Source organism: Ovis canadensis, chromosome 4 (genome assembly GCF_042477335.2).
Source record: "Ovis canadensis isolate MfBH-ARS-UI-01 breed Bighorn chromosome 4, ARS-UI_OviCan_v2, whole genome shotgun sequence".
Taxonomy (NCBI): domain Eukaryota; kingdom Metazoa; phylum Chordata; class Mammalia; order Artiodactyla; family Bovidae; genus Ovis; species Ovis canadensis.
The window spans coordinates 9149686-9289860 of NC_091248.1; positions in this window are offsets into that span (position 1 = coordinate 9149686).

Here is a 140175-nt window from a genome sequence, read left to right on the forward strand (position 1 = left end):
ATTCCTCTCCCGTCGATGCCGGGGCCTAAGACCTTGTGTGGAGTCGGGGCCGGAACCTGAGGATTCCTCTCCAGTGCTGACATGGATCTTGGGGTACTTCTGGAGTCTCCCCAGGGGAGTCAGTCCTCGTCTCGAATGCGGGCATGCACTTGCGCTTTCCTCCAGAGCGGTAGCAGCAGTGTCACGCAGTCCGCCGCGTGGATCAAAGGATCTATGGTTTCCCTCGAGTCTTTCCCACGAGGCTTTCCCACGAGGCTTTCCCACAGGGCTGTCCCACGTGCACACGTGCTGGGAGTCGATCCTCGGCTTGAACGTCAAGGCAGTGCAGGGAAAACAGATTCCTCTGGAATGGACTGACACATCTGGGGGACTCTTGGAATGGTGTCACGACGCTGGAGTTCCTCTCGCCTTTCCTGTGGAGAGCGCCTCCTCTTGAGATGTGACGGGAACGCCCGGAATTCTTTCCCTACGAAACAGGGAGAGGATCCCTCATCTCGAGCTAGGAGGCGGAAACGGGGCTCCCCTGGATGTGTGCGGGACCCCACGTGCTTCCTCTCGAGTGGAGACGGGTATGTCGGGGAACTTCTTGAGTTGCAGCAATGGTGTGAAGGACCCTTTGGAAGTTCCAGTGGTTAGATGTGATTGGCCTCGAGAAGCTTCAGCGGAAATGGGCATCATCTCGCCTGGAGGGCAAAACCTCCTGGATTTTCTCGAGTTGCGGCAGGTGCTCTCGACTTACGACGGGGACCTCAGGGACCCGTTCTGGTGGCCTCAGGAAAGGCCAGTCCCCATGCGAGTTCCTCGGGGGCCTCTCGGGATTCCTCTCCCGTCGATGCCGGGGCCGAAGACCTTGTGTGGAGTCGGGGCCAGAACCTGAGGATTCCTCTCCAGTGCTGACATGGATCTTGGGGTACTTCTGGAGTCTCCCCAGGGGACTCAGTCCTCGTCTCGAATGCGGGCATGCACTTGCGCTTTCCTCCAGAGCGGTAGCAGCAGTGTCACGCAGTCCGCCGCGTGGATCAAAGGATCTATGGTTTTCCCTCGAGTCTTTCCCACGAGGCTTTCCCACGAGGCTTTCCCACAGGGCTGTCCCACGTGCACACGTGGTGGGAGTCGATCCTTGGCTTGAACGTCAAGGCAGTGCAGGGAAAACAGGTTCCTTTGGAATGGACTGACACATCTGGGGGACTCTTGGAATGATGGCACGACCCTGGAGTTCCTCTCGCCTTTCCTGTGGAGAGCGCCTCCTCTTGAGATGCGACGGGAACGCCGGGAATTCTTTCCCTACGAAACAGGGAAAGGATCCCTCATCTCGAGCTAGGAGGCGGAAACGGGGCTCCCCTGGATGTGTGCGGGACCCCACGTGCTTCCTCTCGAGTGGAGACGGGTATGTCGGGGACCTTCTTGAGTTGCAGCAAGGGTGTGAAGGACCCTTTGGAAGTTCCAGTGGTTAGATGTGATTGGCCTCGAGAAGCCTCAGCGGAAATGGGCCTCATCTCGCCTGGAGGGCAAAACCTCCTGGATTTTCTCGAGTTGCGGCAGGTGCTCTCGACTTACGACGGGGACCTCAGGGACCCGCTCTGGTGGCCTCAGGAAAGGCCAGTCCCCATGCGAGTTCCTCGGGGGCCTCTCGGGATTCCTTTCCCGTCGATGCCGGGGCCTAAGACCTTGTGTGGAGTCGGGGCCTGAACCTGAGGATTCCTCTCCAGTGCTGACATGGATCTTGGGGTACTTCTGGAGTCTCCCCAGGGGAGTCAGTCCTCGTCTCGAATGCGGGCATGCACTTGCGCTTTCCTATAGAGCGGTAGCAGCAGTGTCACGCAGTCCGCCGCGTGGATCAAAGGATCTATGGTTTTCCCTCGAGTCTTTCCCACGAGGCTTTCCCACGAGGCTTTCCCACAGGGCTGTCCCACGTGCACACGTGGTGGGAGTCGATCCTCGGCTTGAACGTCAAGGCACTGAAGGGAAAACAGGTTCCTCTGGAATGGACTGACACATCTGGGGGACTCTTGGAATGGTGGCATGACCCTGGAGTTCCTCTCGCCTTTCCTGTGGAGAGCGCCTCCTCTTGAGATGCGACGGGAACGCCGGGAATTCTTTCCCTACGAAACAGGGAAAGGATCCCTCATCTCGAGCTAGGAGGCGGAAACGGAGCTCCCCTGGATGTGTGCGGGACCCCACGTGCTTCCTCTCCAGTGGAGACGGGTATGTCGGGGACCTTCTTGAGTTGCAGCAAGGGTGTGAAGGACCCTTTGGAAGTTCCAGTGGTTAGATGTGATTGGCCTCGAGAAGCCTCAGCGGAAATGGGCCTCATCTCGCCTGGAGGGCAAAACCTCCTGGATTTTCTCGAGTTGCGGCAGGTGCTCTCGACTTACGACGGGGACCTCAGGGACTCGCTCTGGTGGCCTCAGGAAAGGCCAGTCCCCATGCGATTTCCTCCGGGGCCTCTTGGGATTCCTCTCCCGTCGATGCCTTGGCCTAAGACCTTGTGTGGAGTCGGGGCCGGAACCTGAGGATTCCTCTCCAGTGCTGACATGGATCTTGGGGTACTTCTGGAGTCTCCCCAGGGGAGTCAGTCCTCGTCTCGAATGCGGGCATGCACTTGTGCTTTCCTCCAGAGCGGTAGCAGCAGTGTCACGCAGTGCGCCGCGTGGATCAAAGGATCTATGGTTTTCCCTCGGGTCTTTCCCACGAGGCTTTCCCACGAGGCTTTCCCACAGGGCTGTCCCACGTGCACACGTGGTGGGAGTCGAACCTCGGCTTGAACGTCAAGGCAGTGCAGGGAAAACAGGTTCCTCTGGAATGGACTGACACATCTGGGGGACTCTTGGAATGGTGGCACGACCCTGGAGTTCCTCTCGCCTTTCCTGTGGAGAGCGCCTCCTCTTGAGTTGCGACGGGAACGCCGGGAATTCTTTCCCTACGAAACAGGGAAAGCATCCCTCATCTCGAGCTAGGAAGCGGAAACGGGGCGCCCCTGGATGTGTGCGGGACCCACGTGCTTCCTCTCGAGTGGAGACGGGCATGTCGGGGACCTTCTGGAGTTGCAGCAAGGGTGTGAAGGACCCTTTGGAAGTTCCAGTGGTTAGACGTGATTAGCCTCGAGAAGCCTCAGCGGAAATGGGCCTCATCTCGCCTGGAGGGCAAAACCTCCTGGATTTACTCGAGTTGCGGCAGGTGCTCTCGACTTACGACGGGGACCTCAGGGACCCGCTCTTGTGGCCTCAGGAAAGGCCAGTCCCCATTCGAGTTCCTCGGGGGGCTCTCGGGATTCCTCTCCCGTCGATGCCGGGGCCTAAGACCTTGTGTGGAGTCGGGGCCGGAACCTGAGGATTCCTCTCCTGTGCTGAGATGGATCTTGGGGTACTTCTGGAGTCTCCCCAGGGGAGTCAGTCCTCGTCTCGAATGCGGGCATGCACTTGCGCTTTCCTCCAGAGCGGTAGCAGCAGTGTCACGCAGTCCGCCGCGTGGATCAAAGGATCTATGGTTTTCCCTCGAGTCTTTCCCACGAGGCTTTCCCACGAGGCTTTCCCAAAGGGCTGTCCCACGTGCACACGTGGTGGGAGTCGATCCTCGGCTTGAACGTCAAGGCAGTGCAGGGAAAACAGGTTCCTCTGGAATGGACTGACACATCTGGGGGACTCTTGGAATGGTGGCACGACCCTGGAGTTCCTCTCGCCTTTCCTGTGGAGAGCGCCTCCTCTTGAGATGTGACGGGAACGCCGGGAATTCTTTCCCTACGAAACAGGGAAAGGATCCCTCATCTCGAGCTAGGAGGCGGAAACGGGGCTCCCCTGGATGTGTGCGGGACCCCACGTGCTTCCTCTCGAGTGGAGACGGGTATGTCGGGGAACTTCTTGAGTTGCAGCAATGGTGTGAAGGACCCTTTGGAAGTTCCAGTGGTTAGATGTGATTGGCCTCGAGAAGCCTCAGCGGAAATGGGCCTCATCTCGCCTGGAGGGCAAAACCTCCTGGATTTTCTCGAGTTGCGGCAGGTGCTCTCGACTTACGACGGGGACCTCAGGGACCCGCTCTGGTGGCCTCAGGAAAGGCCAGACCCCATGCGAGTTCCTCGGGGGCGTCTCGGGATTCCTCTCCCTTCGATGCCGGGGCCTAAGACCTTGTGTGGAGTCGGGGCCGGAACCTGAAGATTCCTCTCCAGTGCTGACATGGATCTTGGGGTACTTCTGAGGTCTCCCCAGGGGAGTCAGTCCTCGTCTCGAATGCGGGCATGCACTTGCGCTTTCCTCCAGAGCGGTAGCAGCATTGTCACGCAGTCCGCCGCGTGGATCAAAGGATCTATGGTTTTCCCTCGAGTCTTTACCACGAGGCTTTCCCACGAGGCTTTCCCACAGGGCTGTCCCACGTGCACACGTGGTGGGAGTGGATCCTCGGCTTGAACGTCAAGGCAGTGCAGGGAAAACAGGTTCCTCTGGAATGGACTGACACATCTGGGGGACTCTTGGAATGGTGGCACGACCCTGGAGTTCCTCTCGCCTTTCCTGTGGAGAGCGCCTCCTCTTGAGTTGCGACGGGAACGCCGGGAATTCTTTCCCTACGAAACAGGGAAAGCATCCCTCATCTCGAGCTAGGAGGCGGAAACGGGGCGCCCCTGGATGTGTGCGGGACCCACGTGCTTCCTCTCGAGTGGAGACGGGTATGTCGGGGAACTTCGTGAGTTGCAGCAAGGGTGTGAAGGACCCTTTGGAAGTTCCAGTGGTTAGATGTGATTAGCCTCGAGAAGCCTCAGCGGAAATGGGCCTCATCTCGCCTGGAGGGCAAAACCTCCTGGATTTACTCGAGTTGCGGCAGGTGCTCTCGACTTACGACGGGGACCTCAGGGACCCGCTCTTGTGGCCTCAGGAAAGGCCAGTCCCCATTCGAGTTCCTCGGGGGGCTCTCGGGATTCCTCTCCCGTCGATGCCGGGGCCTAAGACCTTGTGTGGAGTCGGGGCCGGAACCTGAGGATTCCTCTCCTGTGCTGAGATGGATCTTGGGGTACTTCTGGAGTCTCCCCAGGGGAGTCAGTCCTCGTCTCGAATGCGGGCATGCACTTGCGCTTTCCTCCAGAGCGGTAGCAGCAGTGTCACGCAGTCCGCCGCGTGGATCAAAGGATCTATGGTTTTCCCTCGAGTCTTTCCCACGAGGCTTTCCCACGAGGCTTTCCCAAAGGGCTGTCCCACGTGCACACGTGGTGGGAGTCGATCCTCGGCTTGAACGTCAAGGCAGTGCAGGGAAAACAGGTTCCTCTGGAATGGACTGACACATCTGGGGGACTCTTGGAATGGTGGCACGACCCTGGAGTTCCTCTCGCCTTTCCTGTGGAGAGCGCCTCCTCTTGAGATGTGACGGGAACGCCGGGAATTCTTTCCCTACGAAACAGGGAAAGGATCCCTCATCTCGAGCTAGGAGGCGGAAACGGGGCTCCCCTGGATGTGTGCGGGACCCCACGTGCTTCCTCTCGAGTGGAGACGGGTATGTCGGGGAACTTCTTGAGTTGCAGCAATGGTGTGAAGGACCCTTTGGAAGTTCCAGTGGTTAGATGTGATTGGCCTCGAGAAGCCTCAGCGGAAATGGGCCTCATCTCGCCTGGAGGGCAAAACCTCCTGGATTTTCTCGAGTTGCGGCAGGTGCTCTCGACTTACGACGGGGACCTCAGGGACCCGCTCTGGTGGCCTCAGGAAAGGCCAGACCCCATGCGAGTTCCTCGGGGGCGTCTCGGGATTCCTCTCCCTTCGATGCCGGGGCCTAAGACCTTGTGTGGAGTCGGGGCCGGAACCTGAAGATTCCTCTCCAGTGCTGACATGGATCTTGGGGTACTTCTGAGGTCTCCCCAGGGGAGTCAGTCCTCGTCTCGAATGCGGGCATGCACTTGCGCTTTCCTCCAGAGCGGTAGCAGCATTGTCACGCAGTCCGCCGCGTGGATCAAAGGATCTATGGTTTTCCCTCGAGTCTTTACCACGAGGCTTTCCCACGAGGCTTTCCCACAGGGCTGTCCCACGTGCACACGTGGTGGGAGTGGATCCTCGGCTTGAACGTCAAGGCAGTGCAGGGAAAACAGGTTCCTCTGGAATGGACTGACACATCTGGGGGACTCTTGGAATGGTGTCACGACGCTGGAGTTCCTCTCGCCTTTCCTGTGGAGAGCGCCTCCTCTTGAGATGTGACGGGAACTCCGGGAATTCTTTCCCTACGAAACAGGGAAAGGATCCCTCATCTCGAGCTAGGAGGCGGAAACGGGGCTCCCCTGGATGTGTGCGGGACCCCACGTGCTTCCTCTCGAGTGGAGACGGGTATGTCGGGGAACTTCTTGAGTTGCAGCAATGGTGTGAAGGACCCTTTGGAAGTTCCAGTGGTTAGATATGATTGGCCTTGAGAAGCTTCAGCGGAAATGGGCATCATCTCGCCTGGAGGGCAAAACCTCCTGGGTTTTCTCGAGTTGCGGCAGGTGCTCTCGACTTACGACGGGGACCTCAGGGACCCGCTCTGGTGGCCTCAGGAAAGGCCAGTCCCCATGCGAGTTCCTCGGGGGCCTCTCGGAATTCCTCTCCCGTCGATGCCGGGGCCGAATACCTTGTGTGGAGTCGGGGCCAGAACCTGAGGATTCCTCTCCAGTGCTGACATGGATCTTGGGGTACTTCTGGAGTCTCCCCAGGGGAGTCAGTCCTCGTCTCGAATGCGGGCATGCACTTGCGCTTTCCTCCAGAGCGGTAGCAGCAGTGTCACGCAGTCCGCCGCGTGGATCAAAGGATCTATGGTTTTCCCTCGAGTCTTTCCCACGAGGCTTTCCCACGAGGCTTTCCCACAGGGCTGTCCCACGTGCACACGTGGTGGGAGTCGATCCTCGGCTTGAACGTCAAGGCAGTGCAGGGAAAACAGGTTCCTCTGGAATGGACTGACACATCTGGGGGACTCTTGGAATGGTGGCCCGACCCTCGAGTTCCTCTCGCCTTTCCTGTGGAGAGCGCCTCCTCTTGAGATGCGACGGGAACGCCGGGAATTCTTTCCCTACGAAACAGGGAAATGATCCCTCATCTCGAGCTAGGAGGCGGAAACGGGGCTCCCCTGGATGTGTGCGGGACCCCTCGTGCTTCCTCTCGAGTGGAGACGAGTATGTCGGGGAACTTCTAGAGTTGCATCAAGTGTGTGAAGGACCCTTTGGAAGTTCCAGTGGTTAGATGTGATTGGCCTCGAGAAGCCTCAGTGGAAATGGGCCTCATCTCGCCTGGAGGGCAAAACCTCCTGGATTTTCTCGAGTTGCGGCAGGTGCTCTCGACTTACGACGGGGACCTCAGGGACCCGCTCTGGTGGCCTCTGGAAAGGCCAGTCCCCATGCGAGTTCCTCGGGGGCCTCTCGGGATTCCTCTCCCGTCGATGCCGGGGCCTAAGACCTTGTGTGGAGTCAGGGCCGGAACCTGAGGATTCCTCTCCAGTGCTGACATGGATCTTGGGGTACTTCTGGAGTCTCCCCAGGGGAGTCAGTCCTCGTCTCGAATGCGGGCATGCACTTGCGCTTTCCTCCAGAGCGGTAGCAGCAGTGTCACGCAGTCCGCCGCGTGGATCAAAGGATCTATGGTTTTCCCTCGAGTCTTTCCCACGAGGCTTTCCCACAGGGCTGTCCCACGTGCACACGTGGTGGGAGTCGATCCTTGGCTTGAACGTCAAGGCAGTGCAGGGAAAACAGGTTCCTCTGGAATGGACTGACACATCTGGGGGACTCTTGGAATGATGGCACGACCCTGGAGTTCCTCTCGCCTTTCCTGTGGAGAGCGCCTCCTCTTGAGATGCGACGGGAACGCCGGGAATTCTTTCCCTACGAAACAGGGAAAGGATCCCTCATCTCGAGCTAGGAGGCGGAAACGGGGCTCCCCTGGATGTGTGCGGGACCCCACGTGCTTCCTCTCGAGTGGAGACGGGTATGTCGGGGACCTTCTTGAGTTGCAGCAAGGGTGTGAAGGACCCTTTGGAAGTTCCAGTGGTTAGATGTGATTGGCCTCGAGAAGCCTCAGCGGAAATGGGCCTCATCTCGCCTGGAGGGCAAAACCTCCTGGATTTTCTCGAGTTGCGGCAGGTGCTCTCGACTTACGACGGGGACCTCAGGGAACCGCTCTGGTGGCCTCAGGAAAGGCCAGTCCCCATGCGAGTTCCTCCGCGGCCTCTTGGGATTCCTCTCCCGTCGATGCCTTGGCCTAAGACCTTGTGTGGAGTCGGGGCCGGAACCTGAGTATTCCTCTCCAGTGCTGACATGGATCTTGGGGTACTTCTGGAGTCTCCCCAGGGGAGTCAGTCCTCGTCTCGAATGCGGGCATGCACTTGTGCTTTCCTCCAGAGCGGTAGCAGCAGTGTCACGCAGTGCGCCGCGTGGATCAAAGGATCTATGGTTTTCCCTCGAGTCTTTCCCACGAGGCTTTCCCACGAGGCTTTCCCACAGGGCTGTCCCACGTGCACACGTGGTGGGAGTCGAACCTCGGCTTGAACGTCAAGGCAGTGCAGGGAAAACAGGTTCCTCTGGAATGGACTGACACATCTGGGGGACTCTTGGAATGGTGGCACGACCCAGGAGTTCCTCTCGCCTTTCCTGTGGAGAGCGCCTCCTCTTGAGTTGCGACGGGAACGCCGGGAATTCTTTCCCTACGAAACAGGGAAAGGATCCCTCATCTCGAGCTAGGAGGCGGAAACGGGGCTCCCCTGGATGTGTGCGGGACCCCACGTGCTTCCTCTCGAGTGGAGACGGGTATGTCGGGGACCTTCTTGAGTTGCAGCAATGGTGTGAAGGACCCTTTGGAAGTTCCAGTGGTTAGATGTGATTGGCCTCGAGAAGCCTCAGCGGAAATGGGCCTCATCTCGCCTGGAGGGCAAAACCTCCTGGATTTTCTCGAGTTGCGGCAGGTGCTCTCGACTTACGACGGGTCCTCAGGGACCCGCTCTGGTGGCCTCAGGAAAGGCCAGACCCCATGCGAGTTCCTCGGGGGCGTCTCGGGATTCCTCTCCCTTCGATGCCGGGGCCTAAGACATTGTGTGGAGTCGGGGCCGGAACCTGAGGATTCCTCTCCAGTGCTGACATGGATCTTGGGGTACTTCTGAGGTCTCCCCAGGGGAGTCAGTCCTCGTCTCGAATGCGGGCATGCACTTGCGCTTTCCTCCAGAGCGGTAGCAGCAGTGTCACGCAGTCCGCCGCGTGGATCAAAGGATCTATGGTTTTCCCTCGAGTCTTTCCCACGAGGCTTTCCCACGAGGCTTTCCCACAGGGCTGTCCCACGTGCACACGTGGTGGGAGTGGATCCTCGGCTTGAACGTCAAGGCAGTGCAGGGAAAACAGGTTCCTCTGGAATGGACTGACACATCTGGGGGACTCTTGGAATGATGGCACGACCCTGGAGTTCCTCTCGCCTTTCCTGTGGAGAGCGCCTCCTCTTGAGATACGACGGGAACGCCGGGAATTCTTTCCCTACGAAACAGGGAAAGGATCCCTCATCTCGAGCTAGGAGGTGGAAACGGGACTCCCCTGGATGTGTGCGGGACCCCACGTGCTTCCTCTCGAGTGGAGACGGGTATGTCGGGGACCTTCTTGAGTTGCAGCAAGGGTGTGAATGACCCTTTGGAAGTTCCAGTGGTTAGATGTGATTGGCCTCGAGAAGCCTCAGCGGAAATGGGCCTCATCTCGCCTGGAGGGCAAAACCTCCTGGATTTTCTCGAGTTGCGGCAGGTGCTCTCGACTTACGACGGTGACCTCAGGGACCCGCTCTAGTGGCCTCAGGAAAGGCCAGACCCCATGCGAGTTCCTCGGGGGCGTCTCGGGATTCCTCTCCCGTCGATGCCGGGGCCTAAGACCTTGTGTGGAGTCGGGGCCGGAACCTGAGGATTCCTCTCCAGTGCTGAGATGGATCTTGGGGTACTTCTGGAGTCTCCCCAGAGGAGTCAGTCCTCGTCTCGAATGCGGGCATGCACTTGCGCTTTCCTCCAGAGCGGTAGCAGCAGTGTCACGCAGTCCGCCGCGTGGATCAAAGGATCTATGGTTTTCCCTCGAGTCTTTCCCACGAGGCTTTCCCACGAGGCTTTCCCACAGGGCTGTCCCACGTGCACACGTGGTGGGAGTTGATCCTCGGCTTGAACGTAAAGTCAGTGCAGGGAAAACAGGTTCCTCTGGAATGGACTGACACATCTGGGGGACTCTTGGAATGGTGACATGACCCTGGAGTTCCTCTCGCCTTTCCTGTGGAGAGCGCCTCCTCTTGAGATGCGACGGGAACGCCGGGAATTCTTTCCCTACGAAACAGGGAAAGGATCCCTCATCTCGAGCTAGGAGGCGGAAACGGGGCTCCCCTGGATGTGTGCGGGACCCCACGTGCTTCCTCTCGAGTGGAGACGAGTATGTCGGGGAACTTCTTGAGTTGCAGCAATGGTGTGAAGGACCCTTTGGAAGTTCCAGTGGTTAGATGTGATTGGCCTCGAGAAGCCTCAGCGGAAATGGGCCTCATCTCGCCTGGAGGGCAAAACCTCCTGGATTTTCTCGAGTTGCGGCAGGTGCTCTCGACTTACGACGGGGACCTCAGGGAACCGCTCTGGTGGCCTCAGGAAAGGCCAGTCCCCATACGAGTTCCTCTGGGGCCTCTCGGGATTCCTCTCCCGTCGATGCCTTGGCCTAAGACCTTGTGTGGAGTCGGGGCCGGAACCTGAGGATTCCTCTCCAGTGCTGACATGGATCTTGGGGTACTTCTGGAGTCTCCCCAGGGGAGTCAGTCCTCGTCTCGAATGCGGGCATGCACTTGCGCTTTCCTCCAGAGCGGTAGCAGCAGTGTCACACAGTCCGCCGCGTGGATCAAAGGATCTATGGTTTTCCCTCGAGTCTTTCCCACGAGGCTTTCCCACGAGGCTTTCCCACAGGGCTGTCCCACGTGCACACGTGGTGGGAGTCGATCCTCGGCTTGAACGTCAAGGCAGTGCAGGGAAAACAGGTTCCTCTGGAATGGACTGACACAGCTGGGGGACTCTTGGAATGGTGGCACGACCCTGGAGTTCCTCTCGCCTTTCCTGTGGAGAGCGCCTCCTCTTGAGATGCGACGGGAACGCCGGGAATTCTTTCCCTACGAAACAGGGAAAGGATCCCTCATCTCGAGCTAGGAGGCGGAAACGGGGCTCCCCTGGATGTGTGCGGGACCCACGTGCTTCCTCTCGAGTGGAGACGGGTATGTCGGGGAACTTCTTGAGTTGCAGCAAGGGTGTGAAGGACCCTTTGGAAGTTCCAGTGGTTAGACGTGATTAGCCACGAGAAGCCTCAGCGGAAATGGGCCTCATCTCGCCTGGAGGGCAAAACCTCCTGGATTTTCTCGAGTTGCGGCAGGTGCTCTCGACTTACGACGGGGACGTCAGGGACCCGCTCTGGTGGCCTCAGGAAAGGCCAGTCCCCATGCGATTTCCTAGGGGGCCTCTCGGGATTCCTCTCCCGTCGATGCCGTGGCCTAAGACCTTGTGTGGAGTCGAGGCCGGAACCTGAGGATTCCTCTCCAGTGCTGACATGGATCTTGGGGTACTTCTGGAGTCTCCCCAGGGGAGTCAGTCCTCGTCTCGAATGGGGGCATGCACTTGCGCTTTCCTCCAGAGCGGTAGCAGCAGTGTCACGCAGTCCGCCGCGTGGATCAAAGGATCTATGTTTTTCCCTCGAGTCTTTCCCACGAGGCTTTCCCACAGGGCTGTCCCACGTGCACACGTGGTGGGACTCGATCCTCGGCTTGAACGTCAAGGCAGTGCAGGGAAAACAGGTTCCTCTGGAATGGACTGACACATCTGGGGGACTCTTGGAATGGTGGCACGACCCTGGAGTTCCTCTCGCCTTTCCTGTGGAGAGCGCCTCCTCTTGAGATGCGACGGGAACGCCGGGAATTCTTTCCCTACGAAACAGGGAAAGGATCCCTCATCTCGAGCTAGGAGGCGGAAACGGGGCTCCCCTGGATGTGTGCGGGACCCCACGTGCTTCCTCTCGAGTGGAGACGGGTATGTCGGGGAACTTCTTGAGTTGCAGCAAGGGTGTGAAGGACCCTTTGGAAGTTCCAGTGGTTAGATGTGATTGGCCTCGAGAAGCCTCAGCGGAAATGGGCCTCATCTCGCCTGGAGGGCAAAACCTCCTGGATTTTCTCGAGTTGCGGCAGGTGCTCTCGACTTACGACGGGGACCTCAGGGACCCGCTCTGGTGGCCTCAGGAAAGGCCAGACCCCATGCGAGTTCCTCGGGGGCGTCTCGGGATTCCTCTCCCTTCGATGCCGGGGCCTAAGACCTTGTGTGGAGTCGGGGCCGGAACCTGAAGATTCCTCTCCAGTGCTGACATGGATCTTGGGGTACTTCTGAGGTCTCCCCAGGGGAGTCAGTCCTCGTCTCGAATGCGGGCATGCACTTGCGCTTTCCTCCAGAGCGGTAGCAGCATTGTCACGCAGTCCGCCGCGTGGATCAAAGGATCTATGGTTTTCCCTCGAGTCTTTACCACGAGGCTTTCCCACGAGGCTTTCCCACAGGGCTGTCCCACGTGCACACGTGGTGGGAGTGGATCCTCGGCTTGAACGTCAAGGCAGTGCAGGGAAAACAGGTTCCTCTGGAATGGACTGACACATCTGGGGGACTCTTGGAATGGTGTCACGACGCTGGAGTTCCTCTCGCCTTTCCTGTGGAGAGCGCCTCCTTTGAGATGTGACGGGAACTCCGGGAATTCTTTCCCTACGAAACAGGGAAAGGATCCCTCATCTCGAGCTAGGAGGCGGAAACGGGGCTCCCCTGGATGTGTGCGGGACCCCACGTGCTTCCTCTCGAGTGGAGACGGGTATGTCGGGGAACTTCTTGAGTTGCAGCAATGGTGTGAAGGACCCTTTGGAAGTTCCAGTGGTTAGATATGATTGGCCTCGAGAAGCTTCAGCGGAAATGGGCATCATCTCGCCTGGAGGGCAAAACCTCCTGGGTTTTCTCGAGTTGCGGCAGGTGCTCTCGACTTACGACGGGGACCTCAGGGACCCGCTCTGGTGGCCTCAGGAAAGGCCAGTCCCCATGCGAGTTCCTCGGGGGCCTCTCGGAATTCCTCTCCCGTCGATGCCGGGGCCGAATACCTTGTGTGGAGTCGGGGCCAGAACCTGAGGATTCCTCTCCAGTGCTGACATGGATCTTGGGGTACTTCTGGAGTCTCCCCAGGGGAGTCAGTCCTCGTCTCGAATGCGGGCATGCACTTGCGCTTTCCTCCAGAGCGGTAGCAGCAGTGTCACGCAGTCCGCCGCGTGGATCAAAGGATCTATGGTTTTCCCTCGAGTCTTTCCCACGAGGCTTTCCCACGAGGCTTTCCCACAGGGCTGTCCCACGTGCACACGTGGTGGGAGTCGATCCTCGGCTTGAACGTCAAGGCAGTGCAGGGAAAACAGGTTCCTCTGGAATGGACTGACACATCTGGGGGACTCTTGGAATGGTGGCCCGACCCTCGAGTTCCTCTCGCCTTTCCTGTGGAGAGCGCCTCCTCTTGAGATGCGACGGGAACGCCGGGAATTCTTTCCCTACGAAACAGGGAAATGATCCCTCATCTCGAGCTAGGAGGCGGAAACGGGGCTCCCCTGGATGTGTGCGGGACCCCTCGTGCTTCCTCTCGAGTGGAGACGAGTATGTCGGGGAACTTCTAGAGTTGCATCAAGTGTGTGAAGGACCCTTTGGAAGTTCCAGTGGTTAGATGTGATTGGCCTCGAGAAGCCTCAGTGGAAATGGGCCTCATCTCGCCTGGAGGGCAAAACCTCCTGGATTTTCTCGAGTTGCGGCAGGTGCTCTCGACTTACGACGGGGACCTCAGGGACCCGCTCTGGTGGCCTCTGGAAAGGCCAGTCCCCATGCGAGTTCCTCGGGGGCCTCTCGGGATTCCTCTCCCGTCGATGCCGGGGCCTAAGACCTTGTGTGGAGTCGGGGCCGGAACCTGAGGATTCCTCTCCAGTGCTGACATGGATCTTGGGGTACTTCTGGAGTCTCCCCAGGGGAGTCAGTCCTCGTCTCGAATGCGGGCATGCACTTGCGCTTTCCTCCAGAGCGGTAGCAGCAGTGTCACGCAGTCCGCCGCGTGGATCAAAGGATCTATGGTTTTCCCTCGAGTCTTTCCCACGAGGCTTTCCCACAGGGCTGTCCCACGTGCACACGTGGTGGGAGTCGATCCTTGGCTTGAACGTCAAGGCAGTGCAGGGAAAACAGGTTCCTCTGGAATGGACTGACACATCTGGGGGACTCTTGGAATGATGGCACGACCCTGGAGTTCCTCTCGCCTTTCCTGTGGAGAGCGCCTCCTCTTGAGATGCGACGGGAACGCCGGGAATTCTTTCCCTACGAAACAGGGAAAGGATCCCTCATCTCGAGCTAGGAGGCGGAAACGGGGCTCCCCTGGATGTGTGCGGGACCCCACGTGCTTCCTCTCGAGTGGAGACGGGTATGTCGGGGACCTTCTTGAGTTGCAGCAAGGGTGTGAAGGACCCTTTGGAAGTTCCAGTGGTTAGATGTGATTGGCCTCGAGAAGCCTCAGCGGAAATGGGCCTCATCTCGCCTGGAGGGCAAAACCTCCTGGATTTTCTCGAGTTGCGGCAGGTGCTCTCGACTTACGACGGGGACCTCAGGGAACCGCTCTGGTGGCCTCAGGAAAGGCCAGTCCCCATGCGAGTTCCTCCGCGGCCTCTTGGGATTCCTCTCCCGTCGATGCCTTGGCCTAAGACCTTGTGTGGAGTCGGGGCCGGAACCTGAGTATTCCTCTCCAGTGCTGACATGGATCTTGGGGTACTTCTGGAGTCTCCCCAGGGGAGTCAGTCCTCGTCTCGAATGCGGGCATGCACTTGCGCTTTCCTCCAGAGCGGCAGCAGCAGTGTCACGCAGTGCGCCGCGTGGATCAAAGGATCTATGGTTTTCCCTCGAGTCTTTCCCACGAGGCTTTCCCACGAGGCTTTCCCACAGGGCTGTCCCACGTGCACACGTGGTGGGAGTCGAACCTCGGCTTGAACGTCAAGGCAGTGCAGGGAAAACAGGTTCCTCTGGAATGGACTGACACATCTGGGGGACTCTTGGAATGGTGGCACGACCCAGGAGTTCCTCTCGCCTTTCCTGTGGAGAGCGCCTCCTCTTGAGTTGCGACGGGAACGCCGGGAATTCTTTCCCTACGAAACAGGGAAAGGATCCCTCATCTCGAGCTAGGAGGCGGAAACGGGGCTCCCCTGGATGTGTGCGGGACCCCACGTGCTTCCTCTCGAGTGGAGACGGGTATGTCGGGGACCTTCTTGAGTTGCAGCAATGGTGTGAAGGACCCTTTGGAAGTTCCAGTGGTTAGATGTGATTGGCCTCGAGAAGCCTCAGCGGAAATGGGCCTCATCTCGCCTGGAGGGCAAAACCTCCTGGATTTTCTTGAGTTGCGGCAGGTGCTCTCGACTTACGACGGGTCCTCAGGGACCCGCTCTGGTGGCCTCAGGAAAGGCCAGACCCCATGCGAGTTCCTCGGGGGCGTCTCGGGATTCCTCTCCCTTCGATGCCGGGGCCTAAGACCTTGTGTGGAGTCGGGGCCGGAACCTGAGGATTCCTCTCCAGTGCTGACATGGATCTTGGGGTACTTCTGAGGTCTCCCCAGGGGAGTCAGTCCTCGTCTCGAATGCGGGCATGCACTTGCGCTTTCCTCCAGAGCGGTAGCAGCAGTGTCACGCAGTCCGCCGCGTGGATCAAAGGATCTATGGTTTTCCCTCGAGTCTTTCCCACGAGGCTTTCCCACGAGGCTTTCCCACAGGGCTGTCCCACGTGCACACGTGGTGGGAGTGGATCCTCGGCTTGAACGTCAAGGCAGTGCAGGGAAAACAGGTTCCTCTGGAATGGACTGACACATCTGGGGGACTGTTGGAATGATGGCACGACCCTGGAGTTCCTCTCGCCTTTCCTGTGGAGAGCGCCTCCTCTTGAGATACGACGGGAACGCCGGGAATTCTTTCCCTACGAAACAGGGAAAGGATCCCTCATCTCGAGCTAGGAGGTGGAAACGGGACTCCCCTGGATGTGTGCGGGACCCCACGTGCTTCCTCTCGAGTGGAGACGGGTATGTCGGGGACCTTCTTGAGTTGCAGCAAGGGTGTGAATGACCCTTTGGAAGTTCCAGTGGTTAGATGTGATTGGCCTCGAGAAGCCTCAGCGGAAATGGGCCTCATCTCGCCTGGAGGGCAAAACCTCCTGGATTTTCTCGAGTTGCGGCAGGTGCTCTCGACTTACGACGGTGACCTCAGGGACCCGCTCTAGTGGCCTCAGGAAAGGCCAGACCCCATGCGAGTTCCTCGGGGGCGTCTCGGGATTCCTCTCCCGTCGATGCCGGGGCCTAAGACCTTGTGTGGAGTCGGGGCCGGAACCTGAGGATTCCTCTCCAGTGCTGAGATGGATCTTGGGGTACTTCTGGAGTCTCCCCAGAGGAGTCAGTCCTCGTCTCGAATGCGGGCATGCACTTGCGCTTTCCTCCAGAGCGGTAGCAGCAGTGTCACGCAGTCCGCCGCGTGGATCAAAGGATCTATGGTTTTCCCTCGAGTCTTTCCCACGAGGCTTTCCCACGAGGCTTTCCCACAGGGCTGTCCCACGTGCACACGTGGTGGGAGTTGATCCTCGGCTTGAACGTAAAGTCAGTGCAGGGAAAACAGGTTCCTCTGGAATGGACTGACACATCTGGGGGACTCTTGGAATGGTGACATGACCCTGGAGTTCCTCTCGCCTTTCCTGTGGAGAGCGCCTCCTCTTGAGATGCGACGGGAACGCCGGGAATTCTTTCCCTACGAAACAGGGAAAGGATCCCTCATCTCGAGCTAGGAGGCGGAAACGGGGCTCCCCTGGATGTGTGCGGGACCCCACGTGCTTCCTCTCGAGTGGAGACGAGTATGTCGGGGAACTTCTTGAGTTGCAGCAATGGTGTGAAGGACCCTTTGGAAGTTCCAGTGGTTAGATGTGATTGGCCTCGAGAAGCCTCAGCGGAAATGGGCCTCATCTCGCCTGGAGGGCAAAACCTCCTGGATTTTCTCGAGTTGCGGCAGGTGCTCTCGACTTACGACGGGGACCTCAGGGAACCGCTCTGGTGGCCTCAGGAAAGGCCAGTCCCCATACGAGTTCCTCTGGGGCCTCTCGGGATTCCTCTCCCGTCGATGCCTTGGCCTAAGACCTTGTGTGGAGTCGGGGCCGGAACCTGAGGATTCCTCTCCAGTGCTGACATGGATCTTGGGGTACTTCTGGAGTCTCCCCAGGGGAGTCAGTCCTCGTCTCGAATGCGGGCATGCACTTGCGCTTTCCTCCAGAGCGGTAGCAGCAGTGTCACACAGTCCGCCGCGTGGATCAAAGGATCTATGGTTTTCCCTCGAGTCTTTCCCACGAGGCTTTCCCACGAGGCTTTCCCACAGGGCTGTCCCACGTGCACACGTGGTGGGAGTCGATCCTCGGCTTGAACGTCAAGGCAGTGCAGGGAAAACAGGTTCCTCTGGAATGGACTGACACAGATGGGGGACTCTTGGAATGGTGGCACGACCCTGGAGTTCCTCTCGCCTTTCCTGTGGAGAGCGCCTCCTCTTGAGATGCGACGGGAACGCCGGGAATTCTTTCCCTACGAAACAGGGAAAGGATCCCTCATCTCGAGCTAGGAGGCGGAAACGGGGCTCCCCTGGATGTGTGCGGGACCCACGTGCTTCCTCTCGAGTGGAGACGGGTATGTCGGGGAACTTCTTGAGTTGCAGCAAGGGTGTGAAGGACCCTTTGGAAGTTCCAGTGGTTAGACGTGATTAGCCACGAGAAGCCTCAGCGGAAATGGGCCTCATCTCGCCTGGAGGGCAAAACCTCCTGGATTTTCTCGAGTTGCGGCAGGTGCTCTCGACTTACGACGGGGACGTCAGGGACCCGCTCTGGTGGCCTCAGGAAAGGCCAGTCCCCATGCGATTTCCTAGGGGGCCTCTCGGGATTCCTCTCCCGTCGATGCCGTGGCCTAAGACCTTGTGTGGAGTCGAGGCCGGAACCTGAGGATTCCTCTCCAGTGCTGACATGGATCTTGGGGTACTTCTGGAGTCTCCCCAGGGGAGTCAGTCCTCGTCTCGAATGGGGGCATGCACTTGCGCTTTCCTCCAGAGCGGTAGCAGCAGTGTCACGCAGTCCGCCGCGTGGATCAAAGGATCTATGTTTTTCCCTCGAGTCTTTCCCACGAGGCTTTCCCACAGGGCTGTCCCACGTGCACACGTGGTGGGACTCGATCCTCGGCTTGAACGTCAAGGCAGTGCAGGGAAAACAGGTTCCTCTGGAATGGACTGACACATCTGGGGGACTCTTGGAATGGTGGCACGACCCTGGAGTTCCTCTCGCCTTTCCTGTGGAGAGCGCCTCCTCTTGAGATGCGACGGGAACGCCGGGAATTCTTTCCCTACGAAACAGGGAAAGGATCCCTCATCTCGAGCTAGGAGGCGGAAACGGGGCTCCCCTGGATGTGTGCGGGACCCCACGTGCTTCCTCTCGAGTGGAGACGGGTATGTCGGGGAACTTCTTGAGTTGCAGCAAGGGTGTGAAGGACCCTTTGGAAGTTCCAGTGGTTAGATGTGATTGGCCTCGAGAAGCCTCAGCGGAAATGGGCCTCATCTCGCCTGGAGGGCAAAACCTCCTGGATTTTCTCGAGTTGCGGCAGGTGCTCTCGACTTACGACGGGGACCTCAGGGACCCGCTCTGGTGGCCTCAGGAAAGGCCAGTCCCCATGCGAGTTCCTCGGGGGCCTCTCGGGATTCCTCTCCCGTCGATGCCGGGGCCTAAGACCTTGTGTGGAGTCGGGGCCGGAACCTGAGGATTCCTCTGCAGTGCTGACATGGATCTTGGGGTACTTCTGGAGTCTCCCCAGGGGAGTCAGTCCTCGTCTCGAATGCGGGCATGCAAATGCGCTTTCCTCCAGAGCGGTAGCAGCAGTGTCACGCAGTCCGCCGCGTGGATCAAAGGATCTATGGTTTTCCCTCGAGTCTTTCCCACGAGGCTTTCCCACGAGGCTTTCCCACAGCGCTGTCCCACGTGCACACGTGGTGGGAGTCGATTCTCGGCTTGAACGTCAAGGCAGTGCAGGGAAAACAGGTTCCTCTGGAATGGACTGACACATCTGGGGGACTCTTGGAATGGTGTCACGACGCTGGAGTTCCTCTCGCCTTTCCTGTGGAGAGCGCCTCCTCTTGAGATGCGACGGGAACGCCGGGAATTCCTTCCCTACGTAACAGGGAAAGGATCCCTCATCTCGAGCTAGGAGGCGGAAACGGGGCTCCCCTGGATGTGTGCTGGACACCACGTGCTTCCTCTCGAGTGGAGACGGGTATGTCGGGGAACTTCTTGAGTTGCAGCAAGGGTGTGAAGGACCCTTTGGAAGTTCCATTGGTTAGATGTGATTGGCCTCGAGAAGCCTCAGCGGAAATGGGCCTCATCTCGCCTGGAGGGCAAAACCTCCTGTATTTTCTCGAGTTGAGGCAGGTGCTCTCGACTTACGACGGGGACCTCAGGGACCCGCTCAGGTGGCCTCAGGAAAGGCCAGTCCCCATGCGAGTTCCTCGGGGGCCTCTCGGGATTCCTCTCCCGTCGATGCCGGGGCCTAAGACCTTGTGTGGAGTCGGGGCCGGAACCTGAGGATTCCTCTCCAGTGCTGACATGCATCTTGGGGTAGTTCTTGAGTCTCCCCAGGGGAGTCAGTCCTCGTCTCGAATGCGGGCATGCACTTGCGCTTTCCTCCAGAGCGGTAGCAGCAGTGTCACGCAGTCCGCCGCGTGGATCAAAGGATCTATGGATTTCCCTCGAGTCTTTCCCACGAGGCTTTCCCACGAGGCTTTCCCACAGGGCTGTCCCACGTGCACACGTGGTGGGAGTCGATCCTCGGCTTGAACGTCAAGGCAGTGCAGGGAAAACAGGTTCCTCTGGAATGGACTGACACATCTGGGGGACTCTTGGTATGGTGTCACGCACGACCCTGGAGTTCCTCTCGCCTTTCCTGTGGAGAGCGCCTCCTCTTGAGATGCGACGGGAATGCCGGTAATTCTTTCCCTACGAAACAGGGAAAGGATCCCTTATCTCGAGCTAGGAGGCGGAAACGGGGCTTCCCTGGATGTGTGCGGGACACCACGTGCTTCCTCTCGAGTGCAGACGGGTATGTCGGGGAACTTCTTGAGTTGCAGCAAGGGTGTGAAGGACCCTTTGGAAGTTCCAGTGGTTAGATGTGATTGGCCTCGAGAAGCCTCAGCGGAAATGGGCCTCATCTCGCCTGGAGGGCAAAACCTCCTGGATTTTCTCGAGTTGCGGCAGGTGCTCTCGACTTACGACGGGGACCTCAGGGACCCGCTCTGGTGGCCTCAGGAAAGGCCAGTCCCCATGCGAGTTCCTCGGGGGCCTCTCGGGATTCCTCTCCCGTCGATGCCGGGGCCTAAGACCTTGTGTGGAGTCGGGGCCGGAACCTGAGGTTTCCTCTCCAGTGCTGACATGGATCTTGGGGTACTTCTGGAGTCTCCCCAGGGAAGTCAGTCCTCGTCTCGAATGCGGGCATGCACTTGCGCTTTCCTCCAGAGCGGTAGCAGCAGTGTCACGCAGTCCGCCGCGTGGATCAAAGGATCTATGGTTTTCCCTCGAGTCTTTCCCACGAGGCTTTCCCACGAGGCTTTCCCACAGGGCTGTCCCACGTGCACACGTGGTGGGAGTCGATCCTCGGCTTGAACGTCAAGGCAGTGCAGGGAAAACAGGTTCCTCTGGAAAGGACTGACACATCTGGGGGACTCTTGGAATGGTGGCACGACCCTCGAGTTCCTCTCGCCTTTCCTGTGGAGAGCGCCTCCTCTTGAGATGCGACGGGAACGACGGGAATTCTTTCCCTACGAAACAGGGAAAGGATCCCTGTTCTCGAGCTAGGAGGCAGAAACGGGGCTCCCCTGGATGTGTGCGGGACCGCACGTGCTTCCTCTCGAGTGGAGACGGGGATGTCGGGGAACTTCTTGAGTTGCAGCAATGGTGTGAAGGACCCTTTGGAAGTTCCAGTGGTGAGATGTGATTGGCCTCGAGAAGCCTCAGCGGAAATGGGCCTCATCTCGCCTGGAGGGCAAAACCTGCTGGATTTTCTCGAGTTGCGGCAGGTGCTCTCGACTTACGACGGGGACCTCAGGGACCCGCTCTGGTGGCCTCAGGAAAGGCCAGGCCCCATGCGAGTTCCTCGTGGGCCTCTCGGGATTCCTCTCCCGTCGATGCCGGGGCCTAAGACCTTGTGTGGAGTCGGGGCCGGAACCTGAGGATTCCTCTCCAGTGCTGACATGGATCTTGGGGTACTTCTGGAGTCTCCCCAGGGGAGTCAGTCCTCGTCTCGAATGCGGGCATGCACTTGCGCTTTCCTCCAGAGCGGTAGCAGCAGTGTCACGCAGTCCGCCGCGTGGATCAAAGGATCTATGGTTTTCCCTCGAGTCTTTCCCACGAGGCTTTCCCACGAGGCTTTCCCACAGGGCTGTCCCACGTGCACACGTGGTGGGACTCGATCCTCGGCTTGAACGTCAAGGCAGTCCAGGGATAACAGGTTCCTCTGGAATGGACTGACACATCTGGGGGACTCTTGGAATGGTGGCATGACCCTGGAGTTCCTCTCGCATTTCCTGTGGAGAGCGCCTCCCCTTGAGATGCGACGGGAACGCCGGGAATTCTTTCCATACGAAACAGGGAAAGGATCCCTCATCTCGAGCTAGGAGGCGGAAACGGGGCTCCCCTGGATGTGTGCGGGACCCCACGTGCTTCCTCTCGAGTGGAGACGGGTATGTCGGGGAACGTCTTGAGTTGCAGCAATGGTGTGAAGGACCCTTTGGAAGTTCCAGTGGTTAGATGTGATTGGCCTCGAGAAGCCTCAGCGGAAATGGGCCTCATCTCGCCTGGAGGGCAAAACCTCCTGGATTTTCTCGAGTTGCGGCAGGTGCTCTCGACTTACGACGGGGACCTCAGGGACCCGCTCTGGTGGCCTCAGGAAAGGCCAGTCCCCATGCGATTTCCTCGGGGGCCTCTCGGGATTCCTCTCCCGTCGATGCCGTGGCCTAAGACCTTGTGTGGAGTCGAGGCCGGAACCTGAGGATTCCTCTCCAGTGCTGACATGGATCTTGGGGTACTTCTGGAGTCTCCCCAGGGGAGTCAGTCCTCGTCTCGAATGGGGGCATGCACTTGCGCTTTCCTCCAGAGCGGTAGCAGCAGTGTCACGCAGTCCGCCGCGTGGATCAAAGGATCTATGGTTTTCCCTCGAGTCTTTCCCACGAGGCTTTCCCACAGGGCTGTCCCACGTGCACACGTGGTGGGACTCGATCCTCGGCTTGAACGTCAAGGCAGTGCAGGGAAAACAGGTTCCTCTGGAATGGACTGACACATCTGGGGGACTCTTGGAATGGTGGCACGACCCTGGAGTTCCTCTCGCCTTTCCTGTGGAGAGCGCCTCCTCTTGAGATGCGATGGGAACGCCGGGAATTCTTTCCCTACGAAACAGGGAAAGGATCCCTCATCTCGAGCTAGGAGGCGGAAACGGGGCTCCCCTGGATGTGTGCGGGACCCCACGTGCTTCCTCTCGAGTGGAGACGGGTATGTCGGGGAACTTCTTGAGTTGCAGCAAGGGTGTGAAGGGCCCTTTGGAAGTTCCAGTGGTTAGATGTGATTGGCCTCGAGAAGCCTCAGCGGAAATGGGCCTCATCTCGCCTGGAGGGCAAAACCTCCTGGATTTTCTCGAGTTGCGGCAGGTGCTCTCGACTTACGACGGGGACCTCAGGGACCCGCTCTGGTGGCCTCAGGAAAGGCCAGTCCCCATGCGAGTTCCTCGGGGGCCTCTCGGGATTCCTCTCCCGTCGATGCCGGGGCCTAAGACCTTGTGTGGAGTCGGGGCCGGAACCTGAGGATTCCTCTCCAGTGCTGACATGGATCTTGGGGTACTTCTGGAGTCTCCCCAGGGGAGTCAGTCCTCGTCTCGAATGCGGGCATGCACTTGCGCTTTCCTCCAGAGCGGTATCAGCAGTGTCACGCAGACCGCCGCGTGGATCAAAGGATCTATGGTTTTCCCTCGAGTCTTTCCCACGAGGCTTTCCCACGAGGCTTTCCCACAGGGCTGTCCCACGTGCACACGTGGTGGGAGTCGATCCTCGGCTTGAATGTCAAGGCAGTGCAGGGAAAACAGGTTCCTCTGGAATGGACTGACACATCTGGTTGACTCTTGGAATGGTGGCATGACCCTGGAGTTCCAATCGCCTTTCCTGTGGAGAGCGCCTCCTCTTGAGATGCGACGGGAACGCCGGGATTTCTTTCAATACGAAACAGGGAAAGGATCCCTCATCTCGAGCTAGGAGGCGGAAACGGGTCTCCCCTGGATGTGTGCGGGACACCACGTGCTTCCTCTCGAGTGCAGACGGGTATGTCGGGGAACTTCTTGAGTTGCAGCAAGGGTGTGAAGGACCCTTTGGAAGTTCCAGTGGTTAGATGTGATTGGCCTCGAGAAGCCTAAGCGGAAATGGGCCTCATCTCTCCTGGAGGGCAAAACCTCCTGGATTTTCTCGAGTTGCGGCAGGTTCTCTCGACTTACGACGGGGACCTCAGGGACCCGCTCTGGTGGCCTCAGGAAAGGCCAGTCCCCATGCGAGTTCCTCGGGGGCCTCTCGGGATTCCTCTCCCGTCGATGCCGGGGCCTAAGACCTTGTGTGGAGTCGGGGCCGGAACCTGAGGATTCCTCTCCAGTGCTGACATGGATCTTGGGGTACTTCTGGAGTCTCCCCAGGGGAGTCAGTCCTCGTCTCGAATGCGGGCATGCACTTGCGCTTTCCTCCAGAGCGGTAGCAGCAGTGTCACGCAGTCCGCCGCGTGGATCAAAGGATCTATGGTTTTCCCTCGAGTCTTTCCTACGAGGCTTTCCCACAGGGCTGTCCCACGTGCACACGTGGTGGGAGTCGATCCTCGGCTTGAACGTCAAGGCAGTGCAGGGAAAACAGGTTCCTCTGGAATGGACTGACACATCTGTGGGACTCTTGGAATGGTGGCACGACCCTGGAGTTCCTCTCGCCTTTCCTGTGGAGAGCGCCTCCTCTTGAGATGCGACGGGAACGCCGGGAATTCTTTCCCTACGAAACAGGGAAAGGATCCCTCATCTCGAGCTAGGAGGCGGAAACGGGGCTCCCCTGGATGTGTGCGGGACACCACGTGCTTCCTCTCGAGTGCAGACGGGTATGTCGGGGAACTTCTTGAGTTGCAGCAAGGGTGTGAAGGACCCTTTGGAAGTTCCAGTGGTTAGATGTGATTGGCCTCGAGAAGCCTCAGCGGAAATGGGCCTCATCTTGCCTGGAGGGCAAAACCTCCTGGATTTTCTCGAGTTGCGGCAGGTGCTCTCGACTTACGACGGGGACCTCAGGGACCCGCTCTGGTGGCCTCAGGAAAGGCCAGTCCCCATGCGATTTCCTCGCGGGCCTCTCGGGATTCCTCTCCCGTCGATGCCGTGGCCTAAGACCTTGTGTGGAGTCGGGGCCGGAACCTGAGGATTCCTCTCCAGTGCTGACATGGATCTTGGGGTACTTCTGGAGTCTCCCCAGGGGAGTCAGTCCTCGTCTCGAATGCGGGCATGCACTTGCGCTTTCCTCCAGAGCGGTAGCAGCAGTGTCACGCAGTCCGCCGGGTGGATCAAAGGATCTATGGTTTTCCCTCGAGTCTTTCCCACGAGGCTTTCCCACGAGGCTTTCCCACAGGGCTGTCCCACGTGCACACGTGGTGGGAGTCGATCCTCGGCTTGAACGTCAAGGCAGTGCAGGGAAAACAGGTTCCTCTGGAAAAGACTGACACATCTGGGGGACTCTTGGAATGGTGGCACGACCCTGGAGTTCCTCTCGCCTTTCCTGTGGAGAGCGCCTCCTCTTGAGATGCGACGGGAACGCCGGGAATTCTTTCCCTACGAAACAGGGAAAGGATCCCTGTTCTCGAGCTAGGAGGCGGAAACGGGGCTCCCCTGGATGTGTGCGGGACCCACGTGCTTCCTCTCGAGTGGAGACGGGTATGTCGGGGAACTTCTTGAGTTGCAGCAAGGGTGTGAAGGACCCTTTGGAAGTTCCAGTGGTTAGACGTGATTGGCCTCGAGAAGCCTCAGCGGAAATGGGCCTCATCTCGCCTGGAGGGCAAAACCTCCTGGATTTTCTCGAGTTGCGGCAGGTGCTCTCGACTTATGACGGGGACCTCAGGGACCCGCTCTGGTGGCCTCAGGAAAGGCCAGTCCCCATGCGAGTTCCTCGGGGTCCTCTCGGGATTCCTCTCCCGTCGATGCTGGAGCCTAAGACCTTGTGTGGAGTCGGGGCCGGAACCTGAGGATTCCTCTCCAGTGCTGACATGGATCTTGGGGTACTTCTGGAGTCTCCCCAGGGGAGTCAGTCCTCGTCTCGAATGCGGGCATGCACTTGCGCTTTCCTCCAGAGCGGTATCAGCAGTGTCACGCAGTCCGCCGCGTGGATCAAAGGATCTATGGTTTTCCCTCGAGTCTTTCCCACGAGGCTTTCCCACGAGGCTTTCCCACAGGGCTGTCCCACGTGCACACGTGGTGGGAGTCGATCCTCGGCTTGAATGTCAAGGCACTGCAGGGAAAACAGGTTCCTCTGGAATGGACTGACACATCTGGGGGACTCTTGGAATGGTGGCATGACCCTGGAGTTCCAATCGCCTTTCCTGTGGAGAGCGCCTCCTCTTGAGATGCGACGGGAACGCCGGGATTTCTTTCAATACGAAACAGGGAAAGGATCCCTCATCTCGAGCTAGGAGGCGGAAACGGGTCTCCCCTTGATGTGTGCGGGACACCACGTGCTTCCTCTCGAGTGCAGACGGGTATGTCGGGGAACTTCTTGAGTTGCAGCAAGGGTGTGAAGGACCCTTTGGAAGTTCCAGTGGTTAGATGTGATTGGCCTCGAGAAGCCTAAGCGGAAATGGGCCTCATCTCACCTGGAGGGCAAAACCTCCTGGATTTTCTCGAGTTGCGGCAGGTTCTCTCGACTTACGACGGGGACCTCAGGGACCCGCTCTGGTGGCCTCAGGAAAGGCCAGTCCCCATGCGAGTTCCTCGGGGGCCTCTCGGGATTCCTCTCCCGTCGATGCCGGGGCCTAAGACCTTGTGTGGAGTCGGGGCCGGAACCTGAGGATTCCTCTCCAGTGCTGACATGGATCTTGGGGTACTTCTGGAGTCTCCCCAGGGGAGTCAGTCCTCGTCTCGAATGCGGGCATGCACTTGCGCTTTCCTCCAGAGCGGTAGCAGCAGTGTCACGCAGTCCGCCGCGTGGATCAAAGGATCTATGGTTTTCCCTCGAGTCTTTCCCACGAGGCTTTCCTACGAGGCTTTCCCACAGGGCTGTCCCACGTGCACACGTGGTGGGAGTCGATCCTCGGCTTGAACGTCAAGGCAGTGCAGGGAAAACAGGTTACTCTGGAATGGACTGACACATCTGGGGGACTCTTGGAATGGCGGCACGACCCTGGAGTTCCTCTCGCCTTTCCTGTGGAGAGCGCCTCCTCTTGAGATGCGACGGGAACGCCGGGAATTCTTTCCCTACGAAACAGGGAAAGGATCCCTCATCTCAAGCTAGGAGGCGGAAACGGGGCTCCCCTGGATGTGTGCGGGACACCACGTGCTTCCTCTCAAGTGCAGACGGGTATGTCGGGGAACTTCTTGAGTTGCAGCAAGGGTGTGAAGGACCCTTTGGAAGTTCCAGTGGTTAGATGTGATTGGCCTCGAGAAGCCTCAGCGGAAATGGGCCTCATCTTGCCTGGAGGGCAAAACCTCCTGGATTTTCTCGAGTTGCGGCAGGTGCTCTCGACTTACGACGGGGACCTTAGGGACCCGCTCTGGTGGCCTCAGGAAAGGCCAGTCCCCATGCGATTTCCTCGCGGGCCTCTCGGGATTCCTCTCCCGTCGATGCCGTGGCCTAAGACCTTGTGTGGAGTCGGGGCCGGAACCTGAGGATTCCTCTCCAGTGCTGACATGGATCTTGGGGTACTTCTGGAGTCTCCCCAGGGGAGTCAGTCCTCGTCTCGAATGCGGGCATGCACTTGCGCTTTCCTCCAGAGCGGTAGCAGCAGTGTCACGCAGTCCGCCGCGTGGATCAAAGGATCTATGGATTTCCCTCGAGTCTTTCCCACGAGGCTTTCCCACGAGGCTTTCCCACAGGGCTGTCCCACGTGCACACGTGGTGGGAGTCGATCCTCGGCTTGAACGTCAAGGCAGTGCAGGGAAAACAGGTTCCTCTGGAATGGACTGACACATCTGGGGGACTCTTGGAATGGTGGCACGACCCTGGAGTTCCTCTCGCCTTTCCTGTGGAGAGCGCCTTCTCTTGAGATGCGACGGGAACGCCGGGAATTCTTTCCCTACGAAACAGGGAAAGGATCCCTGTTCTCGAGCTAGGAGGCGGAAACGGGGCTCCCCTTGTTGTGTGCGGGACCCCACGTGTTTCCTCTCGAGTGGAGACGGGTATGTCGGGGAACTTCTTGAGTTGCAGCAAGGGTGTGAAGGACCCTTTGGAAGTTCCAGTTTTTAGACGTGATTGGCCTCGAGAAGCCTCATTGGAAATGGGCCTCATCTCGCCTGGAGTACAAAACCTCTTGGATTTTCTCGAGTTGCGGCAGGTGCTCTCGACTTACGACGGGGACCTCAGGGACCCGCTCTGGTGGCCTCAGGAAAGGCCAGTCCCCATGCGAGTTCCTCGTGGGCCTCTCGGGATTCCGCTCCCTTCGATGTCGGGGCCTAAGACCTTGTGTGGAGTCGGGGCCGGAACCTGAGGATTCCTCTCCAGTGCTGACATGGATCTTGGGGTACTTCTTGAGTCTCCCCAGGGGAGTCAGTCCTCGTCTCGAATGCGGGCATGCACTTGCGCTTTCCTCCAGAGCGGTAGCAGCAGTGTCACGCAGTCCGCCGCGTGGATCAAAGGATCTATGGATTTCCCTCGAGTCTTTCCCACGAGGCTTTCCCACGAGGCTTTCCCACAGGGCTGTCCCACGTGCACACGTGGTGGGAGTCGATCCTCGGCTTGAACGTCAAGGCAGTGCAGGGAAAACAGGTTCCTCTGGAATGGACTGACACATCTGGGGGACTCTTGGAATGGTGTCACGACCCTGGAGTTCCTCTCGCCTTTCCTGTGGAGAGCGCCTCCTCTTGAGATGCGACGGGAACGCCGGGAATTCTTTCCCTACGAAACAGGGAAAGGATCCCTCATCTCGAGCTAGGAGGCGGAAACGGGGCTCCCCTGGATGTGTGCGGGACCCCACGTGCTTCCTCTCGAGTGGAGACGGGTATGTCGGGGAACGTCTTGAGTTGCAGCAATGGTGTGAAGGACCCTTTGGAAGTTCCAGTGGTTAGATGTGATTGGCCTCGAGAAGCCTCAGCGGAAATGGGCCTCATCTCGCCTGGAGGGCAAAACCTCCTGGATTTTCTCCAGTTGCGGCAGGTGCTCTCGACTTACGACGGGGACCTCAGGGACCCGCTCTGGTGGCCTCAGGAAAGGCCAGTCCCCATGCGATTTCCTCGCGGGCCTCTCGAGATTCCTCTCCCGTCGATGCCGTGGCCTAAGACCTTGTGTGGAGTCGGGGCCGGAACCTGAGGATTCCTCTCCAGTGATGACATGGATCTTGGGGTACTTCTGGAGTCTCCCCAGGGGAGTCAGTCCTCGTCTCAAATGCGGGCATGCACTTGCGCTTTCCTCCAGAGCGGTAGCAGCAGTGTCACGCAGTCCGCCGCGTGGATCAAAGGATCTATGGATTTCCCTCGAGTCTTTCCCACGAGGCTTTCCCACAGGGCTGTCCCACGTGCACACGTGGTGGGAGTCGATCCTCGGCTTGAACGTCAAGGCAGTGCAGGGAAAACAGGTTCCTCTGGAATGGACTGACACATCTGGGGGACTCTTCGAATGGTGGCACGACCCTGGAGTTCCTCTCGCCTTTCCTGTGGAGAGCGCCTTCTCTTGAGATGCGACGGGAACGCCGGGAATTCTTTCCCTACGAAACAGGGAAAGGATCCCTCATCTCGAGCTAGGAGGCGGAAACGGGGCTCCCCTTGATGTGTGCGGGACCCCACGTGTTTCCTCTCGAGTGGAGACGGGTATGTCGGGGAACTTCTTGAGTTGCAGCAAGGGTGTGAAGGACCCTTTGGAAGTTCCAGTGGTTAGACGTGATTGGCCTCGAGAAGCCTCATTGGAAATGGGTCTCATCTCGCCTGGAGTACAAAACCTCCTGGATTTTCTCGAGTTGCGGCAGGTGCTCTCGACTTACGACGGGGACCTCAGGGACCCGCTCTGGTGGCCTCAGGAAAGGCCAGTCCCCATGCGAGTTCCTCCTGGGCCTCTCGGGATTCCGCTCCCGTCGATGTCGGGGCCTAAGACCTTGTGTGGAGTCGGGGCCGGAACCTGAGGATTCCTCTCCAGTGCTGACATGGATCTTGGGGTACTTCTTGAGTCTCCCCAGGGGAGTCAGTCCTCATCTCGAATGCGGGCATGCACTTGCGCTTTCCTCCAGAGCGGTAGCAGCAGTGTCACGCAGTCCGCCGCGTGGATCAAAGGATCTATGGATTTCCCTCGAGTCTTTCCCACGAGGCTTTCCCACGAGGCTTTCCCACAGGGCTGTCCCACGTGCACACGTGGTGGGAGTCGATCCTCGGCTTGAACGTCAAGGCAGTGCAGGGAAAACAGGTTCCTCTGGAATGGACTGACACATCTGGGGGACTCTTGGAATGGTGTCACGACCCTGGAGTTCCTCTCGCCTTTCCTGTGGAGAGCGCCTCCTCTTGAGATGCGACGGGAACGCCGGGAATTCTTTCCCTACGAAACAGGGAAAGGATCCCTTATCTCGAGCTAGGAGGCGGAAACGGGGCTTCCCTGGATGTGTGCGGGACACCACGTGCTTCCTCTCGAGTGCAGACGGGTATGTCGGGGAACGTCTTGAGTTGCAGCAATGGTGTGAAGGACGCTTTGGAAGTTCCAGTGGTTAGATGTGATTGGCCTCGAGAAGCCTCAGCGGAAATGGGCCTCATCTCGCCTGGAGGGCAAAACCTCCTGGATTTTCTCGAGTTGCGGCAGGTGCTCTCGACTTACGACGGGGACCTCAGGGACCCGCTCTGGTGGCATCAGGAAAGGCCAGTCCCCATGCGAGTTCCTCGCGGGCCTCTCGGGATTCCTCTCCCGTCGATGCCGGGGCCTAAGACCTTGTGTGGAGTCGGGGCCGGAACCTGAGGATTCCTCTCCAGTGCTGACATGGATCTTGGGGTACTTCTGGAGTCTCCCCAGGGGAGTCAGTCCTCCTCTCGAATGCGGGCATGCACTTGCGCTTTCCTCCAGAGCGGTAGCAGCAGTGTCACGCAGTCCGCCGCGTGGATCAAAGGATCTATGGTTTTCCCTCGAGTCTTTCCCACGAGGCTTTCCCACGAGGCTTTCCCACAGGGCTGTCCCACGTGCACACGTGGTGGGAGTCGATCCTCGGCTTGAACGTCAAGGCAGTGCAGGGAAAACAGGTTCCTCTGGAATGGACTGACACATCTGGGGGACTCTTGGAATGGTGGCATGACCCTGGAGTTCCTCTCGCCTTTCCTGTGGAGAGCGCCTCCCCTTGAGATGAGACGGGAACGCCGGGAATTCTTTCCCTACGAAACAGGGAAAGGATCCCTCATCTCGAGCTAGGAGGCGGAAACGGGGCTCCCCTGGATGTGTGCGGGACCCCACGTGCTTCCTCTCGAGTGGAGACGGGTATGTCGGGGAACGTCTTGAGTTGCAGCAAGGGTGTGAAGGACCCTTTGGAAGTTCCAGTGGTTAGATGTGATTGGCCTCGAGAAGCCTCAGCGGAAATGGGCCTCATCTCGCCTGGAGGGCAAAACCTCCTGGATTTTCTCCAGTTGCGGCAGGTGCTCTCGACTTACGACGGGGACCTCAGGGACCCGCTCTGGTGGCCTCAGGAAAGGCCAGTCCCCATGCGATTTCCTCACGGGCCTCTCGGGATTCCTCTCCCGTCGATGCCGTGGCCTAAGACCTTGTGTGGAGTCGGGGCCGGAACCTGAGGATTCCTCTCCAGTGCTGACATGGATCTTGGGGTACTTCTGGAGTCTCCCCAGGGGAGTCAGTCCTCGTCTCGAATGCGGGCATGCATTGCGCTTTCCTCCAGAGCGGTAGCAGCAGTGTCACGCAGTCCGCCGCGTGGATCAAAGGATCTATGGATTTCCCTCGAGTCTTTCCCACGAGGCTTTCCCACGAGGCTTTCCCACAGGGCTGTCCCACGTGCACACGTGGTGGGAGTCGATCCTCGGCTTGAACGTCAAGGCAGTGCAGGGAAAACAGGTTCCTCTGGAATGGACTGACACATCTGGGGGACTCTTGGAATGGTGTCACGACCCTGGAGTTCCTCTCGCCTTTCCTGTGGAGAGCGCCTCCTCTTGAGATGCGACGGGAACGCCGGTAATTCTTTCCCTACGAAACAGGGAAAGGATCCCTTATCTCGAGCTAGGAGGCGGAAACGGGGCTTCCCTGGATGTGTGCGGGACACCACGTGCTTCCTCTCGAGTGCAGACGGGTATGTCGGGGAACGTCTTGAGTTGCAGCAATGGTGTGAAGGACCCTTTGGAAGTTCCAGTGGTTAGATGTGATTGGCCTCGAGAAGCCTCAGCGGAAATGGGCCTCATCTCGCCTGGAGGGCAAAACCTCCTGGATTTTCTCGAGTTGCGGCAGGTGCTCTCGACTTACGACGGGGACCTCAGGGACCCGCTCTGGTGGCCTCAGGAAAGGCCAGTCCCCATGCGAGTTCCTCGCGGGCCTCTCGGGATTCCTCTCCCGTCGATGCCGGGGCCTAAGACCTTGTGTGGAGTCGGGGCCGGAACCTGAGGATTCCTCTCCAGTGCTGACATGGATCTTCGGGTACTTCTGGAGTCTCCCCAGGGGAGTCAGTCCTCGTCTCGAATGCGGGCATGCACTTGCGCTTTCCTCCAGAGCGGTAGCAGCAGTGTCACGCAGTCCGCCGCGTGGATCAAAGGATCTATGGTTTTCCCTCGAGTCTTTCCCACGAGGCTTTCCCACGAGGCTTTCCCACAGGGCTGTCCCACGTGCACACGTGGTGGGAGTCGATCCTCGGCTTGAACGTCAAGGCAGTGCAGGGAAAACAGGTTCCTCTGGAATGGACTGACACATCTGGGGGACTCTTGGAATGGTGGCATGACCCTGGAGTTCCTCTCGCCTTTCCTGTGGAGAGCACCTCCCCTTGAGATGAGACGGGAACGCCGGGAATTCTTTCCCTACGAAACAGGGAAAGGATCCCTCATCTCGAGCTAGGAGGCGGAAACGGGGCTCCCCTGGATGTGTGCGGGACCCCACGTGCTTCCTCTCGAGTGGAGACGGGTATGTCGGGGAACGTCTTGAGTTGCAGCAATGGTGTGAAGGACCCTTTGGAAGTTCCAGTGGTTAGATGTGATTGGCCTCGAGAAGCCTCAGCGGAAATGGGCCTCATCTCGCCTGGAGGGCAAAACCTCCTGGATTTTCTCCAGTTGCGGCAGGTGCTCTCGACTTACGACGGGGACCTCAGGGACCCGCTCTGGTGGCCTCAGGAAAGGCCAGTCCCCATGCGATTTCCTCGCGGGCCTCTCGGGATTCCTCTCCCGTCGATGCCGTGGCCTAAGACCTTGTGTGGAGTCGGGGCCGGAACCTGAGGATTCCTCTCCAGTGCTGACATGGATCTTGGGGTACTTCTGGAGTCTCCCCAGGGGAGTCAGTCCTCGTCTCGAATGCGGGCATGCACTTGCGCTTTCCTCCAGAGCGGTAGCAGCAGTGTCACGCAGTCCGCCGCGTGGATCAAAGGATCTATGGATTTCCCTCGAGTCTTTCCCACGAGGCTTTCCCACAGGGCTGTCCCACGTGCACACGTGGTGGGAGTCGATCCTCGGCTTGAACGTCAAGGCAGTGCAGGGAAAACAGGTTCCTCTGGAATGGACTGACACATCTGGGGGACTCTTCGAATGGTGGCACGACCCTGGAGTACCTCTCGCCTTTCCTGTGGAGAGCGCCTTCTCTTGAGATGCGACGGGAACGCCGGGAATTCTTTCCCTACGAAACAGGGAAAGGATCCCTCATCTCGAGCTAGGAGGCGGAAACGGGGCTCCCCTTGATGTGTGCGGGACCCCACGTGTTTCCTCTCGAGTGGAGACGGGTATGTCGGGGAACTTCTTGAGTTGCAGCAAGCGTGTGAAGGACCCTTTGGAAGTTCCAGTGGTTAGACGTGATTGGCCTCGAGAAGCCTCATTGGAAATGGGCCTCATCTCGCCTGGAGTACAAAACCTCCTGGATTTTCTCGAGTTGCGGCAGGTGCTCTCGACTTACAACGGGGACCTCAGGGACCCGCTCTGGTGGCCTCAGGAAAGGCCAGTCCCCATGCGAGTTCCTCACGGGCCTCTCGGGATTCCGCTCCCGTCGATGTCGGGGCCTAAGACCTTGTGTGGAGTCGGGGCCGGAACCTGAGGATTCCTCTCCAGTGCTGACATGGATCTTGGGGTACTTCTTGAGTCTCCCCAGGGGAGTCAGTCCTCGTCTCGAATGCGGGCATGCACTTGCGCTTTTCCAGAGCGGTACCAGCAGTGTCACGCAGTCCGCCGCGTGGATCAAAGGATCTATGGATTTCCCTCGAGTCTTTCCCACGAGGCTTTCCCACGAGGCTTTCCCACAGGGCTGTCCCACGTGCACACGTGGTGGGAGTCGATCCTCGGCTTGAACGTCAAGGCAGTGCAGGGAAAACAGGTTCCTCTGGAATGGACTGACACATCTGGGGGACTCTTGGAATGGTGTCACGACCCTGGAGTTCCTCTCGCCTTTCCTGTGGAGAGCGCCTCCTCTTGAGATGCGACGGGAACGCCGGTAATTCTTTCCCTACGAAACAGGGAAAGGATCCCTTATCTCGAGCTAGGAGGCGGAAACGGGGCTTCCCTGGATGTGTGCGGGACACCACGTGCTTCCTCTCGAGTGCAGACGGGTATGTCGGGGAACGTCTTGAGTTGCAGCAATGGTGTGAAGGACCCTTTGGAAGTTCCAGTGGTTAGATGTGATTGGCCTCGAGAAGCCTCAGCGGAAATGGGCCTCATCTCGCCTGGAGGGCAAAACCTCCTGGATTTTCTCGAGTTGCGGCAGGTGCTCTCGACTTACGACGGGGACCTCAGGGACCCGCTCTGGTGGCCTCAGGAAAGGCCAGTCCCCATGCGAGTTCCTCGCGGGCCTCTCGGGATTCCTCTCCCGTCGATGCCGTGGCCTAAGACCTTGTGTGGAGTCGGGGCCGGAACCTGAGGATTCCTCTCCAGTGCTGACATGGATCTTGGGGTACTTCTGGAGTCTCCCCAGGGGAGTCAGTCCTCGTCTCGAATGCGGGCATGCACTTGCGCTTTCCTCCAGAGCGGTAGCAGCAGTGTCACGCAGTCCGCCGCGTGGATCAAAGGATCTATGGATTTCCCTCGAGTCTTTCCCACGAGGCTTTCCCACGAGGCTTTCCCACAGGGCTGTCCCACGTGCACACGTGGTGGGAGTCGATCCTCGGCTTGAATGTCAAGGCAGTGCAGGGAAAACAGGTTCCTCTGGAATGGACTGACACATCTGGGGGACTCTTGGAATGGTGGCATGACCCTGGAGTTCCAATCGCCTTTCCTGTGGAGAGCGCCTCCTCTTGAGATGCGACGGGAACGCCGGGATTTCTTTCAATACGAAACAGGGAAAGGATCCCTCATCTCGAGCTAGGAGGCGGAAACTGGTCTCCCCTGGATGTGTGCGGGACAACACGTGCTTCCTCTCGAGTGCAGACGGGTATGTCGGGGAACTTCTTGAGTTGCAGCAAGGGTGTGAAGGACCCTTTGGAAGTTCCAGTGGTTAGATGTGATTGGCCTCGAGAAGCCTAAGCGGAAATGGGCCTCATCTCACCTGGAGGGCAAAACCTCCTGGATTTTCTCGAGTTGCGGCAGGTTCTCTCGACTTACGACGGGGACCTCACGGACCCGCTCTGGTGGCCTCAGGAAAGGCCAGTCCCCATGCGAGTTCCTCGGGGGCCTCTCGGGATTCCTCTCCCGTCGATGCCGGGGCCTAAGACCTTGTGTGGAGTCAGGGCCGGAACCTGAGGATTCCTCTCCAGTGCTGACATGGATCTTGGGGTACTTCTGGAGTCTCCCCAGGGGAGTCAGTCCTCGTCTCGAATGCGGGCATTCACTTGCGGTTTCCTCCAGAGCGGTAGCAGCAGTGTCACGCAGTCCGCCGCGTGGATCAAAGGATCTATGGTTTTCCCTCGAGTCTTTCCCACGAGGCTTTCCCACGAGGCTTTCCCACAGGGCTGTCCCACGTGCACACGTGGTGGGAGTCGATCCTCGGCTTGAACGTCAAGGCAGTGCAGGGAAAACAGGTTCCTCTGGAATGGACTGACACATCTGGGGGACTCTTGGAATGGTGGCACGACCCTGGAGTTCCTCTCGCCTTTCCTGTGGAGAGCGCCTCCTCTTGAGATGCGACGGGAACGCCGGGAATTCTTTCCCTACGAAACAGGGAAAGGATCCCTCATCTCGAGCTAGGAGGCGGAAACGGGGCTCCCCTGGATGTGTGCGGGACCCCACGTGCTTCCTCTCGAGTGCAGACGGGTATGTCGGGGAACTTCTTGAGTTGCAGCAAGGGTGTGAAGGACCCTTTGGAAGTTCCAGTGGTTAGATGTGATTGGCCTCGAGAAGCCTCAGCCGAAATGGGCCTCATCTTGCCTGGAGGGCAAAACCTCCTGGATTTTCTCGAGTTGCGGCAGGTGCTCTCGACTTACGACGGGGACCTCAGGGACCCGCTCTGGTGGCCTCAGGAAAGGCCAGTCCCCATGCGATTTCCTCGCGGGCCTCTCGGGATTCCTCTCCAGTCGATGCCGTGGCCTAAGACCTTGTGTGGAGTCGGGGCCGGAACCTGAGGATTCCTCTCCAGTGCTGACATGGATCTTGGGGTACTTCTGGAGTCTCCCCAGGGGAGTCAGTCCTCGTCTCGAATGCGGGCATGCACTTGCGCTTTCCTCCAGAGCGGTAGCAGCAGTGTCACGCAGTCTGCCGCGTGGATCAAAGGATCTATGGTTTTCCCTCGAGTCTTTCCCACGAGGCTTTCCCACGAGGCTTTCCCACAGGGCTGTCCCACGTGCACACGTGGTGGGAGTCGATCCTCGGCTTGAACGTCAAGGCAGTGCAGGGAAAACAGGTTCCTCTGGAATGGACTGACACATCTGGGGGACTCTTGGAATGGTGGCACGACCCTGGAGTTCCTCTCGCCTTTCCTGTGGAGAGCGCCTCCTCTTGAGATGCGACGGGAACGCCGGGAATTCTTTCCCTACGAAACAGGGAAAGGATCCCTCATCTCGAGCTAGGAGGCGGAAACGGGGCTCCCCTGGATGTGTGCGGGACCCCACGTGCTTCCTCTCGAGTGGAGACGGGTATGTCGGGGAACGTCTTGAGTTGCAGCAATGGTGTGAAGGACCCTTTGGAAGTTCCAGTGGTTAGATGTGATTGGCCTTGAGAAGCCTCAGCGAAATGGGCCTCATCTCGCCTGGAGGGCAAAACCTCCTGGATTTTCTCGAGTTGCGGCAGGTGCTCTCGACTTACGACGGGGACCTCAGGGACCCGCTCTGGTGGCCTCAGGAAAGGCCAGTCCCCATGCGAGTTCCTCGGGGGCGTCTCGGGATTCCTCTCCCGTCGATGCCGGGGCCTAAGACCTTGTGTGGAGTCGGGGCCGGAACCTGAGGATTCCTCTCCAGTGCTGACATGGATCTTGGGGTACTTCTGAGGTCTCCCCAGGGGAGTCAGTCCTCGTCTCGAATGCGGGCATGCACTTGCGCTTTCCTCCAGAGCGGTAGCAGCAGTGTCACGCAGTCCGCCGCGTGGATCAAAGGATCTATGGTTTTCCCTCGAGTCTTTCCCACGAGGCTTTCCCACGAGGCTTTCCCACAGGGCTGTCCCACGTGCACACGTGGTGGGAGTCGATCCTCGGCTTGAACGTCAAGGCAGTGCAGGGAAAACAGGTTCCTCTGGAATGGACTGACACATCTGGGGGACTCTTGTAATGATGGCACGACCCTGGAGTTCCTCTCGCCTTTCCTGTGGAGAGCGCCTCCTCTTGAGATGCGACGGGAACGCCGGGAATTCTTTCCCTTCGAAACAGGGAAAGGATCCCTCATCTCGAGCTAGGAGGCGGAAACGGGGCTCCCCTGGATGTGTGCGGGACCCCACGTGCTTCCTCTCGAGTGGAGACGGGTATGTTGGGGAACTTCTTGGGTTGCAGCAAGGGTGTGAAGGACCCTTTGGAAGTTCCAGTGGTTAGATGTGATTGGCCTCGAGAAGCCTCAGCGGAAATGGGCCTCATCTCGCCTGGAGGGCAAAACCTCCTGGATTTTCTCGAGTTGCGGCAGGTGCTCTCGACTTACGACGGGGACCTCAGGGACCCGGTCTGGTGGCCTCAGGAAAGGCCAGTCCCCATGCGAGTTCCTCGGGGGCCTCTCGGGATTCCTCTCCCGTCGATGCCGGGGCCTAAGACCTTGTGTGGAGTCGGGGCAGGAACCTGAGGATTCTTCTCCAGTGCTGACATGGATCTTGGGGTACTTCTGGAGTCTCCCCAGGGGAGTCAGTCCTCGTCTCGAATGCGGGCATGCACTTGCGCTTTCCTCCAGAGCGGTAGCAGCAGTGTCACGCAGTCCGCCGCGTGGATCAAAGGATCTATGGTTTTCCCTCGAGTCTTTCCCACGAGGCTTTCCCACGAGGCTTTCCCACAGGGCTGTCCCACGTGCACACGTGGTGGGAGTCGATCCTCGGCTTGAACGTCAAGGCAGTGCAGGGAAAACAGGTTCCTCTGGAATGGACTGACACATCTGGGGGACTCTTGGAATGGTGGCACGACCCTGGAGTTCCTCTCGCCTTTCCTGTGGAGAGCGCCTCCTCTTGAGGTGCGACGGGAACGCCGGGAATTCTTTCCCTACGAAACAGGGAAAGGATCCCTCATCTCGAGCTAGGAGACGGAAACGGGGCTCCCCTGTATGTGTGCGGGACCCCACGTGCTTCCTCTCGAGTGGAGACGGGTATGTCGGGGAACTTCTTGGGTTGCAGCAAGGGTGTGAAGGACCCTTTGGAAGTTCCAGTGGTTAGATGTGATTGGCCTCGAGAAGCCTCAGCGGAAATGGGCCTCATCTCGCCTGGAGGGCAAAACCTCCTGGATTTTCTCGAGTTGCGGCAGGTGCTCTCGACTTACGACGGTTACCTCAGGGACCCGCTCTGGTGGCCTCAGGAAAGGCCAGTCCCCATGCGAGTTCCTCGGGGGCCTCTCGGGATTCCTCTCCCGTCGATGCCGGGGCCTAAGACCTTGTGTGGAGTCGGGGCCGGAACCTGAGGATTCCTCTCCAGTGCTGACATGGATATTGGGGTACTTCTGGAGTCTCCCCAGGGGAGTCAGTCCTCGTCTCGAATGCGGGCATGCACTTGCGCTTTCCTCCAGAGCGGTAGCAGCAGTGTCACGCAGTCCGCCGCGTGGATCAAAGGATCTATGGTTTTCCCTCGAGTCTTTCCCACGAGGCTTTCCCACGAGGCTTTCCCACAGGGCTGTCCCACGTGCACACGTGTTGGGAGTCGATCCTCGGCTTGAACGTCAAGGCAGTGCAGGGAAAACAGGTTCCTCTGGAATGGACTGACACATCTGGGGGACTCTTGGAATGGTGGCACGACCCTGGAGTTCCTCTCGCCTTTCCTGTGGAGAGCGCCTCCTCTTGAGATGCGACGGGAACGCCGGGAATTCTTTCCCTACGAAACAGGGAAAGGATCCCTCATCTCGAGCTGGGAGGCGGAAACGGGGCTCCCCTGGATGTGTGCGGGACACCACGAGCTTCCTCTCGAGTGGAGACGGGTATGTCGGGGAACTTCTTGAGTTGCAGCAATGGTGTGAAGGACCCTTTGGAAGTTCCAGTGGTTAGATGTGATTGGCCTCGAGAAGCCTCAGCGGAAATGGGCCTCATCTCGCCTGGAGGGCAAAACCTCCTGGATTTTCTCGAGTTGCGGCAGGTGCTCTCGACTTACGACGGGGACCTCAGGGACCCGCTCTGGTGGCCTCAGGAAAGGCCAGTCCCCATGCGAGTTCCTCGGGGGCCTCTCGGGATTCCTCTCCCGTCGATGCCGGGGCCTAAGACCTTGTGTGGAGTCGGGGCCGGAACCTGAGGATTCTTCTCCAGTGCTGACATGGATCTTGGGGTACTTCTGGAGTCTCCCCAGGGGAGTCAGTCCTCGTCTCGAATGCGGGCATGCACTTGCGCTTTCCTCCAGAGCGGTAGCAGCAGTGTCACGCAGTCCGCCGCGTGGATCAAAGGATCTATGGTTTTCCCTCGAGTCTTTCCCACGAGGCTTTCCCACGAGGCTTTCCCACAGGGCTGTCCCACGTGCACACGTGGTGGGAGTCGATCCTCGGCTTGAACGTCTAGGCAGTGCAGGGAAAACAGGTTCCTCTGGAATGGACTGACACATCTGGGGGACTCTTGGAATGGTGGCACGACCCTGGAGTTCCTCTCGCCTTTCCTGTGGAGAGCGCCTCCTCTTGAGGTGCGACGGGAACGCCGGGAATTCTTTCCCTACGAAACAGGAAAAGGATCCCTCATCTCGAGCTAGGAGACGGAAACGGGGCTCCCCTGGATGTGTGCGTGACCCCACGTGCTTCCTCTCGAGTGGAGACGGGTATGTCGGGGAACTTCTTGGGTTGCAGCAAGGGTGTGAAGGACCCTTTGGAAGTTCCAGTGGTTAGATGTGATTGGCCTCGAGAAGCCTCAGCGGAAATGGGCCTCATCTCGCCTGGAGGGCAAAACCTCCTGGATTTTCTCGAGTTGCGGCAGGTGCTCTCGACTTACGACGGTTACCTCAGGGACCCGCTCTGGTGGCCTCAGGAAAGGCCAGTCCCCATGCGAGTTCCTCGGGGGCCTCTCGGGATTCCTCTCCCGTCGATGCCGGGGCCTAAGACCTTGTGTGGAGTCGGGGCCGGAACCTGAGGATTCCTCTCCAGTGCTGACATGGATCTTGGGGTACTTCTGGAGTCTCCCCAGGGGAGTCAGTCCTCGTCTCGAATGCGGGCATGCACTTGCGCTTTCCTCCAGAGCGGTAGCAGCAGTGTCACGCAGTCCGCTGCGTGGATCAAAGGATCTATGGTTTTCCCTCGAGTCTTTCCCACGAGGCTTTCCCACGAGGCTTTCCCACAGGGCTGTCCCACGTGCACACGTGGTGGGAGTCGATCCTCGGCTTGAACGTCAAGGCAGTGCAGGGAAAACAGGTTCCTCTGGAATGGACTGACACATCTGGGGGACTCTTGGAATGGTGGCACGACCCTGGAGTTCCTCTCGCCTTTCCTGTGGAGAGCGCCTCCTCTTGAGATGCGACGGGAACGCCGGGAATTCTTTCCCTACGAAACAGGGAAAGGATCCCTCATCTCGAGCTGGGAGGCGGAAACGGGGCTCCCCTGGATGTGTGCGGGACACCACGAGCTTCCTCTCGAGTGGAGATGGGTATGTCGGGGAACTTCTTGAGTTGCAGCAAGGGTGTGAAGGACCCTTTGGAAGTTCCAGTGGTTAGATGTGATTGGCCTCGAGAAGCCTCAGCGGAAATGGGCCTCATCTCGCCTGGAGGGCAAAACCTCCTGGATTTTCTCGAGTTGCGGCAGGTGCTCTCGACTTACGACGGGGACCTCAGGGACCCGCTCTGGTGGCCTCAGGAAAGGCCAGTCCCCATGCGAGTTCCTCGGGGGCCTCTCGGGATTCCTCTCCCGTCGATGCCGGGGCCTAAGACCTTGTGTGGAGTCGGGGCCGGAACCTGAGGATTCCTCTCCAGTGCTGACATGGATCTTGGGGTACTTCTGGAGTCTCCCCAGGGGAGTCAGTCCTCGTCTCGAATGCGGGCATGCACTTGCGCTTTCCTCCAGAGCGGTAGCAGCAGTGTCACGCAGTCCGCCGCGTGGATCAAAGGATCTATGGTTTTCCCTCGAGTCTTTCCCACGAGGCTTTCCCACGAGGCTTTCCCACAGGGCTGTCCCACGTGCACACGTGTTGGGAGTCGATCCTCGGCTTGAACGTCAAGGCAGTGCAGGGAAAACAGGTTCCTCTGGAATGGACTGACACATCTGGGGGACTCTTGGAATGGTGGCACGACCCTGGAGTTCCTCTCGCCTTTCCTGTGGAGAGGGCCTCCTCTTGAGATGCGACGGGAACGCCGGGAATTCTTTCCCTACGAAACAGGGAAAGGATCCCTCATCTCGAGCTGGGAGGCGGAAACGGGGCTCCCCTGGATGTGTGCGGGACACCACGACCTTCCTCTCGAGTGGAGACGGGTATGTCGGGGAACTTCTTGAGTTGCAGCAAGGGTGTGAAGGACCCTTTGGAAGTTCCAGTGGTTAGATGTGATTGGCCTCGAGAAGCCTCAGCGGAAATGGGCCTCATCTCGCCTGGAGGGCAAAACCTCCTGGATTTTCTCGAGTTGCGGCAGGTGCTCTCGACTTACGACGGGGACCTCAGGGACCCGCTCTGGTGGCCTCAGGAAAGGCCAGTCCCCATGCGAGTTCCTCGGGGGCCTCTCGGGATTCCTCTCCCGTCGATGCCGGGGCCTAAGACCTTGTGTGGAGTCGGGGCCGGAACCTGAGGATTCCTCTCCAGTGCTGACATGGATCTTGGGGTACTTCTGGAGTCTCCCCAGGGGAGTCAGTCCTCGTCTCGAATGTGGGCATGCACTTGCGCTTTCCTCCAGAGCGGTAGCAGCAGTGTCACGCAGTCCGCCGCGTGGATCAAAGGATCTATGGTTTTCCCTCGAGTCTTTCCCACGAGGCTTTCCCACGAGGCTTTCCCACAGGGCTGTCCCACGTGCACACGTGGTGGGAGTCGATCCTCGGCTTGAACGTCAAGGCAGTGCAGGGAAAACAGGTTCCTCTGGAATGGACTGACACATCTGGGGGACTCTTGGAATGGTGGCACGACCCTGGAGTTCCTCTCGCCTTTCCTGTGGAGAGCGCCTTCTCTTGAGATGCGACGGGAACGCCGGGAATTCTTTCCCTACGAAACAGGGAAAGGATCCCTCATCTCGAGCTAGGAGGCGGAAACGGGGCTCCCCTTGATGTGTGCGGGACCCAAAGTGTTTCCTCTCGAGTGGAGACGGATATGTCGGGGAACTTCTTGGGTTGCAGCAAGGGTGTGAAGGACCCTTGGGAAGTTCCAGTGGTTAGATATGATTGGCCTCGAGAAGCCTCAGCGGAAATGGGCCTCATCTCGCCTGGAGGGCAAAACCTCCTGGATTTTCTCGAGTTGCGGCAGGTGCTCTCGACTTACGACGGGGACCTCAGGGACCCGCTCTGGTGGCCTCAGGAAAGGCCAGTCCCCATGCGAGTTCCTCGGGGGCCTCTCGGGATTCCTCTCCCGTCGATGCCGGGGCCTAAGACCTTGTGTGGAGTCGGGGCCGGAACCTGAGGATTCCTCTCCAGTGCTGACATGGATCTTGGGGTACTTCTGGAGTCTCCCCAGGGGAGTCAGTCCTCGTCTCGAATGCGGGCATGCACTTGCGCTTTCCTCCAGAGCGGTAGCAGCAGTGTCACGCAGTCCGCCGCGTGGATCAAAGGATCTATGGTTTTCCCTCGAGTCTTTCCCACGAGGCTTTCCCACGAGGCTTTCCCACAGGGCTGTCCCACGTGCACACGTGTTGGGAGTCGATCCTCGGCTTGAACGTCAAGGCAGTGCAGGGAAAACAGGTTCCTCTGGAATGGACTGACACATCTGGGGGACTCTTGGAATGGTGGCACGACCCTGGAGTTCCTCTCGCCTTTCCTGTGGAGAGCGCCTCCTCTTGAGATGCGACGGGAACGCCGGGAATTCTTTCCCTACGAAACAGGGAAAGGATCCCTCATCTCGAGCTGGGAGGCGGAAACGGGGCTCCCCTGGATGTGTGCGGGACACCACGACCTTCCTCTCGAGTGGAGACGGGTATGTCGGGGAACTTCTTGAGTTGCAGCAAGGGTGTGAAGGACCCTTTGGAAGTTCCAGTGGTTAGATGTGATTGGCCTCGAGAAGCCTCAGCGGAAATGGGCCTCATCTCGCCTGGAGGGCAAAACCTCCTGGATTTTCTCGAGTTGCGGCAGGTGCTCTCGACTTACGACGGGGACCTCAGGGACCCGCTCTGGTGGCCTCAGGAAAGGCCAGTCCCCATGCGAGTTCCTCGGGGGCCTCTCGGGATTCCTCTCCCGTCGATGCCGGGGCCTAAGACCTTGTGTGGAGTCGGGGCCGGAACCTGAGGATTCTTCTCCAGTGCTGACATGGATCTTGGGGTACTTCTGGAGTCTCCCCAGGGGAGTCAGTCCTCGTCTCGAATGCGGGCATGCACTTGCGCTTTCCTCCAGAGCGGTAGCAGCAGTGTCACGCAGTCCGCCGCGTGGATCAAAGGATCTATGGTTTTCCCTCGAGTCTTTCCCACGAGGCTTTCCCACGAGGCTTTCCCACAGGGCTGTCCCACGTGCACACGTGGTGGGAGTCGATCCTCGGCTTGAACGTCTAGGCAGTGCAGGGAAAACAGGTTCCTCTGGAATGGACTGACACATCTGGGGGACTCTTGGAATGGTGGCACGACCCTGGAGTTCCTCTCGCCTTTCCTGTGGAGAGCGCCTCCTCTTGAGGTGCGACGGGAACGCCGGGAATTCTTTCCCTACGAAACAGGAAAAGGATCCCTCATCTCGAGCTAGGAGACGGAAACGGGGCTCCCCTGGATGTGTGCGGGACCCCACGTGCTTCCTCTCGAGTGGAGACGGGTATGTCGGGGAACTTCTTGGGTTGCAGCAAGGGTGTGAAGGACCCTTTGGAAGTTCCAGTGGTTAGATGTGATTGGCCTCGAGAAGCCTCAGCGGAAATGGGCCTCATCTCGCCTGGAGGGCAAAACCTCCTGGATTTTCTCGAGTTGCGGCAGGTGCTCTCGACTTACGACGGTTACCTCAGGGACCCGCTCTGGTGGCCTCAGGAAAGGCCAGTCCCCATGCGAGTTCCTCGGGAGCCTCTCGGGATTCCTCTCCCGTCGATGCCGGGGCCTAAGACCTTGTGTGGAGTCGGGGCCGGAACCTGAGGATTCCTCTCCAGTGCTGACATGGATCTTGGGGTACTTCTGGAGTCTCCCCAGGGGAGTCAGTCCTCGTCTCGAATGCGGGCATGCACTTGCGCTTTCCTCCAGAGCGGTAGCAGCAGTGTCACGCAGTCCGCTGCGTGGATCAAAGGATCTATGGTTTTCCCTCGAGTCTTTCCCACGAGGCTTTCCCACGAGGCTTTCCCACAGGGCTGTCCCACGTGCACACGTGGTGGGAGTCGATCCTCGGCTTGAACGTCAAGGCAGTGCAGGGAAAACAGGTTCCTCTGGAATGGACTGACACATCTGGGGGACTCTTGGAATGGTGGCACGACCCTGGAGTTCCTCTCGCCTTTCCTGTGGAGAGCGCCTCCTCTTGAGATGCGACGGGAACGCCGGGAATTCTTTCCCTACGAAACAGGGAAAGGATCCCTCATCTCGAGCTGGGAGGCGGAAACGGGGCTCCCCTGGATGTGTGCGGGACACCACGAGCTTCCTCTCGAGTGGAGATGGGTATGTCGGGGAACTTCTTGAGTTGCAGCAAGGGTGTGAAGGACCCTTTGGAAGTTCCAGTGGTTAGATGTGATTGGCCTCGAGAAGCCTCAGCGGAAATGGGCCTCATCTCGCCTGGAGGGCAAAACCTCCTGGATTTTCTCGAGTTGCGGCAGGTGCTCTCGACTTACGACGGGGACCTCAGGGACCCGCTCTGGTGGCCTCAGGAAAGGCCAGTCCCCATGCGAGTTCCTCGGGGGCCTCTCGGGATTCCTCTCCCGTCGATGCCGGGGCCTAAGACCTTGTGTGGAGTCGGGGCCGGAACCTGAGGATTCCTCTCCAGTGCTGACATGGATCTTGGGGTACTTCTGGAGTCTCCCCAGGGGAGTCAGTCCTCGTCTCGAATGCGGGCATGCACTTGCGCTTTCCTCCAGAGCGGTAGCAGCAGTGTCACGCAGTCCGCCGCGTGGATCAAAGGATCTATGGTTTTCCCTCGAGTCTTTCCCACGAGGCTTTCCCACGAGGCTTTCCCACAGGGCTGTCCCACGTGCACACGTGTTGGGAGTCGATCCTCGGCTTGAACGTCAAGGCAGTGCAGGGAAAACAGGTTCCTCTGGAATGGACTGACACATCTGGGGGACTCTTGGAATGGTGGCACGACCCTGGAGTTCCTCTCGCCTTTCCTGTGGAGAGGGCCTCCTCTTGAGATGCGACGGGAACGCCGGGAATTCTTTCCCTACGAAACAGGGAAAGGATCCCTCATCTCGAGCTGGGAGGCGGAAACGGGGCTCCCCTGGATGTGTGCGGGACACCACGACCTTCCTCTCGAGTGGAGACGGGTATGTCGGGGAACTTCTTGAGTTGCAGCAAGGGTGTGAAGGACCCTTTGGAAGTTCCAGTGGTTAGATGTGATTGGCCTCGAGAAGCCTCAGCGGAAATGGGCCTCATCTCGCCTGGAGGGCAAAACCTCCTGGATTTTCTCGAGTTGCGGCAGGTGCTCTCGACTTACAACGGGGACCTCAGGGACCCGCTCTGGTGGCCTCAGGAAAGGCCAGTCCCCATGCGAGTTCCTCGGGGGCCTCTCGGGATTCCTCTCCCGTCGATGCCGGGGCCTAAGACCTTGTGTGGAGTCGGGGCCGGAACCTGAGGATTCCTCTCCAGTGCTGACATGGATCTTGGGGTACTTCTGGAGTCTCCCCAGGGGAGTCAGTCCTCGTCTCGAATGTGGGCATGCACTTACGCTTTCCTCCAGAGCGGTAGCAGCAGTGTCACGCAGTCCGCCGCGTGGATCAAAGGATCTATGGTTTTCCCTCGAGTCTTTCCCACGAGGCTTTCCCACGAGGCTTTCCCACAGGGCTGTCCCACGTGCACACGTGGTGGGAGTCGATCCTCGGCTTGAACGTCAAGGCAGTGCAGGGAAAACAGGTTCCTCTGGAATGGACTGACACATCTGGGGGACTCTTGGAATGGTGGCACGACCCTGGAGTTCCTCTCGCCTTTCCTGTGGAGAGCGCCTTCTCTTGAGATGCGACGGGAACGCCGGGAATTCTTTCCCTACGAAACAGGGAAAGGATCCCTCATCTCGAGCTAGGAGGCGGAAACGGGGCTCCCCTTGATGTGTGCGGGACCCAAAGTGTTTCCTCTCGAGTGGAGACGGATATGTCGGGGAACTTCTTGGGTTGCAGCAAGGGTGTGAAGGACCCTTGGGAAGTTCCAGTGGTTAGATGTGATTGGCCTCGAGAAGCCTCAGCGGAAATGGGCCTCATCTCGCCTGGAGGGCAAAACCTCCTGGATTTTCTCGAGTTGCGGCAGGTGCTCTCGACTTACGACGGGGACCTCAGGGACCCGCTCTGGTGGCCTCAGGAAAGGCCAGTCCCCATGCGAGTTCCTCGGGGGCCTCTCGGGATTCCTCTCCCGTCGATGCCGGGGCCTAAGACCTTGTGTGGAGTCGGGGCCGGAACCTGAGGATTCCTCTCCAGTGCTGACATGGATCTTGGGGTACTTCTGGAGTCTCCCCAGGGGAGTCAGTCCTCGTCTCGAATGCGGGCATGCACTTGCGCTTTCCTCCAGAGCGGTAGCAGCAGTGTCACGCAGTCCGCCGCGTGGATCAAAGGATCTATGGTTTTCCCTCGAGTCTTTCCCACGAGGCTTTCCCACGAGGCTTTCCCACAGGGCTGTCCCACGTGCACACGTGGTGGGACTCGATCCTCGGCTTGAACGTCAAGGCAGTGCAGGGAAAACAGGTTCCTCTGGAATGGACTGACACATCTGGGGGACTCTTGGAATGGTGGCATGACCCTGGAGTTCCTCTCGCCTTTCCTGTGGAGAGCGCCTCCCCTTGAGTTGCGACGGGAACGCCGGGAATTCTTTCCCTACGAAACAGGGAAAGGATCCCTCATCTCGAGCTAGGAGGCGGAAACGGGGCTCCCCTGGATGTGTGCGGGACACCACGTGCTTCCTCTCGAGTGGAGACGGGTATGTCGGGGAACTTCTTGAGTTGCAGCAAGCGTGTGAAGGACCCTTTGGAAGTTCCAGTGGTTAGACGTGATTGGCCTCGAGAAGCCTCATTGGAAATGGGCCTCATCTCGCCTGGAGTACAAAACCTCCTGGATTTTCTCGAGTTGCGGCAGGTGCTCTCGACTTACAACGGGGACCTCAGGGACCCGCTCTGGTGGCCTCAGGAAAGGCCAGTCCCCATGCGAGTTCCTCGTGGGCCTCTCGGGATTCCGCTCCCGTCGATGTCGGGGCCTAAGACCTTGTGTGGAGTCGGGGCCGGAACCTGAGGATTCCTCTCCAGTGCTGACATGGATCTTGGGGTACTTCTTGAGTCTCCCCAGGGGAGTCAGTCCTCGTCTCGAATGCGGGCATGCACTTGCGCTTTTCCAGAGCGGTAGCAGCAGTGTCACGCAGTCCGCCGCGTGGATCAAAGGATCTATGGATTTCCCTCGAGTCTTTCCCACGAGGCTTTCCCACGAGGCTTTCCCACAGGGCTGTCCCACGTGCACACGTGGTGGGAGTCGATCCTCGGCTTGAACGTCAAGGCAGTGCAGGGAAAACAGGTTCCTCTGGAATGGACTGACACATCTGGGGGACTCTTGGAATGGTGTCACGACCCTGGAGTTCCTCTCGCCTTTCCTGTGGAGAGCGCCTCCTCTTGAGATGCGACGGGAACGCCGGTAATTCTTTCCCTACGAAACAGGGAAAGGATCCCTTATCTCGAGCTAGGAGGCGGAAACGGGGCTTCCCTGGATGTGTGCGGGACACCACGTGCTTCCTCTCGAGTGCAGACGGGTATGTCGGGGAACGTCTTGAGTTGCAGCAATGGTGTGAAGGACCCTTTGGAAGTTCCAGTGGTTAGATGTGATTGGCCTCGAGAAGCCTCAGCGGAAATGGGCCTCATCTCGCCTGGAGGGCAAAACCTCCTGGATTTTCTCGAGTTGCGGCAGGTGCTCTCGACTTACGACGGGGACCTCAGGGACCCGCTCTGGTGGCCTCAGGAAAGGCCAGTCCCCATGCGAGTTCCTCGCGGGCCTCTCGGGATTCCTCTCCCGTCGATGCCGTGGCCTAAGACCTTGTGTGGAGTCGGGGCCGGAACCTGAGGATTCCTCTCCAGTCCTGACATGGATCTTGGGGTACTTCTGGAGTCTCCCCAGGGGAGTCAGTCCTCGTCTCGAATGCGGGCATGCACTTGCGCTTTCCTCCAGAGCGGTAGCAGCAGTGTCACGCAGTCCGCCGCGTGGATCAAAGGATCTATGGATTTCCCTCGAGTCTTTCCCACGAGGCTTTCCCACGAGGCTTTCCCACAGGGCTGTCCCACGTGCACACGTGGTGGGAGTCGATCCTCGGCTTGAATGTCAAGGCAGTGCAGGGAAAACAGGTTCCTCTGGAATGGACTGACACATCTGGGGGACTCTTGGAATGGTGGCATGACCCTGGAGTTCCAATCGCCTTTCCTGTGGAGAGCGCCTCCTCTTGAGATGCGACGGGAACGCCGGGATTTCTTTCAATACGAAACAGGGAAAGGATCCCTCATCTCGAGCTAGGAGGCGGAAACTGGTCTCCCCTGGATGTGTGCGGGACACCACGTGCTTCCTCTCGAGTGCAGACGGGTATGTCGGGGAACTTCTTGAGTTGCAGCAAGGGTGTGAAGGACCCTTTGGAAGTTCCAGTGGTTAGATGTGATTGGCCTCGAGAAGCCTAAGCGGAAATGGGCCTCATCTCACCTGGAGGGCAAAACCTCCTGGATTTTCTCGAGTTGCGGCAGGTTCTCTCGACTTACGACGGGGACCTCACGGACCCGCTCTGGAGGCCTCAGGAAAGGCCAGTCCCCATGCGAGTTCCTCGGGGGCCTCTCGGGATTCCTCTCCCGTCGATGCCGGGGCCTAAGACCTTGTGTGGAGTCAGGGCCGGAACCTGAGGATTCCTCTCCAGTGCTGACATGGATCTTGGGGTACTTCTGGAGTCTCCCCAGGGGAGTCAGTCCTCGTCTCGAATGCGGGCATTCACTTGCGGTTTCCTCCAGAGCGGTAGCAGCAGTGTCACGCAGTCCGCCGCGTGGATCAAAGGATCTATGGTTTTCCCTCGAGTCTTTCCCACGAGGCTTTCCCACGAGGCTTTCCCACAGGGCTGTCCCACGTGCACACGTGGTGGGAGTCGATCCTCGGCTTGAACGTCAAGGCAGTGCAGGGAAAACAGGTTCCTCTGGAATGGACTGACACATCTGGGGGACTCTTGGAATGGTGGCACGACCCTGGAGTTCCTCTCGCCTTTCCTGTGGAGAGCGCCTCCTCTTGAGATGCGACGGGAACGCCGGGAATTCTTTCCCTACGAAACAGGGAAAGGATCCCTCATCTCGAGCTAGGAGGCGGAAACGGGGCTCCCCTGGATGTGTGCGGGACCCCACGTGCTTCCTCTCGAGTGCAGACGGGTATGTCGGGGAACTTCTTGAGTTGCAGCAAGGGTGTGAAGGACCCTTTGGAAGTTCCAGTGGTTAGATGTGATTGGCCTCGAGAAGCCTCAGCCGAAATGGGCCTCATCTTGCCTGGAGGGCAAAACCTCCTGGATTTTCTCGAGTTGCGGCAGGTGCTCTCGACTTACGACGGGGACCTCAGGGACCCGCTCTGGTGGCCTCAGGAAAGGCCAGTCCCCATGCGATTTCCTCGCGGGCCTCTCGGGATTCCTCTCCCGTCGATGCCGTGGCCTAAGACCTTGTGTGGAGTCGGGGCCGGAACCTGAGGATTCCTCTCCAGTGCTGACATGGATCTTGGGGTAATTCTGGAGTCTCCCCAGGGGAGTCAGTCCTCGTCTCGAATGCGGGCATGCACTTGCGCTTTCCTCCAGAGCGGTAGCAGCAGTGTCACGCAGTCTGCCGCGTGGATCAAAGGATCTATGGTTTTCCCTCGAGTCTTTCCCACGAGGCTTTCCCACGAGGCTTTCCCACAGGGCTGTCCCACGTGCACACGTGGTGGGAGTCGATCCTCGGCTTGAACGTCAAGGCAGTGCAGGGAAAACAGGTTCCTCTGGAATGGACTGACACATCTGGGGGACTCTTGGAATGGTGGCACGACCCTGGAGTTCCTCTCGCCTTTCCTGTGGAGAGCGCCTCCTCTTGAGATGCGACGGGAACGCCGGGAATTCTTTCCCTACGAAACAGGGAAAGGATCCCTCATCTCGAGCTAGGAGGCGGAAACGGGGCTCCCCTGGATGTGTGCGGGACCCCACGTGCTTCCTCTCGAGTGGAGACGGGTATGTCGGGGAACGTCTTGAGTTGCAGCAATGGTGTGAAGGACCCTTTGGAAGTTCCAGTGGTTAGATGTGATTGGCCTTGAGAAGCCTCAGCGAAATGGGCCTCATCTCGCCTGGAGGGCAAAACCTCCTGGATTTTCTCGAGTTGCGGCAGGTGCTCTCGACTTACGACGGGGACCTCAGGGACCCGCTCTGGTGGCCTCAGGAAAGGCCAGTCCCCATGCGAGTTCCTCGGGGGCGTCTCGGGATTCCTCTCCCGTCGATGCCGGGGCCTAAGACCTTGTGTGGAGTCGGGGCCGGAACCTGAGGATTCCTCTCCAGTGCTGACATGGATCTTGGGGTACTTCTGAGGTCTCCCCAGGGGAGTCAGTCCTCGTCTCGAATGCGGGCATGCACTTGCGCTTTCCTCCAGAGCGGTAGCAGCAGTGTCACGCAGTCCGCCGCGTGGATCAAAGGATCTATGGTTTTCCCTCGAGTCTTTCCCACGAGGCTTTCCCACAGGGCTGTCCCACGTGCACACGTGGTGGGAGTCGATCCTCGGCTTGAACGTCAAGGCAGTGCAGGGAAAACAGGTTCCTCTGGAATGGACTGACACATCTGGGGGACTCTTGGAATGGTGGCACGACCCTGGAGTTCCTCTCGCCTTTCCTGTGGAGAGCGCCTCCTCTTGAGGTGCGACGGGAACGCCGGGAATTCTTTCCCTACGAAACAGGGAAAGGATCCCTCATCTCGAGCTAGGAGACGGAAACGGGGCTCCCCTGTATGTGTGCGGGACCCCACGTGCTTCCTCTCGAGTGGAGACGGGTATGTCGGGGAACTTCTTGGGTTGCAGCAAGGGTGTGAAGGACCCTTTGGAAGTTCCAGTGGTTAGATGTGATTGGCCTCGAGAAGCCTCAGCGGAAATGGGCCTCATCTCGCCTGGAGGGCAAAACCTCCTGGATTTTCTCGAGTTGCGGCAGGTGCTCTCGACTTACGACGGTTACCTCAGGGACCCGCTCTGGTGGCCTCAGGAAAGGCCAGTCCCCATGCGAGTTCCTCGGGGGCCTCTCGGGATTCCTCTCCCGTCGATGCCGGGGCCTAAGACCTTGTGTGGAGTCGGGGCCGGAACCTGAGGATTCCTCTCCAGTGCTGACATGGATATTGGGGTACTTCTGGAGTCTCCCCAGGGGAGTCAGTCCTCGTCTCGAATGCGGGCATGCACTTGCGCTTTCCTCCAGAGCGGTAGCAGCAGTGTCACGCAGTCCGCCGCGTGGATCAAAGGATCTATGGTTTTCCCTCGAGTCTTTCCCACGAGGCTTTCCCACGAGGCTTTCCCACAGGGCTGTCCCACGTGCACACGTGTTGGGAGTCGATCCTCGGCTTGAACGTCAAGGCAGTGCAGGGAAAACAGGTTCCTCTGGAATGGACTGACACATCTGGGGGACTCTTGGAATGGTGGCACGACCCTGGAGTTCCTCTCGCCTTTCCTGTGGAGAGCGCCTCCTCTTGAGATGCGACGGGAACGCCGGGAATTCTTTCCCTACGAAACAGGGAAAGGATCCCTCATCTCGAGCTGGGAGGCGGAAACGGGGCTCCCCTGGATGTGTGCGGGACACCACGAGCTTCCTCTCGAGTGGAGACGGGTATGTCGGGGAACTTCTTGAGTTGCAGCAATGGTGTGAAGGACCCTTTGGAAGTTCCAGTGGTTAGATGTGATTGGCCTCGAGAAGCCTCAGCGGAAATGGGCCTCATCTCGCCTGGAGGGCAAAACCTCCTGGATTTTCTCGAGTTGCGGCAGGTGCTCTCGACTTACGACGGGGACCTCAGGGACCCGCTCTGGTGGCCTCAGGAAAGGCCAGTCCCCATGCGAGTTCCTCGGGGGCCTCTCGGGATTCCTCTCCCGTCGATGCCGGGGCCTAAGACCTTGTGTGGAGTCGGGGCCGGAACCTGAGGATTCTTCTCCAGTGCTGACATGGATCTTGGGGTACTTCTGGAGTCTCCCCAGGGGAGTCAGTCCTCGTCTCGAATGCGGGCATGCACTTGCGCTTTCCTCCAGAGCGGTAGCAGCAGTGTCACGCAGTCCGCCGCGTGGATCAAAGGATCTATGGTTTTCCCTCGAGTCTTTCCCACGAGGCTTTCCCACGAGGCTTTCCCACAGGGCTGTCCCACGTGCACACGTGGTGGGAGTCGATCCTCGGCTTGAACGTCTAGGCAGTGCAGGGAAAACAGGTTCCTCTGGAATGGACTGACACATCTGGGGGACTCTTGGAATGGTGGCACGACCCTGGAGTTCCTCTCGCCTTTCCTGTGGAGAGCGCCTCCTCTTGAGGTGCGACGGGAACGCCGGGAATTCTTTCCCTACGAAACAGGAAAAGGATCCCTCATCTCGAGCTAGGAGACGGAAACGGGGCTCCCCTGGATGTGTGCGGGACCCCACGTGCTTCCTCTCGAGTGGAGACGGGTATGTCGGGGAACTTCTTGGGTTGCAGCAAGGGTGTGAAGGACCCTTTGGAAGTTCCAGTGGTTAGATGTGATTGGCCTCGAGAAGCCTCAGCGGAAATGGGCCTCATCTCGCCTGGAGGGCAAAACCTCCTGGATTTTCTCGAGTTGCGGCAGGTGCTCTCGACTTACGACGGTTACCTCAGGGACCCGCTCTGGTGGCCTCAGGAAAGGCCAGTCCCCATGCGAGTTCCTCGGGGGCCTCTCGGGATTCCTCTCCCGTCGATGCCGGGGCCTAAGACCTTGTGTGGAGTCGGGGCCGGAACCTGAGGATTCCTATCCAGTGCTGACATGGATCTTGGGGTACTTCTGGAGTCTCCCCAGGGGAGTCAGTCCTCGTCTCGAATGCGGGCATGCACTTGCGCTTTCCTCCAGAGCGGTAGCAGCAGTGTCACGCAGTCCGCTGCGTGGATCAAAGGATCTATGGTTTTCCCTCGAGTCTTTCCCACGAGGCTTTCCCACGAGGCTTTCCCACAGGGCTGTCCCACGTGCACACGTGGTGGGAGTCGATCCTCGGCTTGAACGTCAAGGCAGTGCAGGGAAAACAGGTTCCTCTGGAATGGACTGACACATCTGGGGGACTCTTGGAATGGTGGCACGACCCTGGAGTTCCTCTCGCCTTTCCTGTGGAGAGCGCCTCCTCTTGAGATGCGACGGGAACGCCGGGAATTCTTTCCCTACGAAACAGGGAAAGGATCCCTCATCTCGAGCTGGGAGGCGGAAACGGGGCTCCCCTGGATGTGTGCGGGACACCACGAGCTTCCTCTCGAGTGGAGATGGGTATGTCGGGGAACTTCTTGAGTTGCAGCAAGGGTGTGAAGGACCCTTTGGAAGTTCCAGTGGTTAGATGTGATTGGCCTCGAGAAGCCTCAGCGGAAATGGGCCTCATCTCGCCTGGAGGGCAAAACCTCCTGGATTTTCTCGAGTTGCGGCAGGTGCTCTCGACTTACGACGGGGACCTCAGGGACCCGCTCTGGTGGCCTCAGGAAAGGCCAGTCCCCATGCGAGTTCCTCGGGGGCCTCTCGGGATTCCTCTCCCGTCGATGCCGGGGCCTAAGACCTTGTGTGGAGTCGGGGCCGGAACCTGAGGATTCCTCTCCAGTGCTGACATGGATCTTGGGGTACTTCTGGAGTCTCCCCAGGGGAGTCAGTCCTCGTCTCGAATGCGGGCATGCACTTGCGCTTTCCTCCAGAGCGGTAGCAGCAGTGTCACGCAGTCCGCCGCGTGGATCAAAGGATCTATGGTTTTCCCTCGAGTCTTTCCCACGAGGCTTTCCCACAGGGCTGTCCCACGTGCACACGTGTTGGGAGTCGATCCTCGGCTTGAACGTCAAGGCAGTGCAGGGAAAACAGGTTCCTCTGGAATGGACTGACACATCTGGGGGACTCTTGGAATGGTGGCACGACCCTGGAGTTCCTCTCGCCTTTCCTGTGGAGAGGGCCTCCTCTTGAGATGCGACGGGAACGCCGGGAATTCTTTCCCTACGAAACAGGGAAAGGATCCCTCATCTCGAGCTGGGAGGCGGAAACGGGGCTCCCCTGGATGTGTGCGGGACACCACGACCTTCCTCTCGAGTGGAGACGGGTATGTCGGGGAACTTCTTGAGTTGCAGCAAGGGTGTGAAGGACCCTTTGGAAGTTCCAGTGGTTAGATGTGATTGGCCTCGAGAAGCCTCAGCGGAAAAGGGCCTCATCTCGCCTGGAGGGCAAAACCTCCTGGATTTTCTCGAGTTGCGGCAGGTGCTCTCGACTTACGACGGGGACCTCAGGGACCCGCTCTGGTGGCCTCAGGAAAGGCCAGTCCCCATGCGAGTTCCTCGGGGGCCTCTCGGGATTCCTCTCCCGTCGATGCCGGGGCCTAAGACCTTGTGTGGAGTCGGGGCCGGAACCTGAGGATTCCTCTCCAGTGCTGACATGGATCTTGGGGTACTTCTGGAGTCTCCCCAGGGGAGTCAGTCCTCGTCTCGAATGTGGGCATGCACTTGCGCTTTCCTCCAGAGCGGTAGCAGCAGTGTCACGCAGTCCGCCGCGTGGATCAAAGGATCTATGGTTTTCCCTCGAGTCTTTCCCACGAGGCTTTCCCACGAGGCTTTCCCACAGGGCTGTCCCACGTGCACACGTGGTGGGAGTCGATCCTCGGCTTGAACGTCAAGGCAGTGCAGGGAAAACAGGTTCCTCTGGAATGGACTGACACATCTGGGGGACTCTTGGAATGGTGGCACGACCCTGGAGTTCCTCTCGCCTTTCCTGTGGAGAGCGCCTTCTCTTGAGATGCGACGGGAACGCCGGGAATTCTTTCCCTACGAAACAGGGAAAGGATCCCTCATCTCGAGCTAGGAGGCGGAAACGGGGCTCCCCTTGATGTGTGCGGGACCCAAAGTGTTTCCTCTCGAGTGGAGACGGATATGTCGGGGAACTTCTTGGGTTGCAGCAAGGGTGTGAAGGACCCTTGGGAAGTTCCAGTGGTTAGATGTGATTGGCCTCGAGAAGCCTCAGCGGAAATGGGCCTCATCTCGCCTGGAGGGCAAAACCTCCTGGATTTTCTCGAGTTGCGGCAGGTGCTCTCGACTTACGACGGGGACCTCAGGGACCCGCTCTGGTGGCCTCAGGAAAGGCCAGTCCCCATGCGAGTTCCTCGGGGGCCTCTCGGGATTCCTCTCCCGTCGATGCCGGGGCCTAAGACCTTGTGTGGAGTCGGGGACGGAACCTGAGGATTCCTCTCCAGTGCTGACATGGATCTTGGGGTACTTCTGGAGTCTCCCCAGGGGAGTCAGTCCTCGTCTCGAATGCGGGCATGCACTTGCGCTTTCCTCCAGAGCGGTAGCAGCAGTGTCACGCAGTCCGCCGCGTGGATCAAAGGATCTATGGTTTTCCCTCGAGTCTTTCCCACGAGGCTTTCCCACGAGGCTTTCCCACAGGGCTGTCCCACGTGCACACGTGGTGGGACTCGATCCTCGGCTTGAACGTCAAGGCAGTGCAGGGAAAACAGGTTCCTCTGGAATGGACTGACACATCTGGGGGACTCTTGGAATGGTGGCATGACCCTGGAGTTCCTCTCGCCTTTCCTGTGGAGAGCGCCTCCCCTTGAGTTGCGACGGGAACGCCGGGAATTCTTTCCCTACGAAACAGGGAAAGGATCCCTCATCTCGAGCTAGGAGGCGGAAACGGGGCTCCCCTGGATGTGTGCGGGACACCACGTGCTTCCTCTCGAGTGGAGACGGGTATGTCGGGGAACTTCTTGAGTTGCAGCAAGGGTGTGAAGGACCCTTTGGAAGTTCCATTGGTTAGATGTGATTGGCCTCGAGAAGCCTCAGCGGAAATGGGCCTCATCTCGCCTGGAGGGCAAAACCTCCTGGATTTTCTCGAGTTGCGGCAGGTGCTCTCGACTTACGACGGGGACCTCAGGGACCCGCTCTGGTGGCCTCAGGAAAGCCCAGTCCCCATGCGAGTTCCTCGGGGGCCTCTCGGGATTCCTCTCCCGTCGATGCCGGGGCCTAAGACCTTGTGTGGAGTCGGGGCCGGAACCTGAGGATTCCTCTCCAGTGCTGACATGGATCTTGGGGTACTTCTGGAGTCTCCCCAGGGGAGTCAGTCCTCGTCTCGAATGCGGGCATGCACTTGCGCTTTCCTCCAGAGCGGTAGCAGCAGTGTCACGCAGTCCGCCGCGTGGATCAAAGGATCTATGGTTTTCCCTCGAGTCTTTCCCACGAGGCTTTCCCACGAGGCTTTCCCACAGGGCTGTCCCACGTGCACACGTGGTGGGCGTCGATCCTCGGCATGAACGTCAAGGCAGTGCAGGGAAAACAGGTTCCTCTGGAATGGACTGACACATCTGGGGGACTCTTGGAATGGTGGCACGACCCTGGAGTTCCTCTCGCCATTTCTGTGGAGAGCGCCTCCTTTTGAGATGCGACGGGAACGCCGGGAATTCTTTCCCTACGAAACAGGGAAAGGATCCCTCATCTCGAGCTAGGAGGCGGAAACGGGGCTCCCCTGGATGTGTGCGGGACCCACGTGCTTCCTCTCGAGTGGAGACGGGTATGTCGGGGAACTTCTTGAGTTGCAGCAAGGGTGTGAAGGACCCTTTGGAAGTTCCAGTGGTTAGACGTGATTAGCCTCGAGAAGCCTCAGCGGAAATGGGCCTCATCTCGCCTGGAGGGCAAAACCTCCTGGATTTTCTCGAGTTGCGGCAGGTGCTCTCGACTTACGACGGGGACCTCAGGGACCCGGTCTGGTGGCCTCAGGAAAGGCCAGTCCCCATGCGAGTTCCTCGGGGGCCTCTCGGGATTCCTCTCCCGTCGATGCCGGGGCCTAAGACCTTGTGTGGAGTCGGGGCCGGAACCTGAGGATTCCTCTCCAGTGCTGACATGGATCTTGGGGTACTTCTGGAGTCTCCCCAGGGGAGTCAGTCCTCGTCTCGAATGCGGGCATGCACTTGCGCTTTCCTCCAGAGCGGTAGCAGCAGTGTCACGCAGTCCGCCGCGTGGATCAAAGGATCTATGGTTTTCCCTCGAGTCTTTCCCACGAGGCTTTCCCACGAGGCTTTCCCACGAGGCTTTCCCACAGGGCTGTCCCACGTGCACACGTGGTGGGCGTCGATCCTCGGCATGAAGGTCAAGGCAGTGCAGGGAAAACAGGTTCCTCTGGAATGGACTGACACATCTGGGGGACTCTTGGAATGGTGGCACGACCCTGGAGTTCCTCTCGCCATTCCTGTGGAGAGCGCCTCCTCTTGAGATGCGACGGGAACGCCGGGAATTCTTTCCCTACGAAACAGTGAAAGGATCCCTCATCTCGAGCTAGGAGGCGGAAACGGGGCTCCCCTGGATGTGTGCGTGACCCACGTGCTTCCTCGCGAGTGGAGACGGGTATGTCGGGGAACTTCTTGAGTTGCAGCAAGGGTGTGAAGGACCCTTTGGAAGTTCCAGTGGTTAGACGTGATTGGCCTCGAGAAGCCTCAGCGGAAATGGGCCTCATCTCGCCTGGAGGGCAAAACCTCCTGGATTTTCTCGAGTTGCGGCAGGTGCTCTCGACTTACGACGGGGACCTCAGGGACCCGCTCTGGTGGCCTCAGGAAAGGCCAGTCCCCATGCGAGTTCCTCGGGGGCCTCTCGGGATTCCTCTCCCGTCGATGCCGGGGCCTAAGACCTTGTGTGGAGTCGGGGCCGGAACCTGAGGATTCCTCTCCAGTGCTGACATGGATCTTGGGGTACTTCTGGAGTCTCCCCAGGGGAGTCAGTCCTCGTCTCGAATGCGGGCATGCATTGCGCTTTCCTCCAGAGCGGTAGCAGCAGTGTCACGCAATCCGCCGCGTGGATCAAAGGATCTATGGTTTTCCCTCGAGTCTTTCCCACGAGGCTTTCCCACGAGGCTTTCCCACAGGGCTGTCCCACGTGTACACGTGGTGGGAGTCGATCCTTGGCTTGAACGTCAAGGCAGTGCAGGGAAAACAGGTTCCTCTGGAATGGACTGACACATCTGGGGGACTCTTGGAATGGTGGCACGACCCTGGAGTTCCTCTCGCCTTTCCTGTGGAGAGCGCCTCCTCTTGAGATGCGACGGGAACGCCGGGAATTCTTTCCCTACGAAACAGGGAAAGGATACCTCATCTCGAGCTAGGAGGCGGAAACGGGGCTCCCCTGGATGTGTGCGGGACCCCACGTGCTTCCTCTCGAGTGGAGACGGGTATGTCGGGGAACTTCTTGAGTTGCAGCAAGGGTGTGAAGGACCCTTTGGATGTTTCAGTGGTTAGATGTGATTGGCCTCGAGAAGCCTCAGCGGAAATGGGCCTCATCTCGCCTGGAGGGCAATACCTCCTGGATTTTCTCGAGTTGCGGCAGGTGCTCTCGACTTACGACGGGGACCTCAGGGACCCGCTCTGGTGGCCTCAGGAAAGGCCAGTCCCCATGCGAGTTCCTCGGGGGCCTCTCGGGATTCCTCTCCCGTCGATGCCGGGGCCTAAGACCTTGTGTGGAGTCGGGGCCGGAACCTGAGGATTCTTCTCCAGTGCTGACATGGATCTTGGGGTACTTCTGGAGTCTCCCCAGGGGAGTCAGTCCTCGTCTCGAATGCGGGCATGCACTTGCGCTTTCCTCCAGAGCGGTAGCAGCAGTGTCACGCAGTCCGCCGCGTGGATCAAAGGATCTATGGTTTTCCCTCGAGTCTTTCCCACGAGGCTTTCCCACGAGGCTTTCCCACAGGGCTGTCCCACGTGCACACGTGGTGGGAGTCGATCCTCGGCTTGAACGTCAAGGCAGTGCAGGGAAAAAAGGTTCCTCTGGAATGGACTGACACATCTGGGGGACTCTTGGAATGGTGGCACGACCCTGGAGTTCCTCTCGCCTTTCCTGTGGAGAGCGCCTCCTCTTGAGGTGCGACGGGAACGCCGGGAATTCTTTCCATACGAAACAGGGAAAGGATCCCTCATCTCGAGCTAGGAGGCGGAAACGGGGCTCCCCTGGATGTGTGCGGGACCCCACGTGCTTCCTCTCGAGTGGAGACGGGTATGTCGGGGAACTTCTTGGGTTGCAGCAAGGGTGTGAAGGACCCTTTGGAAGTTCCAGTGGTTAGATGTGATTGACCTCGAGAAGCCTCAGCGGAAATGGGCCTCATCTCGCCTGGAGGGCAAAACCTCCTGGATTTTCTCGAGTTGCGGCAGGTGCTCTCGACTTACGACCGGGACCTCAGGGACCCGCTCTGGTGGCCTCAGGAAAGGCCAGTCCCCATGCGAGTTCCTCGGGGGCCTCTCGGGATTCCTCTCCCGTCGATGCCGGGGCCTAAGACCTTGGTGGAGTCGGGGCCGGAACCTGAGGATTCCTCTCCAGTGCTGACATGGATCTTGGGGTACTTCTGGAGTCTCCCCAGGGGAGTCAGTCCTCGTCTCGAATGCGGGCATGCACTTGCGCTTTCCTCCAGAGCGGTAGCAGTAGTGTCACGCAGTCCGCCGCGTGGATCAAAGGATCTATGGTTTTCCCTCGAGTCTTTCCCACGAGGCTTTCCCATGAGGCTTTCCCACAGGGCTGTCCCACGTGCACACGGGGTGGGGGTCGATCCTCGGCTTGAACGTCAAGGCAGTGCAGGGAAAACAGGTTCCTCTGGAATGGACTGACACATCTGGGGGACGCTTGGAATGGTGGCACGACCCTGGAGTTCCTCTCGCCTTTCCTGTGGAGAGCGCCTCCTCTTGAGATGCGACGGGAACGCCGGGAATTCTTTCCCTACGAAACAGGGAAAGGATCCCTCATCTCGAGCTAGGAGGCGGAAACGGGGCTCCCCTGGATGTGTGCGGGACCCCACGTGCTTCCTCTCGAGTGGAGACGGGTATGTCCGGGAACTTCTTGAGTTGCAGCAATGGTGTGAAGGACCCTTTGGAAGTTCCAGTGGTTAGATGTGATTGGCCTCGAGAAGCCTCAGCGGAAATGGGCCTCATCTCGCCTGAAGGGCAAAACCTCCTGGATTTTCTCGAGTTGCGGCAGGTGCTCTCGACTTACGACTGGGACCTCAGGGACCCGCTCTGGTGGCCTCAGGAAAGGCCAGTCCCCATGCGAGTTCCTCGGGGGCGTCTCGGGATTCCTCTCCCGTCGATGCTGGAGCCTAAGACCTTCTGTGGAGTCGGGGCCGAAACCTGAGTATTCCTCTCCAGTGCTGACATGGATCTTGGGGTACTTCTGGAGTCTCCCCAGGGGAGTCAGTCCTCGTCTCGAATGCGGGCATGCACTTGCGCTTTCCTCCAGAGCGGTATCAGCAGTGTCACGCAGTCCGACGCGTGGATCAAAGGATCTATGGTTTTCCCTCGAGTCTTTCACACGAGGCTTTCCCACGAGGCTTTCCCACAGGGCTGTCCCACGTGCACACGTGGTGGGAGTCGATCCTCGGCTTGAACGTCAAGGCAGTGCAGGGAAAACAGGTTCCTCTGGAATGGACTGACACATCTGGGGGACTCTTGGAATGGTGGCATGACCCTGGAGTTCCAATCGCCTTTCCTGTGGAGAGCGCCTCCTCTTGAGATGCGACGGGAACGCCGGGATTTCTTTCAATACGAAACAGGGAAAGGATCCCTCATCTCGAGCTAGGATGCGGAAACGGGGCTCCCCTGGATGTGTGCGGGACACCACGTGCTTCCTCTCGAGTGCAGACGGGTATGTCGTGGAACTTCTTGAGTTGCAGCAAGGGTGTGAAGGACCCTTTGGAAGTTCCAGTGGTTAGATGTGATTGGCCTCGAGAAGCCTAAGCGGAAATGGGCCTCATCTCACCTGGAGGGCAAAACCTCCTGGATTTTCTCGAGTTGCGGCAGGTTCTCTCGACTTACGACGGGGACCTCACGGACCCGCTCTGGTGGCCTCAGGAAAGGCCAGTCCCCATGCGAGTTCCTCGGGGGCCTCTCGGGATTCCTCTCCCGTCGATGCCGGGGCCTAAGACCTTGTGTGGAGTCGGGGCCGGAACCTGAGGATTCCTCTCCAGTGCTGACATGGATCTTGGGGTACTTCTGGAGTCTCCCCAGGGGAGTCAGTCCTCGTCTCGAATGCGGGCATGCACTTGCGCTTTCCTCCAGAGCGGTAGCAGCAGTGTCACGCAGTCCGACGCGTGGATCAAAGGATCTATGGTTTTCCCTCGAGTCTTTCCCACGAGACTTTCCCACGAGGCTTTCCCACAGGGCTCTCCCACGTGCACACGTGGTGGGAGTCAATCCTCGGCTTGAACGTCAAGGCAGTGCAGGGAAAACAGGTTCCTCTGAAATGGACTGACACATCTGGGGGACTCTTGGAATGGTGGCACGACCCTGGAGTTCCTCTCGCCTTTCCTGTGGAGAGCGCCTCCTCTTGAGATGCGACGGGAATTCTTTCCCTACGAAACAGGGAAAGGATCCCTCATCTCGAGCTAGGAGGCAGAAACGGGGCTCCCCTTGATGTGTGCGGGACCTACGTGCTTCCTCTCGAGTGGAGACGGGTATGTCGGGGAACTTCTTGAGTTGCAGCAAGGCTGTGAAGGACCCTTTGGAAGTTCCAGTGGTTAGACGTGATTAGCCTCGAGAAGCCTCAGCGGAAATGGGCCTCATCTCGCCTGGAGGGCAAAACCTCCTGGATTTTCTCGAGTTGCGACAGGTGCTCTCGACTTACGACGGGGACCTCAGGGACCCGCTCTGGTGGCCTCAGGAAAGGCCAGTCCCCATGCGAGTTCCTCGGGGGCGTCTCGGGATTCCTCTCCCGTCGATGCCGGGGCCTAAGACCTTGTGTGGAGTCGGGGCCGGAACCTGAGGATTCCTCTCCAGTGCTGACATGGATCTTGGGGTACTTCTGGAGTCTCCCCAGGGGAGTCAGTCCTTGTCTCGAATGCGGGCATGCACTTGGGCTTTCCTCCAGAGCGGTAGCAGCAATGTCACGCATTCCGCCGCGTGGATCAAAGGATCTATGGTTTTCCCTCGAGTCTTTCCCACGAGGCTTTCCCACGAGGCTTTCCCACAGGGCTGTCCCACGTGCACACGTGGTGGGAGTCGATCCTCGGCTTGAACGTCAAGGCAGTGCAGGGAAAACAGGTTCCTCTGGAATGTACTGACACATCTGGGGGACTCTTGGAATGGTGGCATGACCCTGGAGTTCCTCTCGCCTTTCCTGTGGAGAGCGCCTCCTCTTGAGATGGGACGGGAATTCTTTCCCTACGAAACAGGGAAAGGATCCCTCATCTCGAGCTAGGAGGCGGAAACGGGGCTCCCCTGGATGTGTGCGGGACCCACGTGCTTGCTCTCGAGTGGAGACGGGTATGTCGGGGAACTTCTTGAGTTGCAGCAAGGGTGTGAAGGACCCTTTGGAAGTTCCAGTGTTTAGACGTGATTAGCCTCGAGAAGCCTCAGCGGAAATGGGCCTCATCTCGCCTGGAGGGCAAAACCTCCTGGATTTTCTCGAGTTGCGGCAGGTGCTCTCGACTTACGACGGGGACCTCAGGGACCTGCTCTGGTGGCCTCAGGAAAGGCCAGTCCCCATGCGAGTTCCTCGGGGGCCTCTCGGGATTCCTCTCCCGTCGATGCCGGGGCCAAAGACCTTGTGTGGAGTTGGGGCCGGAACCCGAGGATTCCTCTCCAGTGCTGACATGGATCTTGGGGTACTTCTGGAGTCTCCCCAGGGGAGTCAGTCCTCGTCTCGAATGCGGGCATGCACTTGCGCTTTCCTCCAGAGCGGTAGCAACAGTGTCACGCAGTCCGCCGCGTGGATCAAAGGATCTATGGTTCTCCCTCCAGTCTTTCCCACGAGGCTTTCGCACAGGGCTGTCCCACGTGCACACGTGGTGGGAGTCGATCCTCGGCTTGAACGTCAAGGCAGTGCAGGGAAAACAGGTTCCTCTGGAATGGACTGACACATCTGGGGGACTGTTGGAATGGTGGCACGACCCTGGAGTTCCTCTCGCCTTTCCTGTGGAGAGCGCCTCCTCTTGAGATGCGACGGGAACGCCGGGAATTCTTTCCCTACGAAACAGGGAAAGGATCCCTCATCTCGAGCTAGGAGGCGGAAACAGGACTCCCCTGGATGTGTGCGGGACCCCACGTGCTTCCTCTCGAGTGGAGACGGGTATGTCGGGGAACCTCTTGAGTTGCAGCAAGGGTGTGTAGGACCCTTTGGAATTTCCAGTGGTTAGACGTGATTGGCCTCGAGAAGCCTCAGCGGAAATGGGCCTCATCTCGCCTGGAGGGCAAAACCTCCTGGATTTTCTCGAGTTGCGGCAGGTGCTCTCGACTTACGACGGGGACCTCAGGGACCCGCTCTGGTGGCCTCAAGAAAGGCCAGTCCCCATGCGAGTTCCTCGGGGGCCTCTCGGGATTCCTCTCCCGTTGATGCCGGGGCCTAAGACCTTGTGTGGATTCGGGGCCGGAACCTGAGGATTCCTCTCCAGTGCTGACATGGATCTTGGGGTACTTCTGGAGTCTCCCCAGGGGAGTCAGTCCTCGTCTCGAATGCGGGCATGCACTTGCGCTTTCCTCCAGAGCGGTAGCAGCAGTGTCACGCAGTCCGCCGCGTGGATCAAAGGATCTATGGTTTTCCCTCGAGTCTTTCCCACGAGGCTTTCCCACCAGGCTTTCCCACAGGGCTCTCCCACGTGCACACGTGGTGGGAGTCGATCCTCGGCTTGAACGTCAAGGCAGTGCAGGGAAAACAGGTTCCTCTGAAATGGACTGACACATCTGGGGGACTCTTGGAATGGTGGAACGACCCTGGAGTTCCTCTCGCCTTTCCTGTGGAGAGCGCCTCCTCTTGAGATGCGACGGGAACGCCGGGAATTCTTTCCCTACGAAACAGGGAAAGGATCCCTCATCTCGAGCTAGGAGGCGGAAACGGGGCTCCCCTGGATGTGTGCGGGAACCCACGTCCTTCCTCTCGAGTGGAGACGGGTATGTCGGGGAACTTCTTGAGTTGCAGCAAGGGTGTGAAGGACCCTTTGGAAGTTCCAGTGGTTAGATGTGATTGGCCTCGAGAAGCCTCAGCGGAAATGGGTCTCATCTCGCCTGGAGGGCAAAACCTCCTGGATTTTCTCGAGTTGCGGCTGGTGCTCTCGACTTACGACGGGGACCTCAGGGACCCGCTCTGGTGGCCTCAGGAAAGGCCAGTCCCCATGCGAGTTCCTCGGGGGACTCTCGGGATTCCTCTCCTGTCGATGCCGGAGCCTAAAACCTTGTGTGGAGTCGGGGCCGGAACCTGAGGATTCCTCTCCAGTGCTGACATGGATCTTGGGGTACTTCTGGAGTCTCCCCAGGGGAGTCAGTCCTCGTCTCGAATGCGGGCATGCACTTGCGCTTTCCTCCAGAGCGGTAGCAGCAGTGTCACGCAGTCCGCTGCGTGGATCAAAGGATCTATGGTTTTCCCTCGAGTCTTTCCCACGAGGCTTTCCCACGAGGCTTTCCCACAGGGCTGTCCCACGTGCACACGTGGTGGGAGTCGATCCTCGGCTTGAACGTCAAGGCAGTGCAGGGAAAACAGGTTCCTCTGGAATGGACTGACACATCTGGGGGACTCTTGGAATGGTGGCACGACCCTGGAGTTCCTCTCGCCTTTCCTGTGGAGAGCGCCTCCTCTTGAGATGCGACGGGAACGCCGGGAATTCTTTCCCTACGAATCAGGGAAAGGATCCCTCATCTCGAGCTGGGAGGCGGAAACGGGGCTCCCCTGGATGTGTGCGGGACACCACGAGCTTCCTCTCGAGTGGAGACGGGTATGTCGGGGAACTTCTTGAGTTGCAGCAAGGGTGTGAAGGACCCTTTGGAAGTTCCAGTGGTTAGATGTGATTGGCCTCGAGAAGCCTCAGCGGAAATGGGCCTCATCTCGCCTGGAGGGCAAAACCTCCTGGATTTTCTCGAGTTGCGGCAGGTGCTCTCGACTTACGACGGGGACCTCAGGGACCCGCTCTGGTGGCCTCAGGAAAGGCCAGTCCCCATGCGAGTTCCTCGCGGGCCTCTCGGGATTCCTCTCCCGTCGATGCCGGGGCCTAAGACCTTGTGTGGAGTCGGGGCCGGAACCTGAGGATTCCTCTCCAGTGCTGACATGGATCTTGGGGTACTTCTGGAGTCTCCCCAGGGGAGTCAGTCCTCGTCTCGAATGCAGGCATGCACTTGCGCTTTCCTCCAGAGCGGTAGCAGCAGTGTCACGCAGTCCGCCGCGTGGATCAAAGGATCTATGGTTTTCCCTCGAGTCTTTCCCACGAGGCTTTCCCACGAGGCTTTCCCACAGGGCTGTCCCACGTGCACACGTGGTGGGAGTCGATCCTCGGCTTGAACGTCAAGGCAGTGCAGGGAAAACAGGTTCCTCTGGAATGGACTGACACATCTGGGGGACTCTTGGAATGGTGACAAGACCCTGGAGTTCCTCTCGCCTTTCCTGTGGAGAGCGCCTCCTCTTGAGATGCGACGGGAACGCCGGGAATTCTTTCCCTACGAAACAGGGAAAGGATCCCTCATCTCGAGCTAGGAGGCGGAAACGGGGCTCCCCTGTATGTGTGGGACACCACGTGCTTCCTCTCGAGTGCAGACGCGTATGTCGGGGAACTTCTTGAGTTGCAGCAAGGGTGTGAAGGACCCTTTGGAAGGTCCAGTGGTTAGATGTGATTGGCCTCGAGAAGCCTCAGCGGAAATGGGCCTCATCTCGCCTGGAGGGCAAAACCTCCTGGATTTTCTCGAGTTGCGGCAGGTGCTCTCGACTTATGATGGGGACCTCAGGGACCCGCTCTGGTGGCCTCAGGAAAGGCCAGTCCCCATGCGATTTCATCGGGGGCCTCTCAGGATTCCTCTCCCGTCGATGCCGTGGCCTAAGACCTTGTGTGGAGTCGGGGCCGGAACCTGAGGATTCCTCTCCAGTGCTGACATGGATCTTGGGGTACTTCTGGAGTCTCCCCAGGGGATTCAGTCCTCGTCTCGAATGCGGGCATGCACTTGAGCTTTCCTCCAGAGCGGTAGCAGCAGTGTCACGCAGTCCGCCGCGTGGATCAAAGGATCTATGGTTTTCCCTCGAGTCTTTCCCACGAGGCTTTCCCACGAGGCTTTCCCACAGGGCTCTCCCACGTGCACACGTGGTGGGAGTCGATCCTCGGCTTGAACGTCAAGGCAGTGCAGGGAAAACAGGTTCCTCTGGAATGGACTGACACATCTGGGGGACTCTTGGAATGGTGGCACGACCCTGGAGTTCCTCTCGCCTTTCCTGTGGAGAGCGCCTCCTCTTGAGATGCGACGGGAACGTCGGGAATTCTTTCCCTACGAAACAGGAAAAGGATCCCTCATCTCGAGCTAGGAGGCGGAAACGGGGCTCCCCTGGATGTGTGCGGGACCCACGTGCTTGCTCTCGAGTGGAGACGGGTATGTCGGGGAACTTCTTGAGTTGCAGCAAGGGTGTGAAGGACCCTTTGGAAGTTCCAGTGTTTAGACGTGATTAGCCTCGAGAAGCCTCAGCGGAAATGGGCCTCATCTCGCCTGGAGGGCAAAACCTCCTGGATTTTCTCGAGTTGCGGCAGGTGCTCTCGACTTACGACGGGGACCTCAGGGACCCGCTCTGGTGGCCTCAGGAAAGGCCAGTCCCCATGCGAGTTCCTCGGGGGCCTCTCGGGATTCCTCTCCCGTCGATGCCGGGGCCTAAGACCTTGTGTGGAGTTGGGGCCGGAACCCGAGGATTCCTCTCCAGTGCTGACATGGATCTTGGGGTACTTCTGGAGTCTCCCCAGGGGAGTCAGTCCTCGTCTCGAATGCGGGCATGCACTTGCGCTTTCCTCCAGAGCGGTAGCAACAGTGTCACGCAGTCCGCCGCGTGGATCAAAGGATCTATGGTTCTCCCTCCAGTCTTTCCCACGAGGCTTTCCCACAGGGCTGTCCCACGTGCACACGTGGTGGGAGTCGATCCTCGGCTTGAACGTCAAGGCAGTGCAGGGAAAACAGGTTCCTCTGGAATGGACTGACACATCTGGGGGACTCTTGGAATGGTGGCATGACCCTGGAGTTCCTCTCGCCTTTCCTGTGGAGAGCGCCTCCTCTTGAGATGCGACGGGAACTCCGGGAATTCTTTCCCTACGAAACAGGGAAAGGATCCCTCATCTCGAGCTAGGAGGCGGAAACGGGGCTCCCCTGGATGTGTGCGGGACACCACGTGCTTCCTCTCGAGTGGAGACGGGTATGTCGGGGAACTTCTTGAGTTGCAGCAATGGTGTGAAGGACCCTTTGGAAGTTCCAGTGGTTAGATGTGATTGGCCTCGAGAAGCCTCAGCGGAAATGGGCCTGATCTCGCCTGGAGGGCAATACCTCCTGGATTTTCTCGAGTTGCGGCAGGTGCTCTCGACTTACGACGGGGACCTCAGGGACCCGCTCTGGTGGCCTCAGGAAAGGCCAGTCCCCATGCGAGTTCCTCGGGGGCCTCTCGGGATTCCTCTCCCGTCGATGCCGGGGCCTAAGACCTTATGTGGAGTCGGGGCCGGAACCTGAGGATTCCTCTCCAGTGCTGACATGGATCTTGGGGTACTTCTGGAGTCTTCCCAGGGGAGTCAGTCCTCGTCTCGAATGCGGGCAGGCACTTGCGCTTTCCTCCAGAGCGGTAGCAGCAGTGTCACGCAGTCCGCCGCGTGGATCAAAGGATCTATGGTTTTCCCTCGAGTCTTTCCCACGAGGCTTTCCCACGAGGCTTTCCCACAGGGCTTTCCCACGTGCACACGTGGTGGGAGTCGATCCTCGGCTTGAACGTCAACGCAGTGCAGGGAAAACAGGTTCCTCTGGAATGGACTGACACATCTGGGGGACTCTTGGAATGGTGGCACGACCCTGGAGTTCCTCTCGCCTTTCCTGTGGAGAGCGCCTCCTCTTGAGATGCGACGGGAACGCCGGGAATTCTTTCCCTACGAAACAGGGAAAGGATCCCTCATCTCGAGCTAGGAGGCGGAAACGGGGCTCCCCTGGATGTGTGCGGGACCCCACGTGCTTCCTCTCGAGTGGAGACTGGTATGTCGGGGAACTTCTTGAGTTGCAGCAAGGGTGTGAAGGACCCTTTGGAAGTTCCAGTGGTTAGATGTGATTGGCCTCGAGAAGCCTCTGCGGAAATGGGCCTCATCTCGCCTGGAGGGCAAAACCTCCTGGATTTTCTCGAGTTGCGGCAGGTGCTCTCGACTTACGACGGGGACCTCAGGGACCCGCTCTGGTGGCCTCAGGAAAAGCCAGTCCCCATGCGAGTTCCTCGGGGGCCTCTCGGGATTCCTCTCCCGTCGATGCCGGGGCCTTAGACCTTGTGTGGAGTCGGGGCCGGAACCTGAGGATTCCTCTCCAGTGCTGACATGGATCTTGGGGTACTCCTGGAGTTTCCCCAGGGGAGTCAGTCCTCGTCTCGAATGCGGGCATGCATTGCGCTTTCCTCCAGAGCGGTAGCAGCAGTGTCACGCAGTCCGCCGCGTGGATCAAAGGATCTATGGTTTTCCCTCGAGTCTTTCCAACGAGGCTTTCCCACGAGGCTTTCCCACAGGGCTGTCCCACGTGCACACGTGGTGGGAGTCGATCCTCGGCTTGAACGTCAAGGCAGTGCAGGGAAAACAGGTTCCTCTGGAATGGACTGACACATCTGGGGGACTCTTGGAATGGTGGCACGACCCTGGAGTTCCTCTCGCCTTTCCTGTGGAGAGCGCCTCCTCTTGAGATGCGACGGGAACGCCGGGAATTCTTTCCCTACGAAACAGGGAAAGGATCCCTCATCTCGAGCTAGGAGGCGGAAACGGGGCTCCCCTGGATGTGTGCGGGACCCCACGTGCTTCCTCTCGAGTGGAGACGGGTATGTCGGGGAACTTCTTGAGTTGCATCAAGGGTGTGAAGGACCCTTTGGAAGTTCCAGTGGTTAGATGTGATTGGCCTCGAGAAGCCTCAGCGGAAATGGGCCTCATCTCGCCTGGAGGGCAAAACCTCCTGGATTTTCTCGAGTTGCGGCAGGTGCTCTCGACTTACGACGGGGACCTCAGGGACCCGCTCTGGTGGCCTCAGGAAAGGCCAGTCCCCATGCGAGTTACTCGGGGGCCACTCGGGATTCCTCTCCCGTCGATGCCGGGGCCTAAGACCTTGTGTGGAGTCGGGGCCGGAACCTGAGGATTCCTCTCCAGTGCTGACATGGATCTTGGGGTACTTCTGAAGTCTCCCCAGGGGAGTCAGTCCTCGTCTCGAATGCGGGCATGCACTTGCGCTTTCCTCCAGAGCGGTAGCAGCAGTGTCACGGAGTCCGCCGCGTGGATCAAAGATCTATGGTTTTCCCTCGAGTCTTTCCCACGAGGCTTTCCCACGAGGCTTTCCCACAGGGCTGTCCCACGTGCACACGTGGTGGGAGTCGATCCTCGGCTTGAACGTCAAGGCAGTGCAGGGAAAACAGTTTCCTCTGGAATGGACTGACACATCTGGGGGACTCTTGGAATGGTGGCACGACCCTAGAGTTCCTCTCGCCTTTCCTGTGGAGAGCGCCTCCTCTTGAGATGCGACGGGAACGCGGGAATTCTTTCCCTACGAAACAGGGAAAGGATCCCTCATCTCGAGCTAGGAGGCGGAAACGGGGCTCCCCTGGATGTGTGCGGGACCCCACGTGCTTCCTCTCGAGTGGAGACGGGTATGTCGGGGAACTTCTTGAGTTTCAGCAAGGGTGTGAAGGAGCCTTTGGAAGTTCCAGTGGTTAGATATGATTGGCCTCGAGAAGCCTCAGCGGAAATGGGCCTCATCTCGCCTGGAGGGCAAAACCTCCTGGATTTTCTCGAGTTGCGACAGGTGCTCTCGACTTACGACGGGGACCTCAGCGACCCGCTCTGGTGGCCTCAGGAAAGGCCAGTCCACAGGCGAGTTCCTCGGGGGCCTCTCGGGATTGCTCTCCCGTCGATGCCGGGGCCTAAGACCTTGTGTGGAGTCGAGGCCGGAACCTGAGGATTCCTCTCCAGTGCTGACATGGATCTTGGGGTACTTCTGGAGTCTCCCCAGGGGAGTCAGTCCTCGTCTCGAATGCGGGCATGCACTTGCGCTTTCCTCCAGAGCGGTAGCAGCAGTGTCACGCAGTCCGCCGCGTGGATCAAAGGATCTATGGTTTTCCCTCGAGTCTTTCCCACGAGGCTTTCCCACGAGGCTTTCCCACAGGGCTGTCCCACGTGCACACGTGGTGTGAGTCGATCCTCGGCTTGAACGTCAAGGCAGTGCAGGGAAAACAGGTTCCTCTGGAATGGACTGACACATCTGGGGGACTCTTGGAATGGTGGCACGACCCTGGAGTTCCTCTCGCCTTTCCTGTGGAGAGCGCCTCCTCTTGAGATGCGACGGGAACGCCGGGAATTCTTTCCCTAAGAAACACGGAAAGGATCCCTCATCTCGAGCTAGGAGGCGGAAACGGGGCTCCCCTGGATGTGTGCGGGACACCACGTGCTTCCTCTCGAGTGCAGACGGGTATGTCGGGGAACTTCTTGAGTTGCAGCAAGGGTGTGAAGGACCCTTTGGAAGTTCCAGTGGTTAGATGTGATTGGCCTCGAGAAGCCTCAGCGGAAATGGGCCTCATCTCGCCTGGAGGGCAAAACCTCCTGGATTTTCTCGAGTTGCGGCAGGTGCTCTCGACTTACGACGGGGACCTCAGGGACCCGCTCTGGTGGCCTCAGGAAAGGCCAGTCCCCATGCGAGTTCCTCGGGGGCCTCTCGGGATTGCTCTCCCGTCGATGCCGGGGCCTAAGACCTTGTGTGGAGTTGGGGCCGGAACCCGAGGATTCCTCTCCAGTGCTGACATGGATCTTGGGGTACTTCTGGAGTCTCCCCAGGGGAGTCAGTCCTCGTCTCGAATGCGGGCATGCACTTGCGCTTTCCTCCAGAGCGGTAGCAACAGTGTCACGCAGTCCGCCGCGTGGATCAAAGGATCTATGGTTCTCCCTCCAGTCTTTCCCACGAGGCTTTCCCACAGGGCTGTCCCACGTGCACACGTGGTGGGAGTCGATCCTCGGCTTGAACGTCAAGGCAGTGCAGGGAAAACAGGTTCCTCTGGAATGGACTGACACATCTGGGGGACTCTTGGAATGGTGGCATGACCCTGGAGTTCCTCTCGCCTTTCCTGTGGAGAGCGCCTCCTCTTGAGATGCGACGGGAACTCCGGGAATTCTTTCCCTACGAAACAGGGAAAGGATCCCTCATCTCGAGCTAGGAGGCGGAAACGGGGCTCCCCTGGATGTGTGCGGGACACCACGTGCTTCCTCTCGAGTGGAGACGGGTATGTCGGGGAACTTCTTGAGTTGCAGCAATGGTGTGAAGGACCCTTTGGAAGTTCCAGTGGTTAGATGTGATTGGCCTCGAGAAGCCTCAGCGGAAATGGGCCTGATCTCGCCTGGAGGGCAATACCTCCTGGATTTTCTCGAGTTGCGGCAGGTGCTCTCGACTTACGACGGGGACCTCAGGGACCCGCTCTGGTGGCCTCAGGAAAGGCCAGTCCCCATGCGAGTTCCTCGGGGGCCTCTCGGGATTCCTCTCCCGTCGATGCCGGGGCCTAAGACCTTATGTGGAGTCGGGGCCGGAACCTGAGGATTCCTCTCCAGTGCTGACATGGATCTTGGGGTACTTCTGGAGTCTTCCCAGGGGAGTCAGTCCTCGTCTCGAATGCGGGCAGGCACTTGCGCTTTCCTCCAGAGCGGTAGCAGCAGTGTCACGCAGTCCGCCGCGTGGATCAAAGGATCTATGGTTTTCCCTCGAGTCTTTCCCACGAGGCTTTCCCACGAGGCTTTCCCACAGGGCTTTCCCACGTGCACACGTGGTGGGAGTCGATCCTCGGCTTGAACGTCAACGCAGTGCAGGGAAAACAGGTTCCTCTGGAATGGACTGACACATCTGGGGGACTCTTGGAATGGTGGCACGACCCTGGAGTTCCTCTCGCCTTTCCTGTGGAGAGCGCCTCCTCTTGAGATGCGACGGGAACGCCGGGAATTCTTTCCCTACGAAACAGGGAAAGGATCCCTCATCTCGAGCTAGGAGGCGGAAACGGGGCTCCCCTGGATGTGTGCGGGACCCCACGTGCTTCCTCTCGAGTGGAGACTGGTATGTCGGGGAACTTCTTGAGTTGCAGCAAGGGTGTGAAGGACCCTTTGGAAGTTCCAGTGGTTAGATGTGATTGGCCTCGAGAAGCCTCTGCGGAAATGGGCCTCATCTCGCCTGGAGGGCAAAACCTCCTGGATTTTCTCGAGTTGCGGCAGGTGCTCTCGACTTACGACGGGGACCTCAGGGACCCGCTCTGGTGGCCTCAGGAAAAGCCAGTCCCCATGCGAGTTCCTCGGGGGCCTCTCGGGATTCCTCTCCCGTCGATGCCGGGGCCTTAGACCTTGTGTGGAGTCGGGGCCGGAACCTGAGGATTCCTCTCCAGTGCTGACATGGATCTTGGGGTACTCCTGGAGTTTCCCCAGGGGAGTCAGTCCTCGTCTCGAATGCGGGCATGCATTGCGCTTTCCTCCAGAGCGGTAGCAGCAGTGTCACGCAGTCCGCCGCGTGGATCAAAGGATCTATGGTTTTCCCTCGAGTCTTTCCAACGAGGCTTTCCCACGAGGCTTTCCCACAGGGCTGTCCCACGTGCACACGTGGTGGGAGTCGATCCTCGGCTTGAACGTCAAGGCAGTGCAGGGAAAACAGGTTCCTCTGGAATGGACTGACACATCTGGGGGACTCTTGGAATGGTGGCACGACCCTGGAGTTCCTCTCGCCTTTCCTGTGGAGAGCGCCTCCTCTTGAGATGCGACGGGAACGCCGGGAATTCTTTCCCTACGAAACAGGGAAAGGATCCCTCATCTCGAGCTAGGAGGCGGAAACGGGGCTCCCCTGGATGTGTGCGGGACCCCACGTGCTTCCTCTCGAGTGGAGACGGGTATGTCGGGGAACTTCTTGAGTTGCATCAAGGGTGTGAAGGACCCTTTGGAAGTTCCAGTGGTTAGATGTGATTGGCCTCGAGAAGCCTCAGCGGAAATGGGCCTCATCTCGCCTGGAGGGCAAAACCTCCTGGATTTTCTCGAGTTGCGGCAGGTGCTCTCGACTTACGACGGGGACCTCAGGGACCCGCTCTGGTGGCCTCAGGAAAGGCCAGTCCCCATGCGAGTTACTCGGGGGCCTCTCGGGATTCCTCTCCCGTCGATGCCGGGGCCTAAGACCTTGTGTGGAGTCGGGGCCGGAACCTGAGGATTCCTCTCCAGTGCTGACATGGATCTTGGGGTACTTCTGAAGTCTCCCCAGGGGAGTCAGTCCTCGTCTCGAATGCGGGCATGCACTTGCGCTTTCCTCCAGAGCGGTAGCAGCAGTGTCACGCAGTCCGCCGCGTGGATCAAAGATCTATGGTTTTCCCTCGAGTCTTTCCCACGAGGCTTTCCCACGAGGCTTTCCCACAGGGCTGTCCCACGTGCACACGTGGTGGGAGTCGATCCTCGGCTTGAACGTCAAGGCAGTGCAGGGAAAACAGTTTCCTCTGGAATGGACTGACACATCTGGGGGACTCTTGGAATGGTGGCACGACCCTAGAGTTCCTCTCGCCTTTCCTGTGGAGAGCGCCTCCTCTTGAGATGCGACGGGAACGCGGGAATTCTTTCCCTACGAAACAGGGAAAGGATCCCTCATCTCGAGCTAGGAGGCGGAAACGGGGCTCCCCTGGATGTGTGCGGGACCCCACGTGCTTCCTCTCGAGTGGAGACGGGTATGTCGGGGAACTTCTTGAGTTTCAGCAAGGGTGTGAAGGAGCCTTTGGAAGTTCCAGTGGTTAGATATGATTGGCCTCGAGAAGCCTCAGCGGAAATGGGCCTCATCTCGCCTGGAGGGCAAAACCTCCTGGATTTTCTCGAGTTGCGACAGGTGCTCTCGACTTACGACGGGGACCTCAGCGACCCGCTCTGGTGGCCTCAGGAAAGGCCAGTCCACAGGCGAGTTCCTCGGGGGCCTCTCGGGATTGCTCTCCCGTCGATGCCGGGGCCTAAGACCTTGTGTGGAGTCGAGGCCGGAACCTGAGGATTCCTCTCCAGTGCTGACATGGATCTTGGGGTACTTCTGGAGTCTCCCCAGGGGAGTCAGTCCTCGTCTCGAATGCGGGCATGCACTTGCGCTTTCCTCCAGAGCGGTAGCAGCAGTGTCACGCAGTCCGCCGCGTGGATCAAAGGATCTATGGTTTTCCCTCGAGTCTTTCCCACGAGGCTTTCCCACGAGGCTTTCCCACAGGGCTGTCCCACGTGCACACGTGGTGTGAGTCGATCCTCGGCTTGAACGTCAAGGCAGTGCAGGGAAAACAGGTTCCTCTGGAATGGACTGACACATCTGGGGGACTCTTGGAATGGTGGCACGACCCTGGAGTTCCTCTCGCCTTTCCTGTGGAGAGCGCCTCCTCTTGAGATGCGACGGGAACGCCGGGAATTCTTTCCCTAAGAAACACGGAAAGGATCCCTCATCTCGAGCTAGGAGGCGGAAACGGGGCTCCCCTGGATGTGTGCGGGACACCACGTGCTTCCTCTCGAGTGCAGACGGGTATGTCGGGGAACTTCTTGAGTTGCAGCAAGGGTGTGAAGGACCCTTTGGAAGTTCCAGTGGTTAGATGTGATTGGCCTCGAGAAGCCTCAGCGGAAATGGGCCTCATCTCGCCTGGAGGGCAAAACCTCCTGGATTTTCTCGAGTTGCGGCAGGTGCTCTCGACTTACGACGGGGACCTCAGGGACCCGCTCTGGTGGCCTCAGGAAAGGCCAGTCCCCATGCGAGTTCCTCGGGGGCCTCTCGGGATTGCTCTCCCGTCGATGCCGCGGCCTAAGACCTTGTGTGGAGTCGGGGCCGGAACCTGAGGATTCCTCTCCAGTGCTGACATTGATCTTGGGGTACTTCTGGAGTCTCCCGAAGGGAGTCAATCCTCGTCTCGAATGCGGGCATGCACTTGCGCTTTCCTCCAGAGAAGTAGCAGCAGTTTCACGCATTCCGCCGAGTGGATAAGGGATCTATGGTTTTCCCTCAAGGCTTAACCACGAGGCTTTCCCACAGTGCTGTCCCACGTGCCACCGTGGTGGGAGTAGATCCTCGGCTTGAACGTCATGGCAGTGCAGGGAAAACAGGTTCCTCTGCAATGGACTGACACATCTGGGGGACTCTTGGAATGGTGGCACGACCCTGGAGTTCCTCTCGCCTTTCCTGTGGAGAGCGCCTCCTCTTGAGATGCGACGGGAACGCCGGGAATTCTTTCCCTAGGAAACAGGGAAAGGATCCCTCATCTCGAGCTAGGAGGCGGAAACGGGGCTCCCCTGGATGTGTGTGGGACCCTCGTGCTTCCTCTCGAGTGGAGAGGGGTATGTCGGGGAACTTCTTGAGTTGCAGCAAGGGTGTGAAAGACCCTTTGGAAGTTCTAGTGGTTAGATGTGATTAGCCTCGAGAAGCCTCAGCGGAAATGGGCCTCATTTCGCCTGGAGGGCAAAACCTCCTGGATTTTCTCGAGTTGCGGCAGGTGCTCTCGACTTACGACGGGGCCCTCAGGGACCCGCTCTGGTGGCCTCAGGAAAGGCCAGTCCCCATGCGAGTTCCTCGGGGGCCTCTCGGGATTGCTCTCCCGTCGATGCCGGGGCCTAAGACCTTGTGTGGAGCCGGGCCCGGAACCTGAGGATTCCTCTCCAGTGCTGACATGGATCTTGGGGTACATCTGGAGACTCCCCAGGGGAGTCAGTCCTCGTCTCGAATGCGGGCATGCACTTGCGCTTTCCTCCAGAGCGGTAGCAGCAGTGTCACGCAGTCCGATGCGTGGATCAAAGGATCTATGGTTTTCCCTCAAGTCTTTCCCACGAGGCTTTCCCACGAGGCTTTCCACAGGGCTGTCCCACGTGCACACGTGGTGGGAGTCGATCCTCGGCTTGAACGTCAAGGCAGTGCAGGGAAAACAGGTTCCTCTGGAATGGACTGACACATCTGGGGGAATCTGGGAATGGAGGCACGACCCTGGAGTTCCTCTCGCCTTTCCTGTGGAGAGCGCCTCCTCTTGAGATGCGACGGGAACGCCGGGAATTCTTTCCCTACGAAACAGGGAAAGGATCCCTCATCTCGAGCTAGGAGGCGAAACGTGGCTCCCCTGGATGTGTGCGGGACCCTCGTGCTTCCTCTCGAGTGGAGACGGGTATGTCGGGGAACTTCTGGAGTTGCAGCAAGGGTGTGAAAGACCTTTTGGAATTTCCAGTGGTTAGATGTGATTAGCCTCGAGAAGCCTCAGCGGAAATGGTCCTCATCTAGCCTGGAGGGCAAAACCTCCTGCATTTTCTCGAGTTGCGGCAGGTGCTCTCGACTTACGACGGGGACCTCAGGGACCCGATCTGGTGGCCTCAGGAAAGGCCAGTCCCCATGCGAGTTCCTCGGGGGTCTCTCGGGATTCCTCTCCTTTCGATGCCGGGCCTAAGACCTTGTGTGGAGTCGGGGCCGGAACCTGAGGATTCCTCTCCAGTGCTGACATGGATCTTGGGGGTATTTCTGGAGTCTCCCCAGGGGAGTCAGTCCTCGTCTTCAATGCGGGCATGCACTTGCGCTTTCCTCCAGAGCGGTAGCAGCAGTGTCACGCAGTCCGCCGCGTGGATCAAAGGATCTATGGTTTTCCCTCGAGTCTTTTCCACGAGGCTTTCCCACGAGGCTTTCCCACAGGGCTGTCCCACGTGCACACGTCGTGGGATTCGATCGACGGCTTCAACGTCAAGGCAGTGCAGGGAAAAAAGTTTCTTCTGGAATGGACTGACACATCTGGGGGTCTCTTGGAATGGTGGCACGACCCTGGAGTTCCTCTCGCCTTTCCTGTGGAGAGCGCCTCCTCTTGAGATGCGACGGCAACGCCGGGAATTCTTTCCCTAAGAAACACGGAAAGGATCCCTCATCTCGAGCTAGGAGGCGGAAACGGGGCTCCCCTGGCTGTGTGCGGGACCCTCGTGCTTCCTCTCGCGTGGAGACAGGTATGTCGGGGAACTTCTTGAGTTGCAGCAAGGGTGTGAAGGACCCTTTGGAATTTCCAGTGGTTAGATGTGATTAGCCTCGAGAAGCCTCAGCGGAAATGGGCCTCATCTAGCCTGGAGGGCAAAACCTCCTGGATTTTCTCGAGTTGCGGCAGGTGCTCTCGACTTACGATGGGGACCTCAGGGACCCGCTCTGGTGGCCTCAGGAAAGGCCAGTCCCCATGCGAGTTCCTCGGGGGTCTCTCGGGATTCCTCTCCCGTCGATGCCGGGGCCTAAGACCTTTTGTGGAGTCGGGTCCGGAACCTGAGGATTCCTCTCCAGTGCTGACATGTATCTTGGGGTACTTCTGGAGTCTCCCCAGGGGAGTCAGTCCTCGTCTCGAATGCGGGCATGCACTTGCGCTTTCCTCCAGAGCGGTAGCAGCAGTGTCACGCAGTCCGCCGCGTGGATCAAAGGATCTATGGTTTTCCCTCGAGTCTTTCCCACGAGGCTTTCCCACGAGGCTTTCCCACAGGGCTGTCCCACGTGCACACGTGGTGGGAGTCGATCCTCGGCTTGAACGTCAAGGCAGTGCAGGGAAAACAGGTTCCTCTGGAATGGACTGACACATCTGGGGGACTCTTGGAATGGTGGCACGACCCTGGAGTTCCTCTCGCCTTTCCTGTGGAGAGCGCATCCTCTTGAGACGCGACGGGAACGCCGGGAATTCTTTCCCTGCGAAACAGGGAAAGGATCCCTCATCTCGAGCTAGGAGGCGGAAACCGGGCTCCCCTCGATGTGTGCTGGACCCCACGTGCTTCCTCTCGAGTGGAGATGGGTATGTCGCGGAACTGCTTGAGTTTCAGCAAGGGTGTGAAGGACCCTTTGGAAGTTCCAGTGGTTAGATGTGATTAGCCTCGAGACGCCTCAGCGGAAATGGGCCTCATCTCGCCTGGAGGGCAAAACCTCCTGGATTTTCACGAGTTGCGGCAGGTGCTCTCGACTTACGATGGGGACCTCAGGGACCCGCTCTGGTGGCCTCAGGAAAGGCCAGTCCCCATGCGAGTTCCTCAGGGGCCTCTCGGCATTCCTCTCCCGTCAATGCCGGGGCCTAAGACCTTGTGTGGAGTCGGGGCCGGAACCTGAGGATTCCTCTCCAGTGCTGACATGGATCTTGGGGTACTCCTGGAGTCTCCCCAGGGGAGTCAGTCCTCGTCTCGAATGCGGGCATGCACTTGCGCTTTCCTCCAGAGCAGTAGCAGCAGTGTCACGCAGTCCGTCGCGTGGATCATAGGATCTATGGTTTTCCCTCGAGTCTTTCCCACGAGGCTTTCCCACGAGGCTTTCCCACAGGGCTGTCTCACGTGCACAAGTGGTGGGAGTCGATCCTCGGCTTGAACGTCAAGGCAGTGCAGGGAAAACAGGTTCCTCTGGAATGGACTGACACATCTGGGGGACTCTTGGAATGGTGGCACGACCCTGGAGTTCCTCTCGCCTTTCCTGTGGAGAGCGCCTCCTCTTGAGATGCGACGGGAACGCCGGGAATTCTTTCCCTACGAAACAGGGAAAGGATCCCTCATCTCGAGCTAGGAGGCGGAAACGGGGCTCCCCTGGATGTGTGCGGGACACCACGTGCTTCCTCTCGAGTGCAGATGGGTATGTCGGGGAACTTCTTGAGTTGCAGCAAGGGTGTGAAGGACCCTTTGGAAGTTCCAGTGGTTAGATGTGATTGGCCTCGAGAAACCTCAGCGGAAATGGGCCTCATCTCGCCTGGAGGGCAAAACCTCCTGGATTCTCTCGAGTTGCGGCAGGTGCTCTCGACTTACGACGGGGACCTCAGGGACCCGCTCTGGTGGCCTCAGGAAAGGCCAGTCCCCATGCGACTTCCTCGGGGGCCTCTCGGGATTCCTCTCCCGTCGATGCCGGGGCCGAAGACCTTGTGTGGAGTCGGGGCCGGAACCTGAGGATTCCTCGCCAGTGCTGACATGTATCTTGGGGTACTTCTGGAGTCTCCCCAGGGGAGTCAGTCCTCGTCTCGAATGCGGGCATGCACTTGCGCTATCCTCCAGAGCGGTAGCAGCAGTGTCAAGCAGTCCGCCGCGTGCATCAAAGGATCTATGGTTTTCCCTCGAGTCTTTCCCACGAGGCTTTCCCACGAGGCTTTCCCACAGGGCTGTCCCACGTGCACACGTGGTGGGAGTCGATCCTCGGCTTGAACGTCAAGGCAGTGCAGGGAAAACAGGTTCCTCTGGAATGGACTGACACATCTGGGGGACTCTTGGAATGGTGGCACGACCCTGGAGTTCCTCTCGCCTTTCCTGTGGAGAGCGCCTCCTCTTGAGATGCGACGGGAACGCCGGGAATTCTTTCCCTACGAAACAGGGAAAGGATCCCTCATCTCGAGCTGGGAGGCGGAAACGGGGCTCCCCTGGATGTGTGCGGGACCCCACGTGCTTCCTCTCGAGTGGAGACGGGTATGTCGGGGAACTTTTAGAGTTGCAGCAAGGGTGTGAAGGACCGGTTGGAAGTTCCAGTTGTTAGATGTGATTAGCCTCGAGAAGCCTCAGCGGAAATGGGCTTCATCTCGCCTGGAGGGCAAAATCTCCTGGATTTTCTCGAGTTGCGGCAGGTGCTCTCGACTTACGACTGGGACCTCAGGGACCCTCTCTGGTGACCTCAGGAAAGGCCAGTCCCCATGCGAGTTCCTCGGGGGCCTCTCGGGATTCCTCTCCCGTCGATGCCGGGGCCTAAGACCTTGCGTGGAGTCGGGGCCGGAACCTGAGGATTCCTCTCCAGTGCTGACATGGATCTTGGGGCACTTCTGGAGTCACTCCAGGGGAGTCAGTCCTCGTCTCGATTGCGGGCATGCACTTGCGCTTTCCTCCAGAGCGGTAGCAGCAGTGTCACGCAGTCCGCCGCGTGGATCAAAGGATCTATGGTTTTCCCTCGAGTCTTTCACACGAGGCTTTCCCACGAGGCTTTCCCACAGGGCTGTCCCACGTGCACACGTGGTGGGACTCGATCCTCGGCTTGAACGTCAAGGCAGTGCAGGGAAAACAGGTTCCTCTGGAATGGACTGACACATCTGGGGGACTCTTGGAATGGTGGCACGACCCTGGAGTTCCTCTCACCTTTCCTGTGGAGAGCGCCTCCTCTTGAGATGCGACTTGAACGCCGGGAATTCTTTCCCTGCGAAACAGGGAAAGGATCCCTCATCTCGAGCTAGGAGGCTGAAACCGGGCTCCCCTCGATGTGTGCGGGACCCCACGTGCTTCCTCTCGAGTGGAGATGGGTATGTCGTGGAACTGCTTGAGTTGTAGCAAGGGTGTGAAGGACCCTTTGGAAGTTCCAGTGGTTAGATGTGATTAGCCTCGAGAAGCCTCAGCGAAATGGGCCTCATCTCGCCTGGAGGGCAAAACCTCCTGGATTTTCACGAGTTGCGGCAGGTGCTCTCGACTTACGATGGGGACCTCAGGGACTGCTCTGGTGGCCTCAGGAAAGGCCAGTCCCCATGCGAGTTCCTCGGGGGCGTCTCGGGATTACTCTCCCGTCGATGCCGGGGCCTAAGACCTTGTGTGGAGTCGGGGCCGGAACCTGAGGATTCCTCTCCAGTGCTGACATGGATCTTGGGGTACTTCTGGAATCTCCCCAGGGGAGTCAGTCCTCGTCTCGAATGCGGGCATGCACTTGCGCTTTCCTCCAGAGCGGTAGCAGCAGTGTCACGCAGTCCGCCGCGTGGATCAAAGGATCTATGGTTTTCCCTCGAGGCTTTCCCACGAGGCTTTCCCACGAGGCTTTCCCACAGGGCTGTCCCACGTGCACACGTGGTGGGAGTCGATCCTCGGCTTGAACGTCAAGGCCGTGCAGGGAAAACAGGTTCCTCTGGAATGGACTGACACATCTGGGGGACTCTTGGAATGGTGGCACGACCCTGGAGTTCCTCTCGCCTTTCCTGTGGAGAGGGCCTCCTCTTGAGATGCGACGGGAACGCCGGGAATTCTTTCCCTACGAAACAGGGAAAGGATCCCTCATCTCGAGCTAGGAGGCGGAAACGGGGCTCCCCTGGATGTGTGCGGGACCCCTCGTGCTTCCTCTCGAGTGGAGACGAGTATGTCGGGGAACTTCTAGAGTTGCATCAAGGGTGTGAAGGACCCTTTGGAAGTTCCAGTGGTTAGATGTGATTGGCCTCGAGAAGCCTCAGCGGAAATGGGCCTCATCTCGCTTGGAGGGCAAAACCTCCTGGATTTTCTCGAGTTGCGGCAGGTGCTCTCGACTTACGACGGGGACCTCAGGGACCCGCTCTGGTGGCCTCAGGAAAGGCCAGTCCCCATGCATTTCCTCGAGGGCCTCTTGGGATTCCTCTCCCGTCGATGCCTTGGCCTAAGACCTTGTGTGGAGTCGGGGCCAGAACGTGAGGATTCCTCTCCAGTGCTGACATGGATCTTGGGGTACTTCTGGAGTCTCCCCAGGGGAGTCAGTCCTCGTCTCGAATGCGGGCATGCACTTGTGCTTTCCTCCAGAGCGGTAGCAGCAGTGTCACGCAGTGCGCCGTGTGGATCAAAGGATCTATGGTTTTCCCTCGAGTCTTTCCCACGAGGCTTTCCCACGAGGCTTTCCCACAGGGCTGTCCCACGTGCACACGTGGTGGGAGTCGATCCTCGGCTTGAACGTCAAGGCAGTGCAGGGAAAACAGGTTCCTCTGCAATGGACTGACACATCTGGGGGACTCTTGGAATGGTGGCACGACCATGGAGTTCCTCTCGCCTTTCCTGTGGAGAGCGCCTCCTCTTGAGATGTGACGGGAACGCCGGGAATTCTTTCCCTACGAAACAGGGAAAGGATCCCTCATCTCGAGCTAGGAGGCGGAAACGGGGCTCCCCTGGATGTGTGCGGGACCCCACGTGCTTCCTCTCGAGTGGAGACGGGTATGTCGGGGAACTTCTTGAGTTGCAGCAATGGTGTGAAGGACCCTTTGGAAGTTCCAGTGGTTAGATGTCATTGGCCTTGAGAAGCCTCAGCGGAAATGGGCCTCATCTCGCCTGGAGGGCAAAACCGCCTGGATTTTCTCGAGTTGCGGCAGGTGCTCTCGACTTACGACGGGGATCTCAGGGACCCGCTCTGGTGGCCTCAGGAAAGGCCAGTCCCCATGCGAGTTCCTCGGGGGCGTCTCGGGATTCCTCTCCCGTCGATGCCGGGGCCTAAGACCTTGTGTGGAGTCGGGGCCGGAACCTGAGGATTCCTCTCCAGTGCTGACATGGATCTTGGGGTACTTCTGGAGTCTCCCCAGGGGAGTCAGTCCTCGTCTCGAATGCGGGCATGCACTTGCGCTTTCCTCCAGAGCGGTAGCAGCAGTGTCACGCAGTCCGCCGCGTGGATCAAAGGATCTATGGTTTTCCCTCGAGTCTTTCCCACGAGGCTTTCCCACGAGGCTTTCCCACAGGGCTGTCCCACGTGCACACGTGGTGGGAGTCGATCCTTGGCTTGAACGTCAAGGCAGTGCAGGGAAAACAGGTTCCTCTGCAATGGACTGACACATCTGGGGGACTCTTGGAATGATGGCACGACCCTGGAGTTCCTCTCGCCTTTCCTGAGGAGAGCGCCTCCTCTTGAAATGCGACGGGAACGCTGGGAATTCTTTCCCTACGAAACAGGGAATGGATCCCTCATCTCGAGCTAGGAGGCGGAAACGGGGCTCCCCTGGATGTGTGCGGGACCCCACGTGCTTCCTCTCGAGTGGAGACGGGTATTTCGGGGACCTTCTTTAGTTGCAGCAAGGGTGTGAAGGACCCTTTGGAAGTTCCAGTGGTTAGATGTGATTGGCCTCGAGAAGCCTCAGCGGAAATGGGCCTCATCTCGCCTGGAGGGCAAAACCTCCTGGATTTTCTCGAGTTGCGGCAGGTGCTCTCGACGTACGACGGGGACCTCAGGGAACCGCTCTGGTGGCCTCAGGAAAGGCCAGTCCCCATGCGAGTTCCTCGGGGGCCTATCGGGATTCCTTTCCCATCGATGCCGGGGCCTAAGACCTTGTGTGGAGTCGGGGCCGGAACCTGAGGATTCCTCTCCAGTGCTGACATGGATCTTGGGGTACTTCTGGAGTCTCCCCAGGGGAGTCAGTCCTCGTCTCGAATGCGGGCATGCACTTACGCTTTCCTCCAAAGCGGTAGCAGCTGTGTCACGCAGTCCGCCGCGTGGATCAAAGGATCTATGGTTTTCCCTCGAGTCTTTCCCACGAGGCTTTCCCACGAGGCTTTCCCACAGGGCTGTCCCACGTGCACACGTGGTGGGAGTCGATCCTCGGCTTGAACGTAAAGTCAGTGCAGGGAAAACAGGTTCCTCTGGAATGGACTGACACATCTGGGGGACTCTTGGAATGGTGGCATGACCCTGGAGTTCCTCTCGCCTTTCCTGTGGAGAGCGCCTCCTCTTGAGATGCGACGGGAACGCCGGGAATTCTTTCCCTACGAAACAGGGAAAGGATCCCTCATCTCGAGCTGGGAGGCGGAAACGGGGCTCCCCTGGATGTGTGCGGGACACCACGAGCTTCCTATCGAGTGGAGACGGGTATGTCGGGGAACTTCTTGAGTTGCAGCAAGGGTGTGAAGGACCCTTTGGAAGTTCCAGTGGTTAGATGTGATTGGCCTCGAGAAGCCTCAGCGGAAATGGGCCTCATCTCGCCTGGAGGGCAAAACCTCCTGGATTTTCTCGAGTTGCGGCAGGTGCTCTCGTCTTACGACGGGGACCTCAGGGACCCGCTCTGGTGGCCTCAGGAAAGGCCAGTCGCCATGCGAGTTCCTCGGGGGCCTCTCGGGATTCCTCTCCCGTCGATGCCAGGGCCTAAGACCTTGTGTGGAGTCGGGGCCGGAACCTGAGGATTCCTCTCCAGTGCTGACATGGATCTTGGGGTACTTCTGGAGTCTCCCCAGGGGAGTCAGTCCTCGTCTCGAATGCGGGCATGCACTTGCGCTTTTCTCCAGAGCGGTAGCAGCAGTGTCACGCAGTCCGCTGCGTGGATCAAAGGATCTATGGTTTTCCCTCGAGTCTTTCCCACGAGGCTTTCCCACGAGGCTTTCCCACAGGGCTGTCCCACGTGCACACGTGGTGGGAGTCGATCCTCGGCTTGAACGTCAAGGCAGTGCAGGGAAAACAGGTTCCTCTGGAATGGACTGACACATCTGGGGGACTCTTGGAATGGTGGCACGACCCTGGAGTTCCTCTCGCCTTTCCTGTGGAGAGCGCCTCCTCTTGAGATGCGACGGGAACGCCGGGAATTCTTTCCCTACGAAACAGGGAAAGGATCCCTCATCTCGAGCAAGGAGGCGGAAACGGGGATCCCCTGGATGTGTGCGGGACCCACGTGCTTCCTCTCGAGTGGAGACGGGTATTTCGGGGAACTTCTTGAGTTGCAGCAAGAGTGTGAAGGACCCTTTGGAAGTTCCAGTGGTTAGACGTGATTAGCCTCGAGAAGCCTCAGCGGAAATGGGCCTCATCACGCCTGGAGGGCAAAACCTCCTGGATTTTCTCGAGTTGCGGCAGGTGCTCTCGACTTACGACGGGGACCTCAGGGACCCGCTCTGGTGGCCTCAGCATAGGCCAGTCCCCATGCATTTCCTCGAGGGCCTCTTGGGATTCCCCTCCCGTCGATGCCTTGGCCTAAGACCTTGTGTGGAGTCGGGGCCGGAACGTGAGGATTCCTCTCCAGTGCTGACATGGATCTTGGGGTACTTCTGGAGTCTCCCCAGGGGAGTCAGTCCTCGTCTCGAATGCGGGAATGCACTTGTGCTTTCCTCCAGAGCGGTAGCAGCAGTGTCACGCAGTCCGCCGTGTGGATCAAAGGATCTATGGTTTTCCCTCGAGTCTTTCCCACGAGGCTTTCCCACGAGGCTTTCCCACAGGGCTGTCCCACGTGCACACGTGGTGGGAGTCGATCCTCGGCTTGAACGTCAAGGCAGTGCAGGGAAAACAGGTTCCTCTGGAATGGACTGACACATCTGGGGGACTCTTGGAATGGTGGCACGACCCTGGAGTTCCTCTCGCCTTTCCTGTGGAGAGCGCCTCCTCTTGAGATGTGACGGGAACGCCGGGAATTCTTTCCCTACGAAACAGGGAAAGGATCCCTCATCTCGAGCTAGGAGGCGGAAACGGGGCTCCCCTGGATGTGTGCGGGACCCCACGTGCTTCCTCTCGAGTGGAGACGGGTATGTCGGGGAACTTCTTGAGTTGCAGCAATGGTGTGAAGGACCCTTTGGAAGTTCCAGTGGTTAGATGTCATTGGCCTTGAGAAGCCTCAGCGGAAATGGGCCTCATCTCGCCTGGAGGGCAAAACCTCCTGGATTTTCTCGAGTTGCGGCAGGTGCTCTCGACTTACGACGGGGATCTCAGGGACCCGCTCTGGTGGCCTCAGGAAAGGCCAGTCCCCATGCGAGTTCCTCGGGGGCGTCTCGGGATTCCTCTCCCGTCGATGCCGGGGCCTAAGACCTTGTGTGGAGTCGGGGCCGGAACCTGAGGATTCCTCTCCAGTGCTGACATGGATCTTGGGGTACTTCTGGAGTCTCCCCAGAGGAGTCAGTCCTCCTCTCGAATGCGGGCATGCACTTGCGCTATCCTCCAGAGCGGTAGCAGCAGTGTCACGCAGTCCGCCGCGTGGATCAAAGGATCTATGGTTTTCCCTCGAGTGTTTCCCACTAGGCTTTCCCACGAGGCTTTCCCACAGGGCTGTCCCACGTGCACACGTGGTGGGAGTCGATCCTCGGCTTGAACGTCAAGGCAGTGCAGGGAAAACAGGTTCCTCTGCAATGGACTGACACATCTGGGGGACTCTTGGAATGGTGGCACGACCATGGAGTTCCTCTCGCCTTTCCTGTGGAGAGCGCCTCCTCTTGAGATGTGACGGGAACGCCGGGAATTCTTTCCCTACGAAACAGGGAAAGGATCCCTCATCTCGAGCTAGGAGGCGGAAACGGGGCTCCCCTGGATGTGTGCGGGACCCCACGTGCTTCCTCTCGAGTGGAGACGGGTATGTCGGGGAACTTCTTGAGTTGCAGCAATGGTGTGAAGGACCCTTTGGAAGTTCCAGTGGTTAGATGTCATTGGCCTTGAGAAGCCTCAGCGGAAATGGGCCTCATCTCGCCTGGAGGGCAAAACCTCCTGGATTTTCTCGAGTTGCGGCAGGTGCTCTCGACTTACGACGGGGACCTCAGGGACCCGCTCTGGTGGCCTCAGGAAAGGCCAGTCGCCATGCGAGTTCCTCGGGGGCCTCTCGGGATTCCTCTCCCGTCGATGCCGGGGCCTAAGACCTTGTGTGGAGTCGGGGCCGGAACCTGAGGATTCCTCTCCAGTGCTGACATGGATCTTGGGGTACTTCTGGAGTCTCCCCAGGGGAGTCAGTCCTCGTCTCGAATGCGGGCATGCACTTGCGCTTTTCTCCAGAGCGGTAGCAGCAGTGTCACGCAGTCCGCTGCGTGGATCAAAGGATCTATGGTTTTCCCTCGAGTCTTTCCCACGAGGCTTTCCCACGAGGCTTTCCCACAGGGCTGTCCCACGTGCACACGTGGTGGGAGTCGATCCTCGGCTTGAACGTCAAGGCAGTGCAGGGAAAACAGGTTCCTCTGGAATGGACTGACACATCTGGGGGACTCTTGGAATGGTGGCACGACCCTGGAGTTCCTCTCGCCTTTCCTGTGGAGAGGGCCTCCTCTTGAGATGCGACGGGATCGCCGGGAATTCTTTCCCTACGAAACAGGGAAAGGATCCCTCATCTCGAGCAAGGAGGCGGAAACGGGGATCCCCTGGATGTGTGCGGGACCCACGTGCTTCCTCTCGAGTGGAGACGGGTATTTCGGGGAACTTCTTGAGTTGCAGCAAGAGTGTGAAGGACCCTTTGGAAGTTCCAGTGGTTAGACGTGATTAGCCTCGAGAAGCCTCAGCGGAAATGGGCCTCATCACGCCTGGAGGGCAAAACCTCCTGGATTTTCTCGAGTTGCGGCAGGTGCTCTCGACTTACGACGGGGACCTCAGGGACCCGCTCTGGTGGCCTCAGCATAGGCCAGTCCCCATGCATTTCCTCGAGGGCCTCTTGGGATTCCTCTCCCGTCGATGCCTTGGCCTAAGACCTTGTGTGGAGTCGGGGCCGGAACGTGAGGATTCCTCTCCAGTGCTGACATGGATCTTGGGGTACTTCTGGAGTCTCCCCAGGGGAGTCAGTCCTCGTCTCGAATGCGGGCATGCACTTGCGCTTTCCTCCAGAGCGGTAGCAGCAGTGTCACGCAGTCCGCCGCGTGGATCAAAGGATCTATGGTTTTCCCTCGAGTGTTTCCCACTAGGCTTTCCCACGAGGCTTTCCCACAGGGCTGTCCCACGTGCACACGTGGTGGGAGTCGATCCTCGGCTTGAACGTAAAGTCAGTGCAGGGAAAACAGGTTCCTCTGGAATGGACTGACACATCTGGGGGACTCTTGGAATGGTGGCATGACCCTGGAGTTCCTCTCGCCTTTCCTGTGGAGAGCGCCTCCTCTTGAGATGCGACGGGAACGCCGGGAATTCTTTCCCTACGAAACAGGGAAAGGATCCCTCATCTCGAGCTGGGAGGCGGAAACGGGGCTCCCCTGGATGTGTGCGGGACACCACGAGCTTCCTCTCGAGTGGAGACGGGTATGTCGGGGAACTTCTTGAGTTGCAGCAAGGGTGTGAAGGACCCTTTGGAAGTTCCAGTGGTTAGATGTGATTGGCCTCGAGAAGCCTCATCGGAAATGGGCCTCATCTCGCCTGGAGGGCAAAACCTCCTGGATTTTCTCGAGTTGCGGCAGGTGCTCTCGACTTAAGACGGGGACCTCAGGGACCCGCTCTGGTGGCCTCAGGAAAGGCCAGTCCCCATGCGAGTTCCTCGGGGGCCTCTCGGGATTCCTCTCCCGTCGATGCCGGGGCCTAAGACCTTGTGTGGAGTCGGGGCCGGAACCTGAGTATTCCTCTCCAGTGCTGACATGGATCTTGGGGTACTTCTGGAGTCTCCCCAGGGGAGTCAGTCCTCGTCTCGAATGCGGGCATGCACTTGCGCTTTCCTCCAGAGCGTAGCAGCAGTGTCACGCAGTCCGCTGCGTGGATCAAAGGATCTATGGTTTTCCCTCGAGTCTTTCCCACGAGGCTTTCCCACGAGGCTTTCCCACAGGGCTGTCCCACGTGCACACGTGGTGGGAGTCGATCCTCGGCTTGAACGTCAAGGCAGTGCAGGGAAAACAGGTTCCTCTGGAATGGACTGACAAATCTGGGGGACTCTTGGAATGGTGGCACGACCCTGGAGTTCCTCTCGCCTTTCCTGTGGAGAGCGCCTCCTCTTGAGATGCGACGGGAACGCCGGGAATTCTTTCCCTACGAAACAGGGAAAGGATCCCTCATCTCGAGCAAGGAGGCGGAAACGGGGATCCCCTGGATGTGTGCGGGACCCACGTGCTTCCTCTCGAGTGGAGACGGGTATTTCGGGGAACTTCTTGAGTTGCAGCAAGGGTGTGAAGGACCCTTTGGAAGTTCCAGTGGTTAGACGTGATTGACCTCGAGAAGCCTCAGCGGAAATGGGCCTCATCTCGCCTGGAGGGCAAAACCTCCTGGATTTTCTCGAGTTGCGGCAGGTGCTCTCGACTTACGACGGGGACCTCAGGGACCCACTCTGGTGGCCTCAGGAAAGGCCAGTCCCCATGCGATTTCCTCGGGGGCCTCTCGGGATTCCTCTCCCGTCGATGCCGGGGCCTAAGACCTTGTGTGGAGTCGGGGCCGGAACCTGAGGATTCCTCTCCAGTGCTGACATGGATCTTGGGGTACTTCTGGAGTCTCCCCAGGGGAGTCAGTCCTCGTCTCGAATGCGGGCATGCACTTGCGCTTTCCTCCAGAGCGGTAGCAGCAGTGTCACGCAGTCCGCCGCGTGGATCAAAGGATCTATGCTTTTCCCTCGAGTCTTTCCCACGAGGCTTTCCCACAGGGCTGTCCCACGTGCACACGTGGTGGGAGTCGATCCTCGGCTTGAACGTCAAGGCAGTGCAGGGAAAACAGGTTCCTCTGGAATGGACTGACACATCTGGGGGACTCTTGGAATGGTGGCACGACCCTGGAGTTCCTCTCGCCTTTCCTGTGGAGAGCGCCTCCTCTTGAGATGCGACGGGAACGCCGGGAATTCTTTCCCTACGAAACAGGGAAAGGATCCCTCATCTCGAGCTAGGAGGCGGAAACGGGGCTCCCCTGGATGTGTACGGGACACCACGTGCTTCCTCTCGAGTGCAGACGGGTATGTGGGGGAACTTCTTGAGTTGCAGCAAGGGTGTGAAGGACCCTTTGGAAGTTCCAGTGGTTAGATGTGATTGGCCTCGAGAAGCCTCAGCGGAAATGGACCTCATCTCGCCTGGAGGGCAAAACCTGCTGGATTTTCTCGAGTTGCGGCAGGTGCTCTCGACTTACGACGGGGACCTCAGGGACCCGCTCTGGTGGCCTCAGGAAAGGCCAGTCCCCATGCATTTCCTCGAGGGCCTCTTGGGATTCCTCTCCCGTCGATGCCTTGGCCTAAGACCTTGTGTGGAGTCGGGGCCGGAACCTGAGGATTCCTCTCCAGTGCTGACATGGATCTTGGGGTACTTCTGGAGTCTCCCCAGGGGAGTCAGTCCTCGTCTCGAATGCGGGCATGCACTTGCGCTTTTCTCCAGAGCTGTAGCAGCAGTGTCACGCAGTCCGCTGCGTGGATCAAAGGATCTATGGTTTTCCCTCGAGTCTTTCCCACGAGGCTTTCCCACGAGGCTTTCCCACAGGGCTGTTCCACGTGCACACGTGGTGGGAGTCGATCCTCGGCTTGAACGTCAAGGCAGTGCAGGGAAAACAGGTTCCTCTGGAATGGACTGACACATCTGGGGGACTCTTGGAATGGTGGCACGACCCTGGAGTTCCTCTCGCCTTTCCTGTGGAGAGCGCCTCCTCTTGAGATGCGACGGGAACGCCGGGAATTCTTTCCCTACGAAACAGGGAAAGGATCCCTCATCTCGAGCAAGGAGGCGGAAACGGGGATCCCCTGGATGTGTGCGGGACCCAAGTGCTTCCTCTCGAGTGGAGACGGGTATTTCGGGGAACTTCTTGAGTTGCAGCAAGAGTGTGAAGGACCCTTTGGAAGTTCCAGTGGTTAGACGTGATTAGCCTCGAGAAGCCTCAGCGGAAATGGGCCTCATCACGCCTGGAGGGCAAAACCTCCTGGATTTTCTCGAGTTGCGGCAGGTGCTCTCGACTTACGACGGGGACCTCAGGGACCCGCTCTGGTGGCCTCAGGAAAGGCCAGTCCCCATGCATTTCCTCGAGGGCCTCTTGGGATTCCTCTCCCGTCGATGCCTTGGCCTAAGACCTTGTGTGGAGTCGGGGCCGGAACGTGAGGATTCCTCTCCAGTGCTGACATGGATCTTGGGGTACTTCTGGAGTCTCCCCAGGGGAGTCAGTCCTCGTCTCGAATGCGGGCATGCACTTGTGCTTTCCTCCAGAGCGGTAGCAGCAGTGTCACGCAGTGCGCCGTGTGGATCAAAGGATCTATGGTTTTCCCTCGAGTCTTTCCCACGAGGCTTTCCCACGAGGCTTTCCCACAGGGCTGTCCCACGTGCACACGTGGTGGGAGTCGATCCTCGGCTTGAACGTCAAGGCAGTGCAGGGAAAACAGGTTCCTCTGCAATGTACTGACACATCTGGGGGACTCTTGGAATGGTGGCACGACCCTGGAGTTCCTCTCGCCTTTCCTGTGGAGAGCGCCTCCTCTTGAGATGTGACGGGAACGCCGGGAATTCTTTCCCTACGAAACAGGGAAAGGATCCCTCATCTCGAGCTAGGAGGCGGAAACGGGGCTCCCCTGGATGTGGGCGGGACCCCACGTGCTTCCTCTCGAGTGGAGACGGGTATGTCGGGGAACTTCTTGAGTTGCAGCAATGGTGTGAAGGACCCTTTGGAAGTTCCAGTGGTTAGATGTCATTGGCCTTGAGAAGCCTCAGCGGAAATGGGCCTCATCTCGCCTGGAGGGCAAAACCTCCTGGATTTTCTCGAGTTGCGGCAGGTGCTCTCGACTTACGACGGGGATCTCAGGGACCCGCTCTGGTGGCCTCAGGAAAGGCCAGTCCCCATGCGAGTTCCTCGGGGGCGTCTCGGGATTCCTCTCCCGTCGATGCCGGGGCCTAAGACCTTGTGTGGAGTCGGGGCCGGAACCTGAGGATTCCTCTCCAGTGCTGACATGGATCTTGGGGTACTTCTGGAGTCTCCCCAGAGGAGTCAGTCCTCCTCTCGAATGCGGGCATGCACTTGCGCTTTCCTCCAGAGCGGTAGCAGCAGTGTCACGCAGTCCGCCGCGTGGATCAAAGGATCTATGGTTTTCCCTCGAGTGTTTCCCACTAGGCTTTCCCACGTGGCTTTCCCACAGGGCTGTCCCACGTGCACACGTGGTGGGAGTCGATCCTCGGCTTGAACGTAAAGTCAGTGCAGGGAAAACAGGTTCCTCTGGAATGGACTGACACATCTGGGGGACTCTTGGAATGGTGGCATGACCCTGGAGTTCCTCTCGCCTTTCCTGTGGAGAGCGCCTCCTCTTGAGATGCGACGGGAACGCCGGGAATTCTTTCCCTACGAAACAGGGAAAGGATCCCTCATCTCGAGCTGGGAGGCGGAAACGGGGCTCCCCTGGATGTGTGCGGGACACCAGGAGCTTCCTCTCGAGTGGAGACGGGTATGTCGGGGAACTTCTTGAGTTGCAGCAAGGGTGTGAAGGACCCTTTGGAAGTTCCAGTGGTTAGATGTGATTGGCTTCGAGAAGCCTCAGCGGAAATGGGCCTCATCTCGCCTGGAGGGCAAAACCTCCTGGATTTTCTCGAGTTGCGGCAGGTGCTCTCGACTTACGACGGGGACCTCAGGGACCCGCTCTGGTGGCCTCAGGAAAGGCCAGTCCCCATGCGAGTTCCTCGGGGGCCTCTCGGGATTCCTCTCCCGTCGATGCCGGGGCCTAAGACCTTGTGTGGAGTCGGGGCCGGAACCTGAGGATTCCTCTCCAGTGCTGACATGGATCTTGGGGTACTTCTGGAGTCTCCCCAGGGGAGTCAGTCCTCGTCTCGAATGCGGGCATGCACTTGCGCTTTCCTCCAGAGCGGTAGCAGCAGTGTCACGCAGTCCGCCGCGTGGATCAAAGGATCTATGGTTTTCCCTCGAGTCTTTCCCACGAGGCTTTCCCACAGGGCTGTCCCACGTGCACACGTGGTGGGAGTCGATCCTCGGCTTGAACGTCAAGGCAGTGCAGGGAAAACAGGTTCCTCAGGAATGGACTGACACATCTGGGGGACTCTTGGAATGGTGGCACGACCCTGGAGTTCCTCTCGCTTTTCCTGTGGAGAGCGCCTCCTCTTGAGATGCGACGGGAACGCCGGGAATTCTTTCCCTACGAAACAGGGAAAGGATCCCTCATCTCGAGCTAGGAGGCGGAAACGGGGCTCCCCTGGATGTGTGCGGGACACCACGTGCTTCCTCTCGAGTGCAGACGGGTATGTCGGGGAACTTCTTGAGTTGCAGCAAGGGTGTGAAGGACCCTTTGGAAGTTCCAGTGGTTAGATGTGATTGGCCTCGAGAAGCCTCAGCGGAAATGGGCCTCATCTCGCCTGGAGGGCAAAACCTCCTGAATTTTCTCGAGTTGCGGCAGGTGCTCTCGACTTACGACGGGGACCTCAGGGACCCGCTCTGGTGGCCTCAGGAAAGGCCAGGCCCCATGCGAGTTCCTCGGGGGCCTCTCGGGATTCCTCTCCCGTCGATGCCGGGGCCTAAGACCTTGTGTGGAGTCGGGGCCGGAACCTGAGGATTCCTCTGCAGTGCTGACATGGATCTTGGGGTACTTCTGGAGTCTCCCCAGGGGAGTCAGTCCTCGTCTCGAATGCGGGCATGCACTTGCGCTTTCCTCCAGAGCGGTAGCAGCAGTGTCACGCAGTCCGCCGCGTGGATCAAAGGATCTATGGTTTTCCCTCGAGTCTTTCCCACGAGGCTTTCCCACGAGGCTTTCCCACAGGGCTGTCCCACGTGCCCACGTGGTGGGAGTCGATCCTCGGCTTGAACGTAAAGGCAGTGCAGGGAAAACAGGTTCCTCTGGAATGGACTGAACCATCTGGGGGACTCTTGGAATGGTGGCATGACCCTGGAGTTCCTCTCGCCTTTCCTGTGGAAAGCGCCTTCTCTTGAGATGCGACGGGAACGCCGGGAATTCTTTCCCTACGAAACAGGGAAAGGATCCCTCATCTCGAGCTAGGAGGCGGAAACGGGGCTCCCCTGGATGTGTGCGGGACCCCACGTGCTTCCTCTCGAGTGGAGACGGGTATGTCGGGGAACTTCTTGAGTTGCAGCAAGGGTGTGAAGGACCCTTTGGAAGTTCCAGTGGTTAGATGTGATTGGCCTCGAGAAGCCTCAGCGGAAATGGGCCTCATCTCGCCTGGAGGGCAAAACCTCCTGGATTTTCTCGAGTTGCGGCAGGTGCTCTCGACTTACGACGGGGACGTCAGGGACCCGCTATGGTGGCCTCAGGAAAGGCCAGTCCCCATGCGAGTTCCTCGTGGGCCTCTCGGGATTCCTCTCCCGTCGATGCCGGGGCCTAAGACCTTGTGTGGAGTCGGGGCCGGAACCTGAGGTTTCCTCTCCAGTGCTGACATGGATCTTGGGGTACTTCTGGAGTCTCCCCAGAGGAGTCAGTCCTCGTCTCGAATGCGGGCATGCACTTGCGCTTTCCTCCAGAGCGGTAGCAGCAGTGTCACGCAGTCCGCCGCGTGGATCAAAGGATCTATGGTTTTCCCTCGAGTGTTTCCCACTAGGCTTTCCCACGAGGCTTTCCCACAGGGCTGTCCCACGTGCACACGTGGTGGGAGTTGATCCTCGGCTTGAACGTCAAGGCAGTGCAGGGAAAACAGGTTCCTCTGGAATGGACTGACACATCTGGGGGACTCTTGGAATGGTGTCACGACCCTGGAGTTCCTCTCGCCTTTCCTGTGGAGAGCGCCTCCTCCTGAGATGCGACGGGAACGCCGGGAATTCTTTCCCTACGAAACAGGGAAAGGATCCCTCATCTCGAGCTGGGAGGCGGAAACGGGGCTCCCCTGGATGTGTGCGGGACCCACGTGCTTCCTCTCGACTGGAGACGGGTATGTCGGGGAACTTCTTGAGTTGCAGCAAGGGTGTGAAGGACCCTTTGGAAGTTCCAGTGGTTAGACGTGATTAGCCTCGAGAAGCCTCAGCGGAAATGGGCCTCATCTCGCCTGGAGGGCAAAACCTCCTGGATTTTCTCGAGTTGCGGCAGGTGCTCTCGACTTACGACGGGGACCTCAGGGACCCGCTCTTCTTGGCCTCAGGAAAGGCCAGTCCCCATGCGAGTTCCTCGTGGGCCTCTCGGGATTCCTCTCCCGTCGATGCCGGGGCCTAAGACCTTGTGTGGAGTCGGGGCCGGAACCTGAGGATTCCTCTCCAGTGCTGACATGGATCTTGGGGTACTTCTGGAGTCTCCCCAGGGGAGTCAGTCCTCGTCTCGAATGCGGGCATGCACTTGCGCTTTCCTCCAGAGCGGTAGCAGCAGTGTCACGCAGTCCGCCGCGTGGATCAAAGGATCTATGGTTTTCCCTCGAGTCTTTCCCACGAGGCTTTCCCACGAGGCTTTCCCACGGGGCTGTCCCACGTGCACACGTGGTGGGAGTCGATCCTCGGCTTGAACGTCAAGGCAGTACAGGGAAAACAGGTTCCTCTGGAATGGACTGACACATCTGGGGGACTCTTGGAATGGTGGCATGACCCTGGAGTTCCTCTCGCCTTTCCTGTGGAGAGCGCCTCCTCTTGAGATGCGACGGGAACGCCGGGAATTCTTTCCCTACGAAACAGGGAAAGGATCCCTCATCTCGAGCTAGGAGGCGGAAACGGGGCTCCCCTGGATGTGTGCGGGACACCACGTGCTTCCTCTCGAGTGCAGACGGGTATGTCGGGGAACTTCTTGAGTTGCAGTAAGGGTGTGAAGGACCCTTTGGAAGTTCCAGTGGTTAGATGTGATTGGCCTCGAGAAGCCTCAGCGGAAATGGGCCTCATCTCGCCTGGAGGGCAAAACCTCCTGGATTTTCTCGAGTTGCGGCAGGTGCTCTCGACTTACGACGGGGACCTCAGGGACCCGCTCTGGTGGCCTCAGGAAAGGCCAGTCCCCATGCGAGTTCCTCGGGGGCCTCTCGGGATTCCTCTCCCGTCGATGCCGTGGCCTAAGACCTTGTGTGGAGTCGGGGCCGGAACCTGAGGATTCCTCTCCAGTGCTGACATGGATCTTGGGGTACTTCTGGAGTCTCCCCAGGGGAGTCAGTCCTCGTCTCGAATGCGGGCATGCACTTGCGCTTTCCTCCAGAGCGGTAGCAGCAGTGTCACGCAGTCCGCCGCGTGGATTAAAGGATCTATGGTTTTCCCTCGAGTGTTTCCCACTAGGCTTTCCCACGAGGCTTTCCCACAGGGCTGTCCCACGTGCACACGTGGTGGGAGTCGATCCTCGGCTTGAACGTAAAGTCAGTGCAGGGAAAACAGGTTCCTCTGGAATGGACTGACACATCTGGGGGACTCTTGGAATGGTGGCATGACCCTGGAGTTCCTCTCGCCTTTCCTGTGGAGAGCGCCTCCTCTTGAGATGCGACGGGAACGCCGGGAATTCTTTCCCTACGAAACAGGGAAAGGATCCCTCATCTCGAGCTGGGAGGCGGAAACGGGGCTCCCCTGGATGTGTGCGGGACACCACGAGCTTCCTCTCGAGTGGAGACGGGTATGTCGGGGAACTTCTTGAGTTGCAGCAAGGGTGTGAAGGACCCTTTGGAAGTTCCAGTGGTTAGATGTGATTGGCCTCGAGAAGCCTCATCGGAAATGGGCCTCATCTCGCCTGGAGGGCAAAACCTCCTGGATTTTCTCGAGTTGCGGCAGGTGCTCTCGACTTAAGACGGGGACCTCAGGGACCCGCTCTGGTGGCCTCAGGAAAGGCCAGTCCCCATGCGAGTTCCTCGGGGGCCTCTCGGGATTCCTCTCCCGTCGATGCCGGGGCCTAAGACCTTGTGTGGAGTCGGGGCCGGAACCTGAGTATTCCTCTCCAGTGCTGACATGGATCTTGGGGTACTTCTGGAGTCTCCCCAGGGGAGTCAGTCCTCGTCTCGAATGCGGGCATGCACTTGCGCTTTCCTCCAGAGCGTAGCAGCAGTGTCACGCAGTCCGCTGCGTGGATCAAAGGATCTATGGTTTTCCCTCGAGTCTTTCCCACGAGGCTTTCCCACGAGGCTTTCCCACAGGGCTGTCCCACGTGCACACGTGGTGGGAGTCGATCCTCGGCTTGAACGTCAAGGCAGTGCAGGGAAAACAGGTTCCTCTGGAATGGACTGACAAATCTGGGGGACTCTTGGAATGGTGGCACGACCCTGGAGTTCCTCTCGCCTTTCCTGTGGAGAGCGCCTCCTCTTGAGATGCGACGGGAACGCCGGGAATTCTTTCCCTACGAAACAGGGAAAGGTTCCCTCATCTCGAGCAAGGAGGCGGAAACGGGGATCCCCTGGATGTGTGCGGGACCCACGTGCTTCCTCTCGAGTGGAGACGGGTATTTCGGGGAACTTCTGGAGTTGCAGCAAGGGTGTGAAGTACCCTTTGGAAGTTCCAGTGGTTAGACGTGATTGACCTCGAGAAGCCTCAGCGGAAATGGGCCTCATCTCGCCTGGAGGGCAAAACCTCCTGGATTTTCTCGAGTTGCGGCAGGTGCTCTCGACTTACGACGGGGACCTCAGGGACCCACTCTGGTGGCCTCAGGAAAGGCCAGTCCCCATGCGATTTCCTCGGGGGCCTCTCGGGATTCCTCTCCCGTCGTTGCCGGGGCCTAAGACCTTGTGTGGAGTCGGGGCCGGAACCTGAGGATTCCTCTCCAGTGCTGACATGGATCTTGGGGTACTTCTGGAGTCTCCCCAGGGGAGTCAGTCCTCGTCTCGAATGCGGGCATGCACTTGCGCTTTCCTCCAGAGCGGTAGCAGCAGTGTCACGCAGTCCGCCGCGTGGATCAAAGGATCTATGGTTTTCCCTCGAGTCTTTCCCACGAGGCTTTCCCACAGGGCTGTCCCACGTGCACACGTGGTGGGAGTCGATCCTCGGCTTGAACGTCAAGGCAGTGTAGGGAAAACAGGTTCCTCTGGAATGGACTGACACATCTGGGGGACTCTTGGAATGGTGGCACGACCCTGGAGTTCCTCTCGCCTTTCCTGTGGAGAGCGCCTCCTCTTGAGATGCGACGGGAACGCCGGGAATTCTTTCCCTACGAAACAGGGAAAGGATCCCTCATCTCGAGCTGGGAGGCGGAAACGGGGCTCCCCTGGATGTGTGCGGGACACCACGAGCTTCCTCTCGAGTGGAGACGGGTATGTCGGGGAACTTCTTGAGTTGCAGCAAGGGTGTGAAGGACCCTTTGGAAGTTCCAGTGGTTAGATGTGATTGGCCTCGAGAAGCCTCATCGGAAATGGGCCTCATCTCGCCTGGAGGGCAAAACCTCCTGGATTTTCTCGAGTTGCGGCAGGTGCTCTCGACTTAAGACGGGGACCTCAGGGACCCGCTCTGGTGGCCTCAGGAAAGGCCAGTCCCCATGCGAGTTCCTCGGGGGCCTCTCGGGATTCCTCTCCCGTCGATGCCGGGGCCTAAGACCTTGTGTGGAGTCGGGGCCGGAACCTGAGTATTCCTCTCCAGTGCTGACATGGATCTTGGGGTACTTCTGGAGTCTCCCCAGGGGAGTCAGTCCTCGTCTCGAATGCGGGCATGCACTTGCGCTTTCCTCCAGAGCGTAGCAGCAGTGTCACGCAGTCCGCTGCGTGGATCAAAGGATCTATGGTTTTCCCTCGAGTCTTTCCCACGAGGCTTTCCCACGAGGCTTTCCCACAGGGCTGTCCCACGTGCACACGTGGTGGGAGTCGATCCTCGGCTTGAACGTCAAGGCAGTGCAGGGAAAACAGGTTCCTCTGGAATGGACTGACAAATCTGGGGGACTCTTGGAATGGTGGCACGACCCTGGAGTTCCTCTCGCCTTTCCTGTGGAGAGCGCCTCCTCTTGAGATGCGACGGGAACGCCGGGAATTCTTTCCCTACGAAACAGGGAAAGGATCCCTCATCTCGAGCAAGGAGGCGGAAACGGGGATCCCCTGGATGTGTGCGGGACCCACGTGCTTCCTCTCGAGTGGAGACGGGTATTTCGGGGAACTTCTTGAGTTGCAGCAAGGGTGTGAAGGACCCTTTGGAAGTTCCAGTGGTTAGACGTGATTGACCTCGAGAAGCCTCAGCGGAAATGGGCCTCATCTCGCCTGGAGGGCAAAACCTCCTGGATTTTCTCGAGTTGCGGCAGGTGCTCTCGACTTACGACGGGGACCTCAGGGACCCACTCTGGTGGCCTCAGGAAAGGCCAGTCCCCATGCGATTTCCTCGGGGGCCTCTCGGGATTCCTCTCCCGTCGATGCCGGGGCCTAAGACCTTGTGTGGAGTCGGGGCCGGAACCTGAGGATTCCTCTCCAGTGCTGACATGGATCTTGGGGTACTTCTGGAGTCTCCCCAGGGGAGTCAGTCCTCGTCTCGAATGCGGGCATGCACTTGCGCTTTCCTCCAGAGCGGTAGCAGCAGTGTCACGCAGTCCGCCGCGTGGATCAAAGGATCTATGCTTTTCCCTCGAGTCTTTCCCACGAGGCTTTCCCACAGGGCTGTCCCACGTGCACACGTGGTGGGAGTCGATCCTCGGCTTGAACGTCAAGGCAGTGCAGGGAAAACAGGTTCCTCTGGAATGGACTGACACATCTGGGGGACTCTTCGAATGGTGGCACGACCCTGGAGTTCCTCTCGCCTTTCCTGTGGAGAGCGCCTCCTCTTGAGATGCGACGGGAACGCCGGGAATTCTTTCCCTACGAAACAGGGAAAGGATCCCTCATCTCGAGCTAGGAGGCGGAAACGGGGCTCCCCTGGATGTGTACGGGACACCACGTGCTTCCTCTCGAGTGCAGACGGGTATGTGGGGGAACTTCTTGAGTTGCAGCAAGGGTGTGAAGGACCCTTTGGAAGTTCCAGTGGTTAGATGTGATTGGCCTCGAGAAGCCTCAGCGGAAATGGACCTCATCTCGCCTGGAGGGCAAAACCTGCTGGATTTTCTCGAGTTGCGGCAGGTGCTCTCGACTTACGACGGGGACCTCAGGGACCCGCTCTGGTGGCCTCAGGAAAGGCCAGTCCCCATGCATTTCCTCGAGGGCCTCTTGGGATTCCTCTCCCGTCGATGCCTTGGCCTAAAACCTTGTGTGGAGTCGGGGCCGGAACCTGAGGATTCCTCTCCAGTGCTGACATGGATCTTGGGGTACTTCTGGAGTCTCCCCAGGGGAGTCAGTCCTCGTCTCGAATGCGGGCCTGCACTTGCGCTTTTCTCCAGAGCGGTAGCAGCAGTGTCACGCAGTCCGCTGCGTGGATCAAAGGATCTATGGTTTTCCCTCGAGTCTTTCCCACGAGGCTTTCCCACGAGGCTTTCCCACAGGGCTGTTCCACGTGCACACGTGGTGGGAGTCGATCCTCGGCTTGAACGTCAAGGCAGTGCAGGGAAAACAGGTTCCTCTGGAATGGACTGACACATCTGGGGGACTCTTGGAATGATGGCACGACCCTGGAGTTCCTCTCGCCTTTCCTGTGGAGAGCGCCTCCTCTTGAGATGCGACGGGAACGCCGGGAATTCTTTCCCTACGAAACAGGGAAAGGATCCCTCATCTCGAGCAAGGAGGCGGAAACGGGGATCCCCTGGATGTGTGCGGGACCCACGTGCTTCCTCTCGAGTGGAGACGGGTATTTCGGGGAACTTCTTGAGTTGCAGCAAGAGTGTGAAGGACCCTTTGGAAGTTCCAGTGGTTAGACGTGATTAGCCTCGAGAAGCCTCAGCGGAAATGGGCCTCATCACGCCTGGAGGGCAAAACCTCCTGGATTTTCTCGAGTTGCGGCAGGTGCTCTCGACTTACGACGGGGACCTCAGGGACCCGCTCTGGTGGCCTCAGGAAAGGCCAGTCCCCATGCATTTCCTCGAGGGCCTCTTGGGATTCCTCTCCCGTCGATGCCTTGGCCTAAGACCTTGTGTGGAGTCGGGGCCGGAACGTGAGGATTCCTCTCCAGTGCTGACATGGATCTTGGGGTACTTCTGGAGTCTCCCCAGGGGAGTCAGTCCTCGTCTCGAATGCGGGCATGCACTTGCGCTTTCCTCCAGAGCGGTAGCAGCAGTGTCACGCAGTGCGCCGTGTGGATCAAAGGATCTATGGTTTTCCCTCGAGTCTTTCCCACGAGGCTTTCCCACGAGGCTTTCCCACAGGGCTGTCCCACGTGCACACGTGGTGGGAGTCGATCCTCGGCTTGAACGTCAAGGCAGTGCAGGGAAAACAGGTTCCTCTGCAATGTACTGACACATCTGGGGGACTCTTGGAATGGTGGCACGACCCTGGAGTTCCTCTCGCCTTTCCTGTGGAGAGCGCCTCCTCTTGAGATGCGACGGGAACGCCGGGAATTCTTTCCCTACGAAACAGGGAAAGGATCCCTCATCTCGAGCTGGGAGGCGGAAACGGGGCTCCCCTGGATGTGTGCGGGACACCAGGAGCTTCCTCTCGAGTGGAGACGGGTATGTCGGGGAACTTCTTGAGTTGCAGCAAGGGTGTGAAGGACCCTTTGGAAGTTCCAGTGGTTAGATGTGATTGGCCTCGAGAAGCCTCAGCGGAAATGGGCCTCATCTCGCCTGGAGGGCAAAACCTCCTGGATTTTCTCGAGTTGCGGCAGGTGCTCTCGACTTACGACGGGGACCTCAGGGACCCGCTCTGGTGGCCTCAGGAAAGGCCAGTCCCCATGCGAGTTCCTCGGGGGCCTCTCGGGATTCCTCTCCCGTCGATGCCGGGGCCTAAGACCTTGTGTGGAGTCGGGGCCGGAACCTGAGGATTCCTCTCCAGTGCTGACATGGATCTTGGGGTACTTCTGGAGTCTCCCCAGGGGAGTCAGTCCTCGTCTCGAATGCGGGCATGCACTTGCGCTTTCCTCCAGAGCGGTAGCAGCAGTGTCACGCAGTCCGCCGCGTGGATCAAAGGATCTATGGTTTTCCCTCGAGTCTTTCCCACGAGGCTTTCCCACAGGGCTGTCCCACGTGCACACGTGGTGGGAGTCGATCCTCGGCTTGAACGTCAAGGCAGTGCAGGGAAAACAGGTTCCTCAGGAATGGACTGACACATCTGGGGGACTCTTGGAATGGTGGCACGACCCTGGAGTTCCTCTCGCCTTTCCTGTGGAGAGCGCCTCCTCTTGAGATGCGACGGGAACGCCGGGAATTCTTTCCCTACGAAACAGGGAAAGGATCCCTCATCTCGAGCTAGGAGGCGGAAACGGGGCTCCCCTGGATGTGTGCGGGACACCACGTGCTTCCTCTCGAGTGCAGACGGGTATGTCGGGGAACTTCTTGAGTTGCAGCAAGGGTGTGAAGGACCCTTTGGAAGTTCCAGTGGTTAGATGTGATTGGCCTTGAGAAGCCTCAGCGGAAATGGGCCTCATCTCGCCTGGAGGGCAAAACCTCCTGGATTTTCTCGAGTTGCGGCAGGTGCTCTCGACTTACGACGGGGACCTCAGGGACCCGCTCTGGTGGCCTCAGGAAAGGCCAGGCCCCATGCGAGTTCCTCGGGGGCCTCTCGGGATTCCTCTCCCGTCGATGCCGGGGCCTAAGACCTTGTGTGGAGTCGGGGCCGGAACCTGAGGATTCCTCTGCAGTGCTGACATGGATCTTGGGGTACTTCTGGAGTCTCCCCAGGGGAGTCAGTCCTCGTCTCGAATGCGGGCATGCACTTGCGCTTTCCTCCAGAGCGGTAGCAGCAGTGTCACGCAGTCCGCCGCGTGGATCAAAGGATCTATGGTTTTCCCTCGAGTCTTTCCCACGAGGCTTTCCCACGAGGCTTTCCCACAGGGCTGTCCCACGTGCACACGTGGTGGGAGTCGATCCTCGGCTTGAACGTAAAGGCAGTGCAGGGAAAACAGGTTCCTCTGGAATGGACTGAACCATCTGGGGGACTCTTGGAATGGTGGCATGACCCTGGAGTTCCTCTCGCCTTTCCTGTGGAAAGCGCCTTCTCTTGAGATGCGACGGGAACGCCGGGAATTCTTTCCCTATGAAACAGGGAAAGGATCCCTCATCTCGAGCTAGGAGGCGGAAACGGGGCTCCCCTGGATGTGTGCGGGACCCCACGTGCTTCCTCTCGAGTGGAGACGGGTATGTCGGGGAACTTCTTGAGTTGCAGCAAGGGTGTGAAGGACCCTTTGGAAGTTCCAGTGGTTAGATGTGATTGGCCTCGAGAAGCCTCAGCGGAAATGGGCCTCATCTCGCCTGGAGGGCAAAACCTCCTGGATTTTCTCGAGTTGCGGCAGGTGCTCTCGACTTACGACGGGGACCTCAGGGACCCGCTCTGGTGGCCTCAGGAAAGGCCAGTCCCCATGCGATTTCCTCGGGGGCCTCTCGGGATTCCTCTCCCGTCGATGCCGTGGCCTAAGACCTTGTGTGGAGTCGGGGCCGGAACCTGAGGATTCCTCTCCAGTGCTGACATGGATCTTGGGGTACTTCTGGAGTCTCCCCAGGGGAGTCAGTCCTCGTCTGGAATGCGGGCATGCACTTGCACTTTCCTCCAGAGCGGTAGCAGCAGTGTCACGCAGTCCGCCGCGTGGATCAAAGGATCTATAGTTCTCCCTCGAGTCTTTCCCACGAGGCTTTCCCACAGGGCTGTCCCACGTGCACACGTGGTGGGAGTCGATCCTCGGCTTGAACGTAAAGTCAGTGCAGGGAAAACAGGTTCCTCTGGAATGGACTGACACATCTGGGGTACTCTTGGAATGGTGTCACGACCCTGGAGTTCCTCTCGCCTTTCCTGTGGAGAGCGCCTCTTCCTGAGATGCGACGGGAACGCCGGGAATTCTTTCCCTACGAAACAGGGAAAGGATCCCTCATCTCGAGCTAGGAGGCGGAAACGGGGCTCCCCTGGATGTGTGCGGGACCCACGTGCTTCCTCTCGACTGGAGACGGGTATGTCGGGGTACTTCTTGAGTTGCAGCAAGGGTGTGAAGGACCCTTTGGAAGTTCCAGTGGTTAGACGTGATTAGCCTCGAGAAGCCTCAGCGGAAATGGGCCTCATCTCGCCTGGAGGGCAAAACCTCCTGGATTTTCTCGAGTTGCGGCAGGTGCTCTCGACTTACGACGGGGACGTCAGGGACCCGCTCTGGTGGCCTCAGGAAAGGCCAGTCCCCATGCGAGTTCCTCGTGGGCCTCTCGGGATTCCTCTCCCGTCGATGCCGGGGCCTAAGACCTTGTGTGGAGTCGGGGCCGGAACCTGAGGTTTCCTCTCCAGTGCTGACATGGATCTTGGGGTACTTCTGGAGTCTCCCCAGAGGAGTCAGTCCTCGTCTCGAATGCGGGCATGCACTTGCGCTTTCCTCCAGAGCGGTAGCAGCAGTGTCACGCAGTCCGCCGCGTGGATCAAAGGATCTATGGTTTTCCCTCAAGTGTTTCCCACTAGGCTTTCCCACGAGGCTTTCCCACAGGGCTGTCCCACGTGCACACGTGGTGGGAGTCGATCCTCGGCTTGAACGTCAAGGCAGTGCAGGGAAAACAGGTTCCTCTGGAATGGACTGACACATCTGGGGGACTCTTGGAATGGTGGCACGACCCTGGAGTTCCTCTCGCCTTTCCTGTGGAGAGCGCCTCCTCCTGAGATGCGACGGGAACGCCGGGAATTCTTTCCCTACGAAACAGGGAAAGGATCCCTCATCTCGAGCTGGGAGGCGGAAACGGGGCTCCCCTGGATGTGTGCGGGACCCACGTGCTTCCTCTCGACTGGAGACGGGTATGTCGGGGAACTTCTTGAGTTGCAGCAAGGGTGTGAAGGACCCTTTGGAAGTTCCAGTGGTTAGACGTGATTAGCCTCGAGAAGCCTCAGCGGAAATGGGCCTCATCTCGCCTGGAGGGCAAAACCTCCTGGATTTTCTCGAGTTGCGGCAGGTGCTCTCGACTTACGACGGGGACCTCAGGGACCTGCTCTTCTTGGCCTCAGGAAAGGCCAGTCCCCATGCGAGTTCCTCGTGGGCCTCTCGGGATTCCTCTCCCGTCGATGCCGGGGCCTAAGACCTTGTGTGGAGTCGGGGCCGGAACCTGAGGATTCCTCTCCAGTGCTGACATGGATCTTGGGGTACTTCTGGAGTCTCCCCAGGGGAGTCAGTCCTCGTCTCGAATGCGGGCATGCACTTGCGCTTTCCTCCAGAGCGGTAGCAGCAGTGTCACGCAGTCCGCCGCGTGGATCAAAGGATCTATGGTTTTCCCTCGAGTCTTTCCCACGAGGCTTTCCCACGAGGCTTTCCCACGGGGCTGTCCCACGTGCACACGTGGTGGGAGTCGATCCTCGGCTTGAACGTCAAGGCAGTACAGGGAAAACAGGTTCCTCTGGAATGGACTGACACATCTGGGGGACTCTTGGAATGGTGGCATGACCCTGGAGTTCCTCTCGCCTTTCCTGTGGAGAGCGCCTCCTCTTGAGATGCGACGGGAACGCCGGGAATTCTTTCCCTACGAAACAGGGAAAGGATCCCTCATCTCGAGCTAGGAGGCGGAAACGGGGCTCCCCTGGATGTGTGCGGGACACCACGTGCTTCCTCTCGAGTGCAGACGGGTATGTCGGGGAACTTCTTGAGTTGCAGTAAGGGTGTGAAGGACCCTTTGGAAGTTCCAGTGGTTAGATGTGATTGGCCTCGAGAAGCCTCAGCGGAAATGGGCCTCATCTCGCCTGGAGGGCAAAACCTCCTGGATTTTCTCGAGTTGCGGCAGGTGCTCTCGACTTACGACGGGGACCTCAGGGACCCGCTCTGGTGGCCTCAGGAAAGGCCAGTCCCCATGCGAGTTCCTCGGGGGCCTCTCGGGATTCCTCTCCCGTCGATGCCGTGGCCTAAGACCTTGTGTGGAGTCGGGGCCGGAACCTGAGGATTCCTCTCCAGTGCTGACATGGATCTTGGGGTACTTCTGGAGTCTCCCCAGGGGAGTCAGTCCTCGTCTCGAATGCGGGCATGCACTTGCGCTTTCCTCCAGAGCGGTAGCAGCAGTGTCACGCAGTCCGCCGCGTGGATCAAAGGATCTATGGTTTTCCCTCGAGTCTTTCAAACGAGGCTGTCCCACGAGGCTTTCCCACAGGGCTGTCCCACGTGCACACGTGGTGGGAGTCGATCCTCGGCTTGGACGTCAAGGCAGTGCAGGGAAAACAGGTTCCTCTGGAATGGACTGAACCATCTGGGGGACTCTTGGAATGGTGGCACGACCCTGGAGTTCCTCTCGCCTTTCCTGTGGAGAGCGCCTCCTCTTGAGTTGCGACGGGAACGCCGGGAATTCTTTCCCTACGAAACAGGAAAAGGATCCCTCATCTCGAGCTAGGAGGCGGAAACGGGGCTCCCCTGGATGTGTGCGGGACCCACGTGCTTCCTCTCGAGTGGAGACGGGTATGTCGGGGAACTTCTTGAGTTGCAGCAAGGGTGTGAAGTACCCTTTGGAAGTTCCAGTGTTTAGACGTGATTAGCCTCGAGAAGCCTCATCGGAAATGGGCCTCATCTCGCCTGGAGGGCAAAACCTCCTGGATTTTCTCGAGTTGCGGCAGGTGCTCTCGACGTACGACGGGGACCTCAGGGAACCGCTCTGGTGGCCTCAGGAAAGGCCAGTCCCCATGCGAGTTCCTCGGGGGCCTCTCGGGATTCCTTTCCCGTCGATGCCGGGGCCTAAGACCTTGTGTGGAGTCGGGGCCGGAACCTGAGGATTCCTCTCCAGTGCTGACATGGATCTTGGGGTACTTCTGGAGTCTCCCCAGGGGAGTCAGTCCTCGTCTCGAATGCGGGCATGCACTTGCGCTTTCCTCCAGAGCGGTAGCAGCAGTGTCACGCAGTCCGCCGCGTGGATCAAAGGATCTATGGTTTTCCCTCGAGTGTTTCCCACTAGGCTTTCCCACGAGGCTTTCCCACAGGGCTGTCCCACGTGCACACGTGGTGGGAGTCGATCCTCGGCTTGAACGTAAAGTCAGTGCAGGGAAAACAGGTTCCTCTGGAATGGACTGACACATCTGGGGGACTCTTGGAATGGTGGCATGACCCTGGAGTTCCTCTCGCCTTTCCTGTGGAGAGCGCCTCCTCTTGAGATGCGACGGGAACGCCGGGAATTCTTTCCCTACGAAACAGGGAAAGGATCCCTCATCTCGAGCTGGGAGGCGGAAACGGGGCTCCCCTGGATGTGTGCGGGACCCCACGTGCTTCCTCTCGAGTGGAGACGGGTATGTCGGGGAACTTCTTGAGTTGCAGCAAGGGTGTGAAGGACCCTTTGGAAGTTCAAGTGGTTAGATGTGATTGGCCTCGAGAAGCCTCATCGGAAATGGGCCTCATCTCGCCTGGAGGGCAAAACCTCCTGGATTTTCTCGAGTTGCGGCAGGTGCTCTCGACTTAAGACGGGGACCTCAGGGACCCGCTCTGGTGGCCTCAGGAAAGGCCAGTCCCCATGCGAGTTCCTCGGGGGCCTCTCGGGATTCCTCTCCCGTCGATGCCGGGGCCTAAGACCTTGTGTGGAGTCGGGGCCGGAACCTGAGTATTCCTCTCCAGTGCTGACATGGATCTTGGGGTACTTCTGGAGTCTCCCCAGGGGAGTCAGTCCTCGTCTCGAATGCGGGCATGCACTTGCGCTTTCCTCCAGAGCGTAGCAGCAGTGTCACGCAGTCCGCTGCGTGGATCAAAGGATCTATGGTTTTCCCTCGAGTCTTTCCCACGAGGCTTTCCCACGAGGCTTTCCCACAGGGCTGTCCCACGTGCACACGTGGTGGGAGTCGATCCTCGGCTTGAACGTCAAGGCAGTGCAGGGAAAACAGGTTCCTCTGGAATGGACTGACAAATCTGGGGGACTCTTGGAATGGTGGCACGACCCTGGAGTTCCTCTCGCCTTTCCTGTGGAGAGCGCCTCCTCTTGAGATGCGACGGGAACGCCGGGAATTCTTTCCCTACGAAACAGGGAAAGGATCCCTCATCTCGAGCAAGGAGGCGGAAACGGGGATCCCCTGGATGTGTGCGGGACCCACGTGCTTCCTCTCGAGTGGAGACGGGTATTTCGGGGAACTTCTTGAGTTGCAGCAAGGGTGTGAAGGACCCTTTGGAAGTTCCAGTGGTTAGACGTGATTGACCTCGAGAAGCCTCAGCGGAAATGGGCCTCATCTCGCCTGGAGGGCAAAACCTCCTGGATTTTCTCGAGTTGCGGCAGGTGCTCTCGACTTACGACGGGGACCTCAGGGACCCACTCTGGTGGCCTCAGGAAAGGCCAGTCCCCATGCGATTTCCTCGGGGGCCTCTCGGGATTCCTCTCCCGTCGATGCCGGGGCCTAAGACCTTGTGTGGAGTCGGGGCCGGAACCTGAGGATTCCTCTCCAGTGCTGACATGGATCTTGGGGTACTTCTGGAGTCTCCCCAGGGGAGTCAGTCCTCGTCTCGAATGCGGGCATGCACTTGCGCTTTCCTCCAGAGCGGTAGCAGCAGTGTCACGCAGTCCGCCGCGTGGATCAAAGGATCTATGGTTTTCCCTCGAGTCTTTCCCACGAGGCTTTCCCACAGGGCTGTCCCACGTGCACACGTGGTGGGAGTCGATCCTCGGCTTGAACGTCAAGGCAGTGCAGGGAAAACAGGTTCCTCTGGAATGGACTGACACATCTGGGGGACTCTTGGAATGGTGGCACGACCCTGGAGTTCCTCTCGCCTTTCCTGTGGAGAGCGCCTCCTCTTGAGATGCGACGGGAACGCCGGGAATTCTTTCCCTACGAAACAGGGAAAGGATCCCTCATCTCGAGCTAGGAGGCGGAAACGGGGCTCCCCTGGATGTGTACGGGACACCACGTGCTTCCTCTCGAGTGCAGACGGGTATGTGGGGGAACTTCTTGAGTTGCAGCAAGGGTGTGAAGGACCCTTTGGAAGTTCCAGTGGTTAGATGTGATTGGCCTCGAGAAGCCTCAGCGGAAATGGACCTCATCTCGCCTGGAGGGCAAAACCTGCTAGATTTTCTCGAGTTGCGGCAGGTGCTCTCGACTTACGACGGGGACCTCAGGGACCCGCTCTGGTGGCCTCAGGAAAGGCCAGTCCCCATGCATTTCCTCGAGGGCCTCTTGGGATTCCTATCCCGTCGATGCCTTGGCCTAAGACCTTGTGTGGAGTCGGGGCCGGAACCTGAGGATTCCTCTCCAGTGCTGACATGGATCTTGGGGTACTTCTGGAGTCTCCCCAGGGGAGTCAGTCCTCGTCTCGAATGCGGGCATGCACTTGCGCTTTTCTCCAGAGCGGTAGCAGCAGTGTCACGCAGTCCGCTGCGTGGATCAAAGGATCTATGGTTTTCCCTCGAGTCTTTCCCACGAGGCTTTCCCACGAGGCTTTCCCACAGGGCTGTCCCACGTGCACACGTGGTGGGAGTCGATCCTCGGCTTGAACGTCAAGGCAGTGCAGGGAAAACAGGTTCCTCTGGAATGGACTGACACATCTGGGGGACTCTTGGAATGGTGGCACGACCCTGGAGTTCCTCTCGCCTTTCCTGTGGAGAGCGCCTCCTCTTGAGATGCGACGGGAACGCCGGGAATTCTTTCCCTACGAAACAGGGAAAGGATCCCTCATCTCGAGCAAGGAGGCGGAAACGGGGATCCCCTGGATGTGTGCGGGACCCACGTGCTTCCTCTCGAGTGGAGACGGGTATTTCGGGGAACTTCTTGAGTTGCAGCAAGAGTGTGAAGGACCCTTTGGAAGTTCCAGTGGTTAGACGTGATTAGCCTCGAGAAGCCTCAGCGGAAATGGGCCTCATCACGCCTGGAGGGCAAAACCTCCTGGATTTTCTCGAGTTGCGGCAGGTGCTCTCGACTTACGACGGGGACCTCAGGGACCCGCTCTGGTGGCCTCAGGAAAGGCCAGTCCCCATGCATTTCCTCGAGGGCCTCTTGGGATTCCTCTCCCGTCGATGCCTTGGCCTAAGACCTTGTGTGGAGTCGGGGCCGGAACGTGAGGATTCCTCCCAAGTGCTGACATGGATCTTGGGGTACTTCTGGAGTCTCCCCAGGGGAGTCAGTCCTCATCTCGAATGCGGGCATGCACTTGTGCTTTCCTCCAGAGCGGTAGCAGCAGTGTCACGCAGTGCGCCGTGTGGATCAAAGGATCTATGGTTTTCCCTCGAGTCTTTCCCACGAGGCTTTCCCACGAGGCTTTCCCACAGGGCTGTCCCACGTGCACACGTGGTGGGAGTCGATCCTCGGCTTGAACGTCAAGGCAGTGCAGGGAAAACAGGTTCCTCTGCAATGTACTGACACATCTGGGGGACTCTTGGAATGGTGGCACGACCCTGGAGTTCCTCTCGCCTTTCCTGTGGAGAGCGCCTCCTCTTGAGATGTGACGGGAACGCCGGGAATTCTTTCCCTACGAAACAGGGAAAGGATCCCTCATCTCGAGCTAGGAGGCGGAAACGGGGCTCCCCTGGATGTGTGCGGGACCCCACGTGCTTCCTCTCGAGTGGAGACGGGTATGTCGGGGAACTTCTTGAGTTGCAGCAATGGTGTGAAGGACCCTTTGGAAGTTCCAGTGGTTAGATGTCATTGGCCTTGAGAAGCCTCAGCGGAAATGGGCCTCATCTCGCCTGGAGGGCAAAACCTCCTGGATTTTCTCGAGTTGCGGCAGGTGCTCTCGACTTACGACGGGGATCTCAGGGACCCGCTCTGGTGGCCTCAGGAAAGGCCAGTCCCCATGCGAGTTCCTCGGGGGCGTCTCGGGATTCCTCTCCCGTCGATGCCGGGGCCTAAGACCTTGTGTGGAGTCGGGGCCGGAACCTGAGGATTCCTCTCCAGTGCTGACATGGATCTTGGGGTACTTCTGGAGTCTCCCCAGAGGAGTCAGTCCTCGTCTCGAATGCGGGCATGCACTTGCGCTTTCCTCCAGAGCGGTAGCAGCAGTGTCACGCAGTCCGCCGCGTGGATCAAAGGATCTATGGTTTTCCCTCGAGTGTTTCCCACTAGGCTTTCCCACGAGGCTTTCCCACAGGGCTGTCCCACGTGCACACGTGGTGGGAGTCGATCCTCGGCTTGAACGTAAAGTCAGTGCAGGGAAAACAGGTTCCTCTGGAATGGACTGACACATCTGGGGGACTCTTGGAATGGTGGCATGACCCTGGAGTTCCTCTCGCCTTTCCTGTGGAGAGCGCCTCCTCTTGAGATGCGACGGGAACGCCGGGAATTCTTTCCCTACGAAACAGGGAAAGGATCCCTCATCTCGAGCTGGGAGGCGGAAACGGGGCTCCCCTGGATGTGTGCGGGACACCAGGAGCTTCCTCTCGAGTGGAGACGGGTATGTCGGGGAACTTCTTGAGTTGCAGCAAGGGTGTGAAGGACCCTTTGGAAGTTCCAGTGGTTAGATGTGATTGGCCTCGAGAAGCCTCAGCGGAAATGGGCCTCATCTCGCCTGGAGGGCAAAACCTCCTGGATTTTCTCGAGTTGCGGCAGGTGCTCTCGACTTACGACGGGGACCTCAGGGACCCGCTCTGGTGGCCTCAGGAAAGGCCAGTCCCCATGCGAGTTCCTCGGGGGCCTCTCGGGATTCCTCTCCCGTCGATGCCGGGGCCTAAGACCTTGTGTGGAGTCGGGGCCGGAACCTGAGGATTCCTCTCCAGTGCTGACATGGATCTTGGGGTACTTCTGGAGTCTCCCCAGGGGAGTCAGTCCTCGTCTCGAATGCGGGCATGCACTTGCGCTTTCCTCCAGAGCGGTAGCAGCAGTGTCACGCAGTCCGCCGCGTGGATCAAAGGATCTATGGTTTTCCCTCGAGTCTTTCCCACGAGGCTTTCCCACAGGGCTGTCCCACGTGCACACGTGGTGGGAGTCGATCCTCGGCTTGAACGTCAAGGCAGTGCAGGGAAATCAGGTTCCTCAGGAATGGACTGACACATCTGGGGGACTCTTGGAATGGTGGCACGACCCTGGAGTTCCTCTCGCCTTTCCTGTGGAGAGCGCCTCCTCTTGAGATGCGACGGGAACGCCGGGAATTCTTTCCCTACGAAACAGGGAAAGGATCCCTCATCTCGAGCTAGGAGGCGGAAACGGGGCTCCCCTGGATGTGTGCGGGACACCACGTGCTTCCTCTCGAGTGCAGACGGGTATGTCGGGGAACTTCTTGAGTTGCAGCAAGGGTGTGAAGGACCCTTTGGAAGTTCCAGTGGTTAGATGTGATTGGCCTCGAGAAGCCTCAGCGGAAATGGGCCTCATCTCGCCTGGAGGGCAAAACCTCCTGGATTTTCTCGAGTTGCGGCAGGTGCTCTCGACTTACGACGGGGACCTCAGGGACCCGCTCTGGTGGCCTCAGGAAAGGCCAGGCCCCATGCGAGTTCCTCGGGGGCCTCTCGGGATTCCTCTCCCGTCGATGCCGGGGCCTAAGACCTTGTGTGGAGTCGGGGCCGGAACCTGAGGATTCCTCTGCAGTGCTGACATGGATCTTGGGGTACTTCTGGAGTCTCCCCAGGGGAGTCAGTCCTCGTCTCGAATGCGGGCATGCACTTGCGCTTTCCTCCAGAGCGGTAGCAGCAGTGTCACGTAGTCCGCCGCGTGGATCAAAGGATCTATGGTTTTCCCTCGAGTCTTTCCCACGAGGCTTTCCCACGAGGCTTTCCCACAGGGCTGTCCCACGTGCACACGTGGTGGGAGTCGATCCTCGGCTTGAACGTAAAGGCAGTGCAGGGAAAACAGGTTCCTCTGGAATGGACTGACACATCTGGGGTACTCTTGGAATGGTGTCACGACCCTGGAGTTCCTCTCGCCTTTCCTGTGGAGAGCGCCTCTTCCTGAGATGCGACGGGAACGCCGGGAATTCTTTCCCTACGAAACAGGGAAAGGATCCCTCATCTCGAGCTAGGAGGCGGAAACGGGGCTCCCCTGGATGTGTGCGGGACCCACGTGCTTCCTCTCGACTGGAGACGGGTATGTCGGGGTACTTCTTGAGTTGCAGCAAGGGTGTGAAGGACCCTTTGGAAGTTCCAGTGGTTAGACGTGATTAGCCTCGAGAAGCCTCAGCGGAAATGGGCCTCATCTCGCCTGGAGGGCAAAACCTCCTGGATTTTCTCGAGTTGCGGCAGGTGCTCTCGACTTACGACGGGGACGTCAGGGACCCGCTCTGGTGGCCTCAGGAAAGGCCAGTCCCCATGCGAGTTCCTCGTGGGCCTCTCGGGATTCCTCTCCCGTCGATGCCGGGGCCTAAGACCTTGTGTGGAGTCGGGGCCGGAACCTGAGGTTTCCTCTCCAGTGCTGACATGGATCTTGGGGTACTTCTGGAGTCTCCCCAGAGGAGTCAGTCCTCGTCTCGAATGCGGGCATGCACTTGCGCTTTCCTCCAGAGCGGTAGCAGCAGTGTCACGCAGTCCGCCGCGTGGATCAAAGGATCTATGGTTTTCCCTCGAGTGTTTCCCACTAGGCTTTCCCACGAGGCTTTCCCACAGGGCTGTCCCACGTGCACACGTGGTGGGAGTCGATCCTCGGCTTGAACGTCAAGGCAGTGCAGGGAAAACAGGTTCCTCTGGAATGGACTGACACATCTCGGGGACTCTTGGAATGGTGTCACGACCCTGGAGTTCCTCTCGCCTTTCCTGTGGAGAGCGCCTCCTCCTGAGATGCGACGGGAACGCCGGGAATTCTTTCCCTACGAAACAGGGAAAGGATCCCTCATCTCGAGCTGGGAGGCGGAAACGGGGCTCCCCTGGATGTGTGCGGGACCCACGTGCTTCCTCTCGACTGGAGACGGGTATGTCGGGGAACTTCTTGAGTTGCAGCAAGGGTGTGAAGGACCCTTTGGAAGTTCCAGTGGTTAGACGTGATTAGCCTCGAGAAGCCTCAGCGGAAATGGGCCTCATCTCGCCTGGAGGGCAAAACCTCCTGGATTTTCTCGAGTTGCGGCAGGTGCTCTCGACTTCCGACGGGGACCTCAGGGACCCGCTCTTCTTGGCCTCAGGAAAGGCCAGTCCCCATGCGAGTTCCTCGTGGGCCTCTCGGGATTCCTCTCCCGTCGATGCCGGGGCCTAAGACCTTGTGTGGAGTCGGGGCCGGAACCTGAGGATTCCTCTCCAGTGCTGACATGGATCTTGGGGTACTTCTGGAGTCTCCCCAGGGGAGTCAGTCCTCGTCTCGAATGCGGGCATGCACTTGCGCTTTCCTCCAGAGCGGTAGCAGCAGTGTCACGCAGTCCGCCGCGTGGATCAAAGGATCTATGGTTTTCCCTCGAGTCTTTCCCACGAGGCTTTCCCACGAGGCTTTCCCACGGGGCTGTCCCACGTGCACACGTGGTGGGAGTCGATCCTCGGCTTGAACGTCAAGGCAGTACAGGGAAAACAGGTTCCTCTGGAATGGACTGACACATCTGGGGTCTCTTGGAATGGTGGCACGACCCTGGAGTTCCTCTCGCCTTTCCTGTGGAGAGCGCCTCCTCTTGAGATGCGACGGGAACGCCGGGAATTCTTTCCCTACGAAACAGGGAAAGGATCCCTCATCTCGAGCTAGGAGGCGGAAACGGGGCTCCCCTGGATGTGTGCGGGACACCACGTGCTTCCTCTCGAGTGCAGACGGGTATGTCGGGGAATTTCTTGAGTTGCAGTAAGGGTGTGAAGGACCCTTTGGAAGTTCCAGTGGTTAGATGTGATTGGCCTCGAGAAGCCTCAGCGGAAATGGGCCTCATCTCGCCTGGAGGGCAAAACCTCCTGGATTTTCTCGAGTTGCGGCAGGTGCTCTCGACTTACGACGGGGACCTCAGGGACCCGCTCTGGTGGCCTCAGGAAAGGCCAGTCCCCATGCGAGTTCCTCGGGGGCCTCTCGGGATTCCTCTCCCGTCGATGCCGTGGCCTAAGACCTTGTGTGGAGTCGGGGCCGGAACCTGAGGATTCCTCTCCAGTGCTGACATGGATCTTGGGGTACTTCTGGAGTCTCCCCAGGGGAGTCAGTCCTCGTCTCGAATGCGGGCATGCACTTGCGCTTTCCTCCAGAGCGGTAGCAGCAGTGTCACGCAGTCCGCCGCGTGGATCAAAGGATCTATGGTTTTCCCTCGAGTCTTTCAAACGAGGCTTTCCCACGAGGCTTTCCCACAGGGCTGTCCCACGTGCACACGTGGTGGGAGTCGATCCTCGGCTTGGACGTCAAGGCAGTGCAGGGAAAACAGGTTCCTCTGGAATGGACTGAACCATCTGGGGGACTCTTGGAATGGTGGCACGACCCTGGAGTTCCTCTCGCCTTTCCTGTGGAGAGCGCCTCCTCTTGAGATGCGACGGGAACGCCGGGAATTCTTTCCCTACGAAACAGGAAAAGGATCCCTCATCTCGAGCTAGGAGGCGGAAACGGGGCTCCCCTGGATGTGTGCGGGACCCACGTGCTTCCTCTCGAGTGGAGACGGGTATGTCGGGGAACTTCTTGAGTTGCAGCAAGGGTGTGAAGTACCCTTTGGAAGTTCCAGTGTTTAGACGTGATTAGCCTCGAGAAGCCTCAGCGGAAATGGGCCTCATCTCGCCTGGAGGGCAAAACCTCCTGGATTTTCTCGAGTTGCGGCAGGTGCTCTCGACGTACGACGGGGACCTCAGGGAACCGCTCTGGTGGCCTCAGGAAAGGCCAGTCCCCATGCGAGTTCCTCGGGGGCCTCTCGGGATTCCTTTCCCGTCGATGCCGGGGCCTAAGACCTTGTGTGGAGTCGGGGCCGGAACCTGAGGATTCCTCTCCAGTGCTGACATGGATCTTGGGGTACTTCTGGAGTCTCCCCAGGGGAGTCAGTCCTCGTCTCGAATGCGGGCATGCACTTACGCTTTCCTCCAAAGCGGTAGCAGCTGTGTCACGCAGTCCGCCGCGTGGATCAAAGGATCTATGGTTTTCCCTCGAGTCTTTCCCACGAGGCTTTCCCACGAGGCTTTCCCACAGGGCTCTCCCACGTGCACACGTGGTGGGAGTCGATCCTCGGCTTGAACGTCAAGGCAGTGCAGGGAAAACAGGTTCCTCTGGAATGGACTGACACATCTGGGGGACTCTTGGAATGATGGCACGACCCTGGAGTTCCTCTCGCCTTTCCTGTGGAGAGCGCCTCCTCCTGAGATGCGACGGGAACGCCGGGAATTCTTTCCCTACGAAACAGGGAAAGGATCCCTCATCTCGAGCTAGGAGGCGGAAACGGGGCTCCCCTGGATGTGTGCGGGACCCCACGTGCTTCCTCTCGAGTGGAGACGGGTATGTCGGGGACCTTCTTGAGTTGCAGCAAGGGTGTGAAGGACCCTTTGGAAGTTCCAGTGGTTAGATGTGATTGGCCTCGAGAAGCCTCAGCGGAAATGGGCCTCATCTCGCCTGGAGGGCAAAACCTCCTGGATTTTCTCGAGTTGCGGCAGGTGCTCTCGACTTACGACGGGGACGTCAGGGACCCGCTCTGGTGGCCTCAGGAAAGTCCAGTCCCCATGCGAGTTCCTCGTGGGCCTCTCGGGATTCCTCTCCCGTCGTTGCCGGGGCCTAAGACCTTGTGTGGAGTCGGGGCCGGAAACTGAGGATTCCTCTCCAGTGCTGACATGGATCTTGGGGTACTTCTGGAGTCTCCCCAGAGGAGTCAGTCCTCGTCTCGAATGCGGGCATGCACTTGCGCTTTCCTCCAGAGCGGTAGCAGCAGTGTCACGCAGTCCGCCGCGTGGATCAAAGGATCTATGTTTTTCCCTCGAGTGTTTCCCACTAGGCTTTCCCACGAGGCTTTCCCACAGGGCTGTCCCACGTGCACACGTGGTGGGAGTCGATCCTCGGCTTGAACGTAAAGTCAGTGCAGGGAAAACAGGTTCCTCTGGAATGGACTGACACATTTGGGGGACTCTTGGAATGGTGGCATGACCCTGGAGTTCCTCTCGCCTTTCCTGTGGAGAGCGCCTCCTCTTGAGATGCGACGGGAACGCCGGGAATTCTTTCCCAACGAAACAGGGAAAGGATCCCTCATCTCGAGCTGGGAGGCGGAAACGGGGCTCCCCTGGATGTGTGCGGGACACCACGAGCTTCCTTTCGAGTGGAGACGGGTATGTCGGGGAACTTCTTGAGTTGCAGCAAGGGTGTGAAGGACCCTTTGGAAGTTCCAGTGGTTAGATGTGATTGGCCTCGAGAAGCCTCAGCGGAAATGGGCCTCATCTCGCCTGGAGGGCAAAACCTCCTGGATTTTCTCGAGTTGCGGCAGGTGCTCTCGACTTACGACGGGGACCTCAGGGACCCGCTCTGGTGGCCTCAGGAAAGGCCAGTCGCCATGCGAGTTCCTCGGGGGCCTCTCGGGATTCCTCTCCCGTCGATGCCGGGGCCTAAGACCTTGTGAGGAGTCGGGGCCGGAACCTGAGGATTCCTCTCCAGTGCTGACATGGATCTTGGGGTACTTCTGGAGTCTCCCCAGGGGAGTCAGTCCTCGTCTCGAATGCGGGCATGCACTTGCGCTTTTCTCCAGAGCGGTAGCAGCAGTGTCACGCAGTCCGCTGCGTGGATCAAAGGATCTATGGTTTTCCCTCGAGTCTTTCCCACGAGGCTTTCCCACAGGGCTGTCCCACGTGCACACGTGGTGGGAGTCGATCCTCGGCTTGAACGTCAAGGCAGTGCAGGGAAAACAGGTTCCTCTGGAATGGACTGACACATCTGGGGGACTCTTGGAATGGTGGCACGACCCTGGAGTTCCTCTCGCCTTTCCTGTGGAGAGCGCCTCCTCTTGAGATGCGACGGGAACGCCGGGAATTCTTTCCCTACGAAACAGGGAAAGGATCCCTCATCTCGAGCAAGGAGGCGGAAACGGGGATCCCCTGGATGTGTGCGGGACCCACGTGCTTCCTCTCGAGTGGAGACGGGTATTTCGGGGAACTTCTTGAGTTGCAGCAAGAGTGTGAAGGACCCTTTGGAAGTTCCAGTGGTTAGACGTGATTAGCCTCGAGAAGCCTCAGCGGAAATGGGCCTCATCACGCCTGGAGGGCAAAACCTCCTGGATTTCCTCGAGTTGCGGCAGGTGCTCTCGACTTACGACGGGGACCTCAGGGACCCGCTCTGGTGGCCTCAGGAAAGGCCAGTCCCCATGCATTTCCTCGAGGGCCTCTTGGGATTCCTCTCCCGTCGATGCCTTGGCCTAAGACCTTGTGTGGAGTCGGGGCTGGAACGTGAGGATTCCTCTCCAGTGCTGACATGGATCTTGGGGTACTTCTGGAGTCTCCCCAGGGGAGTCAGTCCTCGTCTCGAATGCGGGCATGCACTTGTGCTTTCCTCCAGAGCGGTAGCAGCAGTGTCACGCAGTGCGCCGTGTGGATCAAAGGATCTATGGTTTTCCCTCGAGTCTTTCCCACGAGGCTTTCCCACGAGGCTTTCCCACAGGGCTGTCCCACGTGCACACGTGGTGGGAGTCGATCCTCGGCTTGAACGTCAAGGCAGTGCAGGGAAAACAGGTTCCTCTGCAATGGACTGACACATCTGGGGGACTCTTGGAATGGTGGCACGACCCTGGAGTTCCTCTCGCCTTTCCTGTGGAGAGCGCCTCCTCTTGAGATGTGACGGGAACGCCGGGAATTCTTTCCCTACGAAACAGGGAAAGGATCCCTCATCTCGAGCTAGGAGGCGGAAACGGGGCTCCCCTGGATGTGTGCGGGACCCCACGTGCTTCCTCTCGAGTGGAGACGGGTATGTCGGGGAACTTCTTGAGTTGCAGCAATGGTGTGAAGGACCCTTTGGAAGTTCCAGTGGTTAGATGTCATTGGCCTTGAGAAGCCTCAGCGGAAATGGGCCTCATCTCGCCTGGAGGGCAAAACCTCCTGGATTTTCTCGCGTTGCGGCAGGTGCTCTCGACTTACGACGGGGATCTCAGGGACCCGCTCTGTTGGCCTCAGGAAAGGCCAGTCCCCATGCGAGTTCCTCGGGGGCGTCTCGGGATTCCTCTCCCGTCGATGCCGGGGCCTAAGACCTTGTGTGGAGTCGGGGCCGGAACCTGAGGATTCCTCTCCAGTGCTGACATGGATCTTGGGGTACTTCTGGAGTCTCCCCAGAGGAGTCAGTCCTCGTCTCGAATGCGGGCATGCACTTGCGCTTTCCTCCAGAGCGGTAGCAGCAGTGTCACGCAGTCCGCCGCGTGGATCAAAGGATCTATGGTTTTCCCTCGAGTGTTTCCCACTAGGCTTTCCCACGAGGCTTTCCCACAGGGCTGTCCCACGTGCACACGTGGTGGGAGTCGATCCTCGGCTTGAACGTAAAGTCAGTGCAGGGAAAACAGGTTCCTGTGGAATGGACTGACACATCTGGGGGACTCTTGGAATGGTGGCATGACCCTGGAGTTCCTCTCGCCTTTCCTGTGGAGAGCGCCTCCTCTTGAGATGCGACGGGAACGCCGGGAATTCTTTCCCTACGAAACAGGGAAAGGATCCCTCATCTCGAGCTGGGAGGCGGAAACGGGGCTCCCCTGGATGTGTGCGGGACACCACGAGCTTCCTCTCGAGTGGAGACGGGTATGTCGGGGAACTTCTTGAGTTGCAGCAAGGGTGTGAAGGACCCTTTGGAAGTTCCAGTGGTTAGATGTGATTGGCCTCGAGAAGCCTCAGCGGAAATGGGCCTCATCTCGCCTGGAGGGCAAAACCTCCTGGATTTTCTCGAGTTGCGGCAGGTGCTCTCGACGTACGACGGGGACCTCAGGGACCCGCTCTGGTGGCCTCAGGAAAGGCCAGTCCCCATGCGAGTTCCTCGGGGGCCTCTCGGGATTCCTCTCCCGTCGATGCCGGGGCCTAAGACCTTGTGTGGAGTCGGGGCCGGAACCTGAGGATTCCTCTCCAGTGCTGACATGGATCTTGGGGTACTTCTGGAGTCTCCCCAGGGGAGTCAGTCCTCGTCTCGAATGCGGGCATGCACTTGCGCTTTCCTCCAGAGCGTAGCAGCAGTGTCACGCAGTCCGCTGCGTGGATCAAAGGATCTATGGTTTTCCCTCGAGTCTTTCCCACGAGGCTTTCCCACGAGGCTTTCCCACAGGGCTGTCCCACGTGCACACGTGGTGGGAGTCGATCCTCGGCTTGAACGTCAAGGCAGTGCAGGGAAAACAGGTTCCTCTGGAATGGACTGACAAATCTGGGGGACTCTTGGAATGGTGGCACGACCCTGGAGTTCCTCTCGCCTTTCCTGTGGAGAGCGCCTCCTCTTGAGATGCGACGGGAACGCCGGGAATTCTTTCCCTACGAAACAGGGAAAGGATCCCTCATCTCGAGCAAGGAGGCGGAAACGGGGATCCCCTGGATGTGTGCGGGACCCACGTGCTTCCTCTCGAGTGGAGACGGGTATTTCGGGGAACTTCTTGAGTTGCAGCAAGGGTGTGAAGGACCCTTTGGAAGTTCCAGTGGTTAGACGTGATTAGCCTCGAGAAGCCTCAGCGGAAATGGGCCTCATCTCGCCTGGAGGGCAAAACCTCCTGGATTTTCTCGAGTTGCGGCAGGTGCTCTCGACTTACGACGGGGACCTCAGGGACCCACTCTGGTGGCCTCAGGAAAGGCCAGTCCCCATGCGATTTCCTCGGGGGCCTCTCGGGATTCCTCTCCCGTCGATGCCGGGGCCTAAGACCTTGTGTGGAGTCGGGGCCGGAACCTGAGGATTCCTCTCCAGTGCTGACATGGATCTTGGGGTACTTCTGGAGTCTCCCCAGGGGAGTCAGTCCTCGTCTCGAATGCGGGCATGCACTTGCGCTTTCCTCCAGAGCGGTAGCAGCAGTGTCACGCAGTCCGCCGCGTGGATCAAAGGATCTATGGTTTTCCCTCGAGTCTTTCCCACGAGGCTTTCCCACAGGGCTGTCCCACGTGCACACGTGGTGGGAGTCGATCCTCGGCTTGAACGTCAAGGCAGTGCAGGGAAAACAGGTTCCTCTGGAATGGACTGACACATCTGGGGGACTCTTGGAATGGTGGCACGACCCTGGAGTTCCTCTCGCCTTTCCTGTGGAGAGCGCCTCCTCTTGAGATGCGACGGGAACGCCGGGAATTCTTTCCCTACGAAACAGGGAAAGGATCCCTCATCTCGAGCTAGGAGGCGGAAACGGGGCTCCCCTGGATGTGTACGGGACACCACGTGCTTCCTCTCGAGTGCAGACGGGTATGTGGGGGAACTTCTTGAGTTGCAGCAAGGGTGTGAAGGACCCTTTGGAAGTTCCAGTGGTTAGATGTGATTGGCCTCGAGAAGCCTCAGCGGAAATGGACCTCATCTCGCCTGGAGGGCAAAACCTGCTGGATTTTCTCGAGTTGCGGCAGGTGCTCTCGACTTACGACGGGGACCTCAGGGACCCGCTCTGGTGGCCTCAGGAAAGGCCAGTCCCCATGCATTTCCTCGAGGGCCTCTTGGGATTCCTCTCCCGTCGATGCCTTGGCCTAAGACCTTGTGTGGAGTCGGGGCCGGAACCTGAGGATTCCTCTCCAGTGCTGACATGGATCTTGGGGTACTTCTGGAGTCTCCCCAGGGGAGTCAGTCCTCGTCTCGAATGCGGGCATGCACTTGCACTTTTCTCCAGAGCGGTAGCAGCAGTGTCACGCAGTCCGCTGCGTGGATCAAAGGATCTATGGTTTTCCCTCGAGTCTTTCCCACGAGGCTTTCCCACGAGGCTTTCCCACAGGGCTGTCCCACGTGCACACGTGGTGGGAGTCGATCCTCGGCTTGAACGTCAAGGCAGTGCAGGGAAAACAGGTTCCTCTGGAATGGACTGTCACATCTGGGGGACTCTTGGAATGGTGGCACGACCCTGGAGTTCCTCTCGCCTTTCCTGTGGAGAGCGCCTCCTCTTGAGATGCGACGGGAACGCCGGGAATTCTTTCCCTACGAAACAGGGAAAGGATCCCTCATCTCGAGCAAGGAGGCGGAAACGGGGATCCCCTGGATGTGTGCGGGACTCACGTGCTTCCTCTCGAGTGGAGACGGGTATTTCGGGGAACTTCTTGAGTTGCAGCAAGAGTGTGAAGGACCCTTTGGAAATTCCAGTGGTTAGACGTGATTAGCCTCGAGAAGCCTCAGCGGAAATGGGCCTCATCACGCCTGGAGGGCAAAACCTCCTGGATTTTCTCGAGTTGCGGCAGGTGCTCTCGACTTACGACGGGGACCTCAGGGAACCGCTCTGGTGGCCTCAGGAAAGGCCAGTCCCCATGCATTTCCTCGAGGGCCTCTTGGGATTCCTCTCCCGTCGATGCCTTGGCCTAAGACCTTGTGTGGAGTCGGGGCCGGAACGTGAGGATTCCTCTCCAGTGCTGACATGGATCTTGGGGTACTTCTGGAGTCTCCCCAGAGGAGTCAGTCCTCGTCTCGAATGCGGGCATGCACTTGCGCTTTCCTCCAGAGCGGTAGCAGCAGTGTCACGCAGTCCGCCGCGTGGATCAAAGGATCTATGGTTTTCCCTCGAGTGTTTCCCACTAGGCTTTCCCACGAGGCTTTCCCACAGGGCTGTCCCACGTGCACACGTGGTGGGAGTCGATCCTCGGCTTGAACGTAAAGTCAGTGCAGGGAAAACAGGTTCCTCTGGAATGGACTGACACATCTGGGGGACTCTTGGAATGGTGGCATGACCCTGGAGTTCCTCTCGCCTTTCCTGTGGAGAGCGCCTCCTCTTGAGATGCGACGGGAACGCCGGGAATTCTTTCCCTACGAAACAGGGAAAGGATCCCTCATCTCGAGCTGGGAGGCGGAAACGGGGCTCCCCTGGATGTGTGCGGGACACCACGAGCTTCCTCTCGAGTGGAGACGGGTATGTCGGGGAACTTCTTGAGTTGCAGCAAGGGTGTGAAGGACCCTTTGGAAGTTCCAGTGGTTAGATGTGATTGGCCTCGAGAAGCCTCAGCGGAAATGGGCCTCATCTCGCCTGGAGGGCAAAACCTCCTGGATTTTCTCGAGTTGCGGCAGGTGCTCTCGACTTACGACGGGGACCTCAGGGACCCGCTCTGGTGGCCTCAGGAAAGGCCAGTCCCCATGCGAGTTCCTCGGGGGCCTCTCGGGATTCCTCTCCTGTCGATGCCGGGGCCTAAGACCTTGTGTGGAGTCGGGGCCGGAACCTGAGGATTCCTCTCCAGTGCTGACATGGATCTTGGGGTACTTCTGGAGTCTCCCCAGGGGAGTCAGTCCTCGTCTCGAATGCGGGCATGCACTTGCGCTTTCCTCCAGAGCGGTAGCAGCAGTGTCACGCAGTCCGCCGCGTGGATCAAAGGATCTATGGTTTTCCCTCGAGTCTTTCCCACGAGGCTTTCCCACAGGGCTGTCCCACGTGCACCCGTGGTGGGAGTCGATCCTCGGCTTGAACGTCAAGGCAGTGCAGGGAAAACAGGTTCCTCTGGAATGGACTGACACATCTGGGGGACTCTTGGAATGGTGGCACGACCCTGGAGTTCCTCTCGCCTTTCCTGTGGAGAGCGCCTCCTCTTGAGATGCGACGGGAACGCCGGGAATTCTTTCCCTACGAAACAGGGAAAGGATCCCTCATCTCGAGCTAGGAGGCGGAAACGGGGCTCCCCTGGATGTGTGCAGGACCCCACGTGCTTCCTCTCGAGTGCAGACGGGTATGTCGGGGAACTTCTTGAGTTGCAGCAAGGGTGTGAAGGACCCTTTGGAAGTTCCAGTGGTTAGATGTGATTGGCCTCGAGAAGCCTCAGCGGAAATGGGCCTCATCTCGCCTGGAGGGCAAAACCTCCTGGATTTTCTCGAGTTGCGGCAGGTGCTCTCGACTTACGACGGGGACCTCAGGGACCCGCTCTGGTGGCCTCAGGAAAGGCCAGTCCCCATGCGAGTTCCTCGGGGGCCTCTCGGGATTCCTCTCCCGTCGATGCCGGGGCCTAAGACCTTGTGTGGAGTCGGGGCCGGAACCTGAGGATTCCTCTGCAGTGCTGACATGGATCTTGGGGTAGTTCTGGAGTCTCCCCAGGGGAGTCAGTCCTCGTCTCGAATGCGGGCATGCACTTGCGCTTTCCTCCAGAGCGGTAGCAGCAGTGTCACGCAGTCCGCCGCGTGGATCAAAGGATCTATGGTTTTTCCTCGAGTCTTTCCCACGAGGCTTTCCCACGAGGCTTTCCCACAGGGCTGTCCCACGTGCACACGTGGTGGGAGTCGATCCTCGGCTTGAACGTAAAGGCAGTGCAGGGAAAACAGGTTCCTCTGGAATGGACTGAACCATCTGGGGGACTCTTGGAATGGTGGCATGACCCTGGAGTTCCTCTCGCCTTTCCTGTGGAAAGCGCCTTCTCTTGAGATGCGACGGGAACGCCGGGAATTCTTTCCCTACGAAACAGGGAAAGGATCCCTCATCTCGAGCTAGGAGGCGGAAACGGGGCTCCCCTGGATGTGTGCGGGACCCCACGTGCTTCCTCTCGAGTGGAGACGGGTATGTCGGGGAACTTCTTGAGTTGCAGCAAGGGTGTGAAGGACCCTTTGGAAGTTCCAGTGGTTAGATGTGATTGGCCTCGAGAAGCCTCAGCGGAAATGGGCCTCATCTCGCCTGGAGGGCAAAACCTCCTGGACTTTCTCGAGTTGCGGCAGGTGCTCTCGACTTACGACGGGGACCTCAGGGACCCGCTCTGGTGGCCTCAGGAAAGGCCAGTCCCCATGCGATTTCCTCGGGGGCCTCTCGGGATTCCTCTCCCGTCGATGCCGTGGCCTAAGACCTTGTGTGGAGTCGGGGCCGGAACCTGAGGATTCCTCTCCAGTGCTGACATGGATCTTGGGGTAGTTCTGGAGTCTCCCCAGGGGAGTCAGTCCTCGTCTGGAATGCGGGCATGCACTTGCACTTTCCTCCAGAGCGGTAGCAGCAGTGTCACGCAGTCCGCCGCGTGGATCAAAGGATCTATAGTTCTCCCTCGAGTCTTTCCCACGAGGCTTTCCCACAGGGCTGTCCCACGTGCACACGTGGTGGGAGTCGATCCTCGGCTTGAACGTCAAGGCAGTGCAGGGAAAACAGGTTCCTCTGGAATGGACTGACACATCTGGGGGACTCTTGGAATGGTGTCACGACCCTGGAGTTCCTCTCGCCTTTCCTGTGGAGAGCGCCTCTTCCTGAGATGCGACGGGAACGCCGGGAATTCTTTCCCTACGAAACAGGGAAAGGATCCCTCATCTCGAGCTAGGAGGCGGAAACGGGGCTCCCCTGGATGTGTGCGGGACCCACGTGCTTCCTCTCGAGTGGAGACGGGTATGTCGGGGTACTTCTTGAGTTGCAGCAAGGGTGTGAAGGACCCTTTGGAAGTTCCAGTGGTTAGACGTGATTAGCCTCGAGAAGCCTCAGCGGAAATGGGACTCATCTCGCCTGGAGGGCAAAACCTCCTGGATTTTCTCGAGTTGCGGCAGGTGCTCTCGACTTACGACGGGGACGTCATGGACCCGCTCTGGTGGCCTCAGGAAAGGCCAGTCCCCATGCGAGTTCCTCGTGGGCCTCTCGGGATTCCTCTCCCGTCGATGCCGGGGCCTAAGACCTTGTGTGGAGTCGGGGCCGGAACGTGAGGATTCCTCTCCAGTGCTGACATGGATCTTGGGGTACTTCTGGAGTCTCCCCAGGGGAGTCAGTCCTCGTCTCGAATGCGGGCATGCACTTGCGCTTTCCTCCAGAGCGGTAGCAGCAGTGTCACGCAGTCCGCCGCGTGGATCAAAGGATCTATGGTTTTCCCTCGAGTCTTTCCCACGAGGCTTTCCCACGAGGCTTTCCCACGGGGCTGTCCCACGTGCACACGTGGTGGGAGTCGATCCTCGGCTTGAACGTCAAGGCAGTACAGGGAAAACAGGTTCCTCTGGAATGGACTGACACATCTGGGGTCTCTTGGAATGGTGGCACGACCCTGGAGTTCCTCTCGCCTTTCCTGTGGAGAGCGCATCCTCTTGAGATGCGACGGGAACGCCGGGAATTCTTTCCCTACGAAACAGGGAAAGGATCCCTCATCTCGAGCTAGGAGGTGGAAACGGGGCTCCCCTGGATGTGTGCGGGACCCCACGTGCTTCCTCTCGAGTGGAGACGGGTATGTCGGGGAACTTCTTGAGTTGCAGCAAGGGTGTGAAGGACCCTTTGGAAGTTCCAGTGGTTAGATGTGATTGGCCTCGAGAAGCCTCAGCGGAAATGGGCCTCATCTCGCCTGGAGGGCAAAACCTCCTGGATTTTCTCGAGTTGCGGCAGGTGCTCTTGACTTACGACGGGGACCTCAGGGACCCGCTCTGGTGGCCTCAGCATAGGCCAGTCCCCATGCGAGTTCCTCGGGGGCCTCTCGGGATTCCTCTCCCGTCAATGCCGGGGCCTAAAACCTTGTGTGGAGTCGGGGCCGGAACCTGAGGATTCCTCTCCAGTGCTGACATGGATCTTGGGGTACTTCTGGAGTCTCCCCAGGGGAGTCAGTCCTCGTCTCGAATGCGGGCATGCACTTGCGCTTTCCTCCAGAGCGGTAGCAGCAGTGTCACGCAGTCCACCGCATGGATCAAAGGATCTATGTTTTTCCCTCGAGTCTTTCCCACGAGGCTTTCAAACGAGGCTTTCCCACAGGGCTGTCCCACGTGCACACGTGGTGGGAGTCGATCCTCGGCTTGAACGTCAAGGCAGTGCAGGGAAAACAGGTTCCTCTGGAATGGACTGACACATCTGGCGGACTCTTGGAATGGTTTCATGACCCTGGAGTTCCTCTCGCCTTTCCTGTGGATAGCGCCTCCTCTTGAGATGCGACGGGAACGCCGGGAATTCTTTCCCTACGAAACAGGGAAAGGATCCCTGTTCTCGAGCTAGGAGGCGGAAACGGGGCTCCCCTGGATGTGTGCGGGACCGCACGTGCTTCCTCTCGTGTGCCAACGGGTATGTCGGGGAACTTCTTGAGTTGCAGCAATGGTGTGAAGGACCCTTTGGAAGTTCCAGTGGTTAGATGTGATTGGCCTCGAGAAGCCTCAGCGGAAATGGGCCTCATCTCGCCTGGAGGGCAAAACCTCCTGGATTTTCTCGAGTTGCGGCAGGTGCTCTCGACTTACGACCGGGGCCTCAGGGACCCGCTCTGGTGGCCTCAGGAAAGGCCAGTCCCCATGCGAGTTCCTCGGGGGCCTCTCGGGATTCCTCTCCCGTCGATGCCGGGGCCTAAGACCTTGTGTGGAGTCGGGGCCGGAACCTGAGGATTCCTCTCCAGTGCTGACATGGATCTTGGGGTACATCTGGAGTCTCCCCAGGGGAGTCAGTCCTCGTCTCGAATGTGGGCATGCACTTGCGCTTTCCTCCAGAGCGGTAGCAGCAGTGTCACGCAGTCCGCCGCGTGGATCAAAGGATGTATGGTTTTCCCTGGAGTCTTTCCCACGAGGCTTTCCCACGAGGATTTCCCACAGGGCTGTCCCACGTGCACACGTGGTGTGAGTCGATCCTCGGCTTGAACGTCAAGGCAGTGCAGGGAAAACAGGTTCCTCTGGAATGGACTGACACATCTGGGGGACTCTTGGAATGGTGGCACGACCCTGGAGTTCCTCTCGCCTTTCCTGTGGAGAGCGCCACCTCTTGAGATGCGACGGGAACGCCGGGAATTCTTTCCCTACGAAACAGGGAAAGGATCCCTCATCTCGAGCTAGGAGGTGGAAACGGGACTCCCCTGGATGTGTGCGGGACCCACGTGCTTCCTCTCGAGTGGAGACGGGTATGTTGGGGAACTTCTTGAGTTGCATCAAGGGTGTGAAGGACCCTTTGGAAGTTCCAGTGGTTAGACGAGATTAGCCTCGAGAAGCCTCATCGGAAATGGGCCTCATCTCGCCTGGAGGTGAAAACCTCCTGGATTTTATCGAGTTGCGGCAGGTGCTCTCGACTTACGACGGGGACCTCAGGGACCCGCTCTGGTGGCCTCAGGAAAGGCCAGTCCCCATGCGAGTTCCTCGGGGGCCTCTCGGGATTCCTCTCCCGTCGATGCGGGGGCCTAAGACCTTGTGAGGAGTTGGGGCGGGAACCTGAGGATTCCTCTCCAGTGCTGACATGGATCTTGGGGTACTTCTGAAGTCTCCCCAGGGGAGTCAGTCCTCGTCTCGAATGCGGGCATGCACTTGCGCTTTCCTGCAGAGCGGTAGCAGCAGTGTCACGCAGTCCGCCGCGTGGATCAAAGGATCTATGGTTTTCCCTCGAGTCTTTCCCACGAGGCTTTCCCACGAGGCTTTCCCACAGGGCTGTCCCACGTGCACACCTGGTGGGAGTCGATCCTCGGCTTGAACGTCAAGGCAGTGCAGGGAAAACAGGTTCCTCTGGAATGGACTGACACATCTGGGGGACTCTTGGAATGGTGTCACGACCCGGGAGTTCCTCTCGCCTTTCCTGTGGAGAGCGCCTCCTCTTGAGATGCGACGGGAACGCCGGGAATTCTTTCCCTACGAAACAGGGAAAGGATCCCTCATCTCGAGCTAGGAGGCGGAAACGGGGCTCCCCTGGATGTGTGCGGGACCCCACGTGCTTCCTCTCGAGTCGAGATGGGTATGTCGGGGAACTTCTTGAGTTGCAGCAAAGGTGTGAAGGACCCTTTGGAAGTTCCAGTGGTTAGATGTGATTGGCCTCGAGAAGCCTCAGCGGAAATGGGCCTCATCTCGCCTGGAGGGCAAAACCTCCTGGATTTTCTCGAGTTGCGGCAGGTGCTCTCGACTTACAACGGGGACCTCAGGGACCCGCTCTGGTGGCCTCAGGAAAGGCCAGTCCCCATGCGAGTTCCTCGGGGGCCTCTCGGGAATCCTCTCCCTTCGATGCCGGGGCCTAAGACCTTGTGTGGAGTCGGGGCCGGAACCTGAGGATTCCTCTCCAGTGCTGACATGGATCTTGGGGTACTTCTGGAGTCTCCCCAGGGAAGTCAGTCAACGTCTCGAATGCGGGCATGCACTTGCGCTTTCCTCCAGAGCGGTAGCAGCAGTGTCACGCAGTCCGCCGCGTGGATCAAAGGATGTATGGTTTTCCCTGGAGTCTTTCCCACGAGGCTTTCCCACGAGGCTTTCCCACAGGGCTGTCCCACGTGCACACGTGGTGGGAGTCGATCCTCGGCTTGAACGTCAAGGCAGTGCAGGGAAAACAGGTTCTTCTGGAATGGACTGACACATCTGGGGGACTCTTGGAATGGTGGCATGACCGTGGAGTTCCTCTCGCCTTTCCTGTGGAGAGCGCCTCCTCTTGAGATGCGACGGGAACTCCGGGAATTCACTCCCTACGAAACAGGGAAAGGATCCCTCATCTCGAGCTAGGAGGCGGAAACGGGGCTCCCCTGGATGTGTGCGGGACACCACGTGCTTCCTCTCGAGTGGAGACGGGTATGTCGGGGAACTTCTTGATTTGCAGCAAGGGTGTGAAGGACCCTTTGGAAGTTCCAGTGGTTAGATGTCATTGGCCTCGAGAAGCCTCAGCGGAAATGGGCCTCATCTGGCCTGGAGGGCAAAACCTCCTGGATTTTCTCGAGTTGCGGCAGGTGCTCTCGACTTACGACGGGGACCTCAGGGACCCGCTCTGGTGGCCTCAGGAAAGGCCAGTCCCCATGCGAGTTCCTCGGGGGCCTCTCGGGATTCCTCTCCCGTCGATGCCGGGGCCTAAGACCTTGTGTGGAGTCGGGGCCGGAACCTGAGGATTCCTCTCCAGTGCTGACATGGATCTTGGGGTACTTCTGGAGTCTCCCCAGGGGAGTCAGTCCTCGTCTCGAATGCGGGCATGCACTTGCGCTTTCCTCCAGAGCGGTAGCAGCAGTGTCACGCAGTCCGCCGCGTGGATCAAAGGATGTATGGTTTTCCCTCGAGTCTTTCCCACGAGGCTTTCCCACGAGGCTTTCCCACAGGGCTGTCCCACGTGCACACGTGGTGGGAGTCGATCCTCGGCTTGAACGTCAAGGCAGTGCAGGGAAAACAGGTTCCTCTGGAATGGACTGACACATCTGGGGGACTCTTGGAATGGTGGCACGACCCTGGAGTTCCTCTCGCCTTTCCTGTGGAGAGCGCCTCCTCTTGAGATGCGACGGGAACGCCGGGAATTCTTTCCCTACGAAACAGGGAAAGGATCCCTCATCTCGAGCTAGGAGGCGGAAACGGGGCTCCCCTGGATGTGTGCGGGACCCCACGTGCTTCCTCTCGAGTGGAGACGGGTATGTCGGGGAACTTCTTGAGTTGCAGCAAGGGTGTGAAGGACCCTTTGGAAGGTCCAGTGTTTAGATGTGATTAGCCTTGAGAAGCCTCAGCGGAAATGGGCCTCATCTCACCTGGAGGGCAAAACCTCCTGGATTTTCTCGAGTTGCGACAGGGGCTCTCGACTTACGACGGGGACCTCAAGGACCCGCTCTGGTGGCCTCAGGAAAGGCCAGTCCCCATGCGAGTTCCTCGGGGGCCTCTCGGGATTCCTCTCCCGTCGATGCCAGGGCCTAAGACCTTGTGTGGAGTCGGGGCCGGAACCTGAGGATTCCTCTCCAGTGCTGACATGGATCTTGGGGTACTTCTGGAGTCTCCCCAGGGGAGTCAGTCCTCGTCTCGAATGCGGGCATGCACTTGCGCTTTCCTCCAGAGCGGTAGCAGCAGTGTCACGCAGTCCGCCGCGTGGATCAAAGGATGTATGGTTTTCCCTCGAGTCTTTCCCACGAGGCTTTCCCACGAGGCTTTCCCACAGGGCTGTCCCACGTGCACACGTGGTGGGAGTCGATCCTCGGCTTGAACGTCAAGGCAGTGCAGGGAAAACAGGTTCCTCTGGAATGGTCTGACACATCTGGGGGACTCTTGGAATGGTGGCACGACCCTGGAGTTCCTCTCGCCTTTCCTGTGGAGAGCGCCTCCTCGTGAGATGCGACGGGAACGCCGGGAATTTTTTCCCTACGAAACAGGGAAAGGATCCCTCATCTCGAGCTAGGAGGCGGAAACGGGGCTCCCCTGGATGTGTGCGGGACCCCACGTGCTTCCTCTCGAGTGGAGACGGGTATGTCGGGGAACTTCTTGATTTGCATCAAGGGTGTGAAGGACCCTTTGGAAGTTCCAGTGGTTAGATGTGATTGGCCTCGAGAAGCCTCAGCGGAAATGGGCCTCATCTCGCCTGGAGGGCAAAACCTCCTGGATTTTCTCGAGTTGCGGCAGGTGCTCTCGACTTACGACGGGGACCTCAGGGACCCGCTCTGGTGGCCTCAGGAAAGGCCAGTCCCCATGCGAGTTCCTCGGGGGCCTCTCGGGATTCCTCTCCCGTTGATGCCGGGGCCTAAGACCTTGTGTGGAGTCGGGGCCGGAACCTGAGGATTCCTCTCCAGTGCTGACATGGATCTTGGGGTACTTCTGGAGTCTTCCCAGGGGAGTCAGTCCTCGTCTCGAATGCGGGCATGCACTTGCGCTTTCCTCCAGAGCGGTAGCAGCAGTGTCACGCAGTCCGCCGCGTGGATCAAAGGATCTATGGTTTTCCCTCGAGTCTTTCCCACGAGGCTTTCCCACGAGGCTTTCCCACAGGGCTGTCCCACGTGCACACGTGGTGGGAGTCGATCCTCGGCTTGAACGTCAAGGCAGTGCAGGGAAAACAGGTTCCTCTGGAATGGACTGACACATCTGGGGGACTCTTGGAATGGTGGCACGACCCTGGAGTTCCTCTCGCCTTTCCTGTGGAGAGCGCCTCCTCTTGAGATGCGACGGGAACGCCGGGAATTCTTTCCCTATGAAACAGGGAAAGGATCCCTCATCTCGAGCTAGGAGGCGGAAACGGGGCTCCCCTGGATGTGTGCGGGACCCCACGTGCTTCCTCTCGAGTGGAGACGGGTATGTCGGGGAACTTCTTGAGTTGCAGCAAGGGTGTGAAGGAGCCTTTGGAAGTTCCAGTGGTTAGATATGATTGGCCACGAGAAGCCTCAGCGGAAATGGGCCTCATCTCGCCTGGAGGGCAAAACCTCCTGGATTTTCTCGAGTTGCGACAGGTGCTCTCGACTTACGACGGGGACCTCAGGGACCCTCTCTGGTGGCCTCAGGAAAGGAAAGTCCCCATGCGAGTTCCTCGGGGGCCTCTCGGGATTCCTCTCCCGTCGATGCCGGGGCCTAAGAACTTGTGTGGAGTCGGGGCCGGAACCTGAGGATTCCTCGCCAGTGCTGACATGGATCTTGGGGTACTTCTGGAGTCTCCCCAGGGGAGTCAGTCCTCGTCTCGAATGCGGGCATGCACTTGCGCTTTCCTCCAGAGCGGTAGCAGCAGTGTCACGCAGTCCGCCGCGTGGATCAAAGGATGTATGGTTTTCCCTCGAGTCTTTCCCACGAGGCTTTCCCACGAGGCTTTCCCACAGGGCTGTCCCACGTGCACACGTGGTGGGAGTCGATCCTCGGCTTGAACGTCAAGGCAGTGCAGGGAAAACAGGTTCCTCTGGAATGGGCTGACACATCTGGGGGACTCTTGGAATGGTGGCACGACCCTGGAGTTCCTCTCGCCTTTCCTGTGGATAGCGCCTCCTCTTGAGATGCGACGGGAACGCCGGGAATTCTTTCCCTACGAAACAGGGAAAGGATCCCTCATCTCGAGCTAGGAGGCGGAAACGGGGCTCCCCTGGATGTGTGCGGGACACCACGTGCTTCCTCTCGAGTGGAGACAGGTATGTCGGGGAACTTCTTCAGTTGCAGCAATGGTGTGAAGGACCCTTTGGAAGTTCCAGTGGTTAGATGTGATTGGCCTCGAGAAGCCTCAGCGGAAATGGGCCTCATCTCGCCTGGAGGGCAAAACCTCCTGGATTTTCTCGAGTTGCGGCAGGTGCTCTCGACTTACGACGGGGACCTCAGGGAACCGCTCTGGTGGCCTCAGGAAAGGCCAGTCCCCATGCGAGTTCCTCGGGGGCCTCTCGGGATTCCTCTCCCGTCGATGCCGGGGCCTAAGACCTTGTGTGGAGTCGGGGCCGGAACCTGAGAATTCCTCTCCAGTGCTGACATGGATCTTGGGGTACTTCTGGAGTCTCCCCAGGGGAGTCAGTCCTCGTCTCGAATGCGGGCATGCACTTGCGCTTTCCTCCAGAGCGGTAGCAGCAGTGTCACGCAGTCCGCCGCGTGGATCAAAGGATCTATGGTTTTCCCTCGAGTCTTTCCCACGAGGCTTTCCCACGAGGCTTTCCCACAGGGCTGTCCCACGTGCACACGTGGTGGGAGTCGATCCTCGGCTTGAACGTCAAGGCAGTGCAGGGAAAACAGGTTCCTCTGGAATGGACTGACACATCTGGGGGACTCTTGGAATGGTGGCACGACCCTGGAGTTCCTCTCGCCTTTCCTGTGGAGAGCGCCTCCTCTTGAGATGCGACGGGAACGCCGGGAATTCTTTCCCTACGAAACAGGAAAAGGATCCCTCATCTCGAGCTAGGAGGCGGAAACGGGGCTCCCCTGGATGTGTGCGGGACCCACGTGCTTCCTCTCGAGTGGAGACGGGTATGTCGGGGAACTTCTTGAGTTGCAGCAAGGGTGTGAAGGACCCTTTGGAAGTTCCAGTGTTTAGACGTGATTAGCCTCGAGAAGCCTCAGCGGAAATGGGCCTCATCTCGCCTGGAGGGCAAAACCTCCTGGATTTTCTCGAGTTGCGGCAGGTGCTCTCGACTTACGACGGGGACCTCAGGGACCCGCTCTGGTGGCCTCAGCAAAGGCCAGTCCCCATGCGAGTTCCTCGTGGGCCTCTCGGGATTCCTCTCCCGTCGATGCCGGGGCCTAAGACCTTGTGTGGAGTCGGGGCCGGAACCTGAGGATTCCTCTCCAGTGCTGACATGGATCTTGGGGTACTTCTGGAGTCTCCCCAGGGGAGTCAGTCCTCGTCTCGAATGCGGGCATGCACTTGCGCTTTCCTCCAGAGCGGTAGCAGCAGTGTCACGCAGTCCGCCGCGTGGATCAAAGGATCTATGGTTTTCCCTCGAGTCTTTCCCACGAGGCTTTCCCACGAGGCTTTCCCAAAGGGCTGTCCCACGTGCACACGTGGTGGGAGTCGATCCTCGGCTTGAACGTCAAGGCAGTGCAGGGAAAACAGGTTCCTCTGGAATGGACTGACACATCTGGGGGACTCTTGGAATGGTGGCATGACCCTGGAGTTCCTCTCGCCTTTCCTGTGGAGAGCGCCTCCTCTTGAGATGCGACGGGAACGCCGGGAATTCTTTCCCTACGAAACAGGGAAAGGATCCCTCATCTCGAGCTAGGAGGTGGAAACGGGGCTCCCCTGGATGTGTGCGGGACCCCACGTGCTTCCTCTCGAGTGGAGACGGGTATGTCGGGGAACTTCTTGAGTTGCAGCAAGGGTGTGAAGGACCCTTTGGAAGTTCCAGTGGTTAGATGTGATTGGCCTCGAGAAGCCTCAGCGGAAATGGGCCTCATCTCGCCTGGAGGGCAAAACCTCCTGGATTTTCTCGAGTTGCGGCAGGTGCTCTCGACTTACGACGGGGACCTCAGGGACCCTCTCTGTTGGCCTCAGGAAAGGAAAGTCCCCATGCGAGTTCCTCGGGGGCCTCTCGGGATTCCTCTCCCGTCGATGCCGGGGCCTAAGAACTTGTGTGGAGTCGGGGCCGGAACCTGAGGATTCCTCGCCAGTGCTGACATGGATCTTGGGGTACTTCTGGAGTCTCCCCAGGGGAGTCAGTCCTCGTCTCGAATGCGGGCATGCACTTGCGCTTTCCTCCAGAGCGGTAGCAGCAGTGTCACGCAGTCCGCCGCGTGGATCAAAGGATGTATGGTTTTCCCTCGAGTCTTTCCCACGAGGCTTTCCCACGAGGCTTTCCCACAGGGCTGTCCCACGTGCACACGTGGTGGGAGTCGATCCTCGGCTTGAACGTCAAGGCAGTGCAGGGAAAACAGGTTCCTCTGGAATGGACTGACACATCTGGGGGACTCTTGGAATGGTGGCACGACCCTGGAGTTCCTCTCGCCTTTCCTGTGGAGAGCGCCTCCTCTTGAGATGCGATGGGAACGCCGGGAATTCTTTCCCTACGAAACAGGGAAAGGATCCCTCATCTCGAGCTAGGAGGCGGAAACGGGGCTCCCCTGGATGTGTGCGGGACACCACGTGCTTCCTCTCGAGTGGAGACAGGTATGTCGGGGAACTTCTTCAGTTGCAGCAATGGTGTGAAGGACCCTTTGGAAGTTCCAGTGGTTAGATGTGATTGGCCTCGAGAAGCCTCAGCGGAAATGGGCCTCATCTCGACTGGAGGGCAAAACCTCCTGGATTTTCTCGAGTTGCGGCAGGTGCTCTCGACTTACGACGGGGACCTCAGGGAACCGCTCTGGTGGCCTCAGGAAAGGCCAGTCCCCATGCGAGTTCCTCGGGGGCCTCTCGGGATTCCTCTCCCGTTGATGCCGGGGCCTAAGACCTTGTGTGGAGTCGGGGCTGGAACCTGAGGATTCCTCTCCAGTGCTGACATGGATCTTGGGGTACTTCTGGAGTCTCCCCAGGGGAGTCAGTCCTCGTCTGGAATGCGGGCATGCACTTGCGCTTTTCTCCAGAGCGGTAGCAGCAGTGTCACGCAGTCCGCCGCGTGGATCAAAGGATCTATGATTTTCCCTCGAGTCTTTCCCACGAGGCTTTCCCACGAGGCTTTCCCACAGGGCTGTCCCACGTGCACACGTGGTGGGAGTCGATCCTCGGCTTGAACGTCAAGGCAGTGCAGGGAAAACAGGTTCCTCTGGAATGGACTGACACATCTGGGGGACTCTTGGAATGGTGGCACGACCCTGGAGTTCCTCTCGCCTTTCCTGTGGAGAGCGCCTCCTCTTGAGATGCGACGGGAACGCCGGGAATTCTTTCCCTACGAAACAGGAAAAGGATCCCTCATCTCGAGCTAGGAGGCGGAAACGGGGCTCCCCTGGATGTGTGCGGGACCCACGTGCTTCCTCTCGAGTGGAGACGGGTATGTCGGGGAACTTCTTGAGTTGCAGCAAGGGTGTGAAGGACCCTTTGGAAGTTCCAGTGTTTAGACGTGATTAGCCTCGAGAAGCCTCAGCGGAAATGGGCCTCATCTCGCCTGGAGGGCAAAACCTCCTGGATTTTCTCGAGTTGCGGCAGGTGCTCTCGACTTACGACGGGGACCTCAGGGACCCGCTCTGGTGGCCTCAGCAAAGGCCAGTCCCCATGCGAGTTCCTCGTGGGCCTCTCGGGATTCCTCTCCCGTCGATGCCGGGGCCTAAGACCTTGTGTGGAGTCGGGGCCGGAACCTGAGGATTCCTCTCCAGTGCTGACATGGATCTTGGGGTACTTCTGGAGTCTCCCCAGGGGAGTCAGTCCTCGTCTCGAATGCGGGCATGCACTTGCGCTTTCCTCCAGAGCGGTAGCAGCAGTGTCACGCAGTCCGCCGCGTGGATCAAAGGATCTATGGTTTTCCCTCGAGTCTTTCCCACGAGGCTTTCCCACGAGGCTTTCCCAAAGGGCTGTCCCACGTGCACACGTGGTGGGAGTCGATCCTCGGCTTGAACGTCAAGGCAGTGCAGGGAAAACAGGTTCCTATGGAATGGACTGACACATCTGGGGGACTCTTGGAATGGTGGCATGACCCTGGAGTTCCTCTCGCCTTTCCTGTGGAGAGCGCCTCCTCTTGAGATGCGACGGGAACGCCGGGAATTCTTTCCCTACGAAACAGGGAAAGGATCCCTCATCTCGAGCTAGGAGGTGGAAACGGGGCTCCCCTGGATGTGTGCGGGACCCCACGTGCTTCCTCTCGAGTGGAGACGGGTATGTCGGGGAACTTCTTGAGTTGCAGCAAGGGTGTGAAGGACCCTTTGGAAGTTCCAGTGGTTAGATGTGATTGGCCTCGAGAAGCCTCAGCGGAAATGGGCCTCATCTCGCCTGGAGGGCAAAACCTCCTGGATTTTCTCGAGTTGCGGCAGGTGCTCTCGACTTACGACGGGGACCTCAGGGACCCTCTCTGTTGGCCTCAGGAAAGGAAAGTCCCCATGCGAGTTCCTCGGGGGCCTCTCGGGATTCCTCTCCCGTCGATGCCGGGGCCTAAGAACTTGTGTGGAGTCGGGGCCGGAACCTGAGGATTCCTCGCCAGTGCTGACATGGATCTTGGGGTACTTCTGGAGTCTCCCCAGGGGAGTCAGTCCTCGTCTCGAATGCGGGCATGCACTTGCGCTTTCCTCCAGAGCGGTAGCAGCAGTGTCACGCAGTCCGCCGCGTGGATCAAAGGATGTATGGTTTTCCCTCGAGTCTTTCCCACGAGGCTTTCCCACGAGGCTTTCCCACAGGGCTGTCCCACGTGCACACGTGGTGGGAGTCGATCCTCGGCTTGAACGTCAAGGCAGTGCAGGGAAAACAGGTTCCTCTGGAATGGACTGACACATCTGGGGGACTCTTGGAATGGTGGCACGACCCTGGAGTTCCTCTCGCCTTTCCTGTGGAGAGCGCCTCCTCTTGAGATGCGACGGGAACGCCGGGAATTCTTTCCCTACGAAACAGGGAAAGGATCCCTCATCTCGAGCTAGGAGGCGGAAACGGGGCTCCCCTGGATGTGTGCGGGACACCACGTGCTTCCTCTCGAGTGGAGACAGGTATGTCGGGGAACTTCTTCAGTTGCAGCAATGGTGTGAAGGACCCTTTGGAAGTTCCAGTGGTTAGATGTGATTGGCCTCGAGAAGCCTCAGCGGAAATGGGCCTCATCTCGACTGGAGGGCAAAACCTCCTGGATTTTCTCGAGTTGCGGCAGGTGCTCTCGACTTACGACGGGGACCTCAGGGAACCGCTCTGGTGGCCTCAGGAAAGGCCAGTCCCCATGCGAGTTCCTCGGGGGCCTCTCGGGATTCCTCTCCCGTTGATGCCGGGGCCTAAGACCTTGTGTGGAGTCGGGGCTGGAACCTGAGGATTCCTCTCCAGTGCTGACATGGATCTTGGGGTACTTCTGGAGTCTCCCCAGGGGAGTCAGTCCTCGTCTGGAATGCGGGCATGCACTTGCGCTTTTCTCCAGAGCGGTAGCAGCAGTGTCACGCAGTCCGCCGCGTGGATCAAAGGATCTATGATTTTCCCTCGAGTCTTTCCCACGAGACTTTCCCACGAGGCTTTCCCACAGGGCTGTCCCACGTGCACACGTGGTGGGAGTCGATCCTCGGCTTGAACGTCAAGGCAGTGCAGGGAAAACAGGTTCCTCTGGAATGGACTGACACATCTGGGGGACTCTTGGAATGGTGGCACGACCCTGGAGTTCCTCTCGCCTTTCCTGTGGAGAGCGCCTCCTCTTGAGAAGCGTCGGGAACCCCGGGAATTCTTTCCCTACGAAACAGGGAAAGGATCCCTCATCTCGAGCTAGGAGGCGGAAACTGGGCTCATCTGGATGTGTGCGGGACCCCACGTGCTTCCTCTCGAGTGGAGACGGGTATGTCGGGGAACTTCTTGAGTTGCAGCAAGGGTGTGAAGGACCCTTTGGAAGTTCCAGTGGTTAGACGTGATTAACCTCGAGAAGCCTCAGCGGAAATGGGCCTCATGTCGCCTGGAGGGCAAAACCTCCTGGATTTTCTCGAGTTGCGGCAGGTGCTCTCGACTTACGACGGGGACCTCAGGGACCCGCTCTGGTGGCCTCAGGAAAGGCCAGTCCCCATGCGAGTTCCTCGGGGGCCTCTCGGGATTGCTCTCCCGTCGATGCCGGGGCCTAAGACCTTGTGTGGAGTCGGGGCCGGAACCTGAGGATTCCTCTCCAGTGCTGACATGGATCTTGGGGTACTTCTGGAGTCTCCCCAGGGGAGTCAGTCCTCGTCTCGAATGCGGGCATGCACTTGCGCTTTCCTCCAGAGCGGTAGCAGCAGTGTCACGCAGTCCGCCGCGTGGATCAAAGGATCTATGGTTTTCCCTCGAGTCTTTCCACGAGGCTTTCCCACGAGGCTTTCCCACAGGGCTCTCCCACGTGCACACGTGGTGGGAGTCGATCCTCGGCTTGAACGTCAAGGCAGTGCAGGGAAAACAGGTTCCTCTGAAATGGACTGACACATCTGGGGGACTCTTGGAATGGTGGCACGACCCTGGAGTTCCTCTCGCCTTTCCTGTGGAGAGCGCCTCCTCTTGAGATGCGACGGGAACGCCGGGAATTCTTTCCCTACGAAACAGGGAAAAGATCCCTCATCTCGAGCTAGGAGGCGGAAACGGGGCTCCCCTGGATGTGTGCGGACACCACGTGCTTCCTCTCGAGTGCAGACGGGTATGTCGGGGAACTTCTTGAGTTGCATCAAGGGTGTGAAGGACCCTTTGGAAGTTCCAGTGGTTAGATGTGATTGGCCTCGAGAAGCCTCAGCGGAAATGGGCCTCATCTCGCCTGGAGGGCAAAACCTCCTGGATTTTCTCGAGTTGCGGCAGGTGCTCTCGACTTAAGATGGGGACCTCAGGGACCCGCTCTGGTGGCCTCAGGAAAGGCCAGTCCCCATGCGAGTTCCTCGGGGGCCTCTCGGGATTACTCTCCCGTCGATGCCGGGGCCTAAGACCTTGTGTGGAGTCGGGGCCGGAACCTGAGGATTCCTCTCCAGTGCTGACATGGATCTTGGGGTACTTCTGGAGTCTCCCCAGGGGAGTCAGTCCTCGTCTCGAATGCGGGCATGCACTTGCGCTTTCCTCCAGAGCGGTAACAGCAGTGTCACGCAGTCCGCCGCGTGGATCAAAGGATGTATGGTTTTCCCTCGAGTCTTTCCCACGAGGCTTTCCCACGGGGCTGTCCCACGTGCACACGTGGTGGGAGTCGATCCTCGGCTTGAACGTCAAGGCAGTGCAGGGAAAACAGGTTCCTCTGGAATGGACTGACACATCTGGGGGACTCTTGGAATGGTGGCACGACCCTGGAGTTCCTCTCGCCTTTCCTGTGGAGAGCGCCTCCTCTTGAGATGCGACGGGAACGCCGGGAATTCTTTCCCTACGAAACAGGGAAAGGATCCCTCATCTCGAGATAGGAGGCGGAAACGGGGCTCCCCTGGATGTGTGCGGGACCCCACGTGCTTCCTCTCGAGTGGAGACGGGTATGTCGGGGAACTTCTTGAGTTGCAGCAAGGGTGTGAAGGACCCTTTGGAAGGTCCAGTGGTTAGATGTGATTAGCCTCGAGAATCCTCAGCGGAAATGGGCCTCATCTCGCCTGGAAGGCAAAACCTCCTGGATTTTCTCGCGTTGCGACAGGTGCTCTCGACTTACGACGGGGACCTCAGGGACCCGCTCTGGTGGCCTCAGGAAAGGCCAGTCCCCATGCGAGTTCCTCGGGGGCCTCTCGGGATTCCTCTCCCGTCGATGCCGGGGCCTAAGACCTTGTGTGGAGTCGGGGCCGGAACCTGAGGATTCCTCTCCAGTGCTGACATGGATCTTGGGGTACTTCTGGAGTCTTCCCTGGGGAGTCAGTCCTCGTCTCGAATGCGGGCATGCACTTGCGCTTTCCTCCAGAGCGGTAGCAGCAGTGTCACGCAGTCCGCCGCGTGGATCAAAGGATCTATGGTTTTCCCTCGAGTCTTTCCCACGAGGCTTTCCCACGAGGCTTTCCCACAGGGCTCTCCCACGTGCACACGTGGTGGGAGTCGATCCTCGGCTTGAACGTCAAGGCAGTGCAGGGAAAACAGGTTCCTCTGGAATGGACTGACACATCTGGGGGACTCTTGGAATGGTGGCACGGCCCTGGAGTTCCTCTCGCCTTTCCTGTGGAGAGCGCCTCCTCTTGAGATGCGACGGGAACGCCGGGAATTCTTTCCCTACGATACAGGGAAAGGATCCCTCATCTCGAGCTAGGAGGCGGAAACGGGGCTCCCCTGGATGTGTGCGGGACCCCACGTGCTTCCTCTCGAGTGGAGACGGGTATGTCGGGGAACTTCTTGAGTTGCAGCAAGGGTGTGAAGGAGCCTTTGGAAGTTCCAGTGGTTAGATATGATTGGCCACGAGAAGCCTCAGCGGAAATGGGCCTCATCTCGCCTGGAGGGCAAAACCTCCTGGATATTCTCGAGTTGCGACAGGTGC